The 144,179-nt window shown below is 47.6% G+C and overlaps 1 protein-coding gene across 1 annotated transcript; it reads left to right on the top strand.

Annotated features, from left to right (window-relative positions):
• Positions 1 to 35,653: 35,653 nt before the first annotated feature.
• Positions 35,654 to 95,199, top strand: CDHR3 (cadherin related family member 3). The gene is given in 20 exon segments (XM_032401287.1): positions 35,654 to 35,699; positions 43,866 to 44,068; positions 48,199 to 48,364; positions 53,227 to 53,324; positions 63,496 to 63,590; positions 64,373 to 64,477; positions 69,271 to 69,419; positions 71,212 to 71,401; positions 77,307 to 77,478; positions 79,041 to 79,143; positions 80,070 to 80,168; positions 82,061 to 82,287; positions 84,272 to 84,443; positions 85,695 to 85,945; positions 87,773 to 87,954; positions 89,988 to 90,001; positions 91,439 to 91,470; positions 93,224 to 93,272; positions 94,902 to 95,099; positions 95,102 to 95,199. Coding segments are annotated over 20 exon segments (2,649 nt in total).
• The last annotated feature ends 48,980 nt before the right edge of the window (positions 95,200 to 144,179 follow it).

Below are 144,179 nucleotides of genomic sequence, written 5' to 3' on the forward strand. Positions count from 1 at the left end.
GGATCTACAGGATCAAAGTATGACCTTGATGGCCAAGTTCTCCTTATTCCAAGATGGTCTAGATCTGCCCCGTCTAATATGGAAGCCAGTAGCCACATTTATATTAAATTGAAATGGATGAATCAAAATTAAAAATTCAGTTGCTCAGTCACGCTAGCTACATTTTAAATGCTCTGTAGCCACATGTAGCTACTGGCTACTGTATTGATCAGTGCTGAATATAGAACATTTTCATCATTGAAGAAAGTTCTGTTGGACAGCACTGGTCTAGATATCTTTGAAGGACAAGGATTTGTAGAAAGTTGCGCTCCTGCAAAGTCACCATGCTGGTGAATTTTAGACCAGGAAAGGAAAAGAGATAAGGAAGGTGTTCTCCTTCTCCCAGGAAAGGTTGCTGTGGGTCACACCAGAGGTCAATGATTTCTTCAGGTCTTTAAAGATCCAGTGGATAACACCTCAAAGGTATAAATTTTTGGTAGCTGTTTTTTTGTGGGAGGTCCTCGAAATATAAACACGGATCGTCTTGGAGGTGAGTGGGGTAGGTATGTAGGGGATGGTGTTGATCCATCTGGACGCAGTACTTGAAGTTGATACAATCCAGAAAGTTGATTCCCACTAGTTAAAAGAATGTACTTCTATAGTTTTGTATTTAACCTGTAAGTCCAGAGGCATGTCAGGGCTTTTTAGATAAGGGGTGAGAAATTAATAGATACTGAAATCTTTTCCCTAAAAGATCATGCACTATTCTACCCTAGATGATAGTCCTCCCTCATATTGTGGGCCCCAACAAATACTCTTTGACAAATAATTTGTTCTGTAATGCTATTAAGACTAATAAATGAAAGATGGCCCTTCCTTTAAAAAATTGAGATAGATGATGCCAATCTCATAAACTCTAACTCACAACCCCAGGGATTATGAGAGGCACTGAAAGTATGAATGGCGTTAAGATTACTCTTTATCTTTGTGGTAGGCAGCATAGTGGCCCCCAAAGATATCCGTGTTCTAATCCCCAGAATCAGTGAATATGTTACTTTACATGGGAAAGCAGACTTCGCAGGTGTGATCAAGCTAAGGATCTTGAGATGGGGAGATTTTCCTGGATTACCCAGGAAAATCTCAATGTCATCACATGAGTCTTTAAGAGCAAAAGTGGAGAACCTTTCCGAGTTGTGGTCCATAAAGAAATGAGACCAACACAAGAAGAATCAGAGAATTGTAACATTGCTGGCTTTGAAGACAGAGGAAGGGGCATGGGCCAAGGAATGCAGGTGGGTGGCCTTTGGAAGCTGGAAAAGACAAGGAAGTAGATTCTCTCATAGAACCACTGGCAAAAATACAGCCCCACACACCTTGATTTTAGACTACTGATCTGTGGAACCTTGCTACGTTCGTGGTAATTGTTAATAGTGGCAGAAGGAAACGAATTCATTTTGTATAGAGTGGAAGATTATTAAATAACTTATTTTGAAAAATATAACCGTTAAGAAGATAGAACATTCATGTTCACTAATTAGTGCATTCTTAGCTTGTAACAATTCTGTATGAAGCCAAATTATAATAAAATCATTGCTTGGTGAGCACAGAAAGCTTGCTTAGTTATTAGGCTGAGCCCAGAGGTTATTGTGTCTGCTTCTACCCTTTACTTATCTGGGGTATAAGGCTTCTGAGAGTGTAATCTGGTAGAGAACATGGCTGCCAAGACCTGGCCTGGTGAATTAGGCAGTAGCCAGGCATGACTGTGGCATTGAAAGCTTTCTACCCATTTCATAGCCTTAGCTCCCTGGTGTTATTTTTCTCACAAAGATGACCAAAGAAGATAGATGGCAAAACTTGGTTTTGATGAACTCTTCGTGGGGGCAGTGGGTGGGTCCTATGGGATTTGTATCCCAGTGCACACCAGTGGGAGCCTGGTAGTAATGTTTGTCACGGGCAACAAAGTCAAGATCACGGCTTCTGAGGACTACACAGGCTTCAGTTTTCACACACAAAGTAATTAATGGAACTGACATTCATTGTTAGCCTTGGCTCAGAAGAGAATACCCTTGAGGCTCCTCGGCTCTCCCAGTTCCCTCGGTAGACCATGGCTACGACTCAGGGAGATGGAGCTCAACTAATGATCCCTTATTTTGCTATGACACAGCCCCTGCTTGACTTCCAGAAGGCATCGCTTCACCACTGTGGAGAAAAGATGTGAGAGTTGCCGTGACGGACTCAAGAATTCCGCCCACCAATTCTAACTCCTTCTGGCTGGCTGACCATTTGCCCACTTTCCCCCCCTATAATAACAGCTTTATTATGAAGTTGACTTCACATACAAAGTTAGAATGGCAATTATGCCTAAAATGAACTCATTAAAAAGTTGAAATATCTTATAGATATGCACTCTCCAAAATTCTAGAAGGTATTTAAACAGGTAACAGATACTGCTACCCGTCTTCGGACAGATAGAATAACAGCATTACTGAAACTGGCTCCCAGACAAGTATGGACCATTTGCTGTTGTGACTTAGGAAAGAGACAAGGTCATGATACAGGCATTGTTGGTGCAGTAATTCAGGGATAGTGGTTCCTTACAACAGTGCAAAATTGAGCTCACATTTTTTTTTTTTTTTACTTTGCAAGGCAGCTGATGACTGTTGTCCTTCTTCTGTTCCTTGAGAGCCACCACTCAGAATATTGACATTATAGCCATTTATTCCAAAGGGCACCAGAGATGGGGATGAATATAAGCCTCTTCACAAAGCAAGGCACCTCAAGTTCACCTCAAAGTCCCTAGTTTACATAAGGGCTCACTCTTGGTGTTGTGCATTCTACGGGTTTGGACAAGCGTACAATGACGTGTATCCACCACTGAAGTATCTCACAGAGTCATTACATTCCCCTAAAAATCCACTGTGTTCTTCCTCTTCATCCCCCCTTTTCTCCCCTGGTCAATATTGGTTTCTAACTGATCTTAGATAACATGCAACATCACTTTCTGGAAGTGTTGAAGACTTGGTCTCCTTTAGCTGTGGCAGAAGGGGCCATGAGTCCTTCCATTCCATGACTCATTCTGCTATGCCTGGGGCTTGAGCCAGGACAGGGCCCTGATTCCTGCTGCGGAGCTGGGCTGGGCAAGGCATGGCGGGGTATACAGGTGAGAGGAAGCGCAGAATTGAGGCTGCAGGTAGGAGTGATGCTGGTTAAGGGGCTGGCTAGCTTAGAAGGAGGTTGGCAAGCATTCGGTCAGCAGGGCTGGGAATTAAGACTGAGGACTGGACTGAGGGTAGGGCAGGGGTCCCGGCAGCAACACAGTTGGGACGAGGGGAGAAGCATGCAAGCAAAGCTAGGCTGAGAGAGGTCTGAGATGGCGCTGAAGCTGGCTGAGTAAGGATACAGCAGGTAAGCTGAGGTGGCAGGGGGAGGCGGTGTGGTGCCATGGTCAACAGCATGGGTTTTTCATTTACATGGAAGACTTGAGCTTAATCCTGTCCTGCAGTTACTAGCAATATGATTTGGGTCAACTTACTTAAATCTGTCCCAGTTAAATCATCTCTAAAATTAGAATAATAATAAATATCCTGCTGGTGATTTTAAGAATTAGAAATAATGCGGGGCGCCTGGGTGGCTCGGTTGTTTAAGCGTCTGACTCTTGATTTGGGTTCAGGTTATGATCTCAGGGTTGTGAAATCGGGCCCCCCGTCAGGCTCTGTGCTGGGTGTGGAGCTTGCTTGAGATTCTCTCTCTCCTCCTCCCTCTGTCCCTGCCGCCCCCTCTCCCCCACCCTTAAAAAAAATTAGAAATAATGCATACGAAGCCCCTTACACACTATTTCTTCAACTGGGTTCATGGTTGTACTTTTAGGAGTCCAAATGTTCTCCACGACATTTTTATTCTCTGTTTTTAGCTTATTTTTTAAACACAGACTTTATTTTTTAGAGGACTTTTAGGTTCATGGCAAAATTGAGCAGAAAACAGAGTTCCCGTATACCCCCTACCCCACACATGCACGGCGTCCCGCACTATCAACAGCGCCCCCCCCCCAGTGGTACATTCGTTACAGTCAATGAACCTACACTGACACATCATTATCATCCAAAGTCCCTAGTTTACATAAGGGCTCACTCTTGGTGTTGTGCATTCTATGGGTTTGGACAAGCGTACAATGACGTGTATCCGCCACTGAAGTATCTCACAGAGTCATTACATTCCCCTAAAAATCCACTGTGCTCTTCCTCTTCATCCCCTCTTTTCTCCCCCCAACCCCTGGCAACCACTGATCTTTTTATTGTCTCTATAGTTTTGCGTTTTCCAGAATGTCATATAGTTGGAATCATATAGTATCTAGTCTTTTCAGATTGGCCTCTTTTTACTTAGTAACATGCATTTAACATTCCTCCATGTCTTTTCATGTCTTGATAGCTCATTTCGTTTTCGTGCTGAATAATATTCTGTTGTCTGGCTGTATTTATCCGTTCACTAGCTCTCAACCCAGGGCTTTTCAAACAGGGATCTGTGAATCTCTGTCTGGGCTAAGTGTGGATTCTTAAGGACTCAAGAGTTTAGAATTTGAGAAACACGAGCCTAGTATATAGTAGGTACTCAATAAATGTGAATAATTAATGACAGGATTATTACTCCTATAAGAGAAGCTAAAGGTATAGTGAAGCAGGGCCGGGCCGAGACCTGCGTTCATAAGATCTAGCCTGGCAAGGAGAGTCTTGTCAACGGGAATTGTAGTCAGACCTACTTTTTTGTGGACGGGGCGGGTTTGGGCTTCCCCAGACAGCTGCCTTAGGCTGCCCAGTCTTCAAGGGGCCCATCCCTGGGGCACATGCGGGACACTGCCATGACCCAACAGTTGCTGACAGCCCTCACTTTGATAATTGGAGCACTTTTTCCTCGTGGGTTTTCTGGCCGTGTTCCCTCAGTCCATGATTTCTGGAGAGTCCAGCGCAATTCCTCAATTACCTCTGTGAGCTCTTGCAGTTCCCCGGGCTGTAATTCACGAGGCCCGAACACCTGAGCTCATTTAGGGCTGCTTGGGACTGCCTCTCCATGCCCCATCCATCTTCGGCTGCTGGCCGTCTGTGTTCTGTTTTCCCGGGACTGTAGATTCTGCTTCCAGATGGCAGGGGACAGAAGGACAAGCGTGGCTTCGCAGATCCATCATCTGTTCCTCATCTACTCCGAGCCCTCGTCCTTCTTGTTCATCTTCTTGTCCCGAACACCATGTTACGAGGCCCATTTTTTTGCTCTCTGGGTGTTTCGAGGGTCTGAGACCGGAGTTGTCAGCCCACAGCCTCTTCGACCCTGTCCTTCTGTATCCCTCTCCCTACCCCCTTGCTGAAACGTCCCCTGTACTGACACAGGGGAGTTTTTAGGTATCTCCTCAATGTTCATTTGGGTTATGCCTTGTTATATTTCCAGAATTTCATTTTTTAGAACCCTCTATATTTCAAGTCGTGTTTCCTCTTAGTGCTACTGTTCTCAACCCTGACTGTACATTGGAAGGATTCGAGCAACCTTTCAAAAGCACCGATGCTTGGCCCCAACCCAGACCAATTGAACTATATCTCTTGGGCCTGGGCATGGGTATTTTACTTTAAGTTTGCCCAGACAGTCACAAAAGAAAAAAAAATTGTAAAAATGGACTTTGTCAAATGAAGAGACTGTTAAGGAAAAGAAGGGTAAGTCACAGACTGGGCGAAAATATTCGCCACACATATATCCGAGAAAGAACTTGTATCCAGCATATTGTAGCAATTCCTATAATTCAGTAAAAAGACAATCAGCCCCATTAAAAAAAATGGCCCAAAAGCTTGAATAGGCACTTCACAAAGGAAAACATATAAGTGGCCAATCAGCATGTGAAAATGTGTTCAACACCACTGGGCATCAGAGAAAGGCAAAGTCAAACCAAAATGAGATGCCCACTAACGGTTAAAGTAAAAGAAAACCCTGACAACATGAGGATGGAAAGTGCTAGAACTCTCACAGGTTGCTGCTAGGGGACCAGAATGGTGTGACTACTTTGGACGTTGGCCTGGCAGTTTCTCACAGAGTGAAACACACACCCACCTCATGACAGAAACACGACATCTTGTTTTGATCCAAGTGAAACCAAAACACACGCACACTCAAAGACTTCACAGCTGCATTAATAACAGCTCCAAACTGGAAACAATCCAGATGCCTCTCAACTAGAGACAGAAGGAACAAACTGTGGTATGTCCATACAATCAGATACCGCTGTTACAGAAAAGAGGTCCCGATTCACGTGACAACATGGATGGACTTCGGAAATGTGAGGCCGAGTGAAGAAGCCACACACAAAAGACAACCTACTCTGTGATTCATTTGTATGAAGTTCCAGAACTGTCAAAACCCGACAAAACCAGGAACAGAACAGACATTGCCTGTGGGAAGGCACAGCCTATGAGTGACCAGGAAGTCTGTGAGGGATCTTTCTGGGGTGACAGATATATATCTTGATAGCAGGGTGGGTGACAAAGCATAAACATTTATCTAAACTCATATGCAGTGTGGGGTCTTAAAGGTTGTACATTTGGTTTATTTAAATGATACCTCAACCAGGGAAATTCGATGAATAAATATTCCCCACATGATTTTGCTGCTCAGGAAGGGTTGAGAGTCACTGCTAGGAGGCCTCAGTTCATACAATGTCTTCTGTCTTTTCCCTACAGTGTGAAAACCTTTCTAACATCCAGACCCCTTGTTTGCCAGCACCCTGCGTTCCAATCTCTTGTGCTGTGGAACCCCACCATGAGCATCTGACTGGAGATGTCTCTCATTTCCCAACACATCAACTACGCTTCGTTGTTGGTTGAGATGAAATGGAAAACGGGGTCTCCTTGCTGAGAGAGGGAACTGTCAGTAAGATAACAGGAAAGGTGACCACCTGCTCTTCACGGGGGTGACCGAGACTTATAACAGATGTCTGGGGCCTTGCTCTCTGTCTTTATGCAAATGTTTGTATTATGTTTTGGGGAAACATCTTTTATTCACTTCATTAGATGAGCATCTTTTCCCTCCTAGACTTACTGATTTTGATATAGCTGACTGTGCTCTTATTTAAAGTCCTGTGTCTCTTTTTGTTAGGTATACTTCTTTAGAATAAAACCTGCTTTTAAAAATGACTATATCCATTCAAAACTCTTTCCCACCAAGATCCTGGGGTATCTGGGAGGATGTTTTTACCACGGTGTGCTATGTTTTCAGGCTACTTAATGCCCAGATCCTAGGTCTTGCCATATTTTCTGATCTCTGGAAAATGCTGAGATCTGATTTAGGATCGTTTTTGATCTTGTATCAAACAGCTGTGAGCAATACAGAAGTAATATATCATCTACTCAGCAGCCTTAACTGCCCAGGATTCAGCTAATAACTAAAAAGTAAACCACAACGGGGCTCTGAAGACACAAAATAGGTGACACAAATCCCATACATTTTACTCAGAGGTGAGCCCCTTGGATTCTCATAGCCAATTGACTCTTACCTGAGACACAGGTGTAACAATCTTCACAGCCGGGTTAGAAGCGCCAAGTCAGAAGCAGAACAGACGTACACTGATGTCTGTAAAAAGGTACAGCTGAGGGAAGAGAAGGTTATCTTCCACTTTCATCTTATCCTGTTAAAAAAGAACAATCTAGTGACCATTTGGCTTAGGAGCACACAGGTAAAATAATCCCCAAATCTCTGGAGGCGTGACCGTATTTGAGTTCAACCCCAAATTGTCCTTGATGACCTTTAAGTCACCAGGAAAAGGCTAAATGTTCCCTGCATTTCTCTCCTGAAAGAGGCAGAGGAGTGTTTCTATCAAATTGGGAGGAAATAAACGTTTTGACCGTTCCAGTGAACAAATTTCAGGATCCCAAACCTTGCCTGTCCAGGCGCGGCTCCCTCCCTGGCAGCTCGGATGTGATGACGTCACACCGCCCAGGTGGCGAGCGCAGTGGCAGGACGGGCTGACCCTGCTCTCCTCCATAGCCAGCCCTACCCCCCTGCTCTGGACATCAGCTAGGGACCTCCCCTCTCTGCAACTGCAGCCCCCTTCTCAATGGTTACTCAGCACCTGCTGCCTTTTTTCCTCGCAGCCTCCCCCCAACTGCCCTCCCCTGTCTCCTCGTACTTCCAAACCCAGGAGATTATCTCTCGTTACCTCCAAGCGGACTCTTCGCTCTACAAATCTGTCTGAGGCTCGTCTGTTATTCCCATGAATCTGAGACAAAAATAAGTGATGCACACAGAAGTTCTACAGATGAAATGATAATGATGTGTGGAATTTTTTTTATTAAGTTTTAAATTTTAACTCCAGGATAGTTAACATACAGTGGCATATTAGTTTCAGGGGTACAATATAGTGATTCACAATTCGATACATTACTCGGTGCCCATCATGGTAAGTGTTAGAATCTGTTTTTAAATAATCCATCAGGAGTGGGGGAAGGAAAGGCATAGATGAAACAAGATGGCTATTGACATGGTTGGAGTTGGATGTCATGGGAGCACGTCATATCATGTACTCTCTTAGTGTATGTTAGGAAAAGCCCATCAAAAAAGTTGCAAAAGAAAATATGTGATGGCATACAACCTAATTTAAAGTTCTTGTTCTCATTTTCATGTGATGCCAGAGAGGGAGCATATATTCATTTTACCATTAGCCTAAGATCATTCAAAATTGTTTCCTCGATAACTTCCTCCAGGAAGCAAAATACTAGAATTATTTTTATTTAAAAAAGAATCTCATCATAATTATAACAATTTAAAAAATTGTTATTATGGACACTTTCAAACATATACATGTCTGTCTGACTAATATAAGGAACCCCTTGTACCATCACCCAGCCTCAATGGATGTTCACACGTGACCAGGCTCCCTTTATCTGTCCCCCCACTCCACATTACATTAAGACAAGTTTAAGACATCATATTGTTTCATCTGTAAATAAGTCAGTAGTATCTCTAAGAGATAAGATCTGTCTTTCCTTTTTTTAAACATGATCACAATACCATTATCACATCTAAAAAACATTAATTTGTTAATATAAAATATTCAGGAAGTGCTCAAATTTCCCTGATTATCTCATGATTTCTTTTTATTCTTAGTTTGCTCAAATCAGGATCCAAATAAGATCCACACATTGTATTCAGTTGAAATGTCTTGCCTTTTTGAATCTATAGGCTTTCTTGCCTTCATTTTTCTCCCTTAGGTATTGATTGATTGATTGATTTTGTTTATTTATTTGAGAGAGAGAGAACAGGGGGAGGCACAGAGGGAGAGAAAGACTAAGCAGACTGTGCCTTGAGTGCAGAACCTGAAGCAGGATTCGATCTCACAACCCTGAGATCATGACCCTGAGATCACGACCTGAGCCAAAATCAAGAGTCAGACACTTAGGTGACTGAGCCACCCAGGTGTCCCTACTTTGGTATTTATTTATTGAAGAAACCGGGCTATTTGTCTTGTGGAATTTTCAACATTCTGGATTTTGTGACTGTATCACTATGGTATTGTTTTTCATGTCTCTCTATTACCTGTAATTCTTGTAAGCTGATAGCTGTACCTGGAGGCTTGTCATCATTATTAGCGATGTAGAAAACTTCTCTTCCAAGGCTGACAATTTCCATGACATGTCAATTGTATGACATCTCACCACAGTGAGTAAGGCAGGTTCTAAACCCTCCTGAGGCAACAGGAAAGAGAATAACTGTCTTGCAGTAAGGTCAAGTCTAGTCCCTGTTGCCTTAATAAAACACATTTGGCCAGAATCCATCATTAGTTCTCAGATGACTGTCAACTAGAACATGTCGGGCCTCTCTTCTGTGCATTTGAGTGAACACGCACAGGTGGAGAGAACGTGACCTTGGGAGTCAGCCCTAGATTTAAATTCTGGCTTTGCCTTTCATTAAGTACACAGCTTACTTAATATTTCTTAGTCTCGGATTCCTTACATATGAGGATAATGTCTATCTCACCAGGCTGCTGAGATGCACTTGCTGTGTAGTATGTGTTCAATAATTGCTTGTTTCTTTTCCAGCGTCAGTTAAAAATGAGAATTTGTGTTGAAAACTACAATCCTATAGAGTTTGTTTAGATCCAAATGCAAATATGGCATTTACCAGCTTCATAAATTATAGAGGCTTTCAAGTAAACCTTAAGAAAGGACATGCAGAAAGAGGAAGGAATATGAGAACAGGAAATATTGCTGTCTTCCCTCCTTTGTGTACTCAGAAAATTCAAGAAATTCTTCCCAAAGAAAGCATGACCTATTTCAGCCTAAAACTTTGCTATTCTCTGGACTGTGCTGGCTTGAGAACATATTTCTTTTACCAAAAGATGAGTTCACAGTAAATGACTCAGAAACATATGGATGAAATTTCCCTTAAGCCACTCAGGGGATTTGAAATTAAGGGAAAGAGTACTTGGCAGAATGCGTTTGGGGTTTTGCCAGACCCAAACCAACTGAGAAACAGTTAAGACACAAGGCAGATCTCGAATGCTGCCAAGTTTACCCATCTTAGCAGGACAGGGATTTATAATCAGAGCTGCTCAGAAAAGCACCGCCTCATGGGTGGCAAAGGACAGAAGAGCCTTTGTCCTCAGCATCTCAACGTGGCTACTTCCCAGACAGATCCTCTGTGATGCACGCACCCTCTTACTCATTAGGATCCTCAAAGCCGCCTGGGAGGCCGCAGGTTCCGCTTGCACACCAAGCCCCTGACTTCTCTCCAGGCCACTTTTGTTTCCAGGCCAGCCTGCATGTTTCTCACTGTGAATTCCCGAAGGAGAGAAAACAGCTCTTGAGTAGTGTTCTGGAACCACGGTGAAGGGCTGTAAGGGGAAAATGTGACATAGCACTTTCCTTCTCTGACACACACTTTTTTTGTCTTCAGTCTCTTACCTTTGTCACCTTTCCACATTTCTCTGCTTTCTGTGGGTTCCTTTGTCTGTAAAATGAAGGGACCGGATGAGCTGTTTTCCCACTGTGCTGCCTTGAACCTTTTAAAGGCTTGCCAGGGCCTAGGGGATGGGGGGAGGAGATAGAGAAAGGGGCTCTCTTCACGACGGGGGAGGGGCTCCAGCTTAAGATCAAGTGAACCAAGGGCTCTGGGGAAAACAATTGGAGAATTGTGACACCAGCCAGTGTCCCTTCTGACTAGAGAGCATCAGTGTTGTATGCTGTACCTCTCAGCCTCCAGTCACTGCACCAAATATCGCTAGAGACGGGCACCAGCTTTTCTCTCCAGCATTTGTCAGAGGACTCCTGTGAGCCACGCACGGTGCTAGGCCCTGGGGCATTTAGCAGCGAACAAAACTGACCGGGTCCCCACGCCCATGGAGCCAACAGACTAGTTGGGGAGGTTGGCATCAAGGAAACAAATGAGTATGTATGTCTAAATCAAGATATATCCACCATGAAAGATAAGGTCATGGTTGAAGTTTGAGCAGGCCTGGGGTTTGAGAGGAACTACAGAAAGCTTCCTGATCAAAGCAGCTCCCCCACCAGCCTGGTTTGCCACTTGCCCTTCTACAGCATCGCTAATCATTGTGAAGTCATTGAGGGTGTCCATTAAAAATATTCCTCTTCTACCTGACAGGGGAGGTCAAGGAACACAGACTACAGTGTCACTGATGGATGTAACTAGCTGTTACTGCAGAAAGCCCAGAGGATGAACTTGAGAGAACAGACCGGGGGCTTTAGGTGGGCGAGGGTGGGAAGGTTTACAGATTGGTGGGCCTGGAGGGGTATGAGAGGTTCCGAAAGGAGGTGACCCAGAGTGCAAGGTTCAGGCCGTGCTATGACTCCCTTCATGTAGTTCACTGTTGTATCTAGAACTCTCCTTAATTTCTTTTCCCCATTCCTCACTGAGTTTGACATGTTCTACACAGTAAATATTAACTCCTGCCTAAATCTTAATTCTGTTGCTGTTCTTGATGTATCTAGCTCTTTCTCTTTGTGCATTCTGTAAAGAGAAAAGGGATGAAAAAAATTTCTGGAGACATTTCCATGATTCCTCCTGTAGGTAAGGGGACTGTGCTCACCAGTCCTGGCCTGCGGTGTGTCTGACCTCTGGTCGGGGAGAGAGGGGGAATGAAGCCGGGGGAGGCTGGTTGATTGTCTTAAAGAGTGAAGACTCCTGTGGGGCACTAGATGGCAACATTTCTCCAAATCTAAACTCAGTAAAGGCGAGGACCTGTTGACAGAAGGTCAACCCTGCACAGTTGCCAATCCCAACACATTCTATGAAACCTGAACTTCTGGAGATGAGAGGACCGAAGCCAGATCTGGTGGAGGGGGAAGGCTCCACAGTACGTCTCTCACGGCTGCTCCACAGAGGGGTTCAGACGTGTATGCTCTTCTTTCTACTACCACCTCTCCAACCACCATCACCTCCACCAACACCATCACTGCCTCCACCTGGACCACCCCCAGCTTTACCTCCTCTGCCTCCACACCTTGACCTCAAACTCCCCCTCACCACCCCTACCTCACCACCACCTGTACCTCTGCTACCGCCTCATCGATCTCAGCTACCACCTCCACCCCCACCACCTCCTCTACCTCCTCTGCCTCCTCCATCATCACCACCACCCCTGCCACCAACCCCACCACCTCCTTGGCCTCCTCCACCATCACCACTACTGGGTCACACAGGTTGCTATTGTTTCTGTAGGTGCTGAAGATGAAAATTTGATGTAAACCAATTCTGGGAGGAGAGATTTAATTAGAGATACATTTCTTTTCTTTTTCTTTTTCCTGCATATCTATGCTATAGGTATATTAGCAAAGTGCTGCCTGGTTTAGAAACGGAAGAGAATTGCTTTAATGAAGGATGATTTGTACTTGACACACCCTAGTTTTTTGGTAAATAGGTAGTTGCATCTTATATAACTAAGCAATATTTGAAAACAGAGTGTCCTTCTATGTGGACTTAAAATATCTTCTGGAGTTTTGTTTACTTTATCAATTTATTTAGCACACTCTTTCTGCTTAGCAGTCATCCCCACTTGGCAGGCCTTGTCCTTTTAATTAGCAACCTGTCACTGTATTTCAGTGTTTCTGTTCAGAAACACCAACTGACCCATGAAGAGTCAAAACATACCACTTGACATAAAACAACATCTACTGACGTTCTCATGCAATTGGACAGGTTAGATGAACTATTTCCTGGGGACCAGAAATTGAGCCTTCCTTATGTGGAAGACCAGGGATCAAGGTGCTCCAGAGGGTGAGAATGGCAAGGGGAGAGGGTGCCAAAGCAGAGTTACAGAACCAAAAGTTGAGAGCTGACCACTTGTTTTAAAGTACCTCTTTTGTGCCTTAAAGCTCCAGTGCCCCATAGCCGCCACCTGACAGATGTAGATCTTCTGCATAGGTCCATTCATATATTCAATCAACACATAATGATTAACTTCTAACATAGGCCCAGTATGGCTCCATGCTCTAGGGTTAGAGCGTGAGCAAGGCATATACCTACAGATGCTCACATACTGGCAGAGGAGAAAAACAAACCAAATAAAGAAATTGCTAAATATCATTCAGGTTTGATAAGTGCCAATAAGAAGAATGAAGCAGGATTTGGACATAGTGACAGATCATGGTGTATGTGTGTGTGCATGTGTGAGCTTGTCCATTGGCTAATGTAGTTAGATTCACCAAGGAAGGCTGCCCAGAAGGGATGACATTTGAACAGTAAGACCTGAATGAAATGAAGTGGTGAGTCATGGGAGAGTCCCTGAGCTAAAATGAAGCTATATATCACTGTCATTATGAACTGACCTATGTCAACTTGGTCATGATGCTCTTAGGTAGCTATTGAAGGAGATCGAGGTAAATAAGGGTGAACTGCTCCCCTATAACTTTGCTCCCTGTTTGTAAAGAGACCAAATCTTCTACCAAATTTGGTCATGCATACAGAAATTTATCGAATGCTTTTTTATTAGCTGGTTCAAATAGTTTACACAAACTATTTGGTAAACTCAATGGAGACTCAGCACTCAGCATTCACCCTGCTCTTACCACTGCCTTGCATGAGAGGGTCACTTGAAGTGGGGGCAACAATACCACAGAGGCAGGATTCTGTTACACTGAGACTCAGCAACAGGTGGTCAGAGCTCCCCTAACCCATGCACAGATACTGAACTATAATGGACCAAGCCTCAGGGGCCATCCATCAAGGTGCACATTTGTGGTGGTTAATCTTATGTATCAACTTGGTTAGGCTATGGTGCCCAGCTGCTTGGTCAAACACCAGTCTAGATGTTACTGTGAAGGCATTTTTTAAGATGTGATGAATACTTAGATTAGTAAACTTTGAGTAAAGTAGATTACCGTCCATAATGTAGGTGGGCCTCATCCAATCAGTTGAAGGCTTTAAGAGCAAAGACTGAGATGCCCCAAAGAGGAAGAAATTCTAGCTCCAGACTGCAAATAGAGATTCCACCTGAGTTTTCAGCCTTCAGACTCATCAGTTGACTCAAGAGTTGCAACAATAACTCTTACTTGAATTACCAGCCCCCAGCCCACCCTTTGAATTTTAGATTTGCTACCTCCACAACCATGTGAGCCAGTTTCTTAAAATAAATCTCAATCTGTCTATTTCTAGATCTTTATCTCCTATTGGTTCTATTTATTTGGAGAACACTGACTAATACTGGGAAGTGGGCTGCCCGTGTAACAAATACCTTAAAATGAAAAAGTGGCTTTGGAATGGGGTAAGGGTAGGGGATGGACAAATTTAAAGCACAAGACAGAAAGAGCCTAGATTGCCTTGAAGAGATCATTGGTAGAAATCCAGGTGGGAAAGTGGTTCAGGCGAGAGCTCAGGAAGGAAAGAGCTGGAGAGCAAGTTTCTATTGTCTTGGAGCACACACGTAACATTATGAACAGAATGCTGCTCGAAATAAGAATGTTAATGGTGCTTTTGGTGAGATCTCAGACAGAATTTTGGACACAGACTCAGACACGCATAGAGGGAAGATGTCATGGAGACACAGGGAGGAGACAGCCATCAACAAGCCACGGAGAGAGGCCTGGGACAGACGCTTTCCCTACAGTCCTCGGAAGGAACCAACCCTGCCAACATCTTCATCTGGGATGAGCCGCGTGATGGTAGCTATCTGTTGTTGAAGCCACCCGGTCTCTGGTGCTTTGTCTCGGCAGCCCGAGCACACTAATACAGGCCTGTAAGCCTCAGTGGCGCCCTATGCCATTTGTCACCAGTCAGGCTCTCTGCGAGCAGGCGCTGAGAGAGAGTTTGGGGTGGAAAATGTTTGTTAGGGACCAAATCCCATAAAAGAAAGGGGGAAAGAACCATCATCAGAAACAGAATGCAACTGACATGAAATGAGTTAACATACAGGGCTGGCTCGTTCTGCTTCTTAAAAAAAGCTCAAAATTGAATATCACAGAGTATCAGTGATCTTTAAACTTCATTTATACTTATTACATGTGTTTTCCCTTCCTAGTTTATCAAGAGTGTGATGTAATCTATTTTCATATTGATGGAGCTTTATAATCCACAAACTGAAGAGCATTATTAATGCCAATAACTTAATGTATTATGAACGCTAATAAAATAATAGTTATTATTTACTAGTTAATAATAACGGTTGTATTTGAATCTACTTCGATTAGAAGGACTTCAATTCAATACAATTTAAGGTAAAATTTTTTAGAAAGGAGGGCGAAGGAATAGAGATCGAACAGAGGGAAAATAGGAACGATAATGTACGCTGGAGGACGTATCAAGCAACCCAGTGTTGAGCTCTGGACCGAAGCCTGCCCATCAGGGTTGTCTTGCATTGTGTCAAAATGGTTGGGACTTTATCCCTACCGGGCTCCATCAATCAGTGGATAAGGGCTGCCCTGGGAGGGTGGCCTTGGTCAAGGAAGCTCTCTACAACTGAAGCTGACCCTGGAGGGGTGGGGGGCTAGAGATGTCTGCCGACGGCTTTCCTCGCAGTGAGCCCTTCCTGGGAGGGGGACCCTGGGCCACACATCTCCACGTCTACCGTACTGCTCACAGAACAGCGAAGGACGGTACATGACTAAAATATTTCAGCCAATCCACCTATCTTGAATACCTTTAATTTCACTGAGAGTCCATTTCTAATAATCATTGTACCTATTAACAATGTACTAATTTAAACAATAAAACTCCATTTCTGACATTCACTATGCTAATTAACAAAGCCTCAGGAACAGTGAGACATCCATCACAGAAGTGCTTGAAGTGGCTGCTTCTGGAGTGTGGCTTTTCTCATAAAATACTAGCTGACTCCCCTGGAGTGGAATTTTCCATTAGAGCAACTGACGGCCCTTAGAGGAAAAGCTCAAAGCTTAAACGAACCAGCCCACATGTCATATGACTGACTCTACCTTGCCGAAATCACAGAAATCCTAACAATCCTCAAATGGATATGCTTGTCTTTGTGGTCTTGGACAGCTACCCTCTCATTTTGTCCAATCATACTGCGTTAGGGATTATTTTGTTGCAAGAAACAGAAACTACTCAAACTGGTTTGAGTTTAGTGGGGGTTAAAATTTCCACACTGAGATTAGCAATGAAGGCTCTTTGGATCACTCAGAGCTGACCTGGGGTGTTGAGATCTCAAGCTTCCCCTGCCTCTCTCACAGGTCCACAGACTCTTCTCCTCTCTGCTTTCATCTGAGTGTCTGCTTCTGTCTCCTGTTTCTCTTTCCCTTTCTACTTACTTATCAGCCCACTTCCCCAATCTTTTCTTAAGATTTTATTTTTATGGGGAGCCTGGGTGGCTCAGTTGGTTAAGCATTGGACTCTTGGTTTCAGCTGCGGTCGTGGTCTCAGGGTCATGAGATTGAGACCCTCGTAGGGCTCCATGCTCAGCGGGGAGTCTGCTTGGGATTCTCTCTCCCTCTCCCTCCTGCTCTGCCCTTCCCCTTGTTAGTGTCACTCGTACATGCATGCACACTCTCTCTCTCAAATACATACAAACATACATACATACATAAATTCCTTAAAAAAAAAGATTTTATTTTTAAGTAATCTCTACACCCAACATGGGGCTTGGGCTTGCAACCCCGAGATCAAGAGCCACAAGCTCTACCAGCTGAGCTAGTCAGGTGCCTCACACTTCCCCTCTCTTGATTCTATACAACCACCATCATTTGACCATCTCCATGTCTCTTTGGTCAATGTCTTGTGAGAAAAAAAGGAAAGAGCAAATATGACTGGCACAGCCCTGTCTACGGCTGGGGTTTTTGGAGTTGGTTGAACACTGTGCTTCAGTTGTTTGTGGCTAGGGGTGGTATGAGTGGGGTAAATGTGGCTTCTCCATCTAGGGATCATGGGAGGCCAAACTCCCCAAGAAAAAGGTGAAGATAGAAAGGCTCTGACCAGCATCTCTGCCATGTCCACCCCAATCCTACTGACTGGTAGTGTAGTATCTTGTTAACAAAATTCCCTTGTAAGCACACCGTGTGTGTGTGTGTGTGCACATGTGTACACACAAGCACATGCATGCATACCATGTGTAGTTGATTAAGCCAATCCAGAATTTACTGCCAAAGGCCATGTATTTAAATTAAGATATTCAAATGTACACATAATGTATCTTCTTTATTTGGCTCATGAAGAAAGGTCTTCTTGTTACCATTTTCTGAAACCTCACCTGCTACAAATACCACCTTCTCGGAGTGCCTGGGTGGCTCAGTTGGTTAGGCGTCTGACTCTTGAGCTCAGCTCGGGTCTTGATCTCAGGGTTGTGAGTTTGGGCCCTGCACTGGGCTCCGCACTGGGCGTGGAGCCTACCTAAAAGCAACTGCCACAAATACCACCTTCTCGATTGCAACTCAAGGAGGTCTGAATTGCTTCCTCATCAATGATGGCCACTGCCACCACCTCTGGGTGCCGCCATGGCTAGAATGGTGCTGTCTCTCCCTCACAGACCACACATCGTCAAGGCTGTGAGTCATAGAACCCGGTTCTATGGTGGACTCTCCAAGGAAACTCTGGCCTCCATCCCGGCTCTAACAATTAGACCTCAGCATAAGCAAGCAACCCACGGATTGGATTCACGAAAGCAGAGCTCTCCTCCAGCCTGGGTACATAGAAACCCCAGATTGTTCTCAGTTTCCTTTCAGGCTTGCTTGCATTAACTGCTTGGAGTTTCCCAGGGACACTGGTATGTCAACTAATGTATCAGCCAGGCGACCTTAAGCAGGCACAGTGATGAAGCGAAGAGAACCCTGTGTCCGGCTTACTGGGCATTCCACAAGCCCTTTCCTCCTCACCTGGTACCCCTTTAACAGGCGCAGAAGAAATGCAGAGAAAGTGGAGACATGCCAGGCAGAAAGGACCTTGCCAAATCAAAGACCTCAGAAACACTTAAAGAGAACAGGCTTACTGTTCCTTCCCAGACCTCCCTTGTTAGGGTAGGAATAGAGGCAATCTGAGTAAAAACCTATATTTACCTGCCCCCCTCTCTCCTGCTCCCCTCAAGTTCATATGCCTGGAAAACTTATTGACTTCCATGAATAATTAGGTCAGTGTTTGTGAGGATATTCTCTCCTGAAAGCCCGTGGGAGAAGTGTCCCGAACTGAGGGCACTGAATAAAAACTCTCTTCTTTTCAGTCTTGCCTCAGTCCAGCCACTCTGATAAGTACTGTCCAGGGTTGCGGGGTCCGGGCCTGCACGATTAGGCTGGTGTACCGCCCCTTGCCACCCGGCAGGAGCCCTCTACCTGTGATGGGGCAGGGCCGTGGGGCTCTCTGTCTGCTGCCCCTTGCTGTCCCCAGCTGTCTGTCTAGGTGTACGGATGAGTCCCCTGCCCCCGTGGCCATAGAGCCACTCACTTGTAAAGGGGCCCCATGGCTCTCAGGTCAGCCATTGCCCTGGAGGGTCCCCTCGCTGCAGAGGCACTGACCTGGCCGATTCCATCGGCCCCCTGTCCAGGCCTTTGCCTCGGGGACCCCCCAAGGGTTGGGGCTCTTCTTATCTCCCCAGACAAAGCCCACAAAAGGCATTCATTCATCTTGACCCTTTTTCCCAGGGTCAAGCTGGATGATTTATCAGTAAGTGCCAAGTGGCCCATTCAGGAGGCCCTTGAGCTTAAAGCACCAAAGAACCTGTCCCCTCACTCTGAGAGCCAGGAGGACCCAGACCCCAGAAACCCCTTCTGTTCCTTCCTGAGGACCGAAACCCTCCCCACCCCACCTGTTCAGTGATTGGCAGGGGGACTTCTTGTTAGAGCAGGAAACAACAAAGAAAGAACAAAACCAAACTAAATCAGATTTAATCTTGGTTCTTTAAGCTCTTCCCCTCCCCCCTCCCCCCCACAGACACCCTTTGCAGTTACTTTTCTTTCCAATGGATCTGGAGGCAGGACTGAGGTAGAGGTGGTAGGAGAGGGAGGCGCCATTCTGTTGTAGAGGACCCATGTGCCATTTACGTGTGTGGTTGTTCTATGACGTTCAATAATTGGGCCGCAGAGGCCGCCAATAGAGTGATCTGAAACCCAGATGCTAGGGCCAAACTGCTTGGGTTTGAATCCTGGCTCTATCACTTTCTAGATTTGTAACCTTGGGCTGGTTACTGAACTTCCCTGCAGCTTGCTTTCCCCATCTAGCAAAAGGAGGGGGAGCATTCGTACAACTGTCTCATAGTGTAGAATGCATACCAATTTTTGACACACAATAGACGCTGTATACAGTGAGCCTGACTTTAATTCAAACACTAAGTGATTATGTTTGACAAAGAAATGGAAACAGGGCCTTAATTGATTCTTGTGCTTACAATTGGTGGTTCATTTATTACTCTCTTCCCTGTGAGAGCCTCCGTCTGCAATCTAGGACCTGGGTGGCTACACAGTCTTGCCCCTGGCCTGAGCTCAGGTCCAACGCTCCTCTGAGGACTGACTCATTGGGTTAACAAGTTAATAGTGCTGTGACTCACACTGGGCTACAGTCGTGAATGAAGCAGATGTGGGCCCTGCTTCATGGTTCTCACAGTCGGATGGGCTGTCCGCAAATGACCTCATGAAGAAATACACAGTGAAGGGGCGCCTGGGTGGCTCAGTTGGTTAAACGTCAGACTCTTAGTTTTGGCTCAGGTCATGATCTCAGGGTCATGAGATCAAGCCCTGTTGTCGGGCTCTGCACTGGACATGGAGCCTGCTTAAGATTCTCTCTCCCTCTCCTCTGGCCCTCTCCCTTAACCCACCCTGGCCCCCCTCACATGCATGCATGCACACTCTCTCTCTGTCTCTCTCTAAGAAAAGAAAGGAATACACAGCAAAGTGTGATAAGAACCATGAATGAAAGGACCCAGGGTGCTTGAAGGGAAAGTGATTAAGGAAGCTCTCTTTGAAGAGAGGCATTTAATCAGAGATCTGCAAGTTGAAAGTGGAGGGGACAGTTCCAAACCGAGGAAACAGCATGTGCAAAGGCCCTGGGCTAGGAAGAGCTTGGTGTTCTTGAACCAATACAAAGCCAGCATGGCTGGAGAGAATGGAAGAGAGGGCAAGCTGCTTGAGATGGGGTAGTTAACAGGAAATACAGGGAAAATAGGGACATTTTAAACAATACATGTGAATATAATCATTAAAATAGAGACTGAGGGAATACCCACAGGAAAAATGACCTAGTTTGACAAATAACAAATAATTTACAAGGGGAAAAAAGGTAGAAAAAGGTAGAGGGGGAACCTGTAGATTAAGAGAGTTAAGAAGACAAGCCAAGGATGTGGAGAAGTTGGAACCCTCATACATTGCTGGTGGGACTGTAAAATGGTGCTGTTGATGTGACAACAGTCCTGGAGTATGGGAAGTGCATGGCATTAGTGGAAATGCCTGCCCCCCCCCCCCAATCCTCATACACATCATTCACTTGTACCCTGAATGCTTTCTGTTATGGATTGAATTCTCCCCCCACCCCAAAAAGATATGTTGAAGTTCTAACCCCTCCACCCCCATACCTCAGACCATAATTATATAAATACTAGTCAGGTTCTTCAGAGAAACAGAACCAATAGGTTGTCTGTCTTTCCATCTGTATCTCTCTCTCTCTTTCTCTATCTATGGAGAGAGATGAAATTGATTGATTTTAAGGATGTGGCTCATGTGATTGTGAAGGCTTGGCAAGTCCCAAGTCTGCAAAGGAGGCTGGCAGACTGGGGACCCAAGGAGGAGTCGCGGATTGAGTCCAAAGGCAGGGTGCTGCCATAATTTCTTCTTGCCTGGGGGAGGTCAGTCTCTTCCATGAAGGCCTTCGGATGATTGGATGCACCTCCCCCACATGCAGTATGGAGAGTAATCTGCTCTACTCAAAGCCTACTGATGTAAACATGAATCTCCAGTAAAAAAACAAAAAAACAAAAAAACCTTCTGAGAAACATCTAGACGAATGTTTGACCAAATATCTGGATTCCATGGTCTAGTTAAGTTGACACATAAAATTGTCACAGTGACTATATTTGCAGATGTAATTAAGTTAAGAAGGCCCTAATCCAATATGATCGGTGTCCTTATGAAAAGGGAAAATTTGGACACAAAGACAGACTTGCACACAGGGAGAATGTCAGGTAAGGATGAAGACAGAGATTGGGGTGATGCCAGCAAACCCCCCGAAGCTAGGAGTAGGGCACAGAACAGATTCTTCCTCACAACCTTCAAGAGGAACCAACCCAGCTGACACTTAGATCTCAGACCTCCAACCTCCAGAACTGTAGGATAATAAAATGCCATCCAGTCTGTGGTACGTGGTTACATCAGCCTTCACGTCCCATAATCCAAACTGTGGAAATCGAGAACAAAACCTCAGAAGGCCTTCTCCAGGCATAGACAAAAGGAGAATCTGAAAGAAGATGTGAGCAGGCAGCCCCCATTTTTCCCTGCCTTCTCTCCACCCACATCCTCCCCACTTCCGAGCCAACGGGTTGAAACCTTACTCTGAGTGGAGAGAGGAGAGCTGGAGGGGAAATAAGACAGTTAGATGCAGTGTGGAAGTTGAGCCCCTTCCCAGTGCCCCCACGCTAGCCACCTCATGGATGTAGGTGTGTCTGCTGGAGGCACACAAGGATCTCCTGTTGAGTTTGGACATCTGAGAATGAAGAGGACCTGTGCCCTGTCCAGGGAGACGGTAACAGACTCCACTGTTGTGTATCAACAGGAGGGTAGAAATGGCAGCATGACATACAGGGCCAGAAGCTACCCTGAGCTTCCTGTATCTCTGAAAGTGTGTGATGGCCATGTGAATATGTCCAAGGCTCCTCAGTGAGACATGAAAGGTATATGGGAGGGAGCAAGCCCATGGGGCCTTGAGCCCAGAAGGAGGGAACACTATGTCAGAAGGCTGTAGCCTTGGACAGGATTGTAAGGAAATCTGGGAAGACTTCTTGGAGACAAGGCAGGATGGGGTACATCTGAAGCAGCAGGGCAGCAAAACACCAAGAAGTGGGTGCCCAGCCACCACCCCTCTCCCAAGCCCTTACCGCCATGTTGGCAAAAGTGAAAAGAGTTGGATATTAGTGTCAACCTCATGGATAAGGAAAAAGAGGGAGAAGAAAATCATGATTATGACTTGGTTATGAAACAGGAATGGCTAGGAAGTCACTGAAGTTGGGTAGATTTACCTGAAAATAGATGAAGTTTCCTATATCAGTTCAAATGGGAATTCAAGATGAAAAGTCTCATTTCATGGCAACGCCTTCACACATGAGCAGGTTCATGCATATACACATTTGAAGGGTCCTTTCAAGTACCTGTTGGCAGGGTCTTCTCTTCCTTCTTGACCATTGTCTTCTGGGTCAGAGCTCTCCAAATCTGGGAACCTCAGGTAAGCCACCCATATGCTGTGCCCTGGGGAGTAGTGTGATGCTAAGTGATGATCATGTCCAAATAGCTAGTGACTGACCATCCATTCTCATTCCTCAGGCCCTTCCTCAGGACCCTGTCCAGCCATGGTTCTTTGCCTACTAACCAGCCACTATTCTGCAAGCCAGATTTCTGTGGCAGGATATCTATGTTCTCACATTATCTGTTGAGGGAGAGAGGCAGTAGCTTGAAACACTTAACTGGCAATTTCTAAGCATTGGTCAATGAAGTAGTCACAGCAGAAGGCATTATCTGCCCAAAAAAGTGCTTTCTATGAAGTAACACACATGCCAGTCATTTACTGCTGCTGGTGCACTCTTCCTATTATCAACAACATTTTTAGAGTGAGAGAAAGGCAGCAGGGAGGAGAACACAGAGGCCTGGCATCCATCCACTCCTGGACCTCTACTAACTGCTCTGTGAGCTAGGGTAAGGCATTTAAACTGTTTTCTTACCTAGAAAATGCAAAGCTTATATAGCACTCAACTAGAAGATCTCTGTGGCCCTTTCAGCCTCTGAGATTCTATAGTTCTAACACAGTTTTTACATTTTCTAGTCATTTGCGGAAACCCCATGAATATAATCAGCTAAATGTCCAGAAAACTTTTAACAAGAGACAAATCTGTTAGGAGTTCAGAGGCAAAGAGCTTTCTTGTTTTTAATATAGTCAAGGCTTTAAATGCAGGTTATGGAGGCCCACAGAAGCACAGTGGGCTGTTTATAGTCCAACTGCTTGAATTGGAACTTATTTTTTTTTATTTTTTTAAAGTTTTTATTTATTTATCTGACAGAGAGAGACACAGCGAGAGAGGAAACACAAGAGTGGGAGAGGGAGAAGCAGGCTTCCCGCTGAGCAAGGAGCCCGATGTGGGGCTCGATCCCAGGACCCTGGGATCATGACCTGAGCTGAAGGCAGACACTTAACGACTGAGCTACCCAGGCGCCCCATGGAACTTATTTTTGAATGTGCGTTTATCCACCACACAAACACAATCACTCACATGCACTACATACATACACAAACAAAAGAATTTCATATTAAGGGATAAATATGTTTCTGAAAAGATGCATATTAAGCTAAATTTTTATAAATTAAAATATTTAGACTGCACAAAGAAAGTATACGAATGTTTTTAAAAAGGTAAAAAATCCTAATAAGTCCTCAAAGTTAAGCAAAACCAAACCAAACCAGACCAATACAACTCTAAATTTGTCTTGTAAGAACCCTTAGTATTATTTATCTATTTTGAAAATTCAGATATTCTTTTTCCTTTGGAGATCAAGTTTTTAATGAGACATACCTAGTCATAATGACCATGAAACAATGATTTTCATATGCTATTTGCAAACTGTGTTATTTTAAACTTGGGTTTCATATATAGTAAGTGAGAGTACCTGACATTAAGCAGGAGTCCTGATTTATAGCCACTTCTATCAGATCTATTTAAGTGGTTTTGAAAAGACAACATAATGAGAAACTCTTTGATAATCATACTATCTGACTCAATGAATATGTTTTTCACTTGACAGTAGACCATTTGAGTTTTCAAAACAGTTATTAACCTGTTAGGTTTTCAAAACCAGGAAGTGATAATATGTCTTCAAGAACAGCTAAGCTTCTAGTCTCACAACAAAATTAGAATTTTGTAATTGCAAGACATTGAAGGTAACACTGAAACCTTAAAAGTCACTGGAAAGAACAGACAGATTCCTCAGTACAAAGCCCAGAACACCATCAGGTTAACACCAACTTACTATGGGTAGGAGCTGATGACAGAAGACGGGGGAGAAACCTCAAGGACCTCTCCTTGGAAGAGTAACTGTTAAGCTAGACTTCTATACCCACCTAAACTATTATTTACAAGTGAGGAAGAAATAAACACTATTTCCAGACATACAGAGTACTTATTGCTTACCGAGTCAGGCAGAAAAAACTGCTAAAGAATTAAGTATGCAGAAAAACGAATCTAGAAAAAAAGCATTGAGATGCAAGAAGCAAAAATGTGCAAAGGAATCTGCAAATTATATTGGTAAATGTAAATACTGACAATATTGATGGTCAAAAAACATTTAGAAACAAGGAGAAACTTAACTTTATTTTTTAAAGATTTTATTTATTTATTTGACAGAGAGAAACACAGTGAGAGAAGGAACACAAGCAGCCGGAGTGGGAGAGGGAGAAGCAGGCTTCCCGTGGAGCAGGAAGCCTGACGCGGGGCTTGATCCCAGGACCCTGGGATCATGACCTGAGCCGAAGGCAGATGCTTAATGACTGAGCCACCCAGGCGCCCCCAAACTTAACCTTAAATAACACAGAAAATAGACAAGATGGGAGAGGAAGTTTTAGAGAAGAGCTAAAAAGTAGCTAAGGTCTTTGTTCTGAGAGGAGGAAGATAAAAATAATAATGATCTTTAGCATTTTTTGGGAAAAATATAAAGTTATGTGTTCTATTAAAGTAAGTCAAATCACACAAGTAGTGGAAATAGAATGTATGTCTTCTAAGTTAATGGGGTGGAGGAGAGGAAAAGAGATCTGTCAGAAAAAGTGAAAAAAAAAACAACCAGAAAAACTTGATTAATAATAAAAAGAAGAGCAGGAATGAAAATAGTCCTAATTAATCACAATAAATGTAAATGAAATTATTCATTAGAAGAAAGGGATTTTAGGTTGAATTTTTAAAAACAAGATATAACTTATTAATCAAGAATCATATCGAGGGGCACCTGGCTGGCTCAGTCAGTGGAACGTGTGACTTGATTTCAGGGTTGTGGGTTCGAGCCCTACATTGCATGTAGGGATTACTTAAAAAAATAAAATCCTAAAAAAAAAAGAATCATGTCTAAAATTTACACTGAAAGTTTGGGAATAAAGAGATAGGAAAAGACATACCAGAGGCACCTGGGTGGCTCAGTTGGTTAAGCGTCTGCCTTCGGCTCAGGTCTTGATCCCAGGGTCCTGTGATCAAGCCCCGCATCGGGCTCCCTGCTCATTGGGGAGCGTGCTTCTTCCTGCCACTTCCCCTGCTTGTGCTCTCTCTCTCTGTCAAATAAATAAATAAAATCTTTAAAAAAAAGAGAAAAAAACATACCAGAAAAATACTCATGAAAACATATTTTGTTTCCTTCCTCAAATAGCAAAATATCAGCCTTTGAGCTAGTTTGTTACCTTTGTAAGGGCTTTTTCATTCATGCGCTTCCCCTAATTAGCACAGGGCCTTACACATAGTAGGTATTTAATAAATGCTCACAGAGAGGCTGATAGGTAAGTTTGAGAGAATATTTGAAATGACCTAGTCCCACCACTTTTTTACAGGTAAAGTGATTATGGGGGGGGAAGTAGTTGACTTTTGCAAAGGTCCCCGGGTATTCATACTGCCCCTGGTAAATAAACATCCTATGCTTTACAGTTTACAATGCACTCTTAAAATGTTTGTTTGGGTATATTTATGTGAATATATTTATGTAGTATATGTAAACTGTGTGCATTCAAAGTGTACAACTTGATGAGTTTTGGTAACTGTGTATGCCCATGAAAGCACCACCACTCAAGACAGAACATTTTTATTACCTCCAGGCGAGTGTTCCTGCCCCTTTGCAGTTTAACCCTCCTTTCACCTCCAGTCCTGTGGGATCATTGATCTGTCTTTTGTCGCTGTAGATTGGTTTACTTTTTCTAGAATTTTATATAAATGAAATCAAACAGTACATACTCTCCTGTGTCTCACTTCTTTTGCTGAGCATGATTTTGAGATGTATCCATGTTGAATGTATCAGTAATTCATTCTTTTTTTTTTTTTTTTCCTGAGCTGTATTCTGTTTGTGGAATTGTGATGTACCACAATTGTTTATGCATTTGCCAGTTGTTTCTAGCTTGTGGTTGCTATGAATAAAGCTGCTATGTGCATTTATGTGCAAGTCTTTGTGTGGACAAACGTTCTCATTTCCTTTGGGTAAAGACTTAGAAATGGAATGGCTGCATTGTGTAATGGGTTTACTTTTTTTTAACAGCTTTATTAAGATATAATTCACATACCATACCATTTGTCCATTTAAAGTGTATAATTCAGTGGCTTTTAGTGTATTCACAGAGTTATGCTACCATCATCACAATCAATTTTAGAACATATTCACCACCTCAAAAAGAAGCCCTCTGAGCTGTTATCCCTCCATCCCCTCAACCCCCATATTCCCGGCCCTAAGCAACCACTGGTCTACTTTCCATCTCTAAAGATTTCCTTATTCTAGACTTTCATATGAATGCAGTTTTATAATATGTGATATTTTGTAACTGGCTTATTTCACTTACCACAATGTTTTCACTGCTTCATTCATGTTATAGCATGTATTTTCATTCTTTTCATTTTAAGACTTATTTTTAATTTTAATTTAATTTAATTTAATTTAATTTTTTTAAGTAGGCTCCATGCCCAGCATGGAGCCCAACACAGGCTTGAACTCACGACCATGAGATCAAGACCTGAACCGATATCAAGAGTTGGACACTTAACCAACTGAGCCCCTTAAGACTTATTTTTTAGAGCAGTTTTGGGTTCACAGCAAAATTGAAAGGAAGGTACAGAGATTTCCCGTATGTCCTCCAGCCCCACACATGAACAGCCCCCCATTATCACCATTTCTCACCAGAGTGGTACATTTGATATAATTCACGAGGCCACACTGACCCATCATGATCACCCAAAGTCCATAGTTTACCTTAGGATTCACTTTTGGTGTTTCTATGGCCAAATAATCTTCCACTGCATGTGCATACCACATTTATTTATTCACTTAGCAGTTGATGAACATTTGGATAGTAGGTTTATTTTTAAGAAACTGTCGAAATCTTTTCCAAAGTAGTCGAACATTCTATATTCCCACCAGCAGTGTATGAGTGTTCTAGTTTCTCCACATCCATGCCAACACTTGTTATTTTCAGCCATTCCAGTTGTGAAGGGGCTCATGGCTGGAATCCTAACTTGAGGGCTGTGGCTCCTCCCAGTGGTCAGGCTCTCTCTGTTCTTGTGGCCTGTGGGCAGGTGAGTGGAGGTAGGACCTAACTTCCTGCTGAGGCAAAGGTAGAGAGAGGGCCAGAGAACACTGAGCACCTCAGCCTGAAGATTCAGGCTCACTCTGGTGCTCAAGGGAGAGTTATGGACACTGGTGGCCCAGTTCCCCATCTATTCAGCCCAGGGCTTTGCATAGGATAGGATTACTATGTACAAAGGTAAGGTGCCCAGAGCTTCCAGTCACCCACGCTCATGCAAATGAGGGGGACAAAGGCCAAGAAAAACAAGTCGTGGCTTGATTATTTCTTACAGGGATAAAGTCCCAGCTCTTTCGAGATTGGCCCATTCTGGGCTGGGGGAGTCTCTCCCCTTCTTCTCTTCCAGGTGCAGTGTGGAGCAGGCTAGAGGCACATTTCCTCAGCTAAATAGTTCTATCCTAAGCATAGCCACTCTTTGGATATGAAGAAAAAAAGCATTCCGGTTTCCCCAAGTTTTTCAGCAGATCAGGAGGGTTCTGGCTGAGCTGCTTAAAGAGACCTCTGAGGCAGCTGCTGGAAGGAGAAGATCCCTCTGGATCCTACCTCACACCTGAAGGAACTCTTCTAAAGAAAGCAGAGGCCTGCATTTGAAAATAAAATGATAAAAGTATGTTTTAGTCCATTCAGGCTGCTATAACAAAAAATACCACAGATTGCGGGGCTTTTAAACAACAAAAATTTACTTCTCACAGTTCTGGATGCCGGAGGTCTGAGATCAGGGTGCCAACATGTTGGGTGAAAGCCTCTTCTTATTGTACCCTCACTTGGTGGAAAGGAAAGATAGCTTTCTGGAGCCTCTGTGGAGTGTCTTTCATAAGGGCACTAATTCCTTACAGGTAGGGCCCCACCCTCATGACCTAATCACTCCCTAAGGCCCTGGCTCCTAACACCATCACAATACCTAGAAGCCACAGAACACAAGATGGTAAATTTGACTATGTAAAAACCTGAAAATTGTACATGGCAGGAATTCCTATAAACAAAGTCAAAAATAAAATGGTAATCTGGGAAAATATTTGTAATGCATATTACAAAGTGCTAATTTCGTTAACCTAGTAAGACTTTCTAAAAGCCAGAAGGAAATACGGCAACAACCCAATAGAAAAATGGTAGAAGTGAACAAGTAATTCACAGAAAAGGGAACATTACTGATCCTTAAATATTAGAAAAAGATGTTTAGCTTCACTCATGAGAAGGGAAATACAAATTGAAATGAGACACTGTTTTTTTACTCAACAGATTGGCAAAAAAGAAAATGTCTGATAACACTGTGTTGGCAAGGGTTTGGGGGACTCTCCCACACTGTTCCATGTTGGTAGGAGCACAAAATGAAACAACCTTTTGGAGGAATATTTTGGTAACATCTGTCAAAAGGTAAAAACCACATTTCCTTCAATTCCGCAATTCTGTTTTTTGGAATTTAATCTACTGATATAGTCTTACAGGTGTGCTATTAGGTAGGTTCAAGGATATTTATTGCAGCATAATTTGTAGTAGAAAAGGTTTGGAAACAAAGCAAATACCCATCAAAAGGGACTGGATAAATAATATATGGCAGATCCGTACAATGGACTAGTATGCACTTACTAAAAAGAAGGAGGCTTCTCTACTTGCATTGATATGTTAAAATTTCTAAGATACAGTAAGACAAAAAAAGTAGGCAAAATCCAGAGTATGTAATATGCTTTCATTTGTACAAAGACTATGTAGATGAGTATATATTTGTATATGCACATACTGTCTCTAGAAGGATCACAAGACTCTGACAATAATGATTGCCTCTGAGGAAGGAAACAGTTTCTGGGGAACAGGGTGGTCAGGAAGATTTACTTTTCATTCATTACTCTTTTGAGCACTTGGAGTTTTGTACTGCGTGCATATATTACCTATCCAAGAAGATAATTTTTTCTTCTTGAAAATCGATCTCCTCCTGGGAGCTAGCGCAATCTCATGGGGGGAGTCATGCTATTTCATATCTCTACACCATTTATGCCCTTTGCCTGGAGTGGCCTTTCCCCTCATTTTCTCCAGTTCACTCCTGCTCTCGGAACACTTTTGTAGCAGCCTCGCTCCCATTCTGAATTTGATTCTATTTCTCCCACGCTGCCATGCTTCCATGGCCCCGTGCATGCCTCCAGCATAATACTTGGTCCACCTGATGGTAATGGGGGACTTACTGGTTTGTCTCTGGACTAGGTTTAAGCATCTTGTTGGGAGAACCATGTCATATCAGACCTTGCAGTCCTAGCACCCAGCACAGTGCCTGGCGCATGGTAGGCTTTGAGAGGAGTGGTGGCTGATTGGATGGATGGAAGGAGTGCTGCTTCTAGAGTGTCAGCCCTTATGTACAGGGATTTTGGTCTGTTTTATTCTGTGCTATAGTCTTCGCTTGCCCAACAGGCTGTCACCCAGTATTTGCTGAATGAATACAGGAATGCCACCTAGAGAGAGCAGGGGAAGAAGTGAGCACTGGAGTGATGCTCAAGCAAGGTGGCAGAGAAGTTAAGTAGGAGGAAGACCCCAGCTTCAGAAAAGGGCTCTAGGAAGGCCAATAAAGGACCCTGGCGAAGGAGCTGACTTCAAGGTAAAATTAGATACTTGCCCACAAGAATGATCTGGCAGCCGACAAGACCAAGATGGCCACTAGATGCACAGCCTTCCTTAAGAATACAGGGGCCAAGAGCCTGTGCTGGTCATGTCCTTCACCATCGTGGCCCTTGCTGTAATTCTGCTCCCTCTCAGCCCCCACACTGATCATGCCATCATGATCAACTGAGCCACCCAGGGCCCTTCTGAGATGATGGGAATGTTCCCCACATGCCAGCCACCCTAGGATCCCCTGGGTCCAAGCTTGGAGTGGATGGAGAAACTATGAACACCTCTCCCTGTGGACAGGGAAGAGGCCCCCTATAAACATGTAAAAACCAACCACAGGAAGAAAAAAAAAAGAGAGTGATCTGGCAGAGTTAACATATGACCCGCCAATTATACTCCTGGGTATATATCGAAGAGAAATGAGAACATATGTCCCTGCAAAAATTTAGACAGGAATGTTCATAGCATTATTCACCATAGCCAAAAAGTAGGAAAAAAAACCCAAATGTTTATCGCTGATGAATGGATAAATTAAAGGTGGGATATCCATATCATGGAATACGATTCAGCAATCATAAGAAATGAAGTAAAGATTTATGCTACAACAGGGATGAATCTTGAAAACATTTTGCAAAGTGAAAGAAGTCTGTCCAAAAGGCCACATATCGTATGATTCCATTAATATGAAACATCCAGAATAGGAAAGTCTATAGAGGCAGAACGTGGATGAGCGGTTGCTGGAGTGGTGGAAGGAAGCTGGTGAAACGTGGAGAGTGAGTGCTAAGGGGTGTGGGGTGTTGGAAGTGTCCTCAAATTCATTATGGCAATGGTCACACCACTCTGTGAATATACTTAAAAACCACCGAATTGCACATATTAAATGGGTGCACTGTATGGTATGTGAATTACATCTCAGTAATGCTGTTATAGAAAATAAGAATGATCTGGAGTTTCTTGGAGGTGAGAGCTGAGCCCAGCCCATGCTGACCAGTGTTCTGTCCCTCAGAGCCAGGTAGGGCTAATCTAAGGGAAGTCAAGCTCATTCACTCTTCCACCCCTGGAACCAGGGCAGGGGCCCTGCCAGTGGGTCCTGAGGGCTGCAGGGTGACAGACTATGTCACCCCAAAATATGACTCCACCCAAGGAAATGCTGCTTTGGCATATTGATCATTTTGAGCTGAGCTTGAAAAACCTCAAATACAGGGAAAGGCTTTCTTTGAATTCTCCTCATCTGCCTGAAGACAGATCCTCCAAAGAAACTCAGTTGTCATAAATCCTCTCTCTAGGAGTTCCATCAACCACGGAAGATTGACTCTTATCACAGGAGAACAGTCTAGAAGTCAACCCCACACCAGACAAAGTAGGTCACAAACTATCATACCTCTCATCTGTTCTTTTAAGGCCCCATTCATCTTGCTGAAAAATCAATTTCCTTCCCCTAAGATCATGAACATCTCCCTTCCCCTTTTCTTATTAAAATGGTATTTAATCCTGAATTCTGAGCCCCCTTGGGGAGTTATCCATTTTTTCCCCAGTTATCTCCCATGTATCCATGAAGTATATACATTAATAAACTTCTGTTTGTTTTTCTCTTGTCAATCTGTCTTTTATTACTGGGGTCTCAGTCAAGAGCTCAGAAGAGTAGAGGGAAATTCTTCTTCCGCTTCTACAGGGCCTCTGCCTCAGAGGAGCCCCTCCCATGCCGTTCGGGGCCAGGAGTGAGTGCTGCTGGGCTTCTGGACATGAGGAGGGCTGTGACACCTCTTTCTTTCCTTCTCCGAAAGCTGAGGGGCTCTCCCTGGACGGGTGTTTGGGGCGGGGAAGAGGATGGCACAGGGCAAGGGAGTATAAAGCAATTTCGGGAATGTCACAACTTTTCTGACTACGTATCTGGCACAGGGTGATATGCAAAACAGTTGGGAAGCAAGGAAATAGAAGAGCTTCTCTGGCCTGGAAAAGCTTGTCGAGACTGGCTGGATGCTGACAGTGAGAGAATTGAGGGAGTGGGGTTTGAAAGAGGTGTGCCTGCTGGTATCTCGGCCCGCAAGGAAGACCTGGGAAGGCGGGTGGGTGCCCACTCCTACAAGGAGCTGCAGGCCATCAGCATGGCCACCGTCACTGCGGGTATGGGGTTGGCCTCGAGGGCTCTCTTCCTAAGGGGGTCCCGCCATGCAGAGGTGCTGGGACGGTGGAGCCTGGGTGCCGTGTCCCCGAGTTTGGATCCCGGAAGCCCATAGTTCCAGGACTGGATGAATGAGAGTCGTGGACAGAACCTGCCCAGTGATATAAAGGTGACCGGGGTCCCTGGCCGGCCCCTCAGTGCCCGTGGAACTGCTGAGGGAGCTCAACGTTTAAAACCCCCAACAGTGCTTCTCCACATCTCAAGTCTATAATGTTTCCAGGACTTCATAGCTTACACAAGGGTTTCTGGGCTGTGAACAATTAATCTGTAGGTAAGCACGTTCCAAATTCTAAGTCAACAAATCTTGAGAGCACAACTTCCTTGCTGGCCAATTAGACACTTGCAGTAGTTGGATCCCAGGAAAGTTGCTTTAAATACTTGAAGGACCTGAACCACTGCTGGGCCAGACACGATGTGGGAGAAGGCTCCCCAGGTCTTTCTGGGGAGCTGGAGGGGTGCCTGCCCCAAAGGTTCCAGCCCCCTTCAAATCCCTCTCTGGGAGGGGGGTCCTACCTGGCTGCCACTCTGGTGGGACCAGGAGGACTCAGCCTGCCCTCAGTCGGGGACAGGAGAGCAAGGGGACTCAGGGTCCCGCCTCCACGTGACTCTGGTCCGGCTGGGTCCCTGGTGCCAGGACCACGTGCTTCAAGAAGAAGACGGGAGCCAACGCAAGGACCACAGAACATCATGATGACCAAAACAACCTCAGCGCTAAAAACAGAAGCTGCAATTACAGGAGAACAAACCTGCAACAAATTCCAAAATGTGACCCTTACGATCCCCGGACCAGAAAGGGGGAAGTTAAGTGGAGGTTCTCCGTATCCTGGTGAAAACAGAAGTATGAAGAACACTGTGCAGTCAGGCTGAAAATTAAACAGATGTGAGTTTCTTTAATTCAAAGGCTTAATTATTCTGACGTTTTCCATAACTTAATCGGAGCCATCACTTCAACTTTAATTATGCATAATGAAATGGATTATTTACAGTAACTAATATGACAGGAAAAACTGAGAGATGAGAATTGGTAACTTGGCAACTCTTTATTCTTATGTTTTCAGCCCGAGTTTATGGAGTACCTACCAGCTTTTCGCCTCTGCCGTGGTCCTAGAGATGTCCTATTAGGAAAAAATAGTATCCCCGGAGCACATCCGAGGGCCAGTTTCTTTCCCTTCATTATCTCATGTGCTAGCTTGCAAGAATACTGCACCACAGGCATTATCCTCTCTGATTTACAGACGTGGAACTGAGATTCTGGAAGGTTAGGTAATCTGCCTAAGGTCACACAGCAAAACTGAGAAGGTTTTTTTGCCATCTACCTATTTCACACAGAAACTTACAGGCTGACATTCGAATCTTCTTGCCTTACCCAGGAAAACTCATCTTTTCCTAAGGGAAAGGTTGCTTGTTATTTTAAGTAGGAGAGTGAGTAACCAAAATTGTACTTGTGGGAAACGAACCTGAGGGTTTCCTGTAGGATGCGCCAGATGCTACTGAGATAGTCCTGGTCAGAGGCCAGGACCTTAAGCCGGACTGGTGGCCGCAAAATTGGGATAGGGGGCTGCAGGCAGCACTGTGGGGGCTGGGAGGGGCTTGACGCAGGTTTGGATGTGGTGGCGAGGAAGGAGGCCGGCCTTTGCTGCCCTAGGTTTGGGACGCGGGAGATGCGGGTGCCCGCTTGACCGGGGGCGGGCCACTCAACCCTCTGAGTCCTTGTCCCCTTGTGCCCGGGAGGGGCTGCACCAGCTTATTTAGTGGTCTCAGGTCAGGGGCAGATGAACTGAGATGGTCTGTTGGCCTCCATGAAATCTCCCTTAAGATCTTGCTTCCAGGTCGCTTCTAACTCTTCATAGTCCATCACACTCTTATTTCCATCTCAAACTGGACTGAAGTCTCATTTCAAGGCTGGTGCAGCGGGAGCTGGGACTCCGAGAGCCTGGGGCCTGGATGTGGGGTGTGGTCAGGCCTCCTGCCTTTGGGTGGAGGCAGAAGAACGGGGAGGAGGCAGAGGGGAAGCGACTGGTGTGTCTACCTAGTGGGTCCTCATTGCTGTCTCTCTCGATGGGCCTTCCTCTGGCTCAGACCGACTAACTGGCAGTGGTGACCTCCGAGGAGTCAAATGCTGGTTCACTGGTGGGGCACCCCCACTCCTGCCACCAGCCTTGGGCTCCTGGGCGCCCCTCCGGCAGTGGGCAGTTCTCGCATGTGAGGAGCAGGAGGGAGGGTCCAAGTCTGGCTGCCTTCCACCGTGTCAGCTACTGTTCTACCGCACCACATTGAGAGGTCAGCCTCTCCCCCCCACCCTCCCTCTGAGCCGCCATTGCTCTTCTCTGAGCGGAGGCTGGACCCCAGCCCAGCTGTGTTTCGCTCACCAGGCCTTCTGGCCCGGCCTGGGGCCACATCACTCCCCAGTGGGCGGAAGCCTCACTACCCCAGTCATCTTCCTCCACAGACTTCACCAAAGGCTAGAGGGCTGGTGCTGATGGGCAGGGGTCTCTCACAGCCAGTCTGCCTTGTGGAGGGGTCTGCTCTCAACTCTGAGCCCTGCTCCTCAATTCAGGGCAGCAGAAAGATTCCCAACCCCCTCCCCCTGCCTCTGGGAATGACGAGATGCCTGGCTCCAGGGTGGTGGAGACTGTCATGGATGTCGATGCTTATGTCCAGCTTTTACCACCACCTCCGGGCCTCTGCTTTCTTTGCTCTTGCGGACCTCTAAGATGGACTCTGCGAGCTTACCAGGGCTGGCTGGTTGGCCTCGGGCACCATGAGGTCACAGAAGCAGGTAATCAAAGAACAAACAGTCCCATGGTGTTTGGAGTCTCCCTGAGTTACCAGCAAAGCCTCTGTTTGATTTCTCACATGGCAACAAAACCAGGAGCGGAAGATGAGTGGCATCTGGAATAAACTCCAGGTGTCGGACGGGACTCAGCTACTGGGTAATACGCTGGAAGTATGTACAGAGGTGAACTCTCCAAGATGCAGGGAGCAGTTTTCCTCCTGGTTCTCCTGGGTGCCATGTCAGGTAGGGTCGCCATGTTGCCAGCTCATGATAACATCCCCAAAGAGGAAATCCCAAGGTTTTCAACCGTGGACTTATCGGCACTGGTAAATGAGATGATGCAGCAACAGGGAGCCCTCAGAGGCTGGGCGGGGTGCTCTGGAGAAGAGGGGCGCCGAACGAAGCCACAGTCTAGTCTCTGGTCTCTGTGCAGACTTCAATTTCTCTCCTTGCTAACTGGCCCGTGCCAGAAGTCCTTCCAATATGTAAGGTTGGGAAAATGAGTTTCACAGCAGAGCTTTGTGTATATGTCAAGTCAGTCTTTGTGGAGATTCTGGCTTTTCTCTGGAGCCTTCTAGGGGCAACCAGAAGTTGGCAAGTCATCCTATGGGAAAACCAAGGTATCAAGGGGCTATTGTCTTACTCTTGAGCAAAGAAAACACCTTCTGATAGAAGAACCAAAGATTCAACCTGGTGCGTCTTGTACTCCCTCTTCCTTACTCAAGAGCTTGAAGAATCTTGGGTGATCCTTTTAATGTCGTCAGCTTGGATTATGGAAATTGCGCTTTTTAAATTCAATCTTATTTTTGAATAGGTAGTATATGCATAATGTAGGGAATCCAATCATGTTAAATTTGCAGATTAATTTAGGGATAATTTACATATTTGATGAGTTATATAGTAACACACTTGGAGGAGTGTGTGGTACATGGTAAATGCTTAGTAAATGTTAGTGATTATTACGTAGGACATTGAGCCTCCTGTTCAACAGTTCTAGATACTTGTTCAAGTCTTTGTTTTCCTCTGGAGTATTTTAAGATTTCCTTCACAGAGCTCTTGCACATCCCAATTACGTTTATTTCTAGTTCTTTCTTTTACCTTTTCTTTTTCCTTATTTGTGAATAGCATCTTTTCTTCCCTTGTCTGTTTTAATTGATTGTCGTACAATGGATGGAAGTCTACTAATGACTTATCTTATTATTTGTCATGGTTTTCCAGGTGACTCTCATGCATTTTCCACTTTTTTTTTTTTTTTAAGATTTTTTATTTATTTACGTGACACAGAGAGAGAGACAGATAGAGAGGGAACACAAGCAGGGAGAGTGGGAGAGGGAGAAGCAGGCTTCCCGCCGAGCAGGGAGCCCAATGCATGGCTCAATCCCAGGACCCTGGGATCATGACCTGAGCCAAAGGCAGACGCCCAACGACTGAACCACCCAGGTGCCCCGCATTTTCCACTTTTGAAAATAATCAAGATTTATACTTTTCCTTGCCTATTTTTCTATCTTGCATTTCTTTCTCTTATCTAATTACCAGGCCCATTCCTTCAGGCTATTTTTGAACGATGATAAGAATGTACACTCTTGGGGCGCCTGGGTGGCTCAGATGGTTAAGTGTCTGCCTTCGGCTCAGGTCACGATCCCAGGGTCCTGGGATCGAGTTCCGCATCGGGCTCCCTGCTAGGCGGGGAGCCTGCTTCTCCCTCTGCCTCTGCCTCTCTCTCTCTCTCTGACTCTCATGAATAAATAAATAAAACATTAAAAAAAAAAAAAAAGAATGTACACTCTTGTCTTATTCTCCATTAAGCATGATGTTAACTTTTGGTGTGAAACAGAAATGTTTTATATGTTAAGGAGATAACTTCTTTTTTTTCAGGTATTTATTTCTGAATCACAGTGGATTTTTATTTTTTTATTTATTTTTTATTTTTAAAGATTTTTTAAATTTATTTGACAGTGAGAGACACAGCAAGAGAGGGAACACAAGCAGGGAGAGTGGGAGAGGGAGAAGCAGGCTTCCCGTGGAGCAGGGAGCCCGACACGGGGCTCGATCCCGAGACCCTGGGATCATGACCTGAGCTGAAGGCAGATGCTTAACGACTGAGCCACCCAGGCACCCCTCACAGTGGATTTTTAAATCAAATGTTTTTTTCCAGTTTTATGGAAATGACCCCTTAATTTTCCCCTTTGATCTGTTAATAACATAAATAAATGACTGGAGGGGTGCCTGGGTGGCTCAGTCGTTAAGCGTCTGCCTTCGGCTCAGGTCATGATCCCAGGGTCCTGGGATCGAGCCCCGCATTGGGCTCCCTGCTCAGTGGGAAGCCTGCTTCTCCCTCTCCCACTCCCCCTGCTTGTGTTCCCTCTCTAGCTGTGTCTCTGTCAAATAAATAAATAAAAAAAAATCTTTAAAAAAAATAAATGACTGTGTTTCCTAATACTGAACGCTCTTTAATCTTGGGGTCTTCTACCTGGCAGACAGCAAGTGGAGCTGGGAATGTGAGGCCAGGTCTTGAGCAGTTCAGACTCTCCCTTGCAGTAAACATTTGAGATTTTCCCAGAGTTATAGGCTTTTCAGACCACAATCATTTGAGTTAAGGGGTGACATTTGTTGCCATTGGGGGAAGAGTGAGGTCAGGAAGAACCCAGTGTCTCATGCTGAACATTATCATTTGGAACTTTATCATCAGACGTGTGAAAGGGACAGATCACAAAGGTTTGCAAGGAATGTTTGAAATTCCTTGTCAAAGCCACACTCACATCCCTCCATCTCCAAAAAAACATGCACTGTACCCTGCTTTTGCTTCCATGGGGCAAACGCTGGTTTGTTGAGGGTCTGCTGTGATGCAGACTGTTTTCCTCTCACCTTCTTTTGTGAGTCTGAGAACCTGATTCTTATCCCGGCTTCTCCAACACCAGCGTCAGCTGGCACAAAGGGGAGGGGTGGGCAGCCACACGAGGAGCTGCCCTCAGGCTGTTGGAAGCAGGCGTCACCCAATAATCTCAAACAAAGTAACACACTCCAGTATCCTCTTTCCTCTCATTTGCTCTAAGTCATCTACATCCTTCAACGCCCAAGTCCAACCCCGCCTCCCCCACGGAGCCTTCCTGGATTGCCCCAACTCCTGGCGGGTGCTCTTCCTGCCACAACCTGGAGCTCCTCTTGCCTACATGCGGAATGTATGCCAAGGTTTGATTACGGTGCCTTACACAAGATAAGTGCTTAACAACAGGTAGCACGAGTTATTCTATAATTCATCTGTTACATGTCCGTCGCGTGTGCTTGAGGGGAATGTGGGCCCTGTAGTCACAGGTTTGGTTCTCTTATTGCTCTGTGGTCCCCGCATGCCACACATATATATGGGATCCAATAAATAGTTGTTGTTTTCATTGATCATCATCGGTGATCACTGCAAGTAATGAAACCACATTCTATAATGTTTTATGGTTTATCGAGTATATGCGTGTTCAGTGTATTGTGCCGTGAGAGTGAATTCTAGCAGGACCAGAATGAGCCTGAATTGCTTTGCTGAAGTTTCTGCCCAGAACGGACTTCTGGTCAAGGCAAGAAGTGTGCTGATGAACAGTGCTGCTTTGGAGCTGTGGGTCCGGGGAGTTCCGGGATGGTTTGTGGGGACCTGTAAGCATTGTTTGTGGATAACAGTGACATTGATGATGTGCACCTGGCTTGGAAGGCTCTGCTGCTGAGAGGCTGGTTACCTAACGAGATGGTGCCTACGTGACCAGCAAAATATAAAAACGTCCAGCAGAGACTCTATTTTGAGTTCCTTGGTTGCGAGGCTACATCGGAGGTTTCTGATCTGAGCGAGTGTATTCTGTTCTGGTCCCTGGAGAAAAGAGGATGATGGGAGCTGGCCCCTGGCCCCTCCGGTCCTCAAGCTAGGAGGCAGCCTTCAGCTGTGGGGCGCACTATAATGTCGTTGCTAACCCTCCTCCTTTTTCTGTAATAAACCATAGATTTGTCAGCTTTCCCTTCGGGTCCTAGGCACTTTCTTTAGCAACTGAACTCTGTTTAATGGCCACTGGTGGTGTGGCACCACAGCCCTGAGGGACAGAGCTGACACAGGGCCAAACTGGCCAGCCCAAGGTCGCTTAACAGAGCTCAAACTTGAAGCAAGAGCTCTGATTGCAAATCCCGTGCTCTTTTCACAACACTCCCCGATCCCTCTCACTACCGTTTTTAGTAGTTGCTGGAGAGAAAGACAAGGAATTTATTGAGCTACAGTCTTGGGCGAGGACTGCTCTGTGTATTGAAGTCACACTGTGAGAGCAGCTACATCCCTGGGGGGACAAGGTGGCAGCACCCACGCTTCCTGAACCACATGACCACTTTGGTCAGAGGCCCAGGCTGGCCGGCTTCTGCCCCCACAACTGAGGCTGCAGAAGCCTTAATTATTCCAACACAGGCTCCTGGGAGGAGGCCTTGTTGGTCCATTTCTGGCAAGGCGGTGATTTTGCTCATTTTGAAACGAGCGAGCACGTCATGCATCCAGATCTCCACCACAAGCAAGATGTTTCAGTGGGCTCGGTAATAAATCTTCTGCATGCTCTTTCTTTTTCAAAGTGTACGCTTCAAGCAATTCTAATTTGATCCTTAATTAAGATGCATGTGTAAGTCAAATTCCATTAAAGCCTCTTTCTCGGTGTCCAGCACTCAGACCACCAGAGAAAGTTTGGAAGACCGGCCTCGGAAGGCAAGTGTGCAGTGTCTTAGAGCCGTTCCCCGGCTTCTAACCTTCCCTCTGCCGCTGATTAGCTGAGTACCTCTGGGCACATCCCTTAAACTGATCTGTATAATAAATGGGTTGAACATTTGATGGATTTCGTGTCTTATCAAATGCTCTATATTTAGGGTATGGGCCCTAGCCACCAGTTATTATTATTACTATGGCTATTAATATTGCTACTACTACCTTTTTAATAGCAGAAGAACTGGAGGAACTGGTTGTTGAACTAAGAGTCAGGAGATCCCAGCTTGACTACCTTTCTTACCAGTGTCCCTGGAGTATCTGCCACAAAGTTTTTAGGAATCAGTGGCACGTTCCTGGCGCACGTGACCTTACCTTGGGAGCAGAGGCCACTGGATGAAGCGCAGAGCATCTCCAGCAAGAATGTCAGCAGAGGGTGGCTCAGTCTGTTAAGCATCCGACTCTTGATATCAGCTCAGGTCTTGGTCTCAGGGTTGTGAGTTCAAGCCCCTGAGCCTACTTAAAAAAAGAGAGAGAGAGAAAAGAATGCCAGCAGAAAGGACATATCTAAGGGCACAGCCTGGCTTTAGCCATACATGAAACAGGCAGTCCCCAACACAAGTTGCTTGAGAGGCACTAAATATACCCACTCCTGCCTTCAACACATCTCCCTCACTGCCACGCAAAATACGGCCGTTCAAAAGGACTATGGAAAGGTCTATAAATATAAGGAGGAAAAGCTCTATAAATGTATGGATCTGTGCAAAGGACAGAATTAGTTTCCAGAACCCAGGGCTTATCGAAGTTAAAACGAACGCAGCAGGATCAATGGACACACTCTCAGCAGAGCGAACTAGGAGCTGTCAGCGGGGGATGTTGGGAGAGCACGGCTGGGCTAGCCTTCTCGGTTCGTTGAAGGAGACACACCCAGGTTGGTGGTCATGGCAAGCCGCCTGTTCAGGGCGAGGCTGCGGAAAGCTTCTCAACCCGAGCCCATGTCAAGCTGATCCTGCAGCGTGATTCCTTATCTTGTTCCCCCAAACAGCCTCTCACAGATTGCATCACCACGACCTAACATCTGGGTGGAGGGGCCGATGTCTTACCTGACCCCCAGCACCATGTGGGTCGTAGAACGTGGAAGTACCGGGTCGTAGAGTGACCACGAGGCATTACGTGTGCGTGGTGACAGACTGTCTGGAGTAGGTATGTGCCACCTGTTAGCCAGGCCTACTACGGCCCCTCGCTGAGGGTGCAACCTCAGGCGTGTGAAGGGGTGACGGTGACACCCCGACCCCGGGACTGTGTTCAGAAAGGCTGAGATCAGGCAGCGGGGCCGCACGAGGCCTGGTGAGTAGGTGCTCTGTAAATGCAAGTGGTTACTTGTTTGGGTCTGTTCATCTGGGCTGGGCACCCACCTAACCACAGGCGATTCTTGAGAAAAACCCAGTGAGTTCTATCTTTGCTTAAATTGGAGCAGAGGTTTCCTTCCTCCTTGTCTGGAGGGGCCCGAGTCACTGGGGTGAGTGGGAGGGGACAAGAGAAGGTGGGGGTTTCCTTGAAATTGCCAACCTTCCATTTTGCTTATGACTCCCCCTGTCTTGCTGAACAGAGAGGAAGCAGTCTGGCGAACAGCTCACGAGGGCCCTGGTGACTTCCGGTTGTGGGAAAAGAGGGAGTGAGGGAATGATGCCTAAAAAAAACCCAAGCACAGAAGCAACCGATTAATTTGCTCATTTTAAAAAACGATTTGGGAGATTTTTTTTTTTTTTTTTGCTTCTAAATAGCTTAGTATTTGGCTCCCGATTTTTATCACGAGAATGCTATAATATTAAAGTCAATTTTAAAAGATTGAAAAAAAATCTATTCATATCCATGTCACCCCAAACCTCAGCTGCTTTGTTATTTCTGAGCCCTTGCTCCGTCTGTGTCCATGAAACTGGAAAATTCTGGGAGCAAAAATAACTTATGCATAATGAACTTTAGTCTCTAACTGAAATAAGATGACTTAGATTTATGAAAGCTTGTACCAATGTGTTTATATTTCAATTTTTCCTACATTTGCATTCACTTCTCCGCATCCCTGCCCCCAAATCTGAAATAAAAACATTCTCTTACAAAAGCCAGCCCTTGCCCATGGCTTGTTTGTCTCCAGAAGTTCTACACCTTTTGGTAGGACAGATCCTTTTCCTGTCCCCTGTACCTCCCTCCCATTCCCAGGGGCTTGTCCCCAAGGGCGAAAAGTGGCCAAGATCAGGAAGCTGGCTAAGAAGTAGGACTTCAGTATAAATTTTGATTTTGTTACTTATTATTATTATTCAGCTCTGTTTCCTCATCTGTAAAATAGTGGCACTAATACCTATCCTCCCCGTTTTGGGGAGTGAGCGAGAGAAAGGATTTTACATTGCTCACTTATCTGGAACATGGGATAAATGGTCTTTGCATTGACTTCCTAGAGCTGCCATAATGAACTACCACAAACTGGATGGCTGTGAGCGACAGAAATGTATTCTCTCATAGTTCAGGAGATCTGGGGTCTGAAGTCACGGTGTTGACAGGGTTGGTTCCTTCTAGAAACTCTGAGGGAGATCTGTTCTCCATGGACTTCCTAGCTTTTGATGGTTGCTTGCTGTTCCTTGGCTTCTAGCTGCATCAGTTCAACTTCTGTCTCTATCATAACACGGCTTTCTTCCTCCTGTGTGTGTCTCCGTGCCCTGTCCTCTTAGAAGGACTCCATTTGGTGGATTAGGGCCCACCCCAATCCACAATGACCTCCTCTTAACCAATTCATCCGCAAAGACTGTTTCCAAATAAGGTACGTTCTGAGGTTCTGAGTGAACATGGATTTTATTTTTTGGGGGGGACACTTTTCGCCCCCCTAGAGTAACCATCACTATGGAAGCATGAAAGAACAGGACCTGCTGCTCTTGTCTGTACCGGCAAAATCGTGCGGAGTATCAAGGAGACTGAAGAATGTCCCAAGGCTTTCCTGGAAGAAACATTCTCTCTCTTAAATTGTCAAACTCCCTGTCTGAGATGCAGCTCGAGGAAATGCGCATGACTTCCCCAAGTCTCTCTCATTTCCTTCCCTGTGAAATGGGAGTTAATCTATCAATAAAGATGTACTGATGGACCCTGGGCATCATGACACCCCCCAGCATCCCATAATGACAAGCAGTTGTCCTTGAGATTACTTATGGATGCGGGGAGATCTACCATGATTTTGGAGCTTGGCGGTCATGCACGCTCAGTTTTTGATGACCTCTGAATCTAACACTGACACAGACAAGTAAAATAAACTCCTGTAAAGTCCCCGGGTCTTGTAAGACAGGATGTCATGGCCGGACGTGGTCCTTCAAGTGGACGTCTGCCCCCTGAGGCATCACGTCTGTCTTTCTCTAGCTCTTCACAAAGGCTGCCAGAAAAGAGAAGGGGTGCAGGGAGACAAGAGAAAAGCAGCGGCTTTATTTACAGAATGACAGAAGCAGATTTCATGGTTGTTTGGTGGTGGTTGTTTTCTTGGCTCCCAGAAGATCTCGTATTTCCATCTCCAGTCCTTGGCAAGAGTATTTGTTCTTGGGGAGTGACCAGGTTCCATCAGTGCTCTGAGCTATGGGTTGAAGCCACAGACCAAGCTGTTAAGTCCTTGCTCCCAGCACAAGGCTTTCTGTTCATGCCATTTTGCATCCTTCTTAAACCCGCAGGGAGAGAAGCGCTATACCTAATCCACTTGCCTGCTACAAGCACCGTGGCCGAGAATTCTCCACCTGAGACTCCAGTGCACAAGTTTTCTGTGAACTTATCAGCCTCACTGTCGCCTGTGATCCCAGGGTGGCCCCTGATTATCAACACAAGCCCCCTCACTGATGCCTTCAAGGTGAACGGGCTGTCAGGCACCGACTTTGAGGTAAGCACATCTCACTTGGGAGTTGTCCACAGAAAGGGGTCCTGAAGATGAGGGTGGAGGGGATTCTAGATTGGTGACCATTTCCTTCTCTTTCCCTGGCTCACTCTCCCCTCTAGTAAGACCCAGAAGGCCCATCTGGGGGCATCCGAGAACCCTCTATGCGAGAGGTCCCTAAACACTTTGGACCTTCTTTCTCCACTTAATCCAGTGCAATGGGCAATAGGCTCAAATTGTTACAAAGAGAAGTCCTGTTTCTCACTGCCCCCCACCCTCACATGACGTCAGCTGTTAGGTGTGTGCTGACAGTATCTAGATCCTTTGGGTGGCATAGTGTGGGCATTCATCTCCTCAAAAGCCAGGCCCTGATGAACTTGAGTCAGGTGATTCTGCTTTTCTCGAATTCCGTGGTTTTCCAGGAGGAAATCTATGAGGAGACTTATTTAATATGGAAGAGCATACCTTTCATAAAAATACAAGCCTGAATGTCCAGCTGTGCTGCATGAATGATTCCTGTTGGATAATTCAGACCCCGTCATTCACATTCAGGAGCTATTATACCCCTGCTCTCTTTTCTAGTTTGTCATTTAAGTCTTTTTCAAAGTTGGTGCTCCTCCTTAGGTGGGACAAACCTACCTGCGTGTTTTCCACTGGTACCTTCAGAGGCCCTTCTAGGGATGACTTTAGGGTCCATGTGTCTGAACCCTCCCCACCCCTGCCCTTCCCTCAATTGGCATAGGAACCTCTGGCGATTAACATTAGCCCTGACTCGGGTCCTGCCTGCCATCGCCCTGGGGATGTGGTGGAACCCCATGGGCTCAGCCTGCTTCGTCGAGGCTCGGTTGCCTCCTTGAGGTACATACTAGGTGTTCTTAAACACAGCTGATCGTGAGAGTCCCAAGGGGAGCTCTTAAAAAGTGTGCATGTCTGGGCCCCAGAGCAGAGCTGGAGAACCCGTGACGTGTAGCAGAACTCAGGAAGGCAGTATTCTCAGCACCCCTGGGGCAGGTTCTTTGATGCATACAGAGCACACATTCAGCATCCAGTGTAGAGTCCCCGGGCCCAGAGGCTGGTTCTGTGACTCCTCTGCCCTATCTCCCTGGCCCTGGACATCTGGCTCGTCTTCCACAGCTGCTGCTCATCTGGCCCTAGAAGCCCTGCCAAGGGCTTGCACATGTACAGCATGGAGTATATGCTGGACACTGCGGCACGCTTCGCACGTATTTCCTCTTGAATACAAACAATCCAATGATTTTATTTATGTTACTATCCCCTTTTCACAGGTGGAGGAAACTGAAGCAAAACTCGTTAAATAACTTGCCCTGGGTTGCACAGCTCTTCGGGGGTTGAGCTGAACCTGGAACCCAGGCAGTCTGACTTCAGACCTCTGCCTATTTTTGGAAACGATATAATTCATACAGCATGCAATTCACCCATTGAAAATGTACAAATCGGTGGTTTTTACTGCATTCACAGACCACCACTACTATCTACTTTTAGGACACTTTCCCTATTTGCCCCAGTCCCTGGCACCCCCTAATCTCCTTTCGGCCTTAATGGATTTGCCTATTCTGGGCGTCGTCTATGAATGGATTCACATTGTACGTGGTCTTTAGTGACTGGCTAGTGTCCTTTAAGCGTGGGTCAACTCTTCCTTCCTTTTCGTGGCTGAGTCATATTCCACCGTATGGACAGACCACGGTTTGTCTCTCCGCTCAGCAGTTGACAGACTTCGGGGTGGTTCCCATTGAGGGCTCTCACCCTCTAGAGTCTACTGCCTTCGATGATGATGATGAGGAGGGCGACCATGCAGAGGTCCCATTGCACACTCGCGTCCTGACCTCTGGGTTGTCACTACCGACACCGATGCTACCACCATGGAAGAGGCTTTATTCCCATTTTCGAACTAAGATCGCAGAGAGACAGCAAGGTCAGCTGGTGTGTCTGAGATCACGTAGCCCTAACAGATGAAGCCAGAACTTAGCTCAGGTCTGCTGATGGCCAATCCTAGGCTCTTTCTCCCACATGGCCCTGCGCATCTGTTGCTGGTTTGGGGAGCCCCCCACATCAGGTGAAAGGACCTATCCTTTCCATGTTTGATGTGATTCCAACAGGGCTGACAGTCAAGGAAGAATTCCATCCTGTGTCTGACCTCTAGAAATGGGGGCTTTCTTAGCACCTCAGCTGAGGTAGGCTCCAGTGTTTAGTGTACTGTCCCAGGCCTGGTGCCCTCCTGGACGCTGTGTCAGTACTAGGATGGGCCACACATCCATGGGTCCTGAAGCATTGGTTGCTTCTCCCCAGAAACCACCCAATAGCATCAACTATCCCCTCCAGAAAGATCCTATTGTCCAACCCAAAATGCTCACAAGAGCTGCTTCTGCTGCCTACAGAACAGGTCAGGGATATCCCCGTGGTGGAACCCGACTTCTCCTTGGGCCGACTTGACACTCTGCAGGAGAAAGCTAGCAATGAGGTTTTTGGGTCTCTGGCCCAGAGGTTTAGTCACTGTTGGCCTTGGGACTCAGTTGTACAAGGCTTTCTGAGGGTGACCTCTGAATCATGCCAGAGACCAGGCCTCTCTGCTTTCAAACACAGCTGCTGGGACTTCTGGGGGCCCGGGGAAAGTAAGGAGGGTTAATAATAATGATGCTAATGATAACAACTCCTATTTATGGTGCGTTGACCATATGCCAGGAATCCCCCTAAACATTTTGTGAATTCATTTATTTAATCCCCATAACAGCACCACGATGCGGTGTGCTGCTATTATTTGCATGTTAGAGGTGGGGAACGGCAGCACAGAGAGGTCTCGCCTGCTACATGCCAAGCACGGGAGACAGGTCATCTTCACGTATGTGGGTGCCAGGCTGACACTGCTCACAGGCAGAGACGAGACTACCTCATTTCTTCTCTCAACCCTCCTCTGCATGCACTCGTTCCCATCTGTGGTTGTCTTCTCTCAACCAATCGAGATCTCACATAACTTCCTCCATGAAGCCTTCCCTGACTACACACAGCTCACAATGAACTTTGCCTAGAAGTCAGCACTTCTAGCGTTTTGTTATAAGACCATGTTTTGTACTTCAGCTCTTTAACTAGGGCAAGGAGTATTTCCCTAATTATAATCACGTGGAAACAAAATCAGGGAAAGGTGGCAAAGGACTTTCCCAAGGTCACACCAAAGTTCAGCCGTGACAGTGAGATTGGAGCTAAGCGACCTCCTAAGGGCGGGAGACTGAACGCCTGCCTGGCCTGAGTCGTATTAATAAACAAAATTTCCATTAGCATAATTAAGACATTTATGAAATTTAGTCCTTGAGGTCCCAAAGGGCTCTGGGTGCTCGGCGGTCTAAGCTGGTGGCCGGAGTATGCATGTAGGCACGGGAGGTCACAAGTTGGCCTCCAGCTAGCCTCAGCAGGACCAGCCGGGTTCCTGCTGACAATTCCAGTGATGTTTCTCTGGCCATCGTGGGCCAGCCGGGTTCCTGCTGACAATTCAGTGATGTTTCTCTGGCCCTGGTTCTTGGTGTCCCTCCCACATCTCCAAAACACTTATAGTGCAGGAGACAAGTTTCCACGAGCGGGAGAATGTGTGGAAATGCACAAAAACACTGAGCCGGCTGTTGATGTAAGTATATATTGTTCCTTATTTCTGCAGATGTATCCTTCCCTTGTTTATTCACGGTCGTGGCCTTGGGAAAATTTGCACGGAGAGCCGAGTCAAGATGTGACTTAACAGCAATCCCAGGAAAGTGCAGTGGCTTATTCTTAAAGCCCAGGAAGCCCAACTATGTTCAGAGTTGCTAAGGGGCTTGTCTGGGTGCCTACCCCAAGCAGCGACAGGGTTTTAATTCCTGGCTTTCTATCTCCAGTCGATGGAACCAGGATGTCACCTAAATATTTTCTTTCCTCTGAAAAGCAGCATCACGCACAGGAGTCCCCTTGGAAAAAGGTCATGGGGCTTATGTTGGAAGGACTAAGGCAAAACAACCGGTTCCTCTGATGGTGGGGGAAAGATGGTTTCCAGGATGCTGGTTGCTTCCTTCCTAGTAACGTCCCTTTGCAAAATGCATGCATACAAAACAGATCTCCTTTCACATGGTTACTAAGAATTCTGCCTTTTCTTTTAGGTTGTCACCACTGGGATGGAACAACTAGACTTTGAAACGGGACCAAACGTATTTGATTTGCAGATTTATGTCAAGGATGATGTCGGTGTCACCGACCTCCAGATCCTGACTGTCCAGGTGACAGATGTGAACGAGCCGCCTCAGTTCCAAGGCAACTTGGCAAAAGGTAAGATACACTGGGCTGTGCAGTGCAGCCCAGACGGTGGCATCAGGGGGCACCCTGGGGGACAAAGCAAAACAGAAAAGTAAGTAAACAAGCAGCTGTTTGCCTATAAGAGGCAGCTGCTTAATGAGCAGGGAATAAATGAAATGTCCTCCAGCACAGGACTCCCCAAAATGATGCCCAACAATTTACAAAGCCCCTCACTTCCGTGGTTTCTCTTGGGCCTCTCTCAGTCCTGGGGAGGAAACTGAGGCTCAGGAACCTCGCGAGGGGGTCGTTCTGGAGGAAGCTGGGCCGAGCCCATCGGAAGCTCATCCCCGTGTGCTGTGGTCATTAACTGATGTGTTCATTCTCCCCACGGACCCCCGGAGAGCAGTATGTGACTGGGGTCTGCTGCAGAGCTGGGACAATATAAAGGACTGAGCACAGGGTAACTTCGTGCATGGTCTCTCCCAGGCTCATGACTTTGAGCCATACTGACAACCTCCACCTCTGTCACTTTAGTCCAGCTTCTCCTCCAAGCTCCTGACTTAAATATCCAGCCGTCTTTTTATTTTTTTATTGTTATGTTAATCCCCATACATTACATCATTAGTTTTAGATATAGTGTTCCATGATTCATTGTTTGTGCATAACACCCAGTGCTCCATGCAGAACGTGCCCTACTTAGTACCCATCACTAGGCTAACCCATCCTCCCACCCCCCTCCCCTCTAGAACCCTCAGTTTGTTTCTCAGAGTCCATCGTCTCTCATGGTTCGTCTACCCCTCCGATTTCCCCCCCTTCATTCTTCCCCTCCTGCTATCTTCTTCTTTTTTTTTTTCCCCTTAACATATATTGCATTATTTGTTTCAGAGGTACAGATCTGAGATTCAACAGTCTTGCACAATTCACAGCGCTTACCAGAACACATACCCTCCCCAGTGTCCATCACCCAGTCACCCCATCCCTCCCACCCCCTACCACTCCAGCAACCCTCAGTTTGTTTCCAGAGATTAAGAATTCCTCATATCAGTGAGGTCATATGATACATGTCTTTCTCTGTTTGACTTATTTCGCTCAGCATAATACCCTCCAGTTCCATCCACGTCGTTGCAAATGGCAAGATCCCATTCCTTTTGATGGCTGCATAATATTCCATTGTATATATATACCACATCTTCTTTATCCATTCATCTGTCGATGGACATCTTGGCTCTTTCCACAGTTTGGCTATTGTGGACATTGCTGCTATAAACATCGGGGTGCACGTACCCTTTCGGATCCCTACTTTTGTATCTTTGGGGTAAATACCCAGTAGTGCAATTGCTGGATCATATGGTAGCTCTATTTTCAACTGTTTGAGGAACCTCCATACTGTTTTCCAGAGTGGCTGCACCAGCTTGCATTCCCACCAACAGTGTAGGAGGGTTCCCCTTTCTCCACATCCCCGCCAACATCTGTCATTTCCTGACTTGTTAATTTTAGCCGTTCTGACTGGTGTGAGGTGGTATCTCATTGAGGTTTTGATTTGGATTTCCCTGATGCCGAGCGATATTGAACACTTTTTCATGTGTCTGTTGGCCATTTGGATGTCTTCTTTGGAAAAATGTCTGTTCATGTCTTCTGCCCATTTCTTGATTGGATTCTTTGTTCTTTGGGTGTTGAGTTTGATAAGTTCTTTATAGATTTTGGATACTAGCCCTTTATCTGATATGTCATTTGCAAATACCTTCTCCCATTCTGTCGGTTGTCTTTTGGTTTTGTTGACTGTTTCCTTTGCTTTGCAAAAGCTTTTTATCTTGATGAAGTCCCAAGAGTTCATTTTTGCCCTTGCTTCCCTTGCCTTTGGCGATGTTTCTAGGAAGAAGTTGCTGCGGCTGAGGTCGAAGAGGTTGCTGCCTGTGTTCTCCTTTAGGATTTTGATGGACTCCTGTCTCTCATTGAGGTCTTTCAACCATTTGGAGTCTATTTTTGTATGTGGTGTAAGGAAATGGTCCAGTTTCATTCTTCTGCATGTGGCTATCCAATTTTCCCAACACCAGTTGTTGAAGAGACTGTCTTTTTTCCATTGGACATTCTTTCCTGCTTTGTCAAAGATTAGTTGACCATAGAGTTGAGGGTCCATTTCTGGGCTCTCTATTCTGTTCCATTGATCTATGTGTCTGTTTTTGTGCCAGTACCATGCTGTCTTGATGATGACAGCTTTGTAATAGAGCTTGAAGTCCGGAATTGTGATGCTGCCAGCTTTGCTTTTCTTTTTCAACATTCTTCTGGCTATTCGGGGTCTTTTCTGGTTCCATACAAATTTTAGGATTATTTGTTCCATTTCTTTGAAAAAAGTGGATGGTATTTTGATGGGGATTGCATTGAATGTGTAGATTGCTCTAGGTAGCATTGACATCTTCACAATATTTGTTCTTCCAATCCATGAGCATGGAACAATATCCAGTCGTCTTATCCCACATCTCTGTCTGCCATGTCTAATAGGCATGTGGGATTTTGTGAGGTACTTTTGGATGCTCCCAGGTCACCTCAGTGTGGGGGTCGGTTACCAGTGGAGCCAACCATGTGATTAGAAGGTTGGAACTTTCAGTCCCGCACTCCACCTCACCCCCACCTCTGTGGAGGGCAGGAGGGTAAAGATGGTGCTCAATCACCAATGGCCAATGATGTAATCAGTCGTGCCGATGTAATTAAGCCCCATAAAAACACTGAAGGATGGGGTCTGGGGAGCTTCCAGGTTGATGAACCGTCTCGCCCTTCCAGGCGGGTGGTGTGCCCAGAGAGCATGGAAGCTCTGTGCTCCTTTCCCCACATTATGCCCTATGCGTCTCTTACATCTGTCTGTTCCTGAGTTATATCCTTTTGTAATAAACCAGTAATCTAGGAAGTAAAGTATTTCCCTGAGTTTTGTGATCCCCTCCAGCAAATTCATCGAACCCAAAGAGGGGATGGTGGGAAACTCAGATTTATAGCTCGTGGGTCAGAGGCATGGGGAACAACCTGAACTTGAAATTGGTGTCTGAAGTGGGGGTTGGGGGTGTCTCGTGGGGCTGAGTCCTTGGTCTGTGGAATATGAAGGCTGTCTCTGGGTAGCTAGTATCAGAATTGAGTTGAATTGTAGAACCCCCAGCTGGTGTCAAAGGATCGCTTGGCGGTGCAGGAAAATCCCCCACACATTAGAATTGGTGTCAGAACACGACATCTCAAATGTAACATGCCCCCAGATCAAACTCTTGACTTCCACTCCACCCCTGGCCCCCACCATCTCCCCCCCCAAATCTGCTTCTCCTGTCTTTCCCATTTTAGCTACTTCGAAGCTTCGAAGTCAGCTTTGACTCTTCCGCTTTTCACACCCAACAGCAAATCCATGAGGAAATCGTGCCACTTCCAAGTCTATGCAGTCTGACTGCTCCCTGGCATCTCCATCCACACCACCACGGTGCAAGTCAGTAGTCATGTGTCGCCTGGATTATTGCGATGGTGGGCTAACCGGCCTCCCTGCTCTGCTCTTGTCTCTGTCCATCTATTCTCTGCATAGCAGCCAGAAAGATCCTGTTGAATCTCAGTCAAATCAAGGCACTCCTCTGCTTAAAACCCCACAAGAACTTCCCATCTCCCTCAAGAGGAGAGCCAGAGTCTCCTTAAGGCACCATCAAATCTGGCCCCCTCCCACCCTCACCCTGTCCTCTTCCACACATTTCCTCCCACCCCCTCCGCTGTGGCCCCCGTACCACCCTTGCCCTCGCCGGCATCTCCGCAGTTGCTCTTTGCCCCTTCCCCCATATCTCTACCATCCTCATTTCTTTAAGAATCTAGACTCAAGTGTCGCAAATCTTCCACAACTACTCCATTTCACACTGTAACCCAACCCACAACACTCCATTCCCTGATTTTCTCCAGGACCTTGCTCAGTAATGTTCACATATTTTGCTCATTTATTTTATTGTCCGTATCGTCCCACTATCGTGCAAGCTCTGCAAGAGCGGGGTTTTGTGTTCCGTGAACCGCTATGTTCCCAGTGCATGGATAGATCAGTGTCTGGTACCGAGTGAGAACCCAGTAAACATCATTTTGAGTGAAAGCACGAGCAGTGATAAAGGTGAATGAGAGCTGCAGCTCCGATCTAAGACAGGCTGGGTTTGAAGTTTTATGCTCTCACTTCCTTCCTCGCTGAGACCTCCTAACTTCCCCGAGCCTATTTCCTCGTTTGTAAAGTGGAAAGAATTGCAATACTTACGCATGGGGGTTATGACGATAAAGGAGAAAACATAAGCCCTCAGCACCATGGCTTCAAAGAGTGAGCTGACGTGGACATTCCCAGCCCTCCCGCAGAAGGACGGGCTCTCGGAGAGGCCAGAGTGGAGGGGGGCAGCCCCTCAGACCGGGCTGGTGGTGCCAAGTGCCGGGTTCCCCCTGGCTGCCCAGAACTCTGAAGGAGATGAAGTCAATTTCTGGTCCCCTTCCGGAGCCTCTGCAGCCCTCTCCCTTAATCCTGCTGCAAGTCCTTTTGGCCGACATGCTAAGTGCACTTCAATAGGAGACCTCCGCTCGGTTTTGGAGGAATTTGCACATGAAAGTGAATCAGGAACAGGGAGCAGCCTCACACGGAGGTTCCTCCCCTAGATCACCTCTTAGCGGAGGAAATGTGGGAAGATGTGATCCCAGCTTGGCCCCTCAAGTACTTTATAAATTCCCATAAGCGGTTCGTTCACTGCAGCTGGCCCGCGGGCTGACGCCTGGCCTTTATTCCTGCATCCCTCCTTCCCATGATGCCAATGTGCTTGGTTCTCCTTGGCTGGGTGCGGCTGTCCTGGTTCTGTAATTCCTTATTTGCTTTATCTAATAAAATGCCTCTTCCTCCACTTTGGATGCTGATCTAGGTCTAGACCTGTACATACTGGAAGGAGCAAACCCGGGATTCATTTACCAGGTTGAGGCCTTTGATCCAGAAGACACAAGCCGAAACATACCCCTCAGTGTAAGTCTCCTTGATAAACAAGACGGACTTCTCCGTGCTGTCTTTGACATGGGACCCTGGAGCCTCGGCCAGGGGCTTGGGCAGTGGTGAGGGGAAGAATAGGCTGTCCACAGCCACAGCATAGAGGACGGGGGATGTCGGAATGGGTAAGGGAGCTCCAGACATAGACACCCCAGATTAGACTTGTGGCTCTGTGTGAGCTTGGACATGTTCTTAACCTCTTTGAGCTTCCATTTCTTCATCTATAAAATGGAAGAATAGCACCTACACAGCTGGAGAATTCTAAGTATGAGAGAACGCACACAAGACCACTTAGCACAGTGCTTGGCATGTTGAAATTGCTCAGTATTTTTAAATTCCAAGGGGATAAAAATCCAGCTGTATTCTTTTAAAAGTAAGCAAAAAGTGTGTACCCCAAAGGCCGGCATTAACACTTCCTTTTCAAGAGATGACGTCAAGCTACTTGGAGCCAAGTTGAAAAATAAATAAAAAAGTTGAAAGAGAATCCCAGAAATTCCAAAGAAGGGGGGGGAATCCCACAGAGAATAACTGGAGGCCAGGTCCTGGAGCGTTCCCTCATGGTTCAGTCTGAGACAACTGATCTCTCTTCTCTTCCTTCTAAATCCATTTCCTTCATGCATTTATCAGTGGACCTCTTGTAACCACGAACCCTCAGGTGAAGGAGGCTCTCAGCTTGTCCCTGGGCCAGGACGCTGTGGCTCCTAGCTCTGTCCCCCCAAGCGGCTCCTGCATCCTGCAGTTGGGCAGCCCAGGCTGGAGAAAAAAACCAAAGCCCACACCAGCCAGCCTACTAACCTTGGAGCAGGCATCCTTACGGAGAAGCATTTACTTGAAATACGACACTCAGGGAATTGGTAACACCGGGAGGCTGTTTCTGCTGCTGGGGCTTGATTTGCAGCTTCGACCTGGCTACTTTTTCTAACAGGAGGAAGTGAGCCTTGGAAATAACCTCCAGGACCCATATAATACGGTCCGCAGGGTCTGAAACAAAGCTGTTTTCAAATTAGCAGACACATCTTGAGTTAGGGAATAGTCTCTTCTTATCAGAAGATGACCCTTCTGTCCCCAAAATCATTTATTCAAGGTTCTGTTTGCATGAATAAGTGGAATAGGCAAACACTTAATGGGTCTCTACTATGTGCTAAGAACAATACGAGGTGCTTTAAATGCATTCTTATGATAACATCCTTGTTATATCAGTTATAAATATGTTTGTCTCAAAATAACAGAAAACCACAGTGGCAGGTGTGGGATTTTTTTTTTTCTCCCCTAACAAGAAGTGCAGAGGTGGGCAGGAGGTCCAGGGCTGGTTTTGTCCTCTCTTTGTTCACCTCATGATTACAATGTGGCTGCTATTCACCTCCAGGCTTTACCTTTAAGTTCCAGGCAGGAAGAAGGGAAGAAAAAAAGTAGGAAGGGGTACAGGGTGAAGGGAGCAGGCCAGCCCAGTCTGTATCTCAAAGATCCTCCTGGAGGCCCTACCCAGAGGATTTCTGTTTACTTCTCACTGGCCAGAAGGGTTGGCCGGTGTTGTTTGATGGTAACCAGGGGAGAAGGGATTCCGGATGGGTCAGCAACCCAAAATATAGTATCTCATTTATACATTGAGTTCTCTTCAGCACTTACCAAGAATTCACTATGTGCCAGGCTTTCTATTAAATACTTTGGGCACAAAGATGAGTAAGAGCCATCTTTGTACCTCAAGAAGTTTACAGTCTGGGTGGGAGACGTTCATGCATAGACCAAATTATTATAATTCAATAAGATAATTACTATAAAGTTCATACAAGATGGAGTGGAGGCCAAGTGGAAGGAATCTCAAGTGTCAAGAAAAATGTTTCTTTTTAAATCTCCATCTTTAAATTATGCAGAAGGAATAAGGTCACGGCGGCCCCTTTAAAAAGCAGGTTGTTACCCTTTCTGGAAGGGAAGCGGCCCCAGGCAGGGAGCAAAGACAGCAGGCCTTGCTCCCTTAAAAGAAAATGTAGTGCCATCCAAAGAGGTCTGAGAGCAGAGGCTTGGGACCTGGATCTAGGGGCCCGCACCTGTGGTTTCTGCAGTGGCTTTAGGAGTTATTTGGGGTGGGGCGCGTCCGATGCAGCAGAGAGTGTTAATGAAGTCTTTCACGCCGGCACTGCACGAACAACTGCAAGAAAGTTAACAGCCAGCCTGGAGGGCCAGGGAGCACAATCTAGAAAGAACCCTTCTCAGACTAAAAAAGGGTACTCAACAGTTTAGGAAGTGACACAGTGTGACCTTTGTGCTTAGACATTTTATTCTGGGCGCTCGGGAGCTATGAAAGGACATACTTTGCTCTATATAAGGAGAAAGGAGATGGGTTGATTTACTAGGACCAAACCCATGCTTCTCATTGAAGCCCATGGTTGTAAATTGAAACCGGCCGAGGAACTTTAAAAAACAACAGACATCTGTGTCCCAACCCTCAGGAGTCTGATGTGATTGTCCTGGGGTGTGACCCAGGTCTCAGGCTTTTTGAGCCCCCAGCTGAATCTCCTGCACAGCGGGGACTGAGAACCACCACTTTAAGACATGGTTTCCCAAATTTCCCAGGTCTCTCTCTTGGACTTTCCGGTCCTGGGGTCTGGGAGGGGCCTGGGAGCCTGCATATTTGCCAAATACCCTCGGGTGAGTCTTTCGGTCAGAATGGCTGGGAGGGCTTCTCAGAAGGTGTTCAGGCCCCTGCATGAGAATATACGTAGGCTGCTTTTTTTTTTCTTCAATGTAGGCTGCTTTTAAAAAAACACAGATTCTGACAGTTAAAGCAGCCAACTCTTGATATCAGCTCAGGTCCTGATCTCAGGTTCGTGAGCTCAGGCCCGGCACTGGGCTCCCTGCTAGGCGTGGAGCCTACTTTAAAAATTAATATTAATGGGAAAAAAAAAAGATTCCTGGAACACAGACTTCCCAGGTGATTCTGACGCTCTGTACCCTTCGAGAACCACTGAACTGAAGAAAGAAGCAGAGGCTTTACTGAAACACGGGAGCGGGGCCCGGAGCCACGGCAGCGGCCGCTGCTCTTCCGGCCAGGGCCAGGCCGCCACTGGCCCTGCGGGGCCCCGCCACTCATACCCCGGGCCTCATGAGTACCTGTCCTCATCGGATCTGCCCAAGAGCTGGGACTGGCGCGGGGCGAATGGGGTCAGTGTGTGCCCCGGGAACCAGCCCATCGCCAGGACTGCGGCTCCTGCGGGCCCCACGCCAGCAGCGGCCCCACAGCGGAGGGGGGCAACAGCCAGAGGAAGGGGGCGTGGCCCCACCCTGTGCGCAGGGGCTCCCGCCAGCCGGGTGGGCAACGACCTGCCTGTGCGGGGGTCAGCCCGCAAGTTGGGGGCAACAAGACCAGCACCAACTCCAGGCCAAGGACCAGGAGTAGGACAAGTTGAAGCAGTGTGGAACACGCATGAACTCACAGTGCCATGCCCTCAGAGCTCCGCCCTCCGGAAAGCCAGGGCTCCCTCTCGGAGCGGAGAAGACGATGGCAGAAACCCTCGCCCAGGGCCCCGTCAGCTGCTGTGTAAGGCTAACTACACAGGGGCCGTCTCTGGGGCTACCGTGACATAAACCATGTCATCTCTGTGGCCGGCTGGCTTGTCAGCCATGGCACTGAGTACGGCATCGTTCGGAATTCATGGGGAGAACCCTGGGGTGAGATCGAGGCTGGATGAGAATAGTGACCTATAGCACCTATAAAGATGGGAATGGGGCCCATGACACCCTTGCTGTTGAGGATCCTCTCCGTTTGGGGACCCCATCCTTTAAGACGGGGCTTCAGAAAAGCAGTGTTTGAAGAAATGGCATTGTGCACCATAATCAGAGGGGAGCCTACTGTTAAGGGTGCTAGGTTGGTGCTGCTGCGGTCTGAAGGATCTGGGGGGTGATAGTCAAAGTATCTGGCGGCTGGTCTGGTCAGGGCACTTTGCAGCTAGTTGGGTGCTGCTAGGGCGGTCCTGAGGGAAGAGTCTGAAATGGGATGGTGGAGACTCTTGGCTCCCCTGCCACCAGGACCACGGCCAACTGTCTACCTGGCGAAGGTGGGATCCGCAAGACAATTATGTGAACTCTGTTCTGACTTAGCAGCAGTTCTTATATCACCTTGGAATCACTGGTGGGAGTGGAGGGGGAAGATGGCCATTTCAGATTGCCCAAAATTGATGAAGAAAATACGTGACTTCCCACAAGAAAACAAAACAAAACAAAACCAGAACAAGAACAAAGCACCAAAGCATGTGCGTAAAGCCACCTTGGCTTGGTTTGTGCCTATCAGCTTTCCTGGTGGGTTCCAAGGAGTTGCCTTGCTGGTGGGAACCACTAAGGAGGGAGGATGAATTAAACAATAGCTCTGGGACGTCTCCAGAAACCCCAGCTCCCTTAAAGTGCTGAATCTTACAACCCCTATCCAGCTTAATAAATTGAAACCGTGTCGCAGATAACATAAAAGTGGGGCTAATGCAGAAACCACTGGTATTTGCTCCCTCTTTCCAAAGAAGTTTTAAAAGCACGTAGTTGTACTTTGTTTGGACCAGCACTGCCCAACAGAGCTGGCACGCGAGTTAGGAATGATGCCTGTGTATGTCATTTTAGATGTTCCAGTAGCCACATTAAAAAGTAAAATGAAACAGGTGAAATTAATTTTAATACACTTCTTAAATTTTAAATACTCTTATCCAAACTACTATCCTTTCAACACCTTATCAACATAAAAATGATTCATGAGATATTTTACCTCCCTTCTCTTAGCAGTAAGTCTTCAGACTCATTGTGTCCTTTACACTAATTTATAGCTCACCCCCTTTCAGACCAGCCACACTGCAAATGCTCAGTCATCACAGGTGCCCGTGGCTGGTGGCTTGGGTTGCAGGGTGCAGGCTTGGATCCAGCATCGGCTCCCCCTCCCTGGGCGCCTTCTGTGTTGTATGGAGTCCAGGTGGAGGCATGCATTAATACTGGGCTCGGATTGGCTTGTCTGTGAATAATTGTATCTACTGGCATTCCTTCTCTGGGGCCCCTCCCCCAGCGCTTTCCCTACCTCTTGAAGGAGGTTCAATGAGATCCAACCCCCTTCCACCCAACTCCCACCCTCCACCTCCCCCTCTGCTCGGAAAAGGCCACCGTGACTGCAGCGAAGCCTCCTCGGAGACTCTCAGGACGTTAATCAGTTTCGCAGCTGGAGGCAAAATGATCTAGCGCAGCGATTCCTCCATTAAGGAGCTTTCTCTTGGCCTTTCCATTAGGGAAGGACTTTTGCATAAAGTGAAATGTGCTTTGTCTTCACCAGGGCAGACAAAGGATGAAATTAAAAGAGCAATGACCTTGCTACTAGCTGGGCTACCAGGAGGGTGACGGGGGAAGTCAGCCTCTCCCTGCCTCCGTCTTGTGCATGGCTCTGAGATGTGGCGGCGAGCTGTTCTTTCCCTCTTCCTGGAAATAAAGTGGTCCTTTTTGCTGGTGCTGGCTGGATGGGACTTTTCAGGTGCCTTGAGCAGCCCCTTGCTTCCGGATGAGGGAAGGAGCTGAGGCCATCGCCTGGGCCCTGGAACTCCAGGGGGAACCCAGGTCTCCTGGCCCAAACCCTGCTCCTTCCCTGCTACCTTGTTCTGGCAAATTCTGTTCTTGGTGTCCCCTTGATTTCCTGAGTGACAACGCCCTTCCTGCTCCCCACATGTCCCTACCCCACCACACACACACACACACACACACACACACACGTACACACACGCACAGATGTACATCACTTGTTCAATGCCCCATGACATCTGTCTGCTAACTCAGGAGTCCTTGCAAAACGAGTTCTACTTCAGGTTCTTCTTGTTAAAATGCTCAAGAAAGGAAAAAGCAGTGGTTTTGGACAATTCCCGTACCACATACATCACCCCTGATGACTGTTCGTATGTTGGGAGAGACACTTCCTCAGATAGATGGGGAGTGTTCTCCTGAAGATCGGTGAAGCCTGAATCAGAGAATAGGACCCAGGCTGGTTATGGAAAAGGAATGAGAAAGTATGAGAGGGTCGAATCCTTGGTAGCTTTACCAGTAAAGGATTACATACCCATAGCATTTTTCATTTGTAAATGTGGCTCTTCTCAAAAACATTCAAATACTTGCCTATCACCCACTTAGCTCACCCTCATAACAATACTGCACTAGCCAAGCCAAGTTAAGGGCTGCAGTAGGATTTTTTATGGTTTTTTTTTTTTCTTTCTCCCAGACACCCTTCCCTCCTACTTCTGTCCCCCACCACCTATCTCTGAGCTGGGATAGGGGTGGGACAGGGGAAGAAAGAGGAATCAAGACTTTTATAAAATATTCACCTTACACTGAAAAAATGCAGCGGGAACGTGGCCTTGTATTTATAACCGGCCATAAGCAGGTTGGAAGATGATGGTGTGTGCTGCGAGTCCTCTGTGGGGGGGTGTGGAGGGAGGTTGGGGGCATGATCTTGGGGGCTTGCTGAGCCATTGGCACTCCTGGCCTTGGGAGGAATAAAGGTCCTTCCTTCTCCCTGGAAACTTGGCCCCTGGAAGTTGACGGCTCTGTTCTTGGGAGACTGGAGGCTGAAATCTTGTCGCTTGATTCCACGGCAGGCCTGAAAGCCATGGATAGCTGCCAAGCAGCACAAGTCGGATCGCGATTTGCTTGTGGCTCGGGCTGCAGTGAGCGAGCCCCACTGAGGTGGCGTGCTCTCCCTCAGGGAGCCTGACATTTCAGGAAACTGGGCCAGCTTCCTCTCACCCTCCTTTCTCCTGACACTAGCGACACGATAAAGGGGGAATGGGGCAGGAAGCTCAGGCTCTGTTGTCTTCCACCCTGAAGCCTTTGTGTCCCTGAGCAAACTGTAGCTGGCAAAAGGGGCTGCAAATAGAGAGACCTGGGGTGGCAGTAAAGGAATATTCCCAGCGGGGACACTCCGGCGCTTGTCTGACAAGCATTTGTGAACCGAACTGATCTGATTACTCAGGACTTTTCTTAGCTGGTGGTGGCTCAGAGAGGGGCTGCAGCGGCTTCTCATTCTATTTAATTTCTGTTTTCCAAGAATGAATATCAAGGGAGCAGCTTTGATTAAACAAGCCTTTAAAAAGGGAAGAGAATGCCAGGTTTTACAGAAAGCTTTCCCGAGTTGCTGGCAAATGGCCACATGACACAATATTTTTAGTCTATGGATATTATCTCCTTTCTGAGTACAAAACTGCTATTCCCATTAACACAGGCTCATAGGTTCAGGGATAAGGAAATTAGCCTGGTGTTAAAAGAAAAAAAAAATCAGGATTCCAGGAAATCAGCCTCTTAATAAAAATGAAAAAGAAATTCTCCATGTTCCTGAGTCTACAACCGTGCGCCCTTTCTGTTGGCTGCCGTTTCGTTTTTCTTGCTCGCTGAGAAGTAGGCGGAACTGGGGGAGACTTCATAATCCAGCCTCGCTTTACCAAAGTAAAACAGATTGGGTTTTTTTTTTTTTAATTCGGCAAGATTTTCGTTGTTGCCTTTTTGTTTTAAAATTCTTTAAGGTGGGAATGCTGGTCTCCAATGGGAAATAGGCAAGAAGAAAACCCCAATATTTAACATTTAATGAATATGTATTGATAGAGAAAAATATTTATTGAGCATCTATTATGTGTTAGGCACTAGAGATGTAGTAATGAGTAAAATGAAGCCCTTTCCCTCGTGGATCTTACACTCTAACCCACAGAGGTAGTTCGCCTCGACTGAGGGCTTACCATGTGCCAGGCACTGTTCTGGAACTTTAAGTGATAACCCTTTGGACATGCGCTGTTATTATTACTCTTTGTTGCAAAAGCTCTCACAGCTGCAAAGGAGTAGAACCAGGATTCGGACTGAGCAGTCTGGCTCCAGGGCCACCGCACTTGACTCAGCCACCCCCATTCGTGACTCTTCTATTCTAGATGGGGCTAAGTCCCCCTCCTCCATTCCCATCATATCCTATGTAGTCTCCCTCTGAGCAGGTCTCCCACATTTTCCTTGTGTGTTCTGTCATTTGCCCATCAGTTTTTGGAGAGCAGGGTCTGTCTGTCATCTCTGTAGCCAGAGGCTTTCTCCTGTTTGAGACTAACCAGAACTGGGGACCTATCCCCTAGAGCAGTAAACACACTGGAAAGGCATCCCGATCCAGGGGCATAGAGTAAATGCCCCCCATGGGTCTATAAGCCCTGCCATTCCATCACATCCAGCTTGAGCCTCTGATCTGTGGATATGTGAGGATTCTCTGCAGGGAAGGCTCAGCTCAAAGGCACAGAACGGCTCTGTGTATATAGGCAGGTGCTGCCCAGGCTGTGAGCTGGGGAGACGGTGGGGGGCCTTGGGACTTAAACATCGTACCTTTGAGTGCTGCCACGCTGTTTATACAATTTGGAGGGGCTGGAAGAAAGGTGTTCCTTGCTGTTGCCCAAATATTCCCACTTAAAAATGGGTAAGAACCACTTAAGTGACCAGCAAGAAAGACCTAGCAAAGTAAGCCCTACTAGAGAGCTGTGCCGTCATTAACCAACCAGGCGGTGAGGTAAGAGTTAAGAATATGGGAAAATACTCAAGCACAAAGGCAAAGAATGAAGAGAATGTAATTTTGACTAGACTATCATCTCAATTTTTTTTTTTGGAGGGTATATGTGTGCATTGAAAAGAACAGGGGGCTCTTTGTGAAAATCATAAGATTTTATAGGTGACTAATCTTATTAAGTTTCTTTTTTATATTTTTCTGTCTTTCCTAATTTGTGTGTAAAAGTATGTTTTATTACAATTAGGAAAATGGTTAAAAACCTTATAATGGCCCCAAATGAGATCGTTAATCTATTTTCTGTGTATTCTCTCTTCTCCTGTGGGGAGCTTAGCTGCGATCACACAACATAGCAAATCGCTGGGTTGGAAGCCTTGGTTGGCATTTCCTTTGATTCTAGACTTCAGGGGCTGTGGCTCCAATTGCAAAATCTCCACTGATTGTCTGATCCAGAGATCTAAGGCCTTGAGGATAGATCATCTCTCATCCTAGTAGGAAATAACGAAACCTTCAAACCTTAAAGCCCTTTGGAACAAATGGCTACAAACACGTAAGCCTTGCGCGTTGCTGTGGTGCTTCGCATTTTCCAGCGTGCCTTCTGATGTAATCCTCACAGTAACATGGAGGAGCAGTTGGTGGTATCGTCCGTATATTACAGGCAAGGGAGGGGCTTGTCCCAGGTCCTGTGGCGAGGACCAGAACTTGGACTCAGCTCTTCTGACCCAGGTCCTTCACCTGCTTCGTTGACATCATCATGGCAACAAGGAAGCAATCTTGATGAGCACCCATGGATAGCACGGGGTTGGTCCTCCCATGGGATGCCCTCAGGGAGCTGTGCAAATAAGCCCGTGTTCCCTTCAGAGCAAGTGGGGCCAGGCAGGGGGTCATTAAAAGAGCTGGGCTGGGCACTGGGAGCCATAAAGGATTAGATTCTCAACACCCCCAAGATACAGAAAAACTTCACCAGTGGCCATAAACCTGAGATCGGATTCTAAAACTAAGCCCTTGTAACTCCAAACCAGCTTCCAACTTGTACTTGAGGCCCTGCTGAGTTTCTTCTCTCTCGCACCTGTCCCTTTCCCTTTCCCTTTCCCTGCCATCATGTCAGTGAATGATGTTTGTGAACATTTTTGCACCCTCCTATATCATAAGTTCTTTTAAGGGTAGAGACCAGATCTTATTTATGCTAGTATCATCCTATCGCCTAATGCATGGTAGCCCTGTTTAAATAGTGTGGGTCAAAGCCAAGACCTAGACTCAACCCCCAGACATCATCCTAAGAAGCACAAGTGAGAACATGGTGACAAGGAGAAGGGGACTGGACTCAGAAGCGGAGTGCCTAGACAGGGGGCCTTCACCCTCGCTCTGTCACTGAAGCCTGCTGGATCCAGCGACCAACTCCTCAGGGTGTGGCTTCTCAGGTCAGAGGCTCAGGCCAGCAGATCCAGAACTTTCTTGCTTCAAGAACCATTAAGACTGAGAACTGTGCATTGGGCTTCATCCCGATGCATCAAGGATGTTCCATGGGCCAAGAATATATAACGGGAATGGAACAAACTAGTCTCCCAGGGAAAGATGAATAGGTACTCTCAGTTACATTCTTTTTTTTTCCTTGTTTTTTAGTATTTCCTGATCTTCCCCTCAGTGAACTTCAGTATGTCTGCTAATGGGACCCTCTTCTCTACGACAGAATTTGACTTTGAAGCAGGACACAAAAGGTAGCCTTTGCCAATGACCTTGCTTGAAGTACCATCTATCTGAGGGTCAAGGAGCAGGCGTGGTGCGCCTGTGGGCCGCGAGGGAGGCCCCGAGTGGTTTTCTGCCTTTCTGCTGAGTTCAGAGGGCAGTGAGCCCCCAGAAGGAAGAGGGACTAAGGCAATTATCTGGAAAGCCTCCTTCCCCGTCCCAAATCTTCATCTCCACATAATAAGAATGGAGGGCTGGGAGAAGTGTCCCCAGGAATCTGGAGGATTGCCTCAGGTGCCTTTCTGGCGTGGGAGAGGCAGCTGTCAGAGCTGCGTGCTAACATCAGAGCAGCGGGGGGAGGCGAGCAGGTGGCTGAGGAAAGAGCTGAGGGGAGACCAAGGTTTGAGGATAAAAACACACAGGGTGACCTTAGCTGCTCACCTCACCAGGCTAGTTCCTCAGTCCCTGGGAGCCTTGGTCTCCTCACATGGGCGTAATACACGTCCGCAGGGATACTGTGAGGAAGGACGGAGACAGGGTGTGCAACGTGGCGGACGTGAGCAGCCCCGGGGGGAGATGGTGGCCAGGAATAACAACTATAGGGAGAGAGAGAAGGGGAGGGGTGGGTTTGCAGAGACGAGGAAGGAAGGGTCAACACGGCAGCTCTGACTCGATGTGTGCGTCTGTAGGAGGGTGGCCAGAAAGGGGCAGACCCTTCCCTCCCTCCTCCCAGCCCATTTTCCCCCACTCCATTTTGAGGTAGTGTCAGCAAAGCCTGAGTCCCTCACTCGGGGGTGGGGGGTCTCCCCGACAGTTTCCATCTGGTTGCAGGAGTGAGAGATAGCCAAGGGCTCGAAGCCTCCACAACGCTCCAGGTGAACATTGTGAATGTCAACGACGAAATCCCTCGCTTTACCAGGTAGGCCTGGGGGCGAGCCGGGCTCCTTGGGCCGCAGCTGCCATCTCTCCTGGGTGGCCCGGCTTTCTCAGAAGCATTTAATACAACACAGAGGGATGCCCTTTGCCCTGGCCCGGAGGAGAGCCAAGAGGCCTGAGATCTTCAGCGTCCTTTCTCTGAGCCTCCGGATGTTCCCCTGCCACCAGCTTCACTCCCCTTTCCCCTGCACCAGGGGATGGTGGGTACGGGGGGGAGTGGGGAGCAGGGCTGGACACGACGCCCCTGGTGTGGGGCTGGCCGCTGGGCCTGTGTAGAAGGTAAATACGCTGTTGTAATAGAGGTACTGCTATAATAGAGTGTTCAGCATGAATAATAGCAAAACCCTAGGGCACGCGCCATCAATCAAGGCTCTCTAAAGCCCACTCTCAGATTGGTGCGCTCTCTGACGGAGGAGGGGTCTCTTTCGATGATGCCTAAGAGGCCTGCCCGCTGCGGGGTGTTCTAGATTTCTTCCCGCCATGGTGGGTCCAGAAAAGAGATGTGGCTGTGTCTGGAACTCCTACATCCAGCGGAGGTGAGGTAGCCGGCGAGAATGGGCCTGGCACTGGCCCAGGCACAAAGAGCAGAGCCAAGCCTGTTATAGATTGGGATTTCGGAGGGGAAGATGAGATTCTGAGCTGGCAAACGACCCTGCAAGCAGCCTGGCTTCCTGGTTACCAGACTCCCCCTGCCCCAGCTGCTGAGGGGGGCTCAGGAGCCAGCCAGAATCAACCGGTAAAATCACCTGCCTGGTAAGTGACAGTAACTGCTTTCGTGGCTGTGAATAAATCCAGCTCAGGAGACTCCACCAACAGAAAGCCTCCGGGGCCCCAGAACCACATAGAATGCTTGCAAAAGTATTCTGCGATCGGGAGGTGTGAAGGCCACCCTACTCACAGGCTAAGCTGGCACCGTTTGGCAAAACCCAGCACCGCTGTGAAACTTCTGGATGTGCACGGTCTCCAGCCCAGTGGCTGGGTGTCCACGTGGAGGGAGGAACAGCAGGTGCACTCCCACACCACGCTTCCCAGCGAGCCCCGTGGCCAGGCGAAGCTTGGAAGGATGGCGCAATGCGCTTCTGCTGACCGGATCCTCCAGGAGCCCGGCACAGGCAGTTTATAAATAGCTGGGACATCCCAGCCTGGATTCAGACTCAAGTATTCGCGGGCACAGCCATGCAGACTCATGAGTAACCCGCAGGGGCAGGCGACGGCTGCGTGTGAGCCGGTGCCGTCTGCCACGTCGCTCCCACATTCCAGTCTGTGAGGCGGAGAAGCAGGCTAACGGGGTTGCCAGGGGGAAAATAAGTTCTCCCAACGGGCAGACCACCTGGTTTGGATGACGTCTTCCGAAAGAAAGCAGTTGGCCTCCGCAAAAAGAGAACATGGCCTTGGCCGGTTGCTGGGGCCCCCTGAGATAGGTCTGGAACTCTGGTTCTCCTTTTTGGTTTGAGAGATGATCCCGTTAGGCTCCATGCCAGAGAGATGGTCTGTGTGACCGTTTAACCATTTCGTAACAAGTCATTGGGCTTTATGTCAAACAGCGACCCATGGATGTTGGCAGGGATGGGTCTGCAAGAGCCTGTCCCTGGAAGGACTGGGGCAGAGGGGCTGCCCTGACTTCACCCAGGTTAGAGTCGACCTCGTCCCTCAGCCACCACAGTTTGCAAGAGTCTGCACGGTTTCAAAGTAGGTACTGACTTTGAGGGCTTTCATGGTTCCCTTGAGCCATGGTCCTTCTTTTCCTTCCAAATCAGTGTCAGGACGAACCATAAATTCTTTAATTCAGAATTAATGCAATTAAACCCTCAGACTGATTCAGCTATACTGAGTTTGAGGGTGAAGCAAAGCTGCAGAATGTGGAAACAACTCTTCTATCTTTACTAGTTGGTAAAGTCCTACAATTAATACAACCAAAGCGAGCGCTATTTCTGTTGTCGAGAGCTCACCATTTTATCCCTGGGTGGTGGCAAACATCTGAATGCTTTGTGGACTCCCGATGTGTACTCGAGGATTCTGCTATTATTACGGTGGAGCACCTTATTATAAAAGTACTTGACTTACATTTACTCTCTCCGTAGCAAGCACAATGCTTGCTGCCTTAGCAGAGCACTTCACCTTAGGCTTGAGCTGTCTCTCTCCCACTGCCTGTTTCTTTTGTATTTACCCGCCATCCTTTTCAACCTGGTGCCTCGCAATGCATACACACTTTTATGCACCTACTGCATACTCATCCGTAATACTGAAGCCATCCTCTGGGATTCATGCCCTTCCCCATGAATGTGGCCACTGGCCCTTGACTCCCTGGGCCCTGGTAATCCGGTGTTATGGGGGGGCAGTAGGGAACAGGCGGGGGGGGGGGGGCGGGAATGTAAGTGATATCAGAGCTTGACCCTGTCGGGTGGCTGCAGGGCCCCTGGCTGAATAGATCTTAACTGTGGGCTGAGGGTCACACCTTTATGTTAAATGGTATTTTATACACACTTGGGTCTTGGGTCCCCAGACCAAATAAACCAAAGATTTTTTGCCTTCTGCCAGGCTCAATATCAGGTGAGCCAAGGAGAGAATGGTATACCCGAGGAGCTATGCACTCACCAATAGCCTGACTGGTCCCCTTCACAGAGACCTGATTTCCTGGTGCGCCCGGCGGGGGGGCAGATGAGCCTGCAAAACGGGGTGCCTTAAGCAGTGCACTGTGGACATTCCCTGTGGTGGGCGCTGACCCCTGCACTGTAGGGGGTGTAGCTGCATCCCTGGGCTCTACCCCCTAGAGACGAGTAGCAGCCCCTGCCTCCACTTGTGACAAACAACATAATCACCCCCAGCTGAGAAGCACTATCTTGGAAGAAGGGGATTCTCCACCCAAGGTGTTCTCTGTCCTATGGCAGCCTGGGTATCTGTGGTTGTCACCTCTGGTGATTCCTTATAGGAGCTCTTCTCAAACTTTAAAGTGCACACAAATCCCTTGGTCATCTTGGGGAAACGCGGATCTCGATTCGGCAGTCTGGAGCTGGCCTGAGTTCTGCATTCAGATCCAGAACCTCCAGGGGGCCTGTGAAACATGCAGGGACCACAGTCGGAGTAGCTTGGCTAAGGGCTGAAGATATAGCAATCTCTTTGTTCGAAGTTAATGGAACCCATTCAAAGTAACCAAAGAAAAAAATAGAATATGTTAGAAACAGAGGCTCTCACATAATGGACGCAAGGGCTGAGTCTGGCTCTGGGAGCTGGGGCTACGTCCCTCTCTCCTCCGGCTCTGGGTTTGGTTCCTGCCATCCCTGCCTCCTTGGCTCACCCTGCTTTGTCTATTCCTGCCCCTCGGTGGGCTGCAGCCCAGATTCACCAAGAAAGGGATCAGGCAAGTAAGTGGATCAATGGGCAGCCTCAGTGAGGCCCTGGGTGGGGAGAGGCACAGAGCACTGGGGTGGCCTCTCGGCCTGAACAAGATTACTGTCCCCCCAATAGAGCGCACTGACAGGAAGTCACCTCAGGAATGGGGGGCAGACCCATGCCCCAGGCAGGAGCCCTGGTGAGCGAGGGCCTGCTTGCAGCCTCTCTCTGCCTGTCTCTGTCTGATGTTAGCTGGATGTCCCCTCTCCCTCTCCTTTCTCTTCCCTCTGGTCCCATCTACCCTGTGAGGAGGATGAGACAGAACTGCAGAAAAATTCTGAGCTCACAAAACGAATGCGATCATTTAGACCTGAGATATAATGTTCCCCTCTTAAGGAAGGGAAAATCCAAGCTTAGGAAACTGGTAAATCAGAGGGTGATGATTTGCCCCACTGAAATGATTTTCCCTCAGCAGAAGGATTTCCTGCAGGGTTATTCTAAACAATAAGCTTCCCTTGGTGCATGCAAAATTACTCATTTTACCCAAGTTGTGTGGTTAAAACTTTGAATCTCTCTGCCTTGTTATCAGCCTGTTCCCAAAGCAGTGGAGGCCTGAGGAGGATGGGTAAGTTGGCGATTTGGGGTTCTCTTGTAAGAGGGCATCCTTGGAGGGCAGTGACCTTGACTTCTCTGTTCAGAGAGCTGACCTTGTGATAAATGCAACTCAGGAAGGTGTACAAGTTCTCTGCGTAAATTCTGCTTCTGCAGGCAAAACAGAACAAAACAAAAAAGACAACGAAGAAATAAAAAGTATTTATAGTTTATTACCATAGCGTCTGGTGGCAGCCAGGCGATGGGAGCCAGGAAACTGTGTCCAGATGGATTTTTTTTTAAAGATTGTATTTATTTATTTGACAGAGAGAGAGCGTGCACAAGAAGGGGGAGGAGCAGAGGGAGAGGGAGAAGCAGGCTTCCCGCCGAGCAGGGAGCCCGATGCGGGGCTTGATCCCAGGACTGCGGGACCATGACCTGAGCCGAAGGCAGATGCCCAACCGACTGAGCCACCCAGGCACCCCTGTCCAGATGGATTTTTAAAATCACTCAGGGAGCTTTTGCACAAGAACTGGAGAGGGAGAGATGGCTGGATAGGCCGAGTATCCTGATGATCAGAGATGTGAACGCCCGGGCCGATCCGAATCGGTGTCAGGCCTGTGCGGAGTCAGAGCCGAGGCCACTGTACATGGTGGCATCAGCAGGGACGTGATCTTTGGAAACATAAAAGCCGCTCCCCCCGCCTCCTTTCAGCTGCTGATGCTTTCTTGGAGCATGTGGATGCAACTTCAGAAGCTCAGTGCTATATTTAGCACTAACCAAAATACCCACCTCGCCGACTCCACCCTCCCATGCCCCTGAAAATGAGCTGTGTCTGCTGTATTTCTGCTCCAGCCCGGCGCGAGTGTACACGATTCCCGAGGAGCTGGCTTCAGGCACCATTGTGGCCAACATCACAGCGGAGGACCCCGATGACAAAGGTTTTACCGGCTTCCTCCTCTACGGCATCACGACCCCTAACCGCTATTTCATGATCAACCAGTGTAAGTCACGCACACACACACACACACACACTTCCGTGCATCTTTTAATTCAGCCATTTGGATTCTTTCACAAATATTTTTATCTGTCTCCTGTTCTGGGGCATGCCTTTCTGTCTGGAGTATCATAACTGACCAGGGTAATAGATGCATTAAAAGCAGCTGACTTAGGGCTCGGGGAAACTGGACAGGGTCCCAAGGGGACGAGCTATATCACTCCTTCACCTTTGAAGCAGTGGCTCTCTAACAACGGATGAGTTCACTAACCTGGAAGTCTTCTGAAAAGAGGATCCAGACCAGCACTGTCCAAAAATAAACAGGGCGGGAGCCACGTATGTAATTTTAAGTCTAGTAGCCACATTTTTAAAAAGTAACAAGAAACAGGTGAAATTAACCTCAGTAAGGCATCTTAGTTATCCCAACATGTCCAAAATATTGTCATGAACATGTAACCAATATCTTAAAGTTATTAATGACGTATTTGATGTTATCATTTATTGTACCAAGTCTTGGAAGTTTGCTGTGTATTTTTTATTTACCACACATCTCAATTTGGATCAGCCACATTTCAAGTGCTGAATAGCCACGTGTGGCTAGTGGTTACCATACTGGACTACCTCGATCTAGAGCAATCTGCTGGGCTGCTGGGAGTTATCTTTCCATCTAAGTATGTCGGTGCAAGAAGGAGAGTTTCCCCCTCCTAGAACACCCATCTTTTATTGGGGTCTTAGCACATACCAGGTGCTATACTAAGCGATCCGCATGTATTCCATTTTAAATCCCAGCACAACAACCCAGGGAACTATCGTAATCCACACTTTATAGATGAGGGAACTAAGGCTTAGAGAGAGACTTGGACAGGGTAAATGACTTGTCCAAGGCCTCACAGCTTGTGGGTGTGAAGCAGATTGAAACCAAAGACTGCGACCCCAGAGACCACTCCTAGGCGATACCACCTCGCAAGTTCTCCCCTATCACATCCTTCTGAAGGACTTCACTGTACATGATGACTTTGTGGAGCCCAGCATCGGACAATCCCAGAAAAACAGTGTGTTATTTGCCCCAAGGGCTTTATGGCAAAGGATGCCTGGTCCCAGGAGAGGCAGGCTAAGGCAATAATTGTGCTCTATCTTGAGCATTGCTAGCGTCATATCATCGAGGGCCTCACTCAGCCAATGATGTAAGGATGGACAACCATGTTTAGAATTCTGTTCACTCTAGTATTGCAAATGTCACTTTTAAGAAATGCAGTGGTTTTTTGGAACAACTTTATTAAGACGCTGGTCGCAAGTAACAGAAATGAAGGCAAGCCAAACCAGGCATGAGAGAAAAAAAAAAGATAAGGGATACCTAGCAACAGGATCCTGGGGATCCCACAAGAACCGGTGGGTGGGTCACAGGGTGGGAACCAGGGCTGCCCCATCCACCTTGGCAGCGAGGGTTCTGGCCTCTGATCAGTAGCTCCACTGTTAACCTGACTTGTGTCTCTCGGTGACACATTCTCCAATAAGAGAACGCAGTGGGTCAAGCTGACTGGAGTCAGCTGTCTACCAGTCTGGTCAACTCTGGGCAAGGCCTGCTGCCAGGGGCCCAGCCCTGAAGTCTGAGGTGAAAAGTTCTGGAAAGGTCAGGCTGGGTATCCCAATCAATGTCTAATATAGGAACTTACTTGAGTTTTTTAAAAATGTGTTTATATAGAGGGTATTCTTCCTGCAAGCCAGTCCTCACACCAGAATGATCTTTCCAATTGCCTCCAAGTCTCCAAAGAGTCGTGTTCTCACCTTCGCCTTTTCAGTGACCGGTACGATCCAAGTGGCCCACAGGCTAGACCGAGATGCAGGTGAATTAAGACAAAATCCCTCCATTTCTCTGGAAGTTCTGGTGAAGGACAGACCCTCAGGGGGTCAAGAGAATCGCATGCAGATAACCTTCATCGTAGAGGACATTAATGACAACCCGGCCATGTGCACCAAGACCACCTTCAGGTATATTCACGTGCAGGGTGCCCCCCTCCTCAGTGCTCAGTGGGCCTCGACTTTTTGGCTTCTCTGGCAGGAACTGAAGAATCATGGGCATCCAGGACATGCTTCAATAACAGAAGCCCACCTGAGGTGTCCGATTTTGGAGATTGGTTTTCCTTTCTTGATCCTTTTCTCTTTCCTCTCTTCATTTTCTTTCCTTTTCCTTGTTTCCCTTCTGCACTTCCGTACTCTGGCAAAAAATACATATATATATTTTTTATTTTGCTCTCTCCTATAGCATGTTCATCTTTGTTCGTGAAGCATACCACAGAGACCCTCTGTGTACTGTGCCTTTTCTTTCTTTATTGCCACCCGTGGCAAGACGGTGCTGTTAGTTAGCGTTATAATAGAGACTTGAGACTTAGGATTAGTAGCCAGGAGCTCCCCGAGAAACACGCCACCAGTAATAGGAATAAATCACACCACGTATTTACTTAAAACAAAGCAAAACATCTAATTCACCTTACACAACTTAATTGCCGGGAAACCAAAGGCAACCGAAAGGGAAAAAAATGCAGAGACAAGTTATTTTGTACATTTTGACCTATTCTTCGTGTCACAACCTCTTCAGTGTTACTTAAAGTCACTCGTGATTCTGTGTTAATACGCCTTTTGGCGAACAGCACTCTCTCTCTACTAGCTATTTTGTCTAAATGCCACACGAGTCGTTCCCAGGGTTGGTTTCGTCTCTGTGGCTTCCTACTTGCTAGTCTCCAGTTTCTCGGGACCGTGAAGGTGGCTCCTTGTGGGTGGGAGGGCACCTGCCCAGTGACGCTGGCTGACAGCGTGCCTGCATCTGGAACAAGGCTGAAGACCAGAGCTGGTCCCCCTTTCAGATGTCCCCATGGAGAGAGTCTTCCTCTGAGGTCACCTTTGACAGGTTCTGCAAGGTCACTTTTTAAGCTCTAGGTGACTTTGGACACAGATCTAATCCATAGTGTGGTCATGCAAAGGACCCTAGGACAAAGGACAAAGATTGTTGAGGGTTAGCAATAGAACTATAAATTCCTTTATTATGCTTATGAATGTCTTCCTGTTTTCTCAATTGGCGTGCCCAGCAGGAAGCTAAAAATCAGTGTGGCCTGGAGTCAGATAGCAAAACAGTTAAACCTGTTTGGATGGGCCCTATTTGCCCCTTCAGATCCAGCTTCCAGACTTCCCCACCCTGCTCTGTGCCCTGGGAGTATGGATATGACCTATATGGATATCAATTGGCTCCCTCGCCCTGCAGCTTCTGGTTGGCCAATGGGAAGCTCTAGAATGAAGGGGAGAGTCAAGTCAGGGTATTTACCCCGCTGGCTCCCTGCCTGTCAGCTGGAGAACTCCCTCCATCTCCCGGAGTTCCCAGATTGCACATGGCAATCTCTGTTCTAGCTTCAGGAACTGCTCCCTCCACTGGCCCTTCTGGGCCTGGAGGAGGTAAGGGAGCTCCACTCTTACTAGCCCTGAGCTACTGCACCATCCCTTGGGGTTTCCATATACTCTGTGTGCACTTTTGTAATATAGCCCCTCCACTAAACCCTTCCTAGAATCATCTTAATTTATCATCTGCTTCCTGCTGAGGCCCTGATCAAGTCAGTAAGAGCCTTGACCATGTGATAGGTTTCTATCCCACCCCTAACCTCAGAGTCTGTTTGATGGGTGGGGCTGGTTGCCACGTGTAGTTCGGGCTGTGACTTCTACGCTATTCCACTCATAAATGGACCCACCTCTGTTAACTGAGCCTGGGCCCTGGGGATGGAGTCGAGATGCCACGCAGAGTCCCACTTCTACTTTCTTTGAAAATCTAAACCTAGCATTCTTGGGTGGCTCTAGTGCATGGGGGATTTCCTGTCCTCATGCCCTGCCCTTCTAGGCCCTCCTGCTCTTCTTTGTTCCCCTACCCTGAGAGGTGGAGGGTGTGGGTTGAGGAGTAAGAACTCTGGGAATCAATGACTGGCGAGGACTGTGCTGTCTCCAAGCTTCCTTGTCCATTTCCTCCCTGCCCGGTGCACTTCCGCTGTGGTCCCTGCTCCCCTGATGTGTGGCATGAAGGCTTGCGGACCGCATTCCATGTTGGCTGGGAAAACCACAGTTTCATGATCCAAGACTGTCCAGGCAAGCCCATGCAGAGTCCTGCTCTTGCTAATCTCTCCAAATTAGCCTTGAAGGTCAACGCCAGGCAGTAACTAGACTAATTGTACTGATTACTGAAGGTAACTCTAAACAGTGTTCAAGTCCCATTTCTGGGCTTTTCCAACACGCAGGCATCCCGTGAAAGCCAGGATCTGAGGAGGGGCAACAAAAGGGCTCCTTCCTCTGCAGCCTCAGGAGGTGGAAATCTTTATTCCAGAAACCCAGCCTCATTTGCAAACTCCAGGGGCTGGGAAACCTGACCCGGTATCGCCTGCCACCGATCCTTACCACCTTCCCCATTCCCACCATGCCGGAGCACACAGGTGGGTCCAAACCAAACAGAACAGGACTGGTGGTGCCACCAGCTCTGACAACATGTGTCCCTGAATATTTATTCCTTCTTCAGGGCTTTTGGCGTGGTCTCTGCTGGGGAGTTTGGGAGAGCAGGTGGAAGAGAGGGAGAGGGCGCCAGCACCCAGTGGGTTGGAGGCAGGTGGCTGCGTGCCCGGCCCCCTGCTGCCCCCGTGGGTCGCAGGGTCCTGCAGGCTCTCAGGCCGGCCTGGAGATGGAAGCAGCCCTTAGCACGGAGGCCCCTGCAGCTTTCCCAGGCTGGTGATGAATGAGCCCGGGGCCTGAGGGAGGCATCAAAGGCACCGTGACAGCCCCCACTCTGGTTGTAAATTGTCCTGCGCTTGGCTGAAAGCGCTTGGCAAGCTGTTTGTGAGCCAGAGGAGGAGAAGGTCAGTCGGCTCAGACTGCGGCTGGGCCAGTCACCTTTGCACGGGGAGGGAACGTGGTCAGATGGCTGGGAGCAAGGGCAGCCGGCCTTTGAGGCAGGCCTTGATGAATGAGGGGGAGTGGTTTTCCAAGTCATGCGTTTGGGGGAAAAATACCAAGTGTCAGGGAGGGAAGAATGAAAAGAGCACTCTAGGCAGCCCCGAGAGGCGGAGAGCATGCAACGTCTGGCTGCAGGACGCGGGATTCTTTGGATGATGCAACACTCTGGCTTCCGCAGAGTCGGAATCAAGGTCTGGGTCCCCAAAATGTCTGTGGGCCTGGAGATTCATTGTTGGAACTTACAGTCAAATTTCCTAACACAGACAATAGAGAAGCCTGCCTGCCTGCGCCAGCTTTCAGGGACAGGTCTCGAAACCACTCTGAACCACTCTTTCTTCACCTGTGAAATGGGGACAAGAATCTAGAGCCCTTGAAGATGAGGGAATCAGAGGTAGTGCTTTTAAAGTACTTGTTCTGATACAACATGTCGTTGGTGTTTAATAAGTGATATCTATTCTAAGTACTTATAAATGAAACCATGACATTGTATAGTCAAGACAGGAATGGAAATGTTTGGACCCCAGTCCCGCTGAAACGGAGGCTGTCTCTGCCAAAGGGCACCTGTCAGAGAAAATGCTTTCCAGGAAGCAAGCCCAGTTATTCTCAGCAGCCCAAGACCCTCCTTGCTGGCAGGCATTGCTCTGCCTTCGCTGAGCCCAGAGCCCACGTTAGCTGCCATGAAGAGATGATGTGGGATATAGAAGGGAGCAGAGTTTAGCTGCAGAGAGAGGTGATAGTGTAGAGGATTAGGGAACTTAACACATGCTAGTCTGGTGCTCTGAGTACAGGACACCAAGACGGGATTAAATGTGTGAGGCTTTTATTAGGGGACACTGCTGGGGGAGAAAATGGGGTGAGCTGGACAAGGCTGGGAGAGTCGTCAGACCTCAGCAAAGGGAAGAGGGAAGGAGGATGGACAGAAATGTTCTAGCCTGCTGCGTAGGCTCTGGGAGGTTTGGCTAGGGCATCGCGGAGTCCTAGTGCCAGAGTCCGCGGTCACCGGTCGGGAATGAGCCTCCCTTAGTATCTCTGCGACACGCGGTCGCAGGCACATGGCCTCACTGCATATGAAACAATGGATCTCAGAACACAGCAGCATAGGGTCTGTGTTCAGGTATGGTCCTTGGTTGAGCATCTTCCAGACATGTTCTCATGGCAGCCACCATGTATTTTTCTAAGAGAGAAATGATTGAGGTAGACAGCAAAAACCAAACCAAACCACACACCAGCCACAGATTCCTCTCTGTCTGCACCCACACCCCTTTACAATGGGATTCTGCCATTCCTCCCATTAAGAGATGGGTTCCTCTTTCTACTCCTTGGATCTGGACCTGACCGTGTCGGTTGCTTTAGCCACTGGAACATTCACAAATGGGACGCAGCCGAGGCTCGAACAGTATGCATGCATTGGGACTTGCCCTCTTTTGCTACTTTTGGGAACCTGAGGTGTCCATGCGAAGAGCCTGGACCCGTCTCGTGGAGGGTTATCGACGACACGAAGCAGACACCTACTGCCCTCCCGCCACGAGACGTGACCGAGGCCATCCTAGACCAGCCAGCCCCCACCGGACGGCCAGACAACAGAGGCGGGCCAAGCCAGACACGAGCCCAAAGAACTCATGGATAGTCCTGAGTATTGCAAGAAATAACAAGGGGCTCCTTTTAAGCCACTACATTTTGGGCTGGTTTATTATGAAGCAAAAGCTAACTGACATGATTTATGTCTAGATTATAGATGGAAAACCTGAAATCTGGAGACACAGTAAAGTCCCTGAATGAACTGAAGCCTAAAGGTGTTAATCACGCTTCCTCGGGGCCTCCCACACCGAGCTCGGCTGGACCAGATGGCTCCGAGTGTGCGGGCAGCTTTCCTCATTTGTGCTACTGGAGTCAGCCGAGATCGGGACGCCCGAATTCAACCCTTGATAAAGCTCTCTTGGGTGAATGGCACTAACATGTTAGGGGGCCCTTTTATGACGTCAAAGTCCATTAGAACACAAGTGGCGGAAATCCCGAGTTTCAAAGCGTGGGAGGTGAGGAGGGCAGGCACCCAGCGATTTTCCCTAACCAGGTCATAAGCCCTGGGCAGGCAGGGCAGGATTCCGGATTTCTCTTATATTCTTCTTCACGGCTGTGTTAGCCTCCCAAGTCACCATTCCCTCATTCAACGGACGTTAGTGCGTGTGCCAAGAAGAGAGCAAAGATTTCTGTCCTCGTGGAGCTTCCATTGCAGGGGGGGAAACAGGAGATAAACGGGATAAATAAGTAACTGTGTAGCAGATGGGAAAAGGGTAAGTGCTAAGAATTTAAAATAAAGGGGCGCAGCCGGAGAGGGAACAAGGGACAGGAGCGGCTAACGTTGAGAGAAGGGCGCCAGGGTGGCCTCCCGAGAAGGCGACACTGATTGGAGACTCAAGAAAGTGAACGAGCAAGCCGGGTGGGCATTTGTGGGAAGAGCATTGCACAGCTGGGGACGGCCTGAGGTCAGACTTCCAGGAGCACGGGGAGGGGGGGGCGGAGTTCTAGGAGCACTGGGAAGCGAGGTGGTGGGAGCCAACAGGGAGCACTGCGGCAGGAGATGAGTTCAGACCGGTAAGGCGAGGCAGGGCGCGCACATCATGAAGAGCCCCCTCGATCGAAGTGAGCACTTTGAGTGAAATAGAAGCCATTTGGGATTTAGGAGCAGAAGAGTGGCGTGACCTGACAACGTTTTAACAGGATCCCTCTGGTTGCTGTGTTAAGAAGAGTCTGAAAGGAGGCAAGGGCAGAGCAGGGAACCCATTAGGCCGTGACTGCAGTCGCCGCGGACTAGCTTTGAACTGAAATTAAAGCAGAGGTGTCTAGCCTAGGGCCTATGTCAGGAGGAGCACTCAATCACCGTTTGTCGGGAAAATATTGAACCGTGTCTTTTCCGCAGCATTATGGTGCCTGAAAGAGCGGCCAAGGGGACCTTGCTTCTGGACCTGAACAAGTTCTGCTTTGATGATGACAGCAAAGCACCAAACAACCAATTCAACTTCACCACGCCATCTGGAGTGGGGAGCAGCGGCAGATTTTCACAGGATCCAGCTGGCTCTGGGAAAATCGTGGTCAGTTAATGGTCATTGCATCACTGAAAGGGCATCGGGGAAGCTGGTGTAACATGCATAGAGCTTTTGCTGCCCCGTAGAGGGAAATTTCCAAGGTAACTCCCTCTCAAAGCGACTGTAACTGACAAACGTAACAGTGACTCTGTTTTCCCCATGCGCCCTTTATTTTACCCAAGTTCCAGGACTCATTTGTTTTTTTTTTTTTTTTTTTTTTTTTTAAAGATTTTATTTATTTATTTGACAGAGAGAGACACAGTGAGAGAGGGAACACAAGCAGGGGGAGTGGGAGAAGGAGAAGCAGGCTTCCCGCGGAGCAGAGAGCCCGATGTGGGGCTCGATCCCAGGACGCTGGGATCATGACCTGAGCCGAAGGCAGACGCTTAACGACTGAGCCACCCAGGCGCCCCCAGGACTCATTTGTTATGCATAGTTGTGCCTGGGTGCTAAGGACTGGATTCTCTGCTGCAAAGCTTGCAGTTGGCGTGCCTGTTCCGTGTGCCCCTCAAGGTCACGTTAGTGCCCTCCGGGCTCAAGCGCTTTTGTTTACCTGAGGGCTCATCTCTGGCCCAGAGAAGTGTTAAGTGAGAGAAAGGTAGTCCAGCTCCCCGGCTGTGGAACCACTAGAGACCCCGCGGAGAATGAGGGGTGGCCGGTGTGTAGCTGGCCCCCTCCACAGCAGCTCCACAGGGGCAAACAAGCAGAATTGGAAGACATGAAAGGCAGGTCCCAATGAGCTGTGGAGACCTTTACCTACAGGGTTCCCGATGGAGGGTGATGGGGAAGGAGGAGAGGGAAGTGAAAGGGCAGAGGGGTCAGGAGTGGGGGGTCTGGGAGTGGGGAGTCTCAGAGTGGGGGGCCTAGGAGTGGGGGGCCAGGGAGTGGGGGGCCTGGGAGTGGGGGTTCTGGGATTGGGGAGTGGGGGGAGGTCTTTGCATCAGGGATAGAGAGCCTCAGGGAGAACCAGCAGCCCACTAGGCATTCTCTCCCCACCTCCCATCCCAAGCCTTTCTTCCACCCCCAAGAAAGTCTTACCAATTTTATGCACACATGTCAGCTAAAAAATAATTTCTATTTTTTCTGTTTAGGAAATTAATACAACTTCACTGTAGAATGTAGAAAACACAGAACAGCATTCTCAATAGTGAGAACCACTATTAACATTGTGATGTGTTATCCTCTTGTCTTCTTCCCTATGCATACAGTTTTATGAATATGCCATACATATATGCATAAATCTTTTAAATGATGGAAATATCCCTGCCTATAGGATTCTATATCGTGCTTCTCTTCAAGTAACCTGAAGTCTTGAGCTTATGCTGTTGGGCACTAGTGCTTGATGAACATCTTTAACATAGATTCTCCTGCTAAATTCTTTTGAATAAATTCTCTAGCACTGAGCAAAGGTATGGATGTAACCTGTTAAAGCTCCTCTTATAGCAAAATGCTTTGCAGAGAAGGTTTTGCAATTTATATATCCACTGACAGTACATGAAAATGTCTCTGTCAGTTTAATTAAAAGGATTGTTTATTCTGTGTAATATGATATCTCTGTTTTAATCTAGTTGATTGGTGACCTAGATTATGAAAATTCAAGTAATCTAGCAGCCGGCAATAAGTACACCGTGATAATCCAGGTGCAGGATGTTGCCCTTCCTTACTATAAAAGCAAGTATCATTTTGATTTATTTCACGAAGCATCTTCTTTGAGTAGCAATAGCTAAACTGTGCTAGGCAGCACTTGGTATTGGGCTAGGTATTTGTGTTCAAAAGGAGACTTCAAAAACCCGAACACTTGGGAATCAGCCCAGCCTCCTCCTGTCCTTTGCCAGGCACTTTTGATCTGTCTCTGAGTTCTTTCTTCTGTGTCACCTAAAATCTCAAGGATCTGCTGCCCACCCCGCCCCGCCCCCCTCCTCTAGTAGTGCTCAACGCAGAACCTCCCCTTTCCTGGCTCAATTACAACACTAAGAGTCTTTTAAGGATCCTTCTGTCTGGCTTTTGTCTTGCCCCTTTCCAGTGCACCCTCCACATTCTGACAGTGATTTTCAGGAAATGCAAATAGCATTATATTACTTCTTCGCTGAAAGCCCTCCATGTGTCTCCCCATAGCTGTCAGTTCAAGTTCAAACTCTGGCTTAGCACACAAGGACTTTCATCTCTGGCCCCTGCCTAACTCTCTGGCGTCAGCTCTGGTTGCCCATCTCTAAGCTTCCCTTTTTCCAAACTGCAGTTTCCCTGAGACAGTCATGTAGTTCTCTAACTCGGTATCCTCGCACATGCCCAGAACCACCCCACCCCCCTGCACCCCTGCTCCACCCTGGCCCGTTTGTTTGAACTCTAAATATCCCTATGAGCCAGCTTCTTGCACTTCCTCCAGCATCCGCAGTGACGTGTACACATGTTAAGCCAAAGGCAATTAACTACTCTAAGTAAGCATCGCAAAGGCAGGACCCACTAGGTCTTCTTCACCTTGTATTTCCTCCATTTTGCACAGAGCCTGGGACACGGCAGGTGCTTTAAAAATGGTGAATAAACACATGTGTGAGAGGGGGGTGTTGCAATTTAATTTTTTTTTCTGTCTCTGCTTTCAGACAACATCTACATTTATATCTTCACAAAGCCCGAAAATGAGTTTCCTCTTGCCTTTGACAGGCCATCCTACGTATTTGAGGTGTCAGAATTAAGGCCAGGTAAGGAGCCGACAGGACACAGATCCCAGGGCTCCTGATGGACTCCTTCATTCCACGGAGCAGAAACCGCCTTCAGCTCAGGGGCCCTGAGTGGTGTTGTGCACGGCAACTCACAGCTCATTCGTGTTTATTGCATCTCTTATTTCTTTTTAAATTGTCCTCACTGCTGAGGAGCTCTTCAGGTGAAACCTAGATTTTGGAAAACTATTGTTTAAGCTGCGTTTCTCCGAACCCCTGATTGCTTCCTTGTCTGTGTGCCTGATTCCGCTCATCTTTCCTTTTTGTGGCCTAAGTTTTCCCTCGGTCTCCACTGTGATTTTTATCCCGCTCGCGCAGACAATGGAAATTTAAAAATAGAGAAGAGCTTTCCCATTTGTAGATTTCCTTCATTTAAAAACAAAATAAAGACATTTTCTCGCCCGTAACAGGATTCCCTGGAGGACTCTTTTGTGCCCTCTGTTCACATCTCCATTTCTGCGGGTTCTTCCTCTCTTTCAGCTTCAGCTTCTCCCCAACTCCCCTGACTTCAAGGTGGGACCCTTAACTCTAGTATAATCCCATTCAGTCCCACTTTTGATCCTTAACTCATGGATACTTCCTCTTCTTCTCTATTTAGCCAACCAACCAACCAACCAACCCAAACACTCCCTCTAAAATGATCTCCTCTCCATATTAGTTTCTGTCTTGAGGATGGTCTCCATTTCCTGGCGTTAAGTTTTAAACAAAGGGCAAAAATGCTCTGAAGAGAATGCTTTTAATTCCTTATACCTCATCCAGGTATACGGATGCACAAATGCAGCAGGCATTTTAAGAATAAGCAAGCTTCTTATTCCTCACATATCTTATTATGATTATCGATCACCTACTGTGGGTCAAGCACTTGGCGCTGGAGCTATACAGTTAAATGAGAGGTTTCTGCCCTTGAGGAGTGCAATGTATGAGAAAGAGCCACAGAACAAGCCAGCCAGAACTCCAGCAGCCCCACCAACAAGCTTTGTAAAATAAGCAAAATGGAGCAGTCTTTAAAATTCTATACTCTAGGGACGCCTGGGTGGCTCGGTTGGTTAAGTGTCTGCCTTCGGCTCAGGTCATGATCCCAGGGTCCTGGGATCGAGCCCCACGTTGGGCTCCCTGCTCCGCGGGGAGCCTGCTTCTCTTTCTCCCCCTCCCTTGTGCTCTCTAGCTCTCTCTCTCAAATAAATAAATAAAATCTTAAAAAAAAAAAAATTCTAGGGCGCCTGGGTGGCTCAGTTGGTTAAGCGTCTGCCTTCAGCTCAGGTCATGATCCTGGAGTCCCGGAATCAAGTCCCACATCGGGCTCCCTGCTCAGCGGGGAGTCTGCTTCTCCCTCTGACCCTCTTCCCTCTCGTGCTCTCTATCTCTCATTCTCTCTCTCTCAAATAAATGAATAAAATCTTTAAAAAAATAAAATTCTATACTCTGATCATCGGTTGCTAAACCCTTTCAAAAACTGTTTATTTTTCATCTTGTTTGTAAGAGTAATTCACGCTCATAACAGAAAATTTGAAAGAGACAAAAGACATTCAGACAACACTGCTGCGAACCAAGTATGTGTGAGGATGTTCTTTGCAGTGTTGCTTATGATCACGTAATATGAGCACATAATTGGCGTGCTTGGAGTCTATATAAAGGCATGAATTGTCTTTAATGCCTTACTCTATGGCTTGGATCATAGGGCCAGTTACCCGGTGCATGCTCATTAGCACAATTTGATTTTAATAGACTTGAAGACATAAAACATACAGTGTATGAGCAGCAAAGAGACCTCCAAAAGTCCTTCTGCCCATGGTGACGGGAATGTGCGCTCCTGGAGTCTCCCCTCCCGCCCCTCCCCCAAAGCAGGACTAATCTCAGGTACTTTATTCTTCCAGCTCGAACCCGGGTGGGAGTAGTGCATGCCACCGATAAAGACTCCCCCCAGAGCAGCATCGTGTACTCCATCTCCACGGGAGGAGCCAGCCTCCAGTACCCAAACATATTTTGGATCAATCCCCAGACGGGAGAACTCCAGCTGGTGACAAGAGCAGACTACGAAACAACCCCCATCTATATTCTCAGAATCCAGGCCACCAATGGCGAGGACAGCAGCTCAGTCACTGTGAGTGGGGCCTTGGGTGTGTTCACACCAGCCCGACCGGTTGACTTAGGATCTTTCTGGCACCTTCCAGATGTGGCTGTAGCAATAAGGAATCTTAACAGGGCCCATCCCGCAGATGTAAGGGGAATGACTAGTGGTGTCCAGGACGGCACACTTGGACACAGCTAGCAGAGCCTTGGAAATAAAGATTGGCATCTGTAGGCCCAAGTTCGTGGGTGGCTGGGAGGTGTGCCAACATTGATGACCACTCTGCGCAGCCGGCTTCCCCCTGTTACCCTTTAGATCTCCCTTCACTTTGGCAGTGGGCTAGCGGTGAGATGCATGCTTCCAGAAGAGTGGTGTGGTTTTGTCGCTATGCGTAGTTTCGCCATGTTTCTACCCCTCCCGAATCACATCAGATAGGGTAGACCTTCACATGATGTGGCCTGCTGCTTCTCAACCATGGTGTTGCGCATCTGGTTAAATGTAGATGCTGAGTCGGCAGGTCTGAGTGGGTCTCGGAATCTGCATTTCTAACACACTTCCAAGTGGTGCTGATGCAGCTGGTCTGAGGCCACACTTTGAGTAACGAGGGTTTAATAGGGTTGTGCTGTCCATGGTTATGATTATCTGGAGATAATATGATGGCCGCAAAGACGGAACTATTTCTTGGTCTTTCCCATTAATAAAGTGAAGGAGCATAAGGCAAAATGAACTGTTGGCCAGTGCCAGGCGGCCCCGTGTGATACGGAGAACGACTGGTTCAATCCGGAGACGGAGTTCATGTCTCAACTTTAATCCCAATTTTCCAAGGGGGTCTGAGCAACGCTTATCTTTGTGTCCCAATTTCTCTCTCTCTTAAATGGAGAGTCACCTGATAACCCATCGCCTGAACAGTCCAGTTCCTCTGATGACTGGCTTTGAATTAATAGGACATGTTTCTAATGATGTGCGAGGCTCGACATTGCTAGCTGAGCAAAAGACGTGCTAAGCTGAAGATAATTGTCGTGTTTGTTAGGCTGGGTTTTTGAGAAAAATGAATGGACTCCACTCTGGGAGCTAACTGGAGTGAACATTTCAATTTATTCCCGGGCTCAGAAATAGCTGAAATCCCCAAATTTCAAAGGTAGAATGAACACGACTCAAAATTCATAAGCCTTTAAAAAGGGTGATGATCACGTAAGTCCCTTCCAGGGCTGACATTCTATGATTCCATGCTGGCAGGCGTCCCAGTCCGTACTTCAATTCACCAAGCATAAAAGACGACGATGAAACAGAAGAGGCTAGCTTCTGCTCCTGGCAGCTTAGGGCCACCGGCTTCGTAAAGTGCCCATAGGCCAGGTCACAGATGAGATCCCAGCTTAGCCAGGTCAACTCCTTCTATCCTGGTCGTTCTCAACCCTGGCTGCATATTAGAATCAGCTGGAGAACTCTTACAAAAGTGCCTGGGCCCCACCCTCCTGAGAGTCCAGTTCATCTGGTCTGGAGTGGGCCTACAAAGTGGAGCCAGAGCTGAGAACCATTGTTCTATATTCCAGAGTTAAAGACAGAACTTCCAATCTGCAAGGGCGATGGGCAAGGAACTATAGGGGGTCACCGTAAATTCGTCTTCATTACTGGAAAAACAACTCCGCATCATGTGGGGATGAGCCCATGCTTCTAGATGCATGTGGGGGGTGGTATGTGAATGTGTATATATATATTATGCACATAAGCACACACACACACACACAACAGAGGTTAATAGCCCAGGACTTGGAGTAGGACAGACCTGAGTTCAAATCGCCTGAACTGTGCCGCTCACCAAATGGAACGGCCTGAGGTCCACTACTTAATCTCCCTAAGCCTCAGTTTCCTCATCTGGAGAATGGGAATAATCATATCATCTAGCTCAGGGGAGGTTCCATGAGCTGGACCACCAAAAGCACCCAGCCCAGTGCCTGGCACACAGTAAGTTCTCCGTGAGCTTTAGCTGTTAACCATGACCACCTTCTTGCTGTTCTAGGTAACTGTGAACATCCTTGAAGAAAATGATGAAAAGCCAATTTGTACCCCAAACTCTTATTTCTTGGCCATCCCCATGGATCTGAAAATTGGCACAAACATTCAAAATTTCAAGCTGACGTGTACCGACCTTGATTCCAGCCCCAGGTCGTTTCGTTACTCCATGGGCCCAGGTACACGGTTTCCAAGGGCTCTTGGTGTTAGAGGCCTTAGCAGCTGTTTAGGGAGAAGGGGGTCTGTGCTCATACACTGATTGGAGCACAGTGTGTGTGTGTGTGTGTGTGTGTGTGTGTGTGTGTCTGTCAGGGGGTATTTTGAATGAGGGAAGCAAGGTTGAGGAATGTAATGGCCCTGTGCCTCCGAGTTCTTTGGCTTCCCCGTCTCACTTAAGTCTTCCCAGACTCCCATCCGTGGTTGCCAAAGGCCCAAGGAACAGTGAACCCCACGGATGGCACCCCCCACCCTCCACAATTCCCACCCATCATGGTGCATAAACCATATTAGTGTAGTTTAAATTTTTTTTGGTCCCCCTCCTCAACCACCTCTTTTCCTGCCAGCTTGTAGTGGGGGCGGGGAATCCCAGTCTTCTCTCTGGATAATAATAGATTAAATAGATTAAATGCATTTTGAAACGTGTCCTCAGGAATTCTCTTCTACTCCATTCACCTTCTCTCTTTATACCACTGTGGGGGGGAAAAAAGAGCACCCTCAATGGAAATGAGACCAAAATAGCTCATCTAATGAAGTGCTGGGGCCAGAGATTGAAACCCAAACAAGCAGAGCAATTCCATGTGAAAGAGTAAAAATCCATCTTGGCTGCCCGCTGAGCCCTGGCGGAGCGGGAACTCTGTCGGTAGGGAGCCTCGAGCAGGCGGTGTCGCAAAACCCAGGGGCAGGGACTGCCTCCACACGGCAGTTGCCAAAGATGGAAAGAATCCATACGGGGAACCCTCAGGCCTTTATGGAGCTCTTCGCTGCTAAGGGAGTACAAACTGCATCGTCTCCTGCTCCATTTACTGGTTTGCCGTTGGTGATGAGTCTGGAGCCACCAGAGGACTGAGCAAGGACGGCTTGGGTGGCAGCTTTTCTGCCCCGGGCACTCGAAGCTGTGAGCCTTGAGCCCCAACCCAGCTGTGGGGGAGGCGGGTATGGGGTGGATGCGGGAGGACCTGGGACTGCGACCCAGGCCGGGCCAGGAGGCACCACCGGTGTGGCCACCAGGGTGGCCAGCCAGGTTCCACCAAAGGCAATGGAGTGAATTCGGCCCATAGCCTATCACCGACCTAGTGCTGGTGTGTCAGAAACACGGTCGACACCTGAGGCGTGGATGTTTGAGGAAATGATGGAATGAAGTTTTCTTCTAAACCCCTTTCTCACTCTCTTTTCTTTCTTTTCCCCAAATCCTTGTATCACGTCGCATTTAGGCAACATCAACAGTCATTTCACCTTCTCTCCCAACGCTGGGTCCAACGTTACAAGTCTGCTCCTTGCGACAGGCTTCGACTATGCCAGTGGGCTTGACAAGATCTGGGACTACAAACTACTTGTCTACATAACTGATGACAACTTGCTGTCTGGCAGGAAGAAAGCTCAGGCTCACGTTGAAACAGGGACGGTAACGCTGAGTATTAGCGTCATTCCTCACCCCACCACAGTTGTCACCACAACCGCCAGGGTAAGGGCTTTGGGACCTGGACTACCCAGATACACCCCTCGTGATGTACATCGATGGACCCCCTTGACCCAGGAGAAATATAGGATGGGCTGAAAAGAGTTGAGGTGTTAGGATGTTGCCAGGAATGCCAACTATGGGCTGGACTGGAGTAGTCACTGGGTGGTAGACAAAGATCTGAATGAGACCTTGGATTTGTAGAACCACTAGCTTTCCCTATGTTGCTAAAGAAGAATGTGCATTTCTGCACTGACTTGTGATAGATCAGGTATTGACCACGCGTGGTGCTTGTGGTGCAGGAGCCAATTTTCATGGGCGTGTGGCCAGCAGCTTCCTTCACAACCCCTTCTGTGCTTGCTCGTAAGAGCCGTTGCAAGTCAATGTCCATGAAGGCAGGTAGCTGCTTTTATGCTCTTCTCCACTTCTTTTGAAGAGTCCCTATGCACCAATCTGTACCCTACTCCCCACCCCCACTCCAAAAAAATTCATTGGTTCAACCTACAAATACCGACTGAATACCTATAATATGCCAAGCTCTTTGGTGAACAAGCCAAAAATGATCTCTGCTGTCATGGAGCTTCCAGTAAGTCAGTGATCCCCAGACCATCAGCAACAGCACCACCTGGACACCTGTTAGAAATGCAAATTCTTAGACCCGCCCCAGAATATTGAAGTTGTGATCATCACCATGACCTCCAGGGAAAGATACTGGAACCTGGAGTCCTCAGCCACATCCCCAGAACTACTGGATCAGAAGCTCTGGGAGTGGGACCCAGTAATCTGTGTTTTTAATAAGCCTCCAAGGGGATTCTGATGTGCTCTAAAGTTTGAGAGCTGCTGATCTAGAGAGGGAGACAGATGACAAACAGGTATCCAAATTCATTCATTAACTACAGATTGTAGTAGATAGTAGGAAGCAAACAAGCAGGTGCCCATAAAACCAGTGTGATGAAGGAAGGGAGAGAGTCTCGGAGTCTGACAATAGGATTATCTCCTCCTGCTCCTGGGAGGGACTCTAACTCTTTTGCCCCCTTTCCTCCTGCTCCTAGGGAAAGTTGTGCCCTTAGTAGGCAGCCCCACACGTGCAGTGTGCTAGAGGAGAAGTCTTCAGAACCTTAGCTACCTGTGACCGGTGGTCAAATTCCGTTTGTCCGAGTCCTACCATGAGCTGGTCCGTGTTCATCTCCCATGTGCTGGAGTCAATATTACCCCAATGAACGGAGGCATAAGATGATCTTAAGGGCTTTCACTCGTGGTAGGAGCCAGTAGGCTCCCTTGAGTAAGGAGCTGCCACCTTACTGGGGCTTACATGACCTGACGGTGACGTCTCCAGCCCCCAAATCTCCATACCTTGTTTGGTACAGTCTTCTTCTCCAGGAAGCAAGTGCCAAGCTTGAGGTTCCGCTGTGCGTCAGCCCTGTGCGAGCCGGCCGTGCAGCTTGCTGCGAGGGGACACTGCAAAGCCTATGAAGTGTTAAAGAATAGCTGTCGTGGCGCATGCCTTCCCAGTGAGAGACAATGGCTATATTCGTCCCAGGGTTATGCCATGATTTGGCAGGGAAAAAAGCCAATGGGATTTTTAGCGTTTGGGAAGGGGAAGAAAGAGTAAAAATAGGCCTGGAGTTGCTTTCAGTTCCCTAAATTTTCTGGGTTTTGATCTCCTGGGTGCTTGGAAAGACTATAAATAAGCTGATGGGTTGAAGCAGCAAGAACTGTGAGCACATGGATGCCCCCGTGTGTAGAGCAAGAACAAAGAGCAGAACCAACACTTGACGCGAGAGAGTGCTGATGTCAAAAATGGCTCACCCGCCCCCCTCTCTGTCATTCAAGCCCAGGGTCATCTACCAGGTCCTGAGAAAAAACGTTTATTCTCCATCAGCGTGGTATGTGCCTTTTGTCATCACTTTGGGCTCCATATTGCTTCTGGGCCTCCTGGGATCCCTGTTCGTCCTGTTGGCCAAAGCCATCCACAGACACTGTCCCCACAAGACTGGGAAGCCCAAGAAACTTCCGTAAGTTGTCGGTGGGCTGGGCCCTTTCCACCACTTCCTTTAGGCCACTGTTACCAGTGATGTCAGGAGAGGGAATGGAAGGAATTAGGATTTCTCTCCAGGGCAGAGAAGGAGCCTGGAGTGAAGGAAGGAGAAGTCAGTGGGGGGATGGCTCCCCTAGGGTCCTGGTACCCTCTGCGTCACCAATGGGCCTGGTTTTCCTGGCACCTGCCCTGTCCTTGAAACATCCTCAGTGAAATGGGGCTTCCTCCTCCGGTGAACTTGCCCTGGATAAAAGACTCAGAAGAAAAAAAGCCTGGTTGTGAGTAGTGATAGGATATACTGTGCTGGTATTTGTAGAATATTTAAAGGATGGGAGGGAATTAGAGAAAGCACAGAAAACTGCTAAGGGAATTAAGCTTTTGGCTCCAGTGACTCACTGGGCTTTTGTGTGACTAAATCATCATTGTTCTTTTGCATGTGACCCCAATCTTTCACTCCCCAGGGCTGGAAGCAGAGGCCTGTTTCCCCTCCCTCCTGTTCCCTCCTGCTCACTCACGTGCTCTTACCATGTACTCCGTGGAAGTGAGACACCGGAGTGAAATGGAGAGAGCGCTTCATTGTTCCAAGCTTCTCTAGACCCAGTTTCTCGAGTCTCAGAAGCTCCCCCCATGACAGCATGATGGTTCTGATCCTGGGGCTTTGGAGAGAGACAAGGCCTGTTTCGGCTCTGGGCTCACCATTTTCCATATGGCCTCAGGCAAATGGCGACCTTTGTGAATCTCAATTCCTTATTTGAAAAGTAAACAGTCAAATGACAAAGGCAAAGGAAGCACTTAGCAGTGTTCCTGATGTTGAGTAAATGCTTAATATAGTGTTTGTTGAGTCTTGTTGCATTATTTTTTTGTGGCTGAGTCCCCGTGAGCTCAGGATTCTAGGTTCCAAGTTTAGCTCTATGCTCAAGTATCTCGGGATGTTGGAACCTGAGTTTTGGCACCACGAGGGAGTGATGAGACTTCCTATACCTTTTAAAGGTGTTTTGAAGATTAACTAGTACTGTCAAATAACTTAAAATCTGTGGATGAAAAGACTCTACAAAAGTATAAGGCATTAGCATAAAGATGTGCATTGCATTTTGCCATATTTATTGGGGAAGTTTGTTGCTATTGGCAACCTTGACTTCAAGGTAAGAAATCCGTGAGCATCTGCTGAAATTAAAAGAGGCATTTTTGTTTGGGCTCTACTCACAAATTGATTTGGAAGAAAAAATTGGTTCCAAAAGAGTGACACTTAAGCTTGTAAGGATGGTGGTGCTCCGTAATGGGGTTTGGCCAGAAGTTCTTACAGGCAGTCATCCACTAGACACTGCAACTCTCAAGCAGTTTATGGTTCTGTGTACCTTGAACTTGGTTGCCTTAACTTACATCCAAAATATTAATCGTTTCCAACATGGTTGACTTAAAAAAGAAAAACTAGCTAGTAATAACAGGCTCAGGCCTGGCCTCTCTGGAAATCAGGTGTACCATATGGCAGCCAACATTTGTCCAACAGCAAAGAAGAAAATCAGAGTCACAGAATTATGGAACCCAAGGTTGTCCTGGGAAGGGGCTTAGCATCCAAGACCAGGTCTTCCTGTTATAGGAAAACGGGGTTTAGCTGCCAGCCCTTGAAGCTTCCTGCTGTGAGCCAAGCCTTCTGCTCAAGGTGGCTACTGGGGAGAAAAGGGAGGCGGGAAGAATTGCCAGACCCGCTGGTCATGCCCTCACCTGTGCTGTCAGAGAAAATACATTCCCTCAAGTTCTATAAGCCGATAGTTTTCAAACTTATCAAACTCCTAGAACCTCTTAAGTCCCACACCAACAGGGCTGGAACTGCTGTGTTTGGAGCAGGGGTGGGAGCCCAGCCTTCATTTTAGTCCCCAAGCCTGGCCCCTCTTTTAATCAATCCCTGAATCCCAAGGAACACAGTTGCCCCAAGGCTCCAAGTTATTATATGTGAACCAGAGCAGAATACTTTCAGGTTAATTCTTGCCCATCTCTTGTTTTTCCCCACAGGGTGAAGAAAGGAGGTATGTACCATGCCTATTCCCTTTGTTTGTGGCTGTCACTGTTGTTGGATTTTGCTTGCTCTCTTGTACTAAATAAAAGGGTTCCAACTCAGCAGAGAATCGGGGTGCAGTTCTGCCTCAGTGTGTTTTCAGTCGCATCTTCTGTGGCTGAAATGAGAGGTCAGATGTAGCCGGAGAAAGGAAAGGGCAAGGCACATGGTGCCATTAGGCGCTCAGATCTCTCCTCTGAGTCCTGCCTGTTCTCTACCCAGACTTGCCTCCAGCCAGCTGAACTGAGGCACCTAGAGGTCTGTTCCCCGCCAAGCGGGCCAGGAGTGACGAATTCCCCAGGAGTGAAACACAGACAGTATCTACTTGCTGCTGTGTGTGGAGGGGTGGGACCGCTCCCGAGGACAGAGAATGCTCTGTATTGGACACATGCCTCTTTTGCAAGAACAAATGACACTTTATTCTCAGATCGTAACGGATTTGATCATTTTCACAAGTTATTTGGGTCAGGCAAGTCGGAAAGGGGGGTGGGGTGCAGTCAGATGGGCAGGGAGAGTTGAGGCGCTGGTGAGTTGAGCAAATTCCCATCTGAATAAGGACGCCAAGCCTAAGGGGATGACAGACCCAAGCCTGGAAAGTTGCTGCTTCAAGGGGAATCCAAGCTATGGGGAGAGATGGGACAGAGGATTGGAAAGCGTGTTTAAAAAAAAAAAAAAAGATGGCTTTTTTTTTTTTTTTTTAAAGATTGTATTTACTTCTTTGAGAGACAGAGAGTGAGAGAGAGAGAGGGTAGAGAGGGGGTAGGGTCAGAGGCGAAGCAGACTCCCCACTGAGCAGGGAGCCTGATGTGGGACCCGATCCTGGGACTCCAGGATCATGACCTGAGCTGAAGGCAGTTGCTTAACAGACTGAGCCACCCAGGCGCCCAAAAAAAGATTGCTTTAATCACTCAATCCATAGGCGTGCGTAGCTGATATGCACAAGGCACTAAGCAGGGTTAGAAATTTGATTGTAATGGTTATTGATCATATCAAATGAAATGATTTTAATGAGGTCTTCACAGACTGTCACCCACCCTAGTTACTTTTCAAAAGGGCATAGGGAATGGATTCAAAGAATCCTCACATTATGAACAAATGTATCAACTGGGTCTTTCTTATCTTTCAGTAAAAAGCTAATTACCCAGGTCCAGTAATAGCAATAAATTGGGAAAAGAGTAACATTCAAAAACAAATTCTGTATATTATTATTATGTGTGTGCATGTGTGTGGGTGTGTATTTTTCTGGAAGGTAGAAAACTGTCAATAAACATTTCTGCAGAGAATTCCTCGTCGTGTCTGCAATACTAAGTTCAAAGCCTGTTTAAGAGAAATCCCATTGTGGAGGTAGAATTTCAAGGTCAATTTAGTGTCCAAGGAGCTTCACTTCTATCTGTTCTATTCCCTGCAGAGACGAAGACTACAAAGCCAGAGGTTTTGGTGGTAAGTGTGGTGGCCGCGGGGCACCTGGCTTGGGTGACGTGTGGTGGGCCACTCCCCGCCCCTCTCAGGCAGACCCTGCCACAGCCTCGTGGGAGTGTTTATCATTCAGGGAGACGCTTGTATTTGGCCACTGGAACAGATTGCTGTGTGACGAGCTCCTGATAGAATTTGTTCCCTCCACTGAACATGTCTGCTGATATATTTGCAGAAGAAGTGGATTTCATAAATATTGAATAGTGGTGTTTATTATCTACACCAGCTCTCCAGGAGAGTGAGTTGCCTTAAAGACCAGAAATGGAGCCTCAGCCTTCGGTGATATTTATTTTTTCTTCACCGTTCCACAACCTTGCGGAAAAGCAAGGGAGACGGGGCACAGCTTGGTCCAGGGGTGGGCTCTGGCCCACTTGGCCGTATGACCTTGCAGACTCCCTCAGCCTCTTTAAGCTTTAGATTCCTCATCTGTAAAATGGGAGTGAGAACACGTGCCCCGGGGTCGCAGGTGAGGAACTACCTTGAGAACTGTTAAGAGTCACGCAAATGCCAAGTGTTACAAGATAGCTGGAGAGTCTCCCCACTGCCCCCCACCCTTACTTCCTTGTTTTTCTTTACTGAACCTGATCTGCCCACTGGGAAGTGACAGAACTTGAAGGTGACCCCTCCAGTCTCCCTCACCCCCTGATAATAAGATTCTGTTATGATCCAAGACCCATAAATGGGGGGAATGATATGCACAATGACAAACACTATCCAGTGCTCTAGAATTTCTGCTTCAGGTCCGTCACCTAAGTGCTTATCCGGACAGGCCTGTCTACACTCGGGAGGAAAGGGGGATCTCTTATCTCCTTAGTCTTAGTGTCTAAGGCAAGTCCCCTTGGTGATACCACTCAGAGAGCACCTTAGAAATATGTATTAAATTAATTAAATAAGTAAATCCCCATGACCATAAAAAGTGTAGCTGCTGAACTGTTCAAATGGATAAAACCCATATGGTCTCCATTTCCTCTGTCGTGGGAGTTGGGGAGCCGTGGGTCAGTGCGTAGATGATGGCTGGTGTGATTAGAACCCCCTAGACTCCAAACATCATCCTCATTAGCATGCTAAAGAAGGGCACCTCCAGAGGGCACCTTGTGAGAGAAGGGGGTGTTTCCCTGGGGACGGAGGTCAGGTCCCCAGAGGGTGGCACAAAGAACAGGGGAAGGAGGGGAGCTGGAGCACCGGGCGTAGGGGAGTCAGGCCAGGCCCAGATGCAACACTGTGTTGGCCTGGGCAAGGGGACACGGCCAGAGGCCACGGGTGGGAGCACGTGAGTGCTTCTCTCTGCCTGCCACGCCCGCCTGCCTGACAGATCCCACTTAGGCAAAGGAGGTCTCAGCCAGGGTTGTGTGGCATTTCTGCTCTTCTTTCTGTGCAGCTTAGACAGCATTTACTTGGGATGCTTTCCTGCCTCCCAAGCTGGATTAGATGTCCTCCTGGCCCTCCTGGGCCCCGCGCATGCCAGAGTCCCACGTCCACCTTAGCACTCTATGTCATGCACCTGTGGGCAGGGGCGCCCACTGACTACAAGCGTTGTGCAGGCAGCCCCCACACCTGTCGTGTTCACCACTGTGTCCCCAGCACCTAGCACGGTGCCTAGCGAGTAGACAAGGGTCAAGAAGGCCCTGGGTAAGGAACGCAGCAGGCTGTGAGGATGAGCGGCCTGGCAGGGCGGGAGGCGTGCAGGGTTGTGCTTGAAGCTGTCTCTTTTCCTCCTTAGGAAACAATTCAGATGAACTCTGTCTTTGATGGAGAAGCCATCGACCCAGGTAATTAAGTGGCAGTGCCGTCCATCCAAAAGGTGTTTTTCATATTCCAGGTGGGTAGAGTCACGGAGGACCCTATCCAAGGTCCTGCCCTTAACTCAGTTTGTCCCTCCGTTTGAGGGTGTTGCCTGACCCTTCCGCTCTCATCCCGGGGGAGATCACCTCTGAGCTGGCAGATGCTCAAGCATCTGACCACGTGTAAGGCCTCAGCGGATTTCCACCTAAAGCCTCCCGCCCTCGCTAGCCTCCCTTCCTAAATCGCAAACCAACTCAGGAGACTGGTGCATTCTGCCTGCCCTTTGGAGCTCAACCTCCTCCCCCAGTCCTTTCTGAATGCTTCTAACACCACCCTATTGGTAGTGAGAGAGATGGAGAAATGGCAGGCTTGGCCCTTTTCCCCTAGATCAGGGCCAAGAATTTCTTCTTGGTCGGCAAGATGAACATAAGGTAAAGCTGGCCTCCAGAGCTCCCCTCACCCCCATGAAATCAGCTCCAAATTTAGCTCCTTTACACACATCCCTCCACTTACAAAGGCTCAATTATAGATGTGAATAAAGGGAAGGAAACCAAACTCGGGAGGCAAGTGTGCTGGCTCCCTGCCATCCTCACATGCAAGTGGCTCGGTCCTTCTCGGAAGGGTGGCTCCTCTCCAGGAGAGGCTGCTGCCGCTGCCGGAATTAAATTTCCCTCTATTATTAGGTACTTGTTACCATAATGTGCCCACATTAGCATAAGTGCTGGTGGGATCTTCTGCCGAGAGGCCACTCATAGCAAGAGCAGGGGATCGCCTGAGACTCCATCTTCTGGGGTAAAAGCCCGGAAGGACCAAGGCTGTCATCGACATTCATGTGCTGAGAGATGGAAAAAAGGAAGAGAGGAGCCAACTGCACTGATGTGAACGAGCGCACCGATTAGTGCCCGCTGCTCTGGCTCAGTCACATGGCTCTCTTGCACCATCTCCACAGAAGCTTCGTGTCTGTGTCCACGAATCTCCGCTAACCTAACATATGTAAAAATCAGAGTCCTTTCCTCCCTACTCCATGGCTTCCTTCTTGTGTCTGGAATTCAGGGGGCTTTTAAAACAAACCCATCAGGGGCGCCTGGGGGGCTCAGTCCATGAAGCGTCTGCCTTCTGCTCAGGTCATGATCCCAGGGTCCTGGGATCGAGCCCTGCATCGGGCTCCCTGCTCAGTGGGGAGCTTGCTTCTCCCTCTGCCCCCCCCCCAGCTCAGGCTCTCTTGCTCTGTGTCTCTCAAAAAAATAAATAAAATCTTTAAAAAAAATCAGAACATAATGGGTAACCCCATTAGAAACTGAACCAAATTTATCCAAAGCGGACATGGAATTCAAGATTTATGTGGCTTTCTAATCTTGCAACCGAGAGCCTGTCTGAAGTCTTTCTATCCAGGGAGGCATGATATTTGCTACCTCTGTGGTCAGAGTCCTAAAGCTCATAGGAAGGGCAGGCTGGTGAAGATTGTGCCATTCATGAGCCTGCTTCCTCTCTCCATGACTCACCCCTTCTAGTGTCTTTCCTCTTTCCCTGGGGTAAGAAAGGAGCCAGGTAGAGATGGGGGAGGAGAACATTTGAATTCTCTCATTTATATGGTGGTTATATGTTTTTTCTCCTAGTTACTGGGGCAGTATATGAATTCAACTCAAACACAGGAGCCAGAAAGTGGAAAGATCCCTCAACCCAAATGCCAAGATGGAAAGAGCCAGACCCCCAGAGAACTGCTCCGAGTAGAGCTGTCGCTGGGGAAGGGGCCAGGCCACCGAGGAGCACCGGTGAGCGAGATGGGCTGAGCGGCAAAGCTCCGGCTGAGGACGCCCCCATTCCAGAAACCAGGATGGCAAGCCGGGCACCCCAAAGAGCAGAAACCCAGTCCTCACAAGCAGGGCTTCCCCCAAACCGCACCCGGGAAAATAACAGGTATCTGGGTGCAGGCCCCACATCGCAGCAAGGGGGAGGGGCCTTGAGTGTCTCTGGGAGACTGCCTCGCCCTAGTTCCCATGAGGGCAGGGGTGGGAGCATCAGGGGTGAAAACATGGGCTGAAGGACTCAGAGAGCCAGGGCCCCGAATGGGATGTTTAAAACACACATAGTTGCCCTTTTCTGAGACAGCATGGGAGAAATTTCTCTCGGGTCTCTGTCCTCCGATCAGATGAACTATTAACTTTTGGATGTAGAATCATGTCTCTTCTTCGTGTGGACTGCTGGGAAGCTCCGTAGGAAGTGCTCAGGACTTCCTGACATAAATACTGAGGGCTCCCCTCACAGCGGGTTTCATCTCAATCCCCTGTCCTTGTGTAGCACCGCTCCAGTTTCTTCCCTGATGAACACACAAAGCCACACACCTTCAGAAGTCACCTCAAATGTTTAAAAAGAAACAGAGCAGTAAAAAAAAAAAAATTGATGAATAAATAATCAGTTATTCATCTGGGGAGAAGAAAACACAATGGACACCTTCTTGTATTTTTTTTTTTTATGAAGGTGTAACTTACGTTCAATCAAGTGCATGGATCCAAGCTATTCCGCTCATAATAGGCTCCCCTCAGAGGCAGCCACTCTTCTGATCTTGATCATCCTAGATTAGTTTTTGCCTTTTCTGAATTTCATATAAGTGCAATCACACAGAACATGCTCTTTTGTGTCTGGCTTTTTTTTTTTTTTAAGATTTATTTGTTTATTTTAGAGAGAGAGAAGGGGGGAGGGGCAGAGGGAGAGGGAGAGAGAATCTCAAGCAGACTCCCCACTGAGCTCGGAGCCAGACTCGGGTCTCGATCCCACAACCCTGAGATCATGACCGGGCCGATACCAAGAGTCGATGCTTAACCGACTGAGCCACCTAGGTCCCCCGATGTCTGGCTTCTTTTGCTCAGCATCACATCTGTGAGATTCATCCATGTGGCACTATAGATTAGTAATTCAGTTCTCTTCCACTGTGTGTCCTCTTCCATTGCAGGACTAGGCCTCAGTTTGTTTATCCATTCTGCACTTGGGTGGCTGCTTCTGGTATTTTACTATTATAAATCCCATCGCTATGAACCTTCTTGTGCAGGTTTTTTGCTGAGCATAAATCCCTTATTCCTTCCGAGCATATTCCTAAGAGTGGAATTGTCAGAGCCATTGCTGGTGTCGGCCGAGAATTCCAAAGCTGGTGGCTCCAATGTACATTTCCACCAGCAATGACTGAGAGTTTCAATTGCTTTACTTCCTTGCCCACACTTGGTGTTGTCGGTCCCCTTCATCTTAGCCATCCTGGTTAAAATTTCTCTTGAAATGAAATCACTCTTTCTCAAAGTTAAAACAACACCCACCGTGCCACCTCCGTGCCCTGTTCCTCCCCTACCTCCTGCCATCGGAGGGAACCACAGGACCCAGAGTGGACACACAACGGGAAGCTCTAACCAGCCATACAACTGGGACTTTCCCCAGTGGGCATGAACAATACTGAAAATAAACGGTAGCATGATGGAGCAGAAAATGGAACTTTCCAGTGTGTGCCTAGTGGAGGCTGAGCAGGTCTTGCTCTAGCTCTATGTCCTGCCTCCGACCCCTCCAGCTGCTATGTTCCTAGTCTAGTAACCACAAGAAAGTCCCAGCAAGAGTCTATTAGAGCAACACACCCCCTTCTCAGCTGGGGAGCCAGATGAGAACTCCCCAGGCCCACAATCCTGCAAATGCCGAACTTCGAGGGAGGGGCTGTGTGTTTATTGTGTGTCTTTGCACGAGGGTGACTTCTCAAGAGAAGGAAACATTGAAAAAATGCCCTGTCCGGCCTAGAGCAGGCGTGATTTATTAATAAGGGTTGGTTGCCAGGGAACTCCCTTGAATAGATTTAAATTTTGCAAAAGGAGGCAGAGCTGTTCATTTGTGGAGGTTAAAGTGGGTGAAGTGGCTGATTACCCATTTAAGACTCCACAAGTCTGTGGAGCCCTGAGTAAAATGCCTTCCTCAGAAGCTCTCAGCCTCAATGCAAGTAAAATGAGGCTCAGAGAAGGCTGAAGGAGGACCTAATAACTGTTTACGAGCCCATTAAGGATGATTAAAAGGAGAGCAGTGAGCAGCTGTTTCCCCTTCTCCAGTGATGACAGGGCAGGAGGGAATTGGGCTTGGGCTTCTCGGCCAGAAGAGATTTAAGTCAGGCACAGGGAGGGACTTCCCGAAGGCTAGGGTCTGTTTGAGGGCTCAGTTTCTCCCCTGGTGATGGGCAGGAAGAGCCGCTTGCCTTCCAAGCCCCAAGATGGGAGCCTGGAGGAAGCCAAGACATGGGGTCAGGAGTGGCCCCAGGTGAGGCGTTCTTTGGCCAAGAGAAAATCTGCTCTTCCCTTTGCATATTTGGTTCCTGGGTGAGGGGAAATCAGAAGTCTGAGGTCCAGGGCTGAGGCCATTTGTTTTCTAACATTTACCAGGTTTGGGGAAAAAAAAAAGTTATCTGAATAAAATAAAGCCAGGGAGTGCTACGGATCTTGTGAAAAATTTCTCACATTTCCCTTTCAAGGCCTTAAACACATATGGACTTCTGTAGCTAACTTTGAGTTGCCTGCTTCTGAGTCATAAAATTGGGGCAGAGATGTTCAGGGATTAGACCACAGAGGGACCCATCGTTGTTGAGGGATTTGAAACCACGTGGTGAATTCCGGAGTTTCAGCTTTCCGTCGCGCTCCGTGGGAAGCAGGGTGTTACAAGCATGTGCGGCTTGCGAACAGAAACCAGGCATGGACACTTTCACTCCTCAGAGCCCTCTTTCGCATCTGTACTTCTATCGTTTGCCTTTTTTTATGGAATGTGCTTTGTGATGGCTGAGAAAATCAAAGCGACAAAATGAGTGAATATTGAAAAGGATCGCTACTGAAACTTGGCGTTTCTCATTTCATACTTAATGTGCGTGTTTATAACTCCCATTCATTCAATAAATATTTATGGAGCATCTCCTGTGTGCCAGGTGTTGATTCATGAGTAAACACAGCTGCCCCAAATCCCTGCCCTTGGGGAGCTTCCGTTCTGTCTGCTACGGCTGACCTTAGCCTGCTGATAAGCCCTCCCCGAAGATTCTACTCCCCGTACCATCCTGGCCTATTCGTTTCTTGGTTCCTTGAGTGTGTGTGTGTGTTTTTAAGATTTATTTATTTATTTGAGAGAGAGCGAGCGAGAGAGCGAGAGCGTGAGAGCAGGAGGAGGGGCAGAGGGAGAGAGAAAGAGAGAATCCCAAGCAGACTCCAAGCTGAGTGCTGAGCCTGACACGGGGCTCGATCCCACGACCCTGAGATCATGACCTGAGCCTAAACCAAGAGTCAGGATGCTTAATCGACTGCGCCACCCAGGCGCCCCTTCCCTTGAGTGTTCTGTCTGAAAGATAAATTAACCCAAACCTTTCTGGAAGAACAGATAACTCAGAACTATTTAAATATTTTTGCAAAAGACTTAATGGGGAGCCCTTCTCAGAAAATAATTAAGATGCCGAGTAGGGGGCCCAGGCCTTGGGCTTTCAGGCCAGCATACAGCTCTGAGCCAGGTGGGACTTCGGTGTGTAGAAAATGGCAGGGTCCCGGGGCCAGGGAGACATCTGATCCGGAGCTCAGGGAAAAGGTCAATGATAGGAGGGGTGGGGGGATGGGGAGAGACTCAGACCACCTGTTTTGGGGGTGAGAGGCGGCTCCTGCTCTAAAAGGGAATAATCCAGCTGGGAAGATAACCAGCTCATTAAGAAGACAACCAGCTACCACACGGGCACTTTGTGGGGACTAAATGCATTTCACAGCAAGTAAGTGCTGGAGAAAGCAGGCATGGGCCACAGCAGTCTCTGAATATAATGCAGGACCTGGAACCTGCGGGACCCCAAAAGTAGAGATGAGTTCAAAGTGGGAGAGAAGAGAAATTTTGAGCAAAGGCGAAAGCACTCAGAATCCCAGCCTTCAATCCATGTGCAGCCAATGCTTGTCCTGTGTAACCTGAGTGAATAACCACAGCCCCAGACCGAGCCTCCTGGGTATGTAGCAAGCACTCAACAAACATCTGTAGCCTGGGACTGAATTATGCCAGCTTGCGGGGGGTTTGCTACCCAGGTCATGCGGCAGAGCCACGGCGTTTCTGACTAGACCTGGACAAACATTATGATATAGCAAACAGTCACTGCGTGCCTACGAGGCACCAGGCACTATTTTAGGCTCTGGGGATAGAGCAGTAAATAAAAACAATGCTCTTACCGTTTATGTCCTAGTGAAGGACGAGAGACTGAATATACAAACGAACAACGGTCGGAACGTAGATAAAAACAGAACTCTGACCTACAGCCTGCGGGAAAGCAAGCCCTGGTCCACAGTGAGCAGCACAGGACACCAGCCTTTTGGAAGTCAGGCTCGCCGGAAGCCAGATTGCTAGGTCTAGTAACAGTCTCGGAAGGTGAGCAAGAATGTCTGTGCCAATCTGCCCAGAATAGCCAGGGCTTGATGGATTACGACAGCTTCCCTAACTTTATGTCCACTTCCAAATGAGGACCAACCACAGAAAGCCAAATATCCACTCCTCACCAGTCCCACGAGATGCACCCCCTCCAGGGAGCCCGCCGACAGCTCCCCATGCCGACAGACCCCCGGCAGACCACACCTGAAGCCTTCCCTCTGTTGCACCATAAAGCTTTCCTGCTCCTCTCCTTGCCTGTGAGTCTCTGCAAGAGTTCGGGTGGCACGGCTGACCCCCTTGCTGTAGTGAGTTATGAATAAGTAGTAGCTTTCGCTTTTCTCATATGGTTGGTCTGCGTTTATTTCCACGGGAATGATAGACAAATGGATTATACATATTACATATGTATCTGTATATATATATATATATATATATATAATCCATGTGTCTAGGCATGAAGTGTTAATGGTGGTAAATGCCACTGAGAAAAATGAACAGGGTCAGTTATGGAGGAAGGGGATGGCCCCTTTAACGAGGGTGCTCAAGGAACGCCCCCATGGTAAGGGAGAAGTAATTGCTGGAAGTGGGGAAAGAGCCACACAGGGAGCTGGAAGAGCCTCCAGGCTGGAAATACAAAGGCAGGGGCAAGCCGAGAATCAGTAGGAGGAACAGGGTGATGAGCATAAGGACTGGAGGTGACTGCAGAGGGGTGTTTGTGGGGGAGGGGGCATGTATCTGTGGGGACAGGCTGGGAATGTGTGTCTGTGGGGCGTGTATGGTGAGGGGTCGGGGGATCGTATGATCATCACGTAGGACTTTGTGGACCCTGGTAAGGACTTTGTTTTTTAGGGAGCCATTGCAGGGTTTTGAGGGGTGATATCATTTATGTTTTAAAAGCATCTCTCTGGGGGCGCCTGGGTGGCGTGGTTGGTTAAGCGGCCGACTCTTGGTTTCCGCTCAGGTGGTGATCTCTGGGTCATGGGATTGAGCCCTGACGGGGGCTCTGGGCTGAATCTGCTAGGCCCTCTCCCTCCCCGCCGGCTCCAATAAATAAATAAATACAATCTTAAAAAAACCCCAAACATCTCTCTGCTGATTTGAGAATAGACTTCTGGGAGGCAGGGAACGGGGCTGGACGTAGAGACCAATCAAGTGGCTATTGGATTAATCCAGATACGAATGTCGGTGGCTTGGTCCAGGGTGGCAGAGGTAGAGGATGGTGGGTATAAGGAAACTTTTTGAATGAGTGTGTGTCTCAGCTAGGAAGGAAGTCCTGAATTCTCTCAGGCCCTATTCCGTGTTAGATAAGGCGCCCCAGCAGGGTCTAGCCACACGGTCAGTGGAAGCTCCAGCTATTTCAGAGAACACTCAACAGTTCCCCCCAAATGCGACTGGCCCCATGCCTAGTCTGTGACATCTGTCCCTATTGGGGGATGATGGTCACATTTGTGTTGGGGAAGTAAAGAGAACCCCTCAGTGTTTCTGCTGCACTGAACTTCCTGTCAATATTCCAAACAGGCTTTGAGGAACCAGAGGAAAGGCGCACAGATTTTCTAGGTCTGGAGCCTGAGCCCTGCCACCGGAAAGGTGACAGGCACCTCACTCAACCCAAGCCCTGCACTAGATTTGCTCTCAGGCTAAAAAGTACAGTAGTCCCCCTCATCCGTGGGGGGTACATTCCAAGACCCCCCCCAGTGGATGCCTGAAATGGCAGATAGTACCGAACGTTAGATGTACTATATTTTTTCCTATACATACATAAAATTTATGATAAAGTTTAATTTATAAAATAGGCATAGTCAGAGATTACTAACAATAACTAATAATAAAATGGAACAATTATGGAACAATTATATCAATATGCACCTCATTAAAATGTAACTGTGGTCTCCCTCTCTCAAAATCTTGTATTGTCCTGTACTCACGCTTCTCCTTGTGCTGACGCGAATGATGAGGTGAATGGCTTGGGCATTGTGACATCGACGTACCGCCGACCTTCTGACTATATGTCAGAAGGAGGACCATTGCTTCCAGACGGTGGTGGACCGCAACTAATGAAAATCTCTGAAAGCAAAATCACAGATAAGGGTTGACCACTGTCCAGTTCTGATGAAATACCTTTCACCAGGAAACCTGAGTTGTAGGAAAAAAATTGTTCCCTGGGACTCCCCAAAGAGTCTGAAACTTGTCTTCTTCGAGGGATGTGTCCAGGAAAACCGAAGCCTTGTGATTAGATCTTGGGAGACAGTCCTAACTTAAAATGGTGTATCCTACAGTCCCCATGAGCACAAACTGTAGTTATCAGTCCTGATTTGAGGTTAGGAAAACATGATCCTTGTAAATCTTAAGACCAAGGCAAAACACGCTTAGGAGCTCTGCTTTCTTCCTATGTGTTTCCTGCTGGGTGGGGCTGGCCCAGTGCCTGGAGGCGAGCAACCTGCTGCCCACACGCTGAGCCCCAGCATCCCCGCGGCTCTTTGATTTCTGTGGCATTGAGAAAACTCGAGGCAGCCCCAGCCCATTCAGAGCCAGGCACGGCTGAGGGAGGGAAGCTGGTTAATCTGATTTATAGGCAAGGCTCTCCACCCGTCCCCACACTGCCCGTCTCGTTTCTCCATCCACAGTAAGAACATGCTCCAGCTGGCATGTGAAACTGTCCTTTTTTTTTTTTTTGGTAACAATTTAATTATTCATATTGTGATTTGATTCACATACCATAAAATTCAGTGGTTTTTAGTATAATCACAAAATTGTACAACCACCACCACTACCTAATTCTAAAATATTTTCATCTCCCTCCAAATAAACCCCAATCCCATAAATTGTCATTCCCCATCCCCAGGCCCCAGCACCTACTAATCCATCCGTCTTTATGGATTTGTCTATTCAGGACGTTTCACAGAAACAGAATCATACAGTATTCGTCCTTTTGTGGCTTGGCTTATTTCATTCAGCACAAAGTTATCAAGATCTAGTTCTGTTGCAGCAGGTACTAGTACTTCATCCCCTTCTAGGGCTGAGTGATGTTCTCCTGGATGAGCATACCGCATGGTGTTTCTCCATTCATGAGTTGCTGGATATTTGAGCTGTTTGCTCCTCTTGGCTATTATGGACAATGCTGCAATGAACGCTCATGTACCAATTATTTTGCAGGCACATGTTCTAATTTCTCTTGGACTGTCTCTAAGAGTGGACTTGCTGGATCATGTGGTAATTCTAGATCTTTCTGAGAGACTGCCATACTTTTCCAAAGTGGCTGTACCATTTTGACTTCTCAAGAGCAAGGCATGAGGGTTTCCCAAATTTTTAAAAGAAAAGGAGGCACCCTCAGTCTAGGTTGTGGTGTGGGGCATTCAGCCCTTCACAGATCCTGTCCACCGTGGCGGGAGGAGTCGAGGGATGGTCTGGAGTGCGGGTCGACCTCACGGAGCTTCTCCATGACAGCTTCCTCTGCACCCGGGCGGTCTGCGGCTGTCTCCACCAACCTCAGGATGGCGACTGTGGGTCTAAGATGTGCTGGGTACGCTGCCCGCATGAACTCATCCTCACGGCACTCCTTTGCGGATGGTCCCGTCACCTGCATTTCACAGATGAGAAAGCTGAGGGCTGGAGAGATGAGGGGACCTGCCCAGAGGTCACAGAGCCAGGGCAGGAACCTGGGCTGCCTGCTCTGAGCCTAAGCGGGAAGGGTTCGGTGATGCCCCTTGATTTGCCTTCAGGTGGGGAAAGGTGTCAGATGACAGAATACTCAGGTGGATCCTCTGACCGAACAACGCTCTTCCCTGAAAGTCCAAGGCTTCTTTTGGCTGCAGAAATTAAGCCTTCACAGAAACAGCGTCAATACCAGCTTCTGGACCAGCAGATATGCCCCATGAGGGTCTGTCCTCTCCTGCCTGGCTTGGGTTGGGATCTGAAATGGCCACGGGCCTCCCAGAGTCCTGCGGAGCTCAGAGCACTGGGCTTTGGGAGGCGTAAAGGCCGTCTGTTCTTCCTGAACACATTCCCCACCTGTCTGCCGCTCAACAGAAGCAGGCTCATCTAGGCTATGAGTATTGGAGTGCCTTCCAAAGACGGTAAATCAAGATCTGGGTCACTGAGAATCAGCCCCCTCTTCTAAAGGCCGATGGATGGGGCTGCAGTTACTAATCTGGACCGGCAGGGGCTCTTTTTACCATTTAGCTTCCTCCACCTAGTAGTCTAGAAACGCCTCCGGTAAATGACGGGCTCTGCCTTCTCTCCGCCTTTCCCCAAGCTCTCCAGGGTGTGTGGCCTCAGGGCCTGCAGAGCAGCCGCGGGGCTCCCACAGTCGGGACTCTGCGTGTGGGCACCCACAAAAACCCACAGTAGCCGTGTGGTAGCTGGAAACCCGGGAGCGGTGTACCAAACCTTGGGGAGGAGGGAGTGCGGGCCGACTCCGCCCACAAGTGGCCTTTTCCCAGAAGGCCCCGGGACAGCTATCAGGGCATTTTGCCAAGCAAGCTACTGCTATTGACCAAGGCGGCTCCCAGCTGGGCTCAGAACAACTTCATCCCTGCTGACATGAGTAGAGAGGGTTAGAAGCAGCGGGGGTGCTTGGCATCTCTGACCAAATGCCCCCAGATTTTGTTTCCTTAACACACCGTCTTACCACGGGGTTCAGGAGAATGAGGGCCCAAGGTCGGTACCTTTGGCTGAGGGTGCGCTAATGTGTTTGCGTAAGTGTCCATGTAATAATAATTAAAATCACTTTGCATTTATAGAATGCTTGCAGTGTGCAGGATCCCATGGGGTCCTTTGGACTTACAATTTTATTTAATGGATGCATCTGGAGGTACTATCGAATTTACTTCTGAAGAATCGAAGCTCAGAAAGCTCTCACGGCTAAGTAAGGCCAGAGGTCTCACGGTTTAGTAAGTGGCAGAGGGAGGTGGGGTCTGAAAGCAGGGGTGGCTTCTAACCCCTCTGTGCCACGGCTAGGATAAGATAGCTTTTATCCTCTTGTTGCTCCCACTCCAACACGGCCTTAATTTGTGGCTCCGTTGGACAAAGGGGGCAAGGCCAGGGGTAGAATCGGAAGGGGAAGGTGGAATGTGAGGATGGAATTTGCAAGCAAGTTGATGTCGGAGCTGGTTTGGGTGCCTTGAAATTCACCAGGACAAGGCTTCTAGCATGGAGCCCTTTGCACGGAGCCCCTGAGGGCTCATTAGTGTCACCGGGCACCAGGAGAGAAAGATAAAAAGAGGAGTGAAGAGGCAAAAAGGGAGGGGGGAGAGCAAGGCTGAGGCCAGGGTTGTTCACAGGAGGAACGGGGAAGGAGTGGCACTGTAGCTGGTGGTCCACAGACACTTGTCAGGGAGCCCCCGCCTGGGGGGCTGGGAGAGCAAGCACAGTCTTCATTTTCTCAAGCAGGGCCAACAAAGGGCAGCTGAATCACAGGATTTCTCAAGAAATAAAAATTCCTAGCACACCCCTGGGGCCTCGGGGAGGAAAACTGACAACGTGTTGATTGAAAACAGACCGAGCTCAAGTGTGCCCGCGGCGGGAGGCCCGGCTCTCGCGGGTTCACAGCGACACCTAGCGGTCCTCGCGGGCACCTGCCGCCTCCGCGGCAACCGCCCGGCCTGTGGTCAGAAGAGAGTATTTGGGGTCTAGGGCAAACATTTCCCCTTTTCGCTTGCTGGCAAAGCCCGTATTTGGTTTTGTGGAACATTTCAATACTCTGAGGGGAGTTCCACACATCCCCAGGGTGGAGGGCCAGTTATGTATATCCAACTGACTGCACTGGCTGGATTTTCTGAGGTGGTCATTATTCGCTCCAAGTTTATACTTTTCCTTTATTACATGTAATTAAATGTATTTCATGGTGAGACCTTTGAAAGACTTTTACACAAATGAATGACCCGATCAGAGACATTTCTTTGTTAGACTCCGTGTTTGGAAAGTATAACGACTATACTCCTATATTATTATTATTTTTTTAGAGTGGGGGGGGTGGGGCAAAGGGAGAGGGGAGAGAGAGAATCTTAAGCAGACTCCATGCCCAGCGCAGACCTTGACACAGGGCTCCATTTCACGACCCTGAGATCATGACCTGAGCCGAAATCAAGAGTCGGACGCTCAACTGACTGAGCCACCCAATGCCCCTATGCTCCTATATTACTAAGTCAAAGACCTCAGCTTCTGAAGTGACCCTGACCAATAAGTCTGTAAAAAAAATGAAAACCATGCATCTCTTTCTGGATAATGGTGCTTGAACATCTTCATTCTCGTTCTTGCCACACATCACTCCAGTTAAGCTTTGGTGGAAATACCTGTCTGAAGGCTCCCTGGGGGCCGAGTACGTCCATTGTTAGCACAATAGTACAATGCCTGGGACATAGTTGATACTCAAAATCTATTTCTTTTTAAGTTTATTTAAGTAATCTCCACACCCAATGCGGGGCTCAAACTCACAACCCTGAGATCAAGAGTCACACGCTCCGCCATCTGAGGCAGCCAGGCGCCCCTCAACGTCTATTTCTTAATTGAATCACTTGAGCTCCTGAGAGCAGTGGGGAGCCACAGGAGGGAGGTCAGAGAATCCAGTCTCCTGGGAAGTGCTGCCATAGGATTCCAAACTGAAGGAAATTTATCACATGGGGAAGGCCTTGCCAGGGAGGCCCGACCTGGCAACCTGGCTTCTTACCAATGGCCGGGGATGGTCTGTGGTTAAACAATAGCCCCGTGTGGCGTTCGTAGAGCTCTGTAAGAAGGCCTGTTAAATGTCTGTGGGTTGGCACTCCTGGGAGGGCTCCGCGTGGCCATGCTTTACAGGCACCTTCAAGAGCCCCACAGAAGACTTTCCTTTTGAAGAAGAAATCTCAAGCTTCTGTGATGCAATCTGGCTGGGAAGGAAACACTCCCCCAAGCTAAATTTTCTCCAAGTTACTTTGGCCAAATGACTTGTGTTAACTGCCTTCCATCGGTTGCAAAGATCAGAGACTCACAGATTTATTGGCGCTTCACATGTGGACAGAAAGAGTCTTGGTCCCATGACTTGAGCTCTCCGGAACCCAGAAGACACAGAAGACCCGACTGTTTGAAGTGTGGCATCGTGGATGTGGGTCATATTGGTGCCAGGCCGGCAGCATTTGAACAGCCTTTCTAAGTTAGGAAAGTAGGCCATGTTACAGGCATTACTTCACCAGGGTGGAGATCAGAACTCAGTTTCCCAGACTCATTCTGCAGCAGGGCACAGGCGTGTGCCCTAGGCTCTGCCAGTTGGATGTAGCAACGTGAGACTCCAGGAAGAATGAAGAGCAAGGAAGGAGCTACTGCAGGGGCTTGCATCTAGGTGATGGGAGCAGAGCACGGCGGGAGATGTGGAGCCCCGGAGGCAGCAGGGGCAGAGATGCTCCCAGGAGCCTGAGACAAGGGTGGTGGGCTCGAGCCTGTGCCTGGATGAGTGGGGAGCTGGGTATTGTTCATGGCTGCAGAGCCTCAAGCCCCATTCTCCGACTCTGCCAGAGATTCCAGGAGCCACTAATACCCTGTAAGACATTTTTTTTTTCCTGTCTAAACAAACCAGAGTGGATTTTGTTTGTAGGTAAGAACCCTGATTAATAAACCCGTTATTAATAAACCCACATTTTGGTGAGTCCTCCCTCATGGAGCTGGGATTAGAAAGTCATTGAGCATTAGCTATAGGTTAATGTCAGGATCATTACTCCAGAGAGATTGCACTCAGCCATTTTGTCTGGGGCTAAGGTGGATATCTGTTGTTACTGCCTGTTCAACATCCATCCCTCCAATAACAACCATTTTCTGTATTAGGCTCCGTGTTCCGGTGGGGATGACGTCTTGCCCTAGATCCGGAGCTGGACCCGTGATCCAACCCAGGCCAATCAGATTGCTGCTTCTCCCTGGTCCCAGTGATTGGTTCAGAAATCAATCCATGTCCCAAGGTGGACCAATGAGAGCTGTCCGCGGGACTTGGGTAATACTTCCAAGCATTGCTCTTTGCCTACGGAGGCTGCTCAGCCAGAAGGACGGAAGCATGAAGTGTGAAGCCAATGTTGACCACCTTGTCAAGTGTGGGAAGAGCCTACCAACTAAAGCAGAAAGCCAACTGGAGGAAAGCAGAGTAAGAGAAAAGGGCTAACTCCTAATTTTGCACATGTGGATCCAGCCATGACTGAAGTCAGTTCTGTCTTTACGTTTTTCAATTATGTGAGCCATCTAGTTCCTTCAAAAGTTCATTTGAGTTGAGTTTCTGTCACTCGAAACCAAAAGGGCCCTAATACAGTGGTGCACGTTCAAATACTAGAATTTCTAGCAAGCCTTTAAAGGAATTAAATCCCCTCCCTGCTTGTCATCCCATTCACTTGGTTACTCTTCAAGCCCTCAAATATCTTTTATTTGAGGATAGCTATTATGGCCCCAACTGCTGTCTTCTATACGCACAGGACCAAACTTGCACACCTGTGCAGAAACACAAGTCCATTGCACGCTTTGTCAGTACGCTCTCACTCTCCCCTCCAAGGTGGCCACTTGGGGTTCTCCATTCTGCCTGAAGCACCCTCTCCACATTCTGTCTGACAAACACTGTTTAACAATATACATCTTCAGTTGCAACAAAAGGTACATCCTCCACCTTGTGCACAATGTGGTAGCCACCTGCGAGGGTACACTGCCAGCCCGTGCGCAGAGACATGTGCGCTTAGAACAGCTGGTCCTGGTGCTCCCCGGCATCAGTGTTGGCGACTGCACTCCTCACTCACCTCTTCTAAGTGTACCTTCATGATTCGTGTCCTGCTACCAGTTGGCTCATTTTCTCTTTATTTCCAAAATCAACTCCCTAAGAGAGAAAGATATAATTTGATTGATCTACTTGCTAATTCTAATTCTCATTCAGGTAGGGTTGGTTGACATGGGCTTCATCAAACAATACCAGGCAGTTCCCCATGGGTGGCACGTACTGGGCAAGGCATCCACTCCTGTCCAATCACACTTGGCCAAGAGAGGGTCACATGGTAAAAACACTCAAACATTGCATGAGGAACAGCTGGGGACATTTCCCTCCTTGGGGGCTACGACTGGGGCAATTTTTCTTAGCCAGGAATCATGGGTATGATAGCTTCCATGATCGATGTGGCTGGTACCTTCTCCTATCCTAAAATTGTGATGGTGATTAGAGTGGGGGATGTTCATAAGAATTGTCAAGTGTTGGCTGCCCCTTCAACACCTCCGTTCTTCCTGCATCACACTTATTGGCTATCTCTGTGACTGTTATCCCTTTTTATTTTCCTAGAAGCCAAAGGCTGCCTGGGCTCATGCTCTTTGAGAGACTCTGCGGAGAGAGGGATTGCTGAGCATCATTTTATTTTATTTTTTATTTTTTTTTAAGATTTGCTGAGCATCATTTTAATAGTCCTTTTCCCTGACACAGAGCCATCCAGCTGCCCCCTGGTTTATTCTGTAGTGTTGTATCACCCTCTAAAGGCCAAGTCCAGAGCCTCCAGCTACAAGCCAAAGTGCTTTCAAAAGAAGCAGGCGGGGGTGGGGGGGGGAACCTGGCTGGCTCAGTCAGTTGAGTGGTGGAGTGTGTGACTGTTGATCTCAGGGTTGTAAGTTCAAACCCCACATTGGGTGTAGAGATTACTTAAAAATAAAATCTTTAAAAAAATAACAACAACAAAAGACACAGAGAAAAACATAAAACAGGAGGTTCATACCTGGGAGGCCTGTCTCAGACCAGCCACACATATGGCACATTGGAGGCTCTGCCATTATGCCGCCATGATTTTTTTCAGTGAATTGAAAGACACCAGGATGCCTCCCTTCTTGATAAAATAACCGTAACCACCACGGTTGGCAGTGGGAGACAATCTGGTGAGGAAGTCCCTATTTCAACTGGGACTTTCCCTTGGCCTGGAGCTCCCTGGTTCAGCTGGAGCATTAAACTGGGAAAGCCACCTCTCTGCCTGGAGTGACTTCTGCCCAGACCTAAAATGCTGTCCCTGAAGTCTAATTCCTCCTTGAAGGCTCCTAGAACCTAGAGACATGTTTCTCAAACCTCAGTAGCTCATGTCTCCAAAGTTGCCAAGTCTTGGTTCGAGTTTTATGTATTCAACCCACCAAGTTCTGGTGTCTCTTTTGACTTTGCTGCCAAATAGTGTTTCAAGACAAAACATGATCTCTAGTCTACATGAAGGCCACCAAGCTGACTTGTCCCTACTCTGGAGAAGACATAGCTTAGCAGTGAAGAGTGTCGACTCTGATAGTAGATACACTTGGGGTCAAATATTGGTGCTTTGTGACCTTGAGTAAAGTTATTTAACATCTTTGTGCTTCCATTTTGATGAAGGTGGTGATGATGATGGTTGTGATGGGGCATAAGTCTGCCCCCTGGCGGTGTGTGTATATTAAATGAGATCATGTACTTAATAAGCAGTAAACATTCATTTATTTCTAGCTAGGTGGGGTTTCCCTGGGGAACATCAACCCTTTTTCTGAGAGACCTTGCTGGGACTTGTACACTTTGGGGCCCTTTCCGGTGAAGGTGACAGAAACATCATAGCTGGGTGCTATAGGATTCTCCTCCTGGCTCAGTTCCTCCTGCCTCTCTAAGGACCTCAGGCCAGACGTCACGGGTTCCAGAGAAGATGACCAAGACAATGGCCAACTTGCAACATGCAAGTCTGGACTTGGGCCATTCGCCGAGTGGAAAGTGTGCTAAGCACTGAGTGACCCACCACTCTTCAGTTGGGGGTTTCTTTTAGTGCATAGTGCTTGCTGCTTGATGTCACCGGGCATTTGGTACAGGATGGACATGGGGGGGGGGCGCCCACCGCTGCCATCCACCCTGGTCTGTGAATGTCACCTGGCTCTGAGAAAGTGTTTCAACACAACAGGCCCCAAGTCCAGTCTCTGAGACACCTAATCCGGGCTCAGCCAGGCTTTTGTTAAATCTCTGATCTGAGGAGCTGGCAAATCCATTAAGAACAGTATCTGCGGGGTGATGGCCCAGGCAGAACCAGGGCTCACAGACTCATGTGATGATGCCCGGTGCCTTTCCGTTTGCAGGGGGCTTTCACACACCCAATGCCAATCTCGGAACAACCCCATGCACTGGGCAGAGTTTAGAGAAGACACAACTGTCCATGGAGTTTTATTTTTTTATTTTTACTTTTTAAGATTTACTGATTTATTTGAGAGACAGTGAAAGGGAGAGAGATCACAGAGGGAGAGGGAGACGCAGACTCACTGCTGAGCGAAGAGCCCAATGCAGGGCTTGATTCCAGGACCCTGAGATCATGATCAGAGCCGAAGGCAGACACCCCCGTCCATGGAGTTTTAAATCTACAAAAAGCTTTGAGGTCATCTGCGGCAACCCCTTTGTTATGCAAATAGAGGAAAGCGCAGAGAGGGCAGGTCAGTGAGCCAGTTAGGAGCAGCACTAGACCCACCACTGGGACCTCTGTCCTTCTGCCACATCACGCCTTACCTGAGCTGGGGAGGCCGGCGCTCGGCTGGGAAGACAACTGCCCCGAAAGCCCACGTGAACATTTGGGCTGCTTCACACCTTAGCCCACGCCCCTGTCCTTGCTGGGGCGGTGGGGGTGGGGGCTAAAGCTGTCCTGCTCCAGCCCCCAGATGCCCTAAGGAACCTCTCTGAATCTAGGCAAATCCCCAACCGGGAACGTGTTAGGCAAGCATTCTTCAACCCTGAGGATGAGTCAGCCCAGGCTTTGAGAGCATTCCTTGGCCTCTCCTGCTTTTCCCAGAATCCCCCAAAGTGCTGGAACTTCATTTGGCTGGCACTTGAAAGATTTATCCCTGGTTTTAATCCATCAGGATTGTTAAGCACAGACTGTTTTCTCAGCACTGGACTGGCATGTGCCACTCGAGCTCAGGGGCTGTCCTTGGTGTCATGAGGAGGGGACGGAGACGGGTGGCCTTTGCACATTCAGTTCCCCCACGAGCTTCCTCCGGGGCGCACCTTCCGAGGTTGGCTGTGCCTGTGGTTTATCCTGGGGTCCCGCCGGGTGGCAGGGTACTGACTGGATGTGCCTTTTGGGCGGTCTTGCCCGTATATAAACACGTCTCCTCAGACACACATCTGCTCCGCTGCGTAAAAACATCATCTTTGCTGACTTACTTAGCGTCCGTTAAGTTCACATTCAAATGAACAGGCAGGGATAGGAGAGGGGCGGGGTTACAACACCCACAGGAGGTGGGAGAGACATTTAAAATGTATGAAGATCTGTGTACCAGATGTTTGTTTCACCCAAAGAAAATAAAATAATAAAACAAGACAGAACACAACACTGCAACCAAACACTGTGACTCTGAGAGCCGGGAGGGAAAGTTTGGGTCTCCGCATCTTGCCTCCTTGGGGTCCACTGCAAGTCCACACTGGGGGGCCACCGCCGGTCTGTCCACTGGTGGGCAGTAGACAGTCACGGGTCCCAGCTTTTTGTAGGACGTGCGTGGTCGGGTCTGAGGCCATCAGTACACACACAACAGACTCTCCACAATCTGGAAAGACTCAGGAGGTCCTTGCACATGGAGGGTCTCAAAGAACCGATGGGCTCTTCTGAAGGCTGGGCAGGAGGCGGACCCAAATGCTGAGGAGCATGCGGTTTCCCCTGAGTGGGCAGAGCAAAGGGCGGGAGCATCCGAAGGAGCCCCTGGGAGCTCTCTCTGCATTGCTTGCATGGGAGCCAGCGGGGACCAGGCTTGTTCGCCCAGCCAGCCAGAGGGGCTGGCCTCAAGCTCGCACACATTTGCCGAGCTTCTCTTAAGCACCAGGCACTCCATCTCCAAGGTGTTGGGTGAGCAGCACTCAGTGTTGTGGTGGGGTGCAGAGGATGGCAGCGAGGTGTGGCCCGTGCCTTCTTCATCGCTGGTACCCCGCGTGCCAGCGCATCGTGGTGAGGACACCTGACCAGTGGTTCTCAGTGTCGATCAGCAAAGAAACCCACAGGGACGCAGGGGTGGAGAGAGAAATGTCAGGCTCGGAGGGCTGGAAATTCAACCTCTCTCTTTCCCAATATTCATCAGAGCATGGTCTTTTTAACCATGATCCACTATCAGAAATAGGTCTTGCATTACAATCAAGTATGCACAGAGGCACATAAGTGTAGATACATGAATATACATACTGCTGGCAACATTTTATAAGATATTACCTTTGTTACGTGCAATGGACTCTGCTATTTTTTTTTATCCTATCCTATCCTATCCTATGTTTTCCAAAATGCCGTTCATGAATTTTGCATCCCACTAATGGATGACAAATGTCAGTTTGAGAAACACCAAAGGAGGGAAGGGAAGAAAGGTAGCAGTGAGTGTGACAGGAAGAAGTTGCAACCAAATCTTATTTGAAATGCGCTCAAGACATCCTCTACTTAGATTCTTCTATAAATCAAGTCAACCTCTTCTTAATTTGCATTTATGAAGCCCCAACCTTCTGCTTTGGGCTTTGCTTAAAGCAAAGTATGGCCTGCCAGCCAAAATCAGCCCTCTGCCTGTTTTCGTAGGCCTGTGAGCTAAGAATGATTTTAAATGGGGGAAAAAAAATCAAAATAAGAATGCTTTCACAGCATATGAGAAGTATATGAAATTCAAATCTCAGTGTCTCTAATTATTGGCTCACAGCCACACCCGTTCGTTTGCATGGCGTCTGCGGCTGTTTCCGCACCGCCGTGGTGGACCTGGGCGTGGCCTGCAAAGCCCGAAATATTTGCTCGGGGGCCCTTGACAGAAGGGGTTTGTCCACCCGGGGCTTGAAGCACGGCATTTCTTATGCTAGCGACGGGGTGACCCCAAAAGGAATGGCTTCGCTGCTGCGGGGCCTTTAAAAGACCAGCTGGCTGAGAACATCTGGCTTTGCTGCGGCCTCCCTCTCTGAGCCCTCTCTCCGGCCGCCAGGAGCATCGGGCTGGCATGCGGGCAAACTTGAACCACATGACAGCCTGGGCAGCAACCATCTGGCAGCCGCTCCGAGACGCCTGACTCTCGGGCACCGCGCGGCCGGGCCTGGGGGCCGGGGCTGGACTGGGGCTCAGAGAGAGCAGCCTTTGAAAAAGTAGCCAGCACTGGACTCTCCACTTGACCTTCCTCTTCCCTCTTGTCCTGCTAGCAACACTTTTCTCTACCTTACTCTATCTTACTTTGAGCTTATATGACTTCTAGGTCACCGCTTCCTAACAAAGTATGTGGCGAAGTCAATTTTTTGAAATACTCATAAATGCCTTGTTCATTTTTTTTAAACCCTCCTCTCCTCAAGCTCCCTGCCACCCCTAGGAGCCAGGCTGTTCTGTGTTCTTGTCTCAAGAGAGTTGGGGGTGGGGGGACAGGGACTTTAACTTCAAGGATAGGGGAGGCACTGAAAACTCTCAGCAAAAACTGTTTTAGGGGAACAGGAAGGGAGAGAGCAAGGCTCCCCCACCTCTGTTGTCTGGTGCGAAATAGAATGGGATGCTGTGTGCAGAGACATCAGTAGGCTGAGGGATGGAGACACGGCCTCTGAAGACAGCACTCAGGCTTGTCAGCAGAAGGCCACCTTGATCTTAAGCCTTCACGGAAGCAAGCAGCTCTCAGAGCCACTGGATGGCCTTCGTTCATCTTGGTGGGAATGTCTTCAGCCACTGGCTCATCCCTACGGTGCACGACACCTTCCGAGCCTCCACGGTAGCTCTGTGTCCATCTGACCTGCCCTAGGAACTCACTGCCTGGGTCCGACTCGGTCCCAGATACAGAGAGGGGGCCTGGACATTTAGTGGGCCAGAGTCAACCTGAGAGTCCTGTCCGACCTGAGGAATTCTTGGTGTGTCGAGGGGGCCGACCGCATGTCCTAGGGCTTCACAGTCCCCATTGTCAGATCTGGGACTGGATGTGTGTGCGTGTGTATGAGGGCATCTGTGAGCTCATGTGAGCTTGTGTGTCTGTGGGGGAGGATGAGAATGAATGGATGGAGAGACAAGTAGCTGGACACATGTCAGGGAGGAGCGGAGAGGACGCCCGTGTCATCTGGGCCCAAAGCCCATCACCCTGGCTTCAGGACGGAGTCCCTGCTTTTTCTCCTCTATTCTTAATGTTGGTTCTGCCTGAAGAAGAGGCTGGATTTCCTCATCTCACCACTTCTCTGGCCCCACCTGTGGTAACTTTTTCTAATTTGAGAGGCAGAGAGGCTTCTCCAGCCCCGCTCCTGCTGACGGACAGACAGTAGGCAAACTTCCTTCCTCATCTGCCGGGGTTTAAAAGCTTGACCTGCATTTCACAGAAGTCTGCCTGAGTTCAATTACAGTAGATCGCCTGATCTCATTTATTTTCTCCTGTATACTTGAAGTTAGGACAGCTTTAATTTGAAATGGAAATTTATGCAAATTCTATGTAAATTAGGTCATTCCCAGATTAACTGGGGGAAAAAAATCTGGTCGCCTTCGCAGGCACCATCTGTTCCCTTCTCCTTCTTTCCATATCCCTACCCCACCCCCACCCCCTTTCCCCATCCACTCTGAAACTTGTTTTCCTGGGGCTGAGAAAAGAGATCTTTCAAGAGAAGGAAACAAATCACCTGGAGCTTTTGTAGGTGGGCCGCCCGCTTGTCCATTCCTGCCCCGTGGGAGGCGGCGCAGGTGAGCGCTAGGGGGAGGGTTGGGGCAGCTGCAGGCTCCTGGCACTTCCTCGGAGAGCCCCGCGCCGCCGCCCCCACCCTGCTCTGAGCCGCAGAAGGCTGGAGTCTTGGAGCTGCCCGTGTGCCACGCCCCCTCCTTCCCTCTCTCTTCCTGGCCTCCGCTTCCCTGGCATTCTTCTTCCTGCCCTCCTCCTCTTTGCCTTTGCCTGAAGCCTTCTGATGGCACCCAGAAGCCCTCTTACTCCCTTTTGGGCAGTGGAGGTAAAGAGGTTTGGGAGTTGTGCAATCTTAGGCACTTTGGGGTCCAAGCGGATGTTGGTTGGGAGGCCCCAGTCCCCGATGGCCACAGCCCACTCCAGCTTTGGGGCAGTGACGTTTCAGTCCTGCCATGGGGAGACAGCGCCTAGGATCCTTACAGCTGGAGGAAGTTTCTACTCCACGACCCTGCAGACTTCCTTTCCTGGTGAAGGTCGTTAATGTGAAGGAAGTTGGTGGGGGTGGTCTCCTGGCTCCTTTGTTCAGTGTCACCCTCTCCTTGAAGGGGGTGAAAGAGAAGACTGAGCAACAGCTCATTAGGTCCTCATCCTGCCCTGAAGAGGCCATGGGCAGAGCCACAGCTGATTCACAGGGAATAAATAACTTGGGGGTAAATACTTCTGTTGCCGTTAGTCACTGAGACTCTGAAGTTTGTTATTGCAGCCAAATGTTATGAGAGCTGATTAATATACTCTCTATTATCTGCATTAAAGCTGCCTCAAATTTCAAAAAATTCCTTAATGTGCTCATGCGATATTTTCTCGACCTAAGGCCAGATGAGAATGAAAGCATCTTCATAAAAATTTGCACTTTTTGGACTCACAATATGACAGTACAAACTGCACTTGCATAAATGGCTTCAAAATCAGACCTCCAGGCGTAGGACCAGTTAATGCAAAGGCCCTGAGGCAGGAATGTAAGGAGCCTGGTGTGGTTGGATCAGAGCAGGCAAGTGGGTGAATAGTAAGAAATGAAGTCAGAACACAAGACAGTCACGGGTCCCCACACCCGTGGGAGAGGAGGAAGCAAAGACCACTGAAGGGAGAGGAGGAGGCAAAGACCACTGCCCCCACTCAACACCTTCTGCCAGGGAATCAAAGTCCAGTGGGCGCTAAGCAAATCATAAACCACAGACTCTTAGAACTAGAACTTTTGAGATCTCTCTAGGTGATTGCCACGTGGGGTCCATGACACCTGTGGAGGGACTGACTCTGGGATTCTGGGAATCCCCTGAATTATAAAATTGTAAAATGCACTTTTCAGAGGAAATCTCCAAAGCTTCACTCCAGGAGTTCTACATTCCAAGAAAAAAAAGGGGGGGGCGGGGCAAAGAACTTCTGATCCAACTGGTCCTCCACCCGAGACCAGACTTGGCAGGCAGCCTGGGCCGAATCCACATTTTACTGGGCGCCCTGGAGACCCGGATCTGTATGCCCTGTCCTCTCTGATGGAGGAACCCAGAGAAAGCCCTGAACCTCCAGGCGGGGTGGGGGGGGACACTGGGGTTCCCTTCCAGAAACCCAGGCTTTTGTGGGTGTCTGCAAACTCTCCACTATCCTTAGACAGAACAGACAGCAAACCTTGCACCTCCTGGACTGTTGCTTTTCTTTTTTTTTTTTTTTTTAAAGATTTTATTTATTCATTTGAAACACAGATACAGAGAGAGAGAGAGAGCATGAGCAGTGGGAGAGGCAGAGGCAGAGGGAGAAGCAGACTCCCCGCTGAGCCAGGAGGCCGATGTGGAGCTCGATCCCAGGACCCTGGGATCATGACCTGAGCCGAAGGCAGACACTTAACCATCTGAGCCACCCAGGTGCCCCTGGACTGTTGCTTTTCACTTAACCATCTGAGCCACCCAGGTGCCCCTGGACTGTTGCTTTTCAAAGGTGCCTGCATGCTCCTTTAATAAAGAAAATGTCGTTGCACGTTACTGAATTCACAGGCACTTTCATCAGTATGCTGTTTCTCACCCACTGGATGCTCTGTATAAGTCTAAGCTATGATTAGTCTAACATGTATTAGATTCCATGTAAGTCCAATGTAATGGGGTGGGGGGCGTAGGGCAAATATTTTGAGCTAACTGGGAAACTATATTCAAAATGGTCGGAACCACGGTCTGTGGCCAGAGAGAGGAGGGGTGGAGGAGTCTGATAAGCGTGGGGTGCGCAGGGGATGGCCCCCCGGGGAGCAGCCGCCTGGGGCAGCAGCAGAGTGTGAAGGCAGAAGTGAGACCCAGCCTGGAACTGCTCAGACGGGGCCACAGGCAGAGTGGAGGCTCCCTCCCCGATCGTCTGATAGGAAAGATGCAAATTTTTAACTCAGCATCTTGTTTTTGTTTTTTTTTTAAACACCAAAACCCTGATATTTCTGTCTTCGCTACTGGTATTTTAAAATACCAATTAAATACCACATGAACCAGTGTCACTGCTGGAAGCCTGACTTCCCCTCCTCCCCTGAGAGTGGGGCACAGAGAACCCCAGCCCCGACTGACCTCAGGTGGTCAGACCTGCAGGTGGGTGGTTCCCCGAGGAGGCTCTGAAACCAAACCCCGAGCAGAAAGGAGAGGCTGAGGCCTGGCTCCTGGCTTCTCCTCACTTCACTGCCAAAGCCTGTCGTCCGGCAGGAGGCTCGGGGGCCTGAGCTACTGACTCTTTACAAGGGCTTCCTGCCGGACGTGGAAGACAGAACAGGCAAATCAGGCCCAGGCTGGTGTCTGTGGGGCCTGCCCGGGTGCTGGCCAGACTTTCAGGGTTCAGGTTGTCCAGTTTCCCCTGGGGAGTCACGCCACACCTGCCACCCTGCTCGGGAGGCGAGTGCGGACCTGGCCGCTGCGGGCCCGTTGGCGTCTTGCTGCCGTTCTCCACCCTGACTTCCGTTGCCCGCGCAGACCCGACTGTGGTTCCATTGTCCGCCGTGGCCTGGGCGGACCAGCCCGGCCTGGAGCGCTGCCCTGGGAGGACGCAGGCTACCGAGGCATCACAAAGCGCTGCTTTGTGGCCTTGACAGGAGGGCTTGTCACTAGCTGTGAGATGGTCCCTGGCAGATCCTGGCATGTGGTGAGCAGACAGCTCTGTGCTGTGACAGTATTTCCAGTACCCCCAGTTGGATGCAGCGTCCAGACTGTCCACGATGCGCTGCCTCCACCTCCTCGTGGATCCCTATGGACTCCAATGCACTGGAGTGCTGACCCAGAGCGGGGCTGGGGAGGGGGCGGGCGCACGGGAGGAGTAGTCTGTGCCCGGCGCCCTTTGGCGTGCAGGTAGACAGCAGTGGCACCATTAACGTTGTGCAGGGCCCTTCCGGACGACAAGGCGTGCAGAGAGCCTGCCCGTCCCCACCTTGGGGCATGGGCACGGGTCCCTAAGCGGCAGCAGCTTCCTGAGGGTGGGACGCCCAACCAGAACAAAATGGAACAAGACACACACAGGCGATCACAAACCATAAAAGATTCATAATTTCAACTACATTAAGTTTAAGAATCTCAGTTTATCACAGGTGCTTTCAAGAATTTCAAAAGATAAGCCACAAACTGGGAAAAGATATGTATAATACACAAGTGACAAAGGATTAGAATCAAGAATAGATCAAGGGTCTGGGGACTCCAGGAGGGACGCAGGGAGTAGGAAAGAGACCAGCAGTTCAATAGAAAAATAGGCAAAGAGGGGCAAAAATGATACACAGGCATTTCACAGAAGAAGAAACACAGAGGGCTACGTACATATATGGAACTGCTCACCTTGGCAGTGTCCAGGAAAATGCCATCCCTGACCATGATGAGATAGGTTTCTTCCAGTGCAGGCAGGCATTCTGGACCTATCCTGCCTGGAGAACTCTTCTGGGATGTTTTCAGTGACCCCGGGCCTTTCCCTGGAAGCCTGGCCTGCTGGGCTCTGCAGAGCCTCTATGGAGTACTTGCCCCAAGCACCCTCCCCCCCAAACCTGACGGGGACCTCTGCGCTTTCCCTTCCTCTCGCCAGGGTGGGGAGGGGCAGAGATCCCTGCCCCACCCCCACTCTCAGGGCCCTCCCTTGGCTCTTCTCTCAGGTGTCAGCCTGGTGAACGGGGCTGCAAGGATATCTTTTGAAACTGAAAATCAGTCCACATCACCTCACAAGTCCATGGGGAGCTCAGGGCAGACTATTTATGACAAGGTAAATCTGCTGACAATTAGCACCTTCTAGACCAAGTCCAGGTGAAAGAGGGGCTCCCCCAACTGGCCCCAAATCCCCTCTCCTCCCCGTGGGCAGCAGGGTCTGAGGTGGCTGAGGTGGATGCCTCGCGTGACAAGGAGCACGGGCAGCCTGGGGCCAGCCTGGAGGAGGCCCTGTCCCGACGGGCTGCTCCCTTGCTCTGCCCGTGCAGAATCTTGCTTACACTTTTCCTTTGGGGCTTACCTGGTCCAGAAACCTCTAAGAACTAAACAGGCCGCTGAAAGAATATCCTGAAATGACTGAGCCCACGCTTGGAATGAGAACCAGATGCCGCTGAATCTATCAGGAATTTCTGCATAATTACAGGTCCATCAAATAAACACTAAGTAGTGGGGTTTGGGCACCGCTTCCAGTCTCGCTGCTCTAAGGGGCTGGTGAGACCCTTAGTCGGGTGTGACTGAGGGAGTGTCGTGGTCACCTTCTGCTTTCCTTGCTGCTCTGCTCTCAGAAATCTGGATCATGGCTCCTTTGCCCCCCTCAGCTCCCACCCCATGTGGATGCCAAGCCAGCTCAGGCCACCACGGCTGTCATGGCCTCTATAAAAACAGCATGCAGGGAGCTTTCGTGGTGAAGGCATAGAGATTCGGGGAGAATGGTGCACCTGGAGGGACACCGCAGCTCCGCACCATTCCCCCATAGCTTGCCCTGTGCATCTCTTCCCTCTGGCTATTCCTGAGTTTTATCCTTTTATAATACATTGGTGATCTCCAGGAGGCAGCTCAGAGAAGGTCAGCTCTAGTCCAACATCAGGAGTACAGCCCCAGTGACCGTTCGTTTTGGCTTGGCTATGACTGCAAAGGCAAGCCTCTTAACAGAGCAACACGACATAACACCACTTACAGAAGATATAGTGCGGACAGTGACAGAGTCAACATCCAGGAGTGAAGAGGAAGTGAGATGACCTTCAGCCTCAAGCAGAAAGAAAAAAAATCTAGAACTTGACAGTTTCATTTGATGCAAGTATTTTTACCAGTGGGATCTCAACAGAGCAAACAGGCGGCAAATCATCTCCTGCTTCTTATTCCAACTGCAAATGTTTCTAAATACATCATTAGTTCTTCTGTCTAATAATCATGATTTTTTTAAAAAGCCAAATAAAAAACCCCAAAACCAGAAAACAAAACCAACAGGCAGGGTAGGTCTTTGATCTGCAATGGTTCCCCTGGGCCGTCCTTGTCAGGGGCATTCTTAGAGAGATTTTACTTCTTTCTCTCAGTCTCTCTCTCTCTTTTTTCCTGTCTTTCTTTCAGCCAACAAATCGAGGTTTCATTTTGCACCAGATGGTCTTCTAGGCATCGAGGATACATTGGTGAACAGTCACAAATCCCTGCCCTCATGGAAATGCTATTCCAGCGGGAGACACCAGACATAAATTAAAAGGTGAAGCCTAGGACATGTTATGTGATGAGCAGCTCTGAGAACACCTTCTATTTGCACCGCACAATGGCTGTGAAAAGAGTTAACTTCGCTGACCTTTGAGTGACAATGAACGTGGACTGAGCAATCACCATAGCAGCACTGCGTCCAGTGACTCAGGTGCATTATCTAATTTAAATTGCTTAACAACTCGTGTAGGTGCTATTATTTTTTTTTAAGATTTTTTTTTTTTTATTTGAGCGAGAGCAAGAACACAAGCGGGGGAGTGGGAGAGGGAGAAGCAGGCTCCCCACTGGGCAGGGAGCCCGAAGCGGGGCTCAATCCCAGGACCCTGGGATCATGACTTGAGCCGAAGGCAGACGCTTCACGACTGAGCCACCCAGGCGCCCCTGGTAGGTGCTATTACTATCCCCAGTTTCCAAATAAAGAAACCGGCTAAGTGGCTTCCCAAGATCACCCTGCTGCTAAGAAAGGGGGTCAGGATTTGAATCTAAAACCGTGGGACTCTGATGTCTCTGTTTTTATGCCTCCGGACTCTGCCTGGGCCCTCCTCCACACTCGGCATCCCCTGGGCAGTACCGCACCACCGTGAGGAGGGGTGTAGCCCGGGAACATGCGGGCGATGAGAGTTGAGCGGGTCTGAAACGACCGCTCTCCCCCTGCTGTGCAGAAGGCCTGGCCTGGTCCCGGCAGTGGCGGCCTGTGGCGCCTGTTAGCCCCTGCCGGGGGAGGGCTTGGGCCCCCGCTCGCACCGGCCGCAGACAGAGCACCAGTCACAGGTGTCCCCTGTGGCCATCAGCAGCGGCGCACACGCAGGGCGTGAGGGAGCCCCGGGCTCTGTGGGGACAGCCTGAATGTGCCTGGGCCCCGACTAAAAGGCGGTCTCAGACTCTAGAGAAGCCACCAGCACCGGCGCGGGCCCTGCGTTCTGTTTTCCCAAAGTGGAGGGTACAGTATGGGGGAGGGGCCTCTCCGTGTCCCTTTCCTATCCTTGGGGACAGGAAGCGGAACCTGGGAAGAAACAGCCCACGTGTGTACGCGTGCGCGAGTGTGCTTCTGCAGGTGTCTTGCCAGAGCTCAGTGCATGAGGCTGGACGACGAGGCTCCCTCCTCCCTGCCTGTGACGGGCCAAGTCTGCACAGGCGAATGCGTTCCAGTCCTCCAGCTAATAAGCCATGTGACCTCGCTGGGACTCAATGCCTTTGTCTATAAAAAGGGGAGAACTCTTTTCCTGCCTGCCTCCTTGGTTTACAGTGAGGATCACAGGAAAGAGTGTACTGAGCGTGCTTTGTCATCACATCTGTAAAGTGATGTGCGCATCCATCAGCCTCATAGCTTCGGACACAGAGTCCTACCAGCAGGAAGCACCAGGAGGCTTGTTTAGGGCTAGGACCATTAGGGGTTAAAATTCCCTCTCACTGAAAGGCCACATGTACGGAAAACCCTGCACTCTGTTCCAAAACATTATGTTAAAACCTGTGCCTCTCAGGGGCGCCTGGGTGGCTCAGTCGTTAAGCGTCTGTCTTCGGCTCAGGTCGTGATCCCAGGGTCCTGGGATCCAGCCCCACATCCAGCCCCACATCCGGCTCCCTGCTCGGCGGGGAGTCTGCTTCTCCCTCTCCCTCTGTCTGCTGCTCCCCCTGCTTGTATGCTCTCTGTCTCAAATAAATAAATAAAATCTTTTTTAAAAAGAGAAAAAAAGACTTGTGCCTCTCCTTCCCGCACTCCTGCCAGCCTTGAGAATCGGGGGGATGTAGGAGGAGTCAGCGAGCTTCAGAGAAGGCATATGTCTGTCTTCAGGACTGGGTTGCAGGAGGCCCTTCTGGGGGGGTGAGGTGCTCACACCCCCTGTGTTTAAACGGCACATTGTTGCACAGTGGGGCCCCAGCCTCAGCAGGAGGCCTCTTCCCAAGCTAAGTGGGGGTGCGCAGATGTGCATCATCTGCTCTCCAGAGTGACGATGTGACCCTAAAACCAGTGAGGCCCTTGCTCCGACCAGGCTCACCCGGCTTCTCACCCCCTCTCTAGAGGGAAGGAAGTGATCACGGATTCCAGCTGCTTGGGAAAAGAGAAGAAAAGAGAACTCTCATTTATTTATGCCCCCCCCGCCCCCCCGCTTCCCATATGTTACTTGGTTTCACCCACCCAGCAGCTCTGTGCTGTATTAGCGGCATTTTCTATCTGAGGAAGCTGAGGCCGACAGGGGCGGAGGCATTTATCTGCGCTTCACAGGGCCACTGGGAACCCCGATGCGCTGGGCCTCCCGTCATGGGCTCTGCCGGGGCTCCCCATTAACCGGGCAGTAAATCGGCCCGGAATGCTGAGCATATGAACTGCGCAGGAGGCACGGCCGGGCCTCACGGCGAGGGGGGCAAACCTACAGCCCAGCCCAGCCCCTCCGGGGGCTCGCGGGTCCTCCAGCCCCAGGCTGTGGCCAGCCACCGGTGCTCGCGGGACGAAGCTGGTTTGGCCTTCAGCTGGGACTTCCACTCTCAACCCAGTGCTCTTTCTGGGCCTTCGAGGGGTGGGGCGGGCGTGGTTGTGGCCGCCGAGGGACAGGGCGCGGGGCGGGGGGCCGGGGGGGGGGGGACCGGGGCCCGGGGCTCCGCCTCTGGCTCTGGCCCGGGCGCTGACCTGCGCTTGCCAAGCCCACTGGCCCGGGTGAGCGGCTGGCGGCAGGCCGGCTTCTGGGAGCCCGGCCAGCATTCACAGCCTTTCCCCTCCTTTTCCTTTCTGTAAAAGGGAAAACTGCTCAGGGCTGCCAGAGGCAGCAGCTTGCTCCTGGGTGCGATGCCCACCTCTTGGCTGGACTGGAGGGTGAGGCCTCTTGGAACCCCGTTTCTCTCTGGGTCTGGCCATGTGGGGACTTCCCCTCCTACAGCAATCGGCATCCACTCTCTGTGGCTCCTTCTCCTCACAGGGCTCCGTCTTCCCAGGCCTAGCCCCCATGTCCTTGGTCCCTTAAAGCAAGCAGGCTGATAGCTCCAGTGGACAGGGGGCCTACTGGTAGACTGTCCCCGGACAGGGCCCTCCGACCATGGTGACGTGGCTGACTTGACCGGAGACCCTCTGAAATATGTCTGAGGGCCAAGTCTGAAGCACCCTCTTCCTCTATCTCCAGGGCTCGCTGTTGGTATTTGATATCCAGTGTCCTGGGGTTCCTTTCTAGAATGATCTGGGGCCTATTTGTTCACTCCGCTTCTCACAAACTTAGAGTATCCCATACCGACTACACAGAACTTCAAATGTTCGTTTATAAGTCTTTTGTTTTCTTCTGCACCTTCTTGGCAGCTGGGCACATCCCTTGAAGCTCCCCCCGGGCCCACCCCGAGAACGCAGGTTTTCCTTGCCGTGAACAGGCACCAACTCCTGCCCAGGCCCGTCTGAGGGTTAAGAAGTGTGAGAGGGAGGCCAGAGAAGCCAGCTCTGGGCATTTCTACGCTTTGAATAGAATGCTCTATATTTTAAGAGAATTCCCCCAAAGGGAACCCCCTTTGGCCTGCAGATTTGTGGAAGTCCCCATCACACACTGGTGTCATGGTAAGCTTTTTAAAATCGGGCCCCATGTGATTCTGGGTTGGTATTACTTTAACCTCAAGACCTATGATTATTTTCCATGTAATAAAGTTATAAAAGGACAGTGGAATTCCACAGAGTCGTTTGAAAGAATGGCACTTTTTTAAGACCCAGAAACAGTGCGAGCCAGGCTAGGAGGTCTGGTCAGACACACACAATCCCTAAGGGGTCGTGTGTTGGACAAGAAAGAGTCAAACGTGTCTGAGATCAATCCTGGCTCTGGTGTGTGACTTTGAGCAAGTTAATTAACCTCTCTGCACTTCTGTTTCCTCATCTGTCAAAGGGGAGTGATAACCCCCATCTCCCTGTGTTGCTGTGAAGATTGAATAAGAAAAGGGATATAAATTCCCCCACATAATACCTGGCACATAGCCAGGCTTGATCAAGGAGAATTCCCTTTCTCTTCTAAAATCTGGGATGTCTGAGGAGGAGTCTAGCATTAGGAATCTCAGCATTTACTGGTGGAGTTGTCTGAGAGATCAGAAGTGTTTGCGAAGGGGCTTAGAGGGGAAATGGGGTCTATGAGAATGTCATGTTCCCACAAGGAATCAGGGCTGTGAGAAGACCTTTAGCAGAAATGAGGAGATTACCTCTTTCGTCTGAATCCTCATGACGGCTGCTTACACTAGGAGTGTGATTACACAGAAGTGAAAATATTTTCCATTGATGATATGGGAAAACCATCCCCTTGACTTAGGGCCACAGGCTGTATGTACCTCAGTGCCACTGTCCAGGTCCATAGGGCCCATCCTGTATCCTGGTTCCATCTCCTTCCCCAGCTCTGGTCCTTGGGAAGTATGTAAAAGTTTCCTAAGTGCATGAAAATAGTTGCTCAAGACCACTGGTATGTTTCCCCCAAATCCTCTTGATCTTTGATAAAACAGAAACGGTTGAGGTAAAATGACATTACCCTCAGTCATGGAGAATTGAGTTCCTGTCCAGTGCTTCTTGGACCTGCCGATCCCTAAGGCTACCCCAGGCAGAGACCCACAGCAAGTTCAAGGCCTTGTCAGGAAGGGTTTCCTTTAATAACACCCACTCGTACACAGGAAACACGGGCTTCCCTGGAATTGTCAGATGAGAATGGACACAAAAAGACTCGAACAAGAAAATTCCTGTAGCTTTATTCCAAATAACCCAAAAGCCGCCCCCCCCCCACCAAGAGGAGAATGGAAAACAAATTGTGGCATATTTACACAATGGAATATTACACAGCTATAATAAAGAGTAAATTTCTGAAACATGCAACAACATGACCTCACAGTCAGGATGACAGAAAGAAGCTACACACAAGAAAGTAAGGTTCCAGAATCAGCAAAAATAATCTAAGATAATAGAAGTCAGAACAGTGGTGACCGTGGGGTGGATTGTGACCTTGGACTTGGAAGAGGCTCAGAAAACTTTCTGGGGAGATGGGACATTCTGCATCTTGGTTTGAGGGGTGGTTACATGAGTGTATGTATAGCTAACAGTTCATGGAGATGTGCACTCAAGAACTGGGCATTTTAGTGCATGGAAATAAAAGTTTAAAATTTTTATAATGCCAATGAAAGTTTTTTTTTAAGATTTTATTTATTTATTTGACAGAGAGAGCCAGAGAGCACAAGCGGGGGGGGGGGGGGGGGGGGGTAGGGGGAGAGGGAGAGGGAAAAGCAGGCTCCCTGCTTAGCAGGGAGCCCCATGTGGGGCTCCATGCCAGGATCCTGGGATCATGACCTGAGCCGAAGGCAGACGCTTAACCGACTGAGCCATCTGGGCTCCCCATCAATGAAAGTATTGAAAAGAAAAAGAGAAATTGGAGAAGGTGTGAAAAGGTCAAGTTAAATGGGGACTGTCTAACTTGGTGCTGGCCTCCATCATCAGAAAGCCCTGTAACCCGCTTCTCCTTGAGGTCTCCCCTGCTGAGCCACATTCTGACTCTGGAGCCAGCAACAAACCACTTGCCATTGGATTTATGTCAAGCAGTGTTTCCAGGCTTTCCCCACAGTTTTTTTTTTAAAGATTTTATTTATTCATTTGAGACACAGAGATACAGAGACAGAGAGAGAGCATGAGCAGGGAGAGAGGCAGAGGGAGAGGGAGAAGCAGGCTCCTCGCCGAGCCATGGAATCATGACCTGAGCCGAAGGCAGATGCTTAACCGACTGAGCCACCCAGGCACCCTCCCCACAGTTTTTTTAAAAAATTTTTTATTATTATGTTAATCACCGTATATTACATCATTAGTTTTAGATATAGTGTTCCATGATTCATTGTTTGTGCATAACACCCAGTGCTCCATGCAGAACGTGCCCTCCTCAATACCCATCACCAGGCTAACCCATACCCCCACCCCCCTCCCCTCTAGAACGCTCAGTTTGTTTTTCAGAGTCCATCGTCTCTCATGGTTCATCTCCCCCTCTGATTTCCCCCCCTTCATTCTTCCCCTCCTGCTATCTTCTTCTTTTTTTTTTTTTAATATATATTGCATTATATGTTTCAGAGGTACAGATCTGTGATTCAACAGTCTTGCACAATTCACAGCACTCACCATAGCACATACCCTCCCCAGTGTCTATCACCCAGCCACGCCATCCCTCCCACCCCTCCCCACTCCAGCAACCCTCAGTTTATTTCCTGAGATTAAGAATTCCTCATATCAGTGAGGTCATATGATACATGTCTTTCTCTGATTGACTTATTTCGCTCAGCATAACACCCTCCAGTTCCATCCACGTTGTTGCAAATGGCAAGATCTCATTCCTTTTGATGGCTGCATAATATTCCATTGCGTATATATACCACATCTTCTTTATCCATTCATCTGTCGATGGACATCTTGGCTCTTTCCACAGTTTGGCTATTGTGGACATTGCTGCTATAAACATTGGGGTGCACGTACCCCTTTGGATCCCTACATTTGTATCTTTGTTTCCCCACAGTTTTGCAGATAATATTAAGCCAAAATTTTGCACTTTGAAACTCTCCCCTGAGGTGTGCCCCATTTCCCCTGAACTCCCTGAAGCAATCACCTCATCATCGTAATGGCCACCTGTGACCTTCACTCACCTGTATCCCACATCCAATCAATCACCAAGTCCTGTCAATTCTATATCCTTCATAGCTTTAACACTCACCCATTTCTCTCCACTCCTCATGTCCTAAATCCAGATTAGCATCATCCTTCTGGATTATGCACCAACCTCCTATCTGGTCTTGCTCTCTTTCAATGAACTCCTCACACTACTAAAGGGATCATTACCCTAAAAAGGAAACACAAAATACATTAAAGGATCTTGATAGCTCCCAGATGGATAGGATGGTCATAGATAGAATAGTCAAGGAAGACCACTCTATGGAGGTGATATTTGAGCAAAAGCTTGAGGAAGAAAGTGCTTGCCACCCCATGGCCCAAGTGTATGCCATAGTCATTCTGATCTGGCAATTCCTGGAACAGGCTGCGCTCCCTCGGGCCTCAGAGCCTTTGCATACACTCTTTCTGCGACCTGCAATGCCCCACGCTGTCAAGCACTGCGAAGAGCCTGGGATTTTGCCCTCCTTATATGCTAATAAATCAGTGTGCCACAATTTCATGGCTATTGGTGGAAGACATGAGACTCCTGGGCCACAGAAAGACAGTTTGTTACTCCTAGAAATAGTAGTAGCCAGAGTCTCAGCATTTACCCCCACCCCCCACCCCGGCTTTCTCACCCCAGATGACCCAACACCACCATTTAATAAGATAAAGATGAGGTCTACATAAGTAAGTACACAGCTGTGGAAGGAATTGAGGCTATAAAAAGTAATATGAGAATAGTTGAGGACAGAGTACTTGGAATTGATTACGACATTCCCAGCACTTGGGTATTGGTAGAGGCCTTGGGATTAGGTGATAGATGCCCTGCGCTGAGCCGTTCCTGCCCTTGAGAACCTGCTCAGGGGCCTGGTGGGGAGAAGGACAGGTCCACAGATAAACTGCAATGCTGTGCTCTTGTGCACACAGGAAGATGGAAGCCCACAGGTTGGGTAGGAGGAGGCCACTGAGGCTAAATCTTGAACGGATGGGCAGGAATTCCTCAGGACTTAAATACTGGCCTTGCAAATGGCAGTACCTGTGGGAGGAGGACGGGTGTGTTTCTGCAGCTGGAGTCTCTTAGGTTTCACATCTACAGAGAACGCTGCGTGTGTTTCGGTGGGAGGCAGGGTGTGATGTGCCCACCCCCAGCTGCCCAGATGAGGTGACACTCCGTTCAGGGACTGCCTAGCAAGGAATGGGAAGAGGGGGTGGCGGGGCTGGGGGCAGCGGGGAGCATGCTCTCTAGGCTGGGTTTGGCTGTCGTGCTCACCACCCCAGGACAAATCTTTAGCACCTTTGCCACAGAGAGATTCGACTTGGGTTTTTCGGGCGAGAACATGCCCTGAATTCCACCAGGCCTGCCCATTGCCCTGTTGGCAGGATTTCAGAATCAATGCCGCCAACAGCCTACCGTGCCCATCCCCCTCCCTGCAAGGCAAACTCTGACCCTCTGAGGCCAGCAGGGGCTGTTTTGGGTTCCTAGAGAGTCAGGACAGCCCGGCTCATCCTCTACCACACACCTGAACTGCCCTGGGGTGGGACTCTGTCTTCTGAGAGCAAACAGCCCTGCACAGGTGTGGGTGAAAAGAGGCTTGGAGTCCGGAGATCCCCAGAGCCTCTAAGTGCTTTACCTGGCAGGTGAAGGAATGGAGGCCCAGGGAGGGCAGGGGACCTGACCAGGGCGGTGTAACTGCTTAGTAAGCGAGCTGTCTCCTGATCCTAACCCTATGCTCTGCTCCCTCTTTCCGGCACTTCTGGAGGTCCCTGACCTCCTACAGACCCCAGTCAGAGCCCCAGCCTTTCACACTGAAGGGCCCTGTGAACTTGTCTCCTCCTAGCTAGACTGCGAGCTCCCTGTGGAGGCCCCCACCTTTCTCATCCAGGGCACAGGATGAGCTCTGTGAGTGCCTGAAGAATGGGCCTTTAGCCGGCTGGATGCTACAAGGCGGGGCAGGAGTGGCCAGCACCGTCACTGGGTCGTTGCTTCTTAAACACAGACGATGGGGGGCTTAGCTGGACCCAACTACAGAAAAACAAGGGTTAATTAAAAAAGCAACATTACAGGTTTAAAAACTCAATCTTCCCTTTCGGAATCTTTGAATAGAATTGAGATTATGCCATTTCATCCTTCCCACCCCACCTTGTCCTCCAGCCCCAGTCTGTCCTCCTCAATACTCAGTACCCCAGCTTGAGGAGCAGGGTTTGGGGAAGCTGGGCTGAGCAGGGGACTTATTCACTCTGTCCTTCTTTCACTGCCTGTTGGTCAGAGCCTCCCCCCCCCCCAATCAGTTCTCAGCTGGGCTGGTCCACTTGGCCTTCAATGGGAAGGAAGGAGCGAGTAAGAAGCTCAGGGGCCAGGTAGGGAACAGGAGGGAGGGAAATCCACCCATGTCTGGCCTCCTGTGAAACATGGCCTTGAGCAGTTCCCCAAGGAGTTGGATGCCCCCCTCACCCCCTACCCCCGCCTTTCCAGCCCTGAGGAGATGGCTTTCCCCAGGGAAGGAGGGAGGATGAGGAGGGAAGGGTTGAGCCCTTGCTGTGTTGCCAATCCTATCTCTTTTTCACGCCTAAGCCTTCCCCCCTTGCCGACACCTTCCGCACTGCTGTGGTGAGTTCTACAGGAAACAGGAAACCTGGTTTAGCAAACATCCCCTCAAGCCCCAAGGAGTAGCTGGGCTGCACCGAGACTGTTGGCTACCGGCTAGAATGAAGTTTTGCATAATGAATGAACACCAGATTCCACCAGAGAGTTCTTGCCCCCAGAGACAATCCGTGGTTGGATGCCCGAGGGCACGTACACGTTCTTCTGACTTCTTAGGAAACCCCCTTTGCGTGCATTAGAAAAGCAAGAGAACTTCAAATTCCCTTTCTGAGCCTCTTAAGCAGCATGTAAAAACTAAAGACCAATCCCAGGAACGGGTGCTGGTTTGGTCTCCCCCAACCAAGGGTGGGCCCTGCCATGCTCACCCGACCCGAGGGCACCCGAGGGCACGAAGGCTCTGTTTGGAGGGAGGAGTGGGTCAGCTCTGAGCAGCCCTAGGCTGGTGGCAGGCGTGGTGCTCACGGTCAAGCACAAAGGTAAACAAAACATAGCAGTGGGTTAAAGGGATCGGTTCTCTGCGGTGGGTTAAAGGGATCGGTTCTCTTCCTGCGGATGACAGACACGAGCTTTGGCCCGGGGCCCAAACTTCTTATCCTTGAAAAACACATTTTACAGATTGCTGGCAAAAACAGCCAGCCCAGATTAAGCTGCCAGACCTAACTATTTTTGATCTTCCTCCTACTCCTCTTGAAAAAAATAAGAGATAAAGATTTTCTAGAATGCTTCTCCCCTTGTCTTCCCCGAAAGACAATGAGATCAACTAAAAGAAAGCCGGGGGTCCTGTGAGGGATTTGCTTCCTCCCACAGCCCTGAGAGCCCCTTGTATAAAACTCCAGGCCAGCTCAGGAACAAGGAGGGTATTTGCATTTCGGAAGGATTCTTCGGTTTTCTGATAGGATTCCTTCACACGGCGGATCCCTGAAGATATTTAAGGATTTATTTACAGATCATTAACTTGTCAGGGAAGCTTGAAGGGCAGAGAAATTTGGAACTGACATTTTGGGAGTGTCGCCCTCAAAGAGCGATCAGGCAGAAAGAAAGATAAAGTACTTTTGAAATGATAATGTGAAGTAATGGGGACAAGTGTTTGTTTCAAAGGCACCAGGTTACCATCCGCTGTGTAACGCGAAGCCCACATGTATTGCTCTACATTGACTATACAATTAATATTTCAGTGACCGGCAATCCTCGGTGGTTGCCAAAACATTTTTCTAGAAGCCACCATGTAAACTGGATCATCATGAAACAGGTTTCTGCAGAATGGATTATATTTTTTATCAGGGGACCAAGGTTATAAACGTGGAGCTACACTTAGGGACTTGACATCAAACACATCAGATAGGATTTGATGAGTTCCGTTAGAAATGCAAAAATAAATTAACTTTGAACTCCGTGGTCATTACACTTAGCACCATCATGCTCCAAGCAAGTGGGTGTAAAGGGACTGTATGCATCCCAGGGGTCTCCCGTGATTCCTCCCTGACCACACTGACGGTCGACGTGTAGAACCATATGTAGAACATCATCACACTGACCATGAGGTAGGGAAGGCAGGTGTTGGTCCCTGAAGTTCAACAGATGGGGAAGTGGGATTCTAAATGCAAAGCTGGTTGGAACCACAGCAGGGACTTACGGTATGGGGCTCCTTTCTTTTCCTAAGTGCAGTCACTTTGAACCGGAGCATAGAGTTCCCAAGAGATGGTGGACAGTGTGTATTTGATTGTTTGCCCTCTTGGGGAGCAGAGTGCTGCTTTAAATGCACTTCTATTCTAGCCCCCCAAACTCCATTTTTGGTTGCTATTTCTAATTTTTTTTTTTAAATAAGCTCTACGCCCAACGTGGGGCTCGAACTCATGACCCCGAGATCAAATCCCATGCTCTGCGGACTGAACCAACCAGGTGCCCCTAGTTGCTACTTCTAAAACAAAATGCCTTTCTATGTTTTTATGAGGAAAATGAGGGCTGTATGAAGTTATAAAGATAATTTAATAATGACTCACACAGAAGGAAAGCAGTGCAAGGCATGTTACAATATAAATGTGATCTGAAACTCTGACATTTAAAATAAACATTTACTTTGCAATACTCTTATTTGTTTTTTCTAGAATTTAAATGAGCCTTTTGGAAACAGATTTTTAAAATAAACTGTAAACTGTCCCCAGGGAGCCTTCGCTGACACCTTTTTTTTGTTTCTTTCCTAAAGTTCCCAGCCAAGGTTTTCAAAAATCAGTCCCCCTGACCTTCAGCTGCTGGAAATGCAGTTTGACAGTTTGTTGACAAGAACAGCAACACTTCACCCTTCATTGGAAAGCCATAAAAGCACGTTCCAGGTCATTAACTGAGACTTTTAAAGAGGAGTTGCTTACAGCTTTTACAGTTTTCACGGCCTTCCAAAAAAAAAAAAAAAAAAGATTTAAAACATGGGTTTCAAATGCGCAGAATGCAATTAAAAGTCTTGACTCATGGCACACTCTCATGATGGGTGCATGCATGGCCCTCTTTTACTTCATGTTATTTTTCTTTGCTAATCTACACCTACTGGAACTAAGGCCCAAACAAGAACTAGCCTATCACCAGCATTTTCCCTTGACCTAAGTAAGGGCGACCCCTCTGTCCCTGCTCTCTGCTTCTTACCCAGGTTATTCCTCTCCTAAATTAGGTGTTTGCCATTCCTTTGCCTTTTGAAAAGGAATTTTACCAAATATGCTCATACACCTAAATAAAGACATAATTGGGCTTGCTTGGTTAATAAAATTAGTATCGCACTGTATTTACTCTTCTCTAGCCTATTTTTACTCAGTGTTGTTTCCGAGACATCCACGTGTTTAGTAAAACTGCAGTACATTAATTTTCACCTCTGTATTATAGTTCATTGTGCGGCTCTACCAAATTGTATTTATGTTTTCTCCTGCCAGGAGAGAGTTGGGTTGTTTCTATTTCTTTTTCTAATGCAGACTTTCTGGCTATGAATCTTCTCCTATCTATTTTATACCACAAAGGTGCTAATTTTTTTGGGGGGGGGGTAAATACCTAAATGTGGAATTACTGGATCTTAAAGCATGAACAACTTTACCAGATGACAAACTAATTTTCAAAGTGGTTATGTTAAATTTACATTTCTACCAGCAATGTGATCACATTGATTCACACTCCCTTCAAACGTGATGTTGCCAGACTTCGTCACTTTTATCGACAGTTGTACAATGATATCTCTGTGTGGTTTTGATTTACATTTCCCCAATAATGAGGTTGAGGGTGTTTCATGTTTATTAGCTGTATCTGTTTCCTCTTTGGTGAAAGGCCTGTTTGAATCTTTAGCACAGTTTTCTATCAGGTTACTCTTTTTCTTATTTGTTGGCAGGAATCTTTATATATTCTGCATGCTACTTCTTCTACTTGCAACTTTTTAGTTTCTTTACAGTATGCTGATGACATGTTTTGATGACTCATTTTAATGTCTCTGAATTTTTTAATAACACCTTTTATGATTAGTGTGCTTTTGCATCTTGTTTAGAAAACTCTTCCCTATCTTAAAATCAGAAAGATTTTCGCTTATATTTTCTTCTAAAGGCTAAAGTTCGCTTTTGACATTTAAGCTTTTAATGCCTCTAGGTTCGATTTTTTGTGTAAGATGTGAAATAAGTTCAGATTTCATTTTTTTGGCCCCATTTGTTATTCAGTGTTTCCTTTTCCCACTTTCTACTTCCAACATGTCTTAAAGATTCAAATACGCATGGGTCTGATTGTGGGCTCCCTATTCTATCCATTGGTGAGTTTGTTTGTTCCTACATCATTACCACACTGCCTTCATTATTATAACTTTACAATAAATCATTATATTGGCTAGGATAATTCTCTGCATTATTTTTCTTCTTCAAAAATATCTTGTCTATCCTTAGCCTTTTGCTTCTCCATATATATTAGAATCAACTTCTCATATTCTATGAAAAACCTTGTTGAGATTTTTGACTGTAACTGATTTGCAGTACATGTGGAGATCAGTTTGGAGAGACTGGCATATTTATGATAAAATCTTTCTATCCATAAGATAGGAACTGGCATATTTATGATAAAATCTTCCTATCCATAAGATGGGGTATTTCTCTGTTTAGGTATTCTTTAATGTTTTTTTGCTAAAATTTTCTAATTTTCTATGTATAGATTTTGCACATCTTTTGTTCTTTTTCCCCCTAGAATTTTTATAGTTTTATAGTATTGTAAATCCATGATATTGATATTTAAAAATATTTTTTAAATTGTCTGGTATATGGAAATGAAATTGAATTTGTTATCATATCAAAGTTTTCTATTATGTCTAATAATTTATTTTTAAATTCTTTAGGGGACTTCTATCTAGACAATCATTTCATCTGCAAATAATAACAGTTTATTTCCTCCTTCTCAATCCTTATGTGTTTAATTTCTTTTTCATGATTTTTTGTGTTGCACAGGATCTCTATAAAATACTGAACTGAAGTGATAAGAGCAGGCACCTTTAATTCATTCCTGATTTTCAACGGAAAATTTCCAGTATTTTCCGATTTAACATGATTTTTATTGTAAGGGTTTTATCTAAGATTGGATTTTTTTTTAAGGTTTTTTTTTTCTTTAAAGATATATTTATTTTAGAGAGAGAGGGAGAGAGAGTACAGGGAGGGGCAGAGGGAGAGAATCTCCAACCAGACCCCCACTGAGCATGGAGCCCAACGTAGGGATTGATCTCACAATCCATGAGATCATGACCTGAGCCGAAACCAAGAGTCGGATGCTTAACCGACTGAGCCACCAAGGCACCCCAAGATCAGATTTTAATGAGACTTTTGAAGTCTCATATAACATTCTGTTTTCATTCCATTGGCCAGAATTTAGCAATCAGGCTACACATGGCTGCAAGAGAAGCTGAGATATAGTCTTTTAGTTGGGTGGCAAAGAGCAAATGGAGTTCTGTTAATTTAAGATAGAAGGGAAGGAATGGATATTTGGTCTTTACCACATCTTGGGGATGTCAAGAAACCAAGATGGGCAGTTAGGCCAGTATCACATGGATATCTTGCAGGATAAAAAAATGTCTTACGTCTTTCCATGAAATTATAAAAACAAAATAATAACACTACAAAAAAGCTGCAAGTTATTTCTTACCTACTTCCTGGTCTCAGAGCTCCAATCTGGGGCAAACCCAAGACCCTTCTCTTGTCAGAGAGGGAAGAATAGAAAGCATACCACTGTTCATTTATTTATTATTTATTTATTTATTTACTTACTCACTTACTTATTTGTTTGTTTGTTTTTACTGTTCATTTATTTTAAAATGCTCAAAGTAGGAGTGCCTGGCTGGCTCAGTCAGTAGAACATGTGATTTTTGATCTCAGGATCATGAGTTCAAGCCCCATGTTGGGGGTAGAGCTTACTTAAAAAAAATAAAAATATGAGCACGTCGTCCAGGTCCCAGGCCAGCAGGCGCCGCAGCAGCACCAGCAACTCGTCGAAGTATTCGGCGATCATGAGAGCGAGAAGACCTCCTCCACCTGGCAGATGAGGCCCACCAGGATAACTCAGGCAGGGAGAAGCAAGCTGCCATACTGTGAGCAGCCCTTATGGGGAAGTACCAGGTGGCAACAGTCCAGGAGGTACTGGGCCCTCAGTCTGTCTGCCTGCTTGAAGAACTGAATGCTGCCAGCAACCACAAGAATGAGCATGGAAGGGGAGCACTTCCAGTCAGACCTTCAGATGAGACTGCATCTTCAGCAGCCAGCTTGATTGCAACTCCATGTGACCTTGAGCCAGAGGTACCCAGCTAAGCCACACATGGATGCCTGACCCACAGAAGCAAGATAATAAATGTTTGATGTGTTCACATGCTAAAAAAATAAAAATAAAAATAAAAATAAAATGTTCAAAGTGGAATTATGGGGACCAAAGGAAAATCTTCATGGTAGAATGAAAATTTGAAGTGTTAATCAGTTTTAATTCCCAGTGCCACTTGTCACCTACCACCCCTGCTTCCTTATACTTTGAAGGCACTCCACCAGCCCAGGAAGCTAAGACCCTACACTTGGTAGGTTGTTCCCAAAGAAATGTAGTGGGAATCAAATGAGTTAATGCACAGGTACTATATATTAAAAAAATATTTTTGCAGTCTTTGGTAGAGAAAAGGCTTAAAGAGCTTGGGTCTTTGAGCATACTGGGTCTAGGTCATGACATTAAAAAAATAGGCATAGGAAAATAAATCAGAATAAGATTTCTAGGGCTAAGGGAGAGGAGAAGAGAAAGTCAGATGCTCCTGGGAATCTCCAGGAGGCCGGAGCTCCGGTTGATGCACCTGGTAAGGACATATTGGGTAAGAGATGACAGAACTCCAGACAGTTTTGAGGATCTGAGGTCAGAGAGCACCTGTGTCTGCTTCCTGGGTGGGGAAGTGGGATGGAAATGCTGGTAAAGTGTGTGTGGGCAGAGGGAGCTTGGGATAATTTTCAGTCTCTCAAGCTTCTGAGCAGTATAGGAATACCCGGAAGGATGTGGTGGGAAAGTGACTGAGAGCAAGCAGGCAGACCTGAAGGGGCCTTAGGGGTAAGGTTGAGGAAGACCCAGCTCCCAGGACCAGTTACTGGCTCCTGGAACATCTCAGTGTATTTGGTATGGGGGTGGGGGTGGCCTCATCCAAGAGCAGATGGGGGACAAGACCATCAGGGACAGATGGTGCCTTTTAGGGCTATGATAATATGTAAGCTCCCCAGAATCGAAATGTCATCTTGGAGGGGAGGAGGGGGAAATTTAAAAGTTGAATTAACCAAGTTTGATTTGAAGCAAATGAATTTACCAGAAATTTATATAGGATTATATTAATAAAGCCTCACAATGGATATGATGAACTATAGAAAATAAACAGGTTACATTTTTAAATACCTGTGTAGTAAGAAAATATTTTACCTTTTGCAATTTCAAGACTCTAGGGATGTATTGCAAAATAGCCCAGAAAAATATGGGCTCCTCAACTGCAGGAATAATATATTCATTATATTTGTCTCCCCTCTACCTAGCAGAGTTGCCTAGCACTTAGCAGATGCTTAATCAATATTTGTTGGATGAAATTGCTTTCCAGAAAGGCTATTAGCCATTTATGTAAATGGTATGCATTTCCTTATTTAATCAATCTGAAATTTATCTGGGGGAATAACATGAGAATCTAACTTGCTTTTCCCCTCGATGTCCAATTTTCTCAATATCAGTTATTTAATGATGCTTCATTATCCATTGATTTCTGACATTTCCTTTTAGTCTAAGTCATTGTTTATAAGATGGCATATTTCAGGGTTTATTGTACTGCTACATCATTAATAAACTGCTTAGTTATTCCTTTTGAAAGTAACAATTACTCCTCAGCTCAAAACCCTGCAAAGGGTCCTCATTTCACTAAGAGTAAAAGCCCAAGTCCTTACAGTGGCCTATAAGACCCCTTATGACCTGGACCCCAGTGTACGTCTCTGGCCTCACCCCTTACTAGTTTGCCCCGTCCACGCTCAGCCCAGTCTGGCGACCTTGGCCTCCTTGCGCTTCCTCGGAATTTTAAAGTGTGTCATCGTCGCTAAGCAGGAGCTACATGTCCCAAAATTCGCTTCCCCTTCCTGTTTGCAATGGCCTCAAGAGGACTTGGTGTGAGATCTGGAAGGTGGTGGTGGGACAGCAACCACTGTGCTGCGATGGTGGGAACAGGGGGCCCTGTGCCAGGGCACGCATGCGGTCTCCGATCTGCTGGCTCTCTCTGTTGATGAGCTGCTGCCAGATCTTGGTCTTCTCCAAGTTCTGAGTCCGGTGTGTGCAGCTCTGCAGCTCACCTGTGCAGTTGAGGTGGGTTTGGTTTCACAGATTCTGGTTGTTCTTCTGTTTCCTCTTCTCCCCCGATTCCCACTCAGCTTTCCTTCCTGACTGCTGGTCCTGCTGGTCTACCACGACTTCCTCAGACCACCAGAAGCAGAGGCAACCTTCTTCCCCAGGCTTTGTCACCAGCTCCCCAGACTGCCTAAGGCCCAACCCTTTTAACAAAACCCTTCAAACTCTGATACACCTGCACACGTGAGACCTGTTCCCACCTCAGCACCTTTGCCGGAGCTGTTCCCTCTGGATGCTGTTCCCTGATAACCTCAGTGTCAACACCCTCGCTTCCTTCAAGTATTCACTCCACCTTTTCAAAGAAAACATTTTAGTCTCTCTTCTCCAAATCTCCCTCAAAGTTTTAAATCAGCTTTCTCTTTTCTCTTTTGTTTCTATCACAAAATTTTAGCTAATTGGTTGGTAACACAACTTTTTTACTTACTGAGATTATGTGTATTCTTTGTTGTTTGTTCTTCCCTCTGAAATGTAAGCACCATGAGGCGCTTTGTCTGTTTGGCTCACTGATGCCTCCCTGGCACAAAGTGATACTTAATAAACATTTGTTAAATATATGAATTATTACAGTATTATGTTTATATTTCTAAGTAATTATGGGGGACATAAAAACATGTCTTTTACTTAAAAAACAAAACGCCACGACACCTTAAAGAAGGTAATAACTGGTCAAACAAACCAATACAGGACTTTTCACTCTATGTCTGTGTTTCTTGTGGTAAATCATCTGATTTTGCCAGCCGGTAGCCTAATTAACTGCAACTAAAACCTCACACATATGTATAAGTGATTTTCCTTTTTTCTCCAAAGTAAATTACATATGGTTTTTTGTTTTTGTTTTTGTTTTTTTGCAGGGGGGAGAGGTGGCCACAGGAGTGATTGTGATGCTTTGCTCCTCAGGGCAGAACTCCTGCAGAGAAGGAATTACTACATGTGTATGTGAAGGAAGAGAAGGCAGAACTAAGTTCCTACTGTCACTAGTGCAGCCAGAGAAAAACACTGTAACTCAACCCTACTGCCAGGGACCAGAGTGGTTTTGATAGCAATGAGGAGGCTGAGATGAAGGTGGGACGGAGAGAGGCAGGAAGCCAGTAGGAGGACAGCTAGTACCTTGCCTTGAACAAGATGGTGGACATAGAGAGGGAGTGGAGTGGGATGCTGTTGATTAGACAGTAAACAATGAGTTAAACTGAGAAGAGCCATAGGTGCCTCCATTCACTGCCATTGTCCACGAGTCTTATTGGGCACATGTTACTATGTATTTTTGTTTTTTCTCCCTTAAATGTTTTTATTATGTGGTATTTGATACATTTGAAAGAGTGTATGCAACATCCTTCACTATGAAGTATAATAATACATCAAACACACATGAACCCACCACCCAGTTTGTGAACTAGAACATTATCAGTGCTTTTGAAACCCCCATGTGCTCTTCCTGGATCCCAATCCCCTTTTCTCCCTCCAAGGTAATAATGTTTTGAATTTTATATTTATCATTCTCTTGCTTTTTTAGAAAGAAAATGTTTAACCATGTATCATTGTATACCTACACAATAGTTTGCATTTCTTCTTTTTGAGCATCATATAAAAATAGTATCACATCAACAATCTTCCCTGATTTGCTATTTTTACTTTGCATTGTTTCTAAGATATACATGTTGTTGTATATAGATGTAATTTATTCATTTTCACAGCAGTGAAGTCCCAAACTTTAATATAGTTGAATTTATCAGTTATCTCATTTATAGTGAACACTTTTTGTATCTGTTTGAGAAATCCATCCCTACCCTGAAGTCTAAAAGATATTGTTCCACAGACTGTTTTAAAATTTTACCTTTCACATTTAGTTTTTTTTTTTTTTTAAGTTTTATTTAAGTAATCTCTGCACCCCATGTGGGGCTCCAACTCATGACCCCAAGATTAAGAGTAACAAGCTTTTCCAACTGAATCAGCCAGGTACCCTCACATTTAGGTTTTTAATTGATCTGAAATTGATTTTAATTATGGTCTGAGGGAGGAACTAATTTTTTAGATTTTCCTCAACTGCAGGAATAATATATTCATTATATTTGTCTCCCCTCTACCTAGCAGAGTTGCCTAGCACTTAGCAGATACTTAGTCAATATTTGTTGGATGAAATTGCTTTCCAGAAAGGTTATTAGCCATTTATGTAAATGGTATGCAATTGTCCCAGCATCAAATATTAAATATTGCTTTATCTACTCAATCATTTATCCAAACATTAATTCAACAAATATATACTGATCACCCATTATGTGCTAGGCATTTTGTACACACTAAATCTGCAGTATCTTCTACATCATGTATCAAGTATACATATTTGCTGTTTCCTTCTTAAATATTTCTTTTCTTCTATTGGTCAGTTTGTCTCTCCTTCATATCATACCATATTAATTACAATAGCTTTATACTAAGTGTTACTACTTAATCTTCTCTAGGAGTGTCTTGGTTATCTGAGGGCTTTTGCTCTTCCATAAGAATCAGTTTGTCAAGATTTTCCTTAAACTTTGGAATTCTTATTGTAATTGAACGATACCTGTTTACTAAATAGAGCAGTTTTATAGTTTTTTTTTACTAATAATCTTGCATATTAGCTTTATCTCTCTTCCTAATCCTTTGTTACTTTAGGTTATATATTTTCTTAAATTATGTTTTATAACTGTTACTCTATATAGAAATGCAGTTTTTGTATGTTGATCTTATATTCAGTTATCTTCCTAAACTCATTAATTCTAGTACTTAGTTGGTAGATCATTTTGGATTTTCTATGTGGATACATATTACGTATTTTTTTTTTTTAAAGATTCCATTCATTTACTTGACAGAGAGAGCACAAGTAGGCAGAGCGGCAGGCAGAGGGAGAGGGAGAAGCAGGCTTCCTGCAGAGCTGGGAGCCAAACGTGGGGCTCGATCCCAGTACCCTGGGATCATGACCTGAGCCAAAGGCAGCCGCTTAACCGACTGGGCCACCCGGGCGCCCCTACATATTATGTATTAATAACAGCTTAGTTTCTTGCTTTCTTATATGTACTTTTTTTCTTGTCTTATTGCGTTGGCTAGGATCCCCAGTACAATATCATTTCATTTTTATGCACTCTATTTTATATGTTCTCTTCTCCGTTCAAACCTCTACATCTCCTCTCTCATTCTCAGTTGGTGACCTTGCTTTTAGTTCATGTTCAGAAACAGGTGTGGGGTGCCTGGGTGGCTCAGTCAGTTAAGCCTCCAACTCTTGATCTCAGCTCAGGACTTGATCTCATGGTCATGAGCTTATGCCCCACATTGGGCTCCATGCTGGGCGTGGAACCAACTTAAAAAAAAAAAAAAAAAAGAAACAGGTGCAATCAAAGAGAAGTTCTTCAGTCTAATTACCAAAATCTACAAACAAAACTTTAAAAATTGTTTTTCTCTCCTAATATAATGGATGAACTGTGTTTGCCCTCACCACTATCAGCCTTTCCTTTGGGTATCAGATCCCTTCTCTTACATTCTCAAGGACTCAGCTTTGCAATCATCCCTCCTCTCCTTGCATCATCAATTTTTTTTTTTTAGTCCTAAAGTGAATCAATCCTCTCAGCTTAAAAACATGCTGTAGGGGCACCTGGGTGGCTCAGTCAATTGAAGGACCAACTCTTGATTTTGGCTCAGGTCATGATGTCAGGGTTGTGAGATTGAGTCCTATGTCCCACTCTGCACTGGGCAGGGAGTCTGCTTGAGACTCTTTCTTCCTCTCCCTCTGTCCCTCCCCTGGCATGCTCACTGTCTCTCTGAAATAAATAAATCTTAAATAAAAAAAACACATGCTGTAATATCTTAAATCTTAAGCACACAAAAATGCCCCACACCCACCTCCAGCTCTTCCAGTTCTCTGCCCAACTTTACAGCAAAACACCTCAAGAGTCATCTATACTTGCTAGTTTCCACTCTCACCACAAATCATTCTGTTGGACTACTCAGGCTGTTCCCAGAACTCCACTGAAATGGACTTAGTCAAAGACAATACACTCTACATTGTCAGATGCAAAGGTTGATTCTCAGTCCTCACCTTACTTAATCTCTTAGCATGTGACAGTTGATCTTGTAAATGTGTGTGTGTGTGTGTGTGTGTGTAGGAGGTGTAAATACATGGGGTTTGTGCATGTATTCATTTATTCACAATTTATCTTTTCTTTTTTTTTTTTAAGATTTTATTTGACAGAGAGAAACACAGCGAGAGAGAGAACACAAGCAGGGGGAGTGGGAGAGAGAGAAGCAGGCTTCCCGCAGAGCAGGGAGCCTGATGTGGGGCTCAATCCCAGGACCCTGGGATCATGACCTGAGCCAAAGGCAGATGCTTAATGACTGAGCCTCCCAGGCACCCCCACAATTTATCTTTTCAAGAGGTAAAACATTTGGCTGTATGATACAGATACACCTCTATTTAAACCACTAAAGGATGGTTTCTGTTATTTGCAACCAAATGTATTCCTTGCTGATTTATATAGTTTTCTTAAAAATTCCAATAAAAGAAACCATAGAAGCAAACAGTTATTAGAAGCAAATAGTACAGTGGGAGGAAAAACCGAATTGAGAGTCCAGATTTACTTTCCCTTTGTGACGAGAGTGGATGTTACTTCCACTTTCAAGCTTGCTACACTTCACATCCTATTTATAAAGTGACTAAGTTGTGTCTCTAAAGCAATGATTTTTAAAATTATTTCCTCTCAGATCATGGGTAAAATCAGGAGCATGCACACAACTTCTGATTTAAAATGAAATTATACACTATTTGGTTTGAGTTCCTGGAAAAAGGAAAATTTATGTCAAAATGATTTCCATACCTTGATGATCCAGCACATCTGGTCATCGTGCTAAGCAGGAAGAAAACAATTACTTAGGGAGAACAGTCATTTTCTCTACTGATCTTCCCTCCTCTGACTAAAAATGTAGTTTGGCAAATAAGAAAATAAGGAGAATTTCTGCTTCCCATAAGATGGAATAGATGTGCTTTTCCCTGTTTCTCTAGTGAATAACAACTAAAAACCTGGAACATTATATATAAAACAATCATAAGAAGTTTCTGAAAGATGGAAAGATGACAATACAGTAGCCAGGGGCCTTGGGACCCAAGGAACACACAACACAGTGGTGAGTTCCCTGGATTTTCTATTTACCTCATACATCTCAGACTTGGACCTGAAGAAGCTGGCAATCTGGAAACGCCAATAGTTGCAGACCAAAAAAAAAAAAGTCCCAGCAAAAGCTGGCTCTGTCTAGTTAAAGGATAAGAAGAAAGGTGGTCTAGCAAGACAGAAAATGTTTAGAGAAAAACCACCCTACTCCAGCCAAACAGCACAGGAGAAAACTGTGGCCCTACCAATACCCACACCAGCCAAGTACAATGAGGAGCCTGGAGTTGCACCCATGTGAGGTGATCAAGAGGTGGCCCGACCTCTCTCTGCTAGAACAGAGTCAGAGGAGGCCTGCTAAAACAGAAAGCTGATGTAAGCACCAGAGTCTCATAATGTGATGCCCCAAATGTCCAGGTTTCATGTAAAAATCACTCACCACACCAAGAACCAGTTAGATCTTCAACTGAATGAGAAAAGACAATGAGAACACTGAAATGATAGAGATGTTAGAATTACCTGACAAAGATTTTGAAACAGTTCTAATACAAATGCTTCAACAAGCAATTATAACCATTCTTGAAACAAATGAAAAATAGCAAAGTAGTAGTAAGTCTCAGTAAATAAAGAACTAAATGGAAATTTTATTCTTTTAAAGTTTATTTATTTAAGTGATCATAACACCCAACATGGAACAGAGGAAAGAATCAGTGAATTGGAAGATAGATATTACACAACTTTCTAGAGAGAAAATAAACTATAAATAGCAAAACAAGAACAGATCTCTGAGACCTGCAGAACTGTAACAAAAATATCTAACATTTACGTCATTATCATCCTAGAAGAGGAGAAGGAGGGCAGAGCTGAAAAAGGACTCGAAGAAATAATGGCTGAAAACTTCCAAATTTGGCAAAAGATATAAATCTATAGATTTAAGAAGCTGAACAAATCTCAAACAGGTAAACTTGTTTTGCCTGATCTTTTATATCATTGTCTTATTTTTGAGGTATTGTATCCTATTTTACATGTGCTTC

The sequence above is a fragment of the Phoca vitulina genome, unplaced genomic scaffold, assembly GCF_004348235.1.
Source record: "Phoca vitulina isolate PV1807 unplaced genomic scaffold, GSC_HSeal_1.0 scaffold4, whole genome shotgun sequence".
In the NCBI taxonomy this organism is placed as follows: domain Eukaryota; kingdom Metazoa; phylum Chordata; class Mammalia; order Carnivora; family Phocidae; genus Phoca; species Phoca vitulina.